Source organism: Carcharodon carcharias, chromosome 18 (genome assembly GCF_017639515.1).
Source record: "Carcharodon carcharias isolate sCarCar2 chromosome 18, sCarCar2.pri, whole genome shotgun sequence".
NCBI classification, from domain to species: domain Eukaryota; kingdom Metazoa; phylum Chordata; class Chondrichthyes; order Lamniformes; family Lamnidae; genus Carcharodon; species Carcharodon carcharias.
In genome coordinates this window covers 19,674,125-19,814,479 of record NC_054484.1, presented here as the reverse complement: position 1 = coordinate 19,814,479, position 140,355 = coordinate 19,674,125, and the positions used below count along the sequence as shown (strand labels likewise).

Here is a 140,355-nt window from a genome sequence, read left to right as displayed (position 1 = left end):
CCTGTGTAATTCAAAAAATGTGCATGGCTTGAACATATTCCTTTTGTTTGCAGAGAACGCATCCTTGCACATGAATGTGTAACGCTTCTAGTAAAGTGTAACTGAGCCATGTTACGATCTCTACTGATTATCTTAAATTGGTTGTTAGTGTTGTTATTAGCACACTCAGGATTGTTCTGCAAGTGCTGCCCAATAGTGGAACCACATCTAAGAGTAGGCATTTTGCCTTGGGCTTTGCAAGCATGGGGTGGATGAATACAGTTTGTACTCTGTCTATTGCTAGCAACTGAAAGAACATGTTGTTTGATTCGATCAGCCAGTTGTTCGGACATATGGCCTACAATCAGGATTGCAACCTGGATCCCTGTGCCCAGTTCTGGGTTTAATGGAGTCACATTTGGATGCTGATGAGGAACCCATTCACCGATGTTGGGGATTTAGCTATTGCAGGTAGGTGGGTAGTCATTGGTGCAATGGCCATTCTTGAGGAGATGTTAATGAGGCCTTTATAAATGGATTTTTACTTTGTTCTAAATTTGATGCGTGCATGGGTCTCCCCGGGCTCGGGTAACAGACCAGAGAAACGGGCAGAGAGTGCTTTTGTTCAGTCCTGGAGGATTTCAAACTGACATGATCGGTATGGGAGGTGCATGGATGTGTTTAATAGCATATCAGAAGAAAAAGACCATCGCTATTCAAGGCAGTGACTTTGTGCTGTAGTGGGATCGGCACTTGCGCTGGTCAGGGGAGGGGGTTGAGGCCACAGGAGACATCACTGCAAAGTTTAAAGAGGCTCAGTTTCCTTAACCCATCAGAAGAGTAGAAGTTTCATATCACATGATGTGGTGGCAGAAACTGGCAGCCTCCCACACAAAGAACCGTTACCTGTTGAAGCCTGCAGACAAATTTCTATAAATATCAGTGGCTGTGAAGGTTAACACTGCCCTCAATTGTTTTGCCTCTGGTTCTATCCAGAGTGCAGCTAGAAACTTCTCCATGGCAAATAAATGCATAAAGCAGATGACAGATCGATTATTTGCCAGCACTGGGAGTTAAATTTGCCTCCTTGGCTGACCAATAACTGCACACACTTACCATTCCAAGCATTATTATAACAACCAGGAGCTTTTATAAACTACAAGGGACAGTTGGTTTGTAACCACAAAAAGAGGTCCATGCAGGTTTTCTTTATTCAGTCTTAGGATGTGAGAACCACTGGCAAGACCAGCACTTATTGGCCATTCCTAATTGGCCTTGAGAAGATGTTGGTGAACTGCCTTCTTGAACCATTGCAGTCCATGTGAAGGAGGTACTCTTTTTTGTAGTGGTTTGATACACCTGAGTAGCTTTTCAGAGGACAGTTAAAGGCCAGTCAACCACATTGCTGCATACCTGGACTCACAGACTGGGTAAAAATGGCAGATTTTCCTTCCCTAAATGACATTAGTGAACCGGATAGGTTTTTATGACAATCCAGTAGTTTCATAATCATTATTAACAAGGCTACCATTTTATTCCAGATTTATTAATTAATTGAATTTAAGTTCTCCCAACTACCATGGTAGGATTTAAATTCATGCCACCAAAGCATTTGTCAAGGTTTCTGGATTACTAGACCAGTAACATTACCACAATGCTACCAGCCTCCTCTCTGCTAGTTTCCTTGGGAACTGTCATGATGCAAACATACTGTGGAAATCCAATATTCCAGACCATTTTTGTTCAAGGAAACAGACTTAAGGCTGTCTTAGTAGAGACAAGAGACCTTCAGACCTGGCTCATTTCTGCGGACCCCCACCAATGAGGTGCAGGAGCATTACAATTAGGGCCACATGTGAAGATTGGAGGGAGGAGGACAAACAAGCCCATTATCCGCCTTTTGGTGAGGAACATAGAGGAGAAGAAGGAGGTGGAGGAAGATGAAAACGGAGCACCCATCATCAGAACAGCTATTTACATTTCTTCCTGTGATACTGATAATGTCCTAATATCACAAAAGGTCATCCAGTATAAAACATAAGAAATGAAATCCAGCAGTCTGTACCTACCACCAGAAACACCACCTCACCTACCTTTACACTACATAGTCCTTCAACCACTCATCCATCCATTGCACATCAGCCTGATGGGTCCCGTCATTTATTGACATATATCATGAAACTGGTGAAAGGATGAATTGGCACATGGGACACAATAATGGGCAAGATAAATTTTAGTTGGCATTATTTTACAAAGGACACTTGACAACAGAATATTTGGTTATACTCCCATACTATTGGTGTACCAAATTGTACATGTGCTACCTACCACTTACATGGTACATCCCATGTTGCTCAGCATAGATAGAGGCAGGCAGTTCGGATCCATAAAAAAAAATCAAGATACTATGGATGCTGGAAATCTGAAATACAAGCAGAAAGTGCTGGAAAAATTCAGCAGGTCTGGCACCACCTGTGGAGAAAGAAACAGAGTTAAAGTTTTGAGTCCAACCTGAAAGGGTCCAATATGACTCTTCTTTGGATGAAGAGTCACAGTGGACTCAAAACATTAACTCTGTTTCTCTTTCCACAATTTTGCCAGACTTGCTGAGTTTTTCCAGCACTTTCTGTTTTTGTTCAGATCACTACCTTGTTTCTGGGATACTCCTGGTGCGCATCCTCCAGGGCATTGATAAAGACCGTTACATCTACACGTGTGGGAGTAAGACTCGACCAATAGGGAGACAAGAAAGTATTCATCCAATATTGCATTGCGTACATTGAGGGTGATTGTGAGAAAGGTGCATCACATTGCATAATGATGTTGGTTATGAACTGTAAGATCCATTCTGCATGTCGCATATGATGTAATAGGTTTAATTCCTTCTTAGGATGTGAATGATGCTGGCAAGATGTGATACAGGATATGGAATGCAGCAGGTCTCAAAAAGCAAAGATAATCACAAATAATGGCAGAGTGAGTGCAAATAACAAGCTTAAGCCAGACGCATCAAGTAGATGATTCACCTTGCTTCTTCCTGAGGTCCTCACCTTTATAAAAGCCAATTTAATTCACTCTATGTGATATCAAGGAATGGCTGAGCACACTGGGTACAGCAAATGCCATGCACCCTGTGCTCTAGAACTAGCCATGCCTCTGGCTGAGCTGTTTCAGTACAGCGATAACACTGGCATCTGATTGACAAAATGGAAAACTGCCCAGATACATCCTGTCCACAAAAAGCAGGACATACCTAATGTGGCCAAATACCACACCATCAGTCTGCTCTCAGTCATCAGCAAAGTGATGGAAGGGATCATTGACAGTGCTGTCAAGCAGCACTTACCCTGGGTCTCTCCTCTCTTGAAAAAAGAAGGCTGGGAGATAATAGAGGCCTTTAAAAATTATGGAAGATTATGACAGAGTGGATGCAGAAAGAATGTTTCCTCTTGTGAAGAGCATAACCATAGGCATCAATATTAGATAGTCACCAAGAAATCCAGTTGAGAATTAAGAAGAAACTTCTGTATCCAAAGAGTGGGATATGGGCATCATTGGCTAGGCCAGCATTTATTGCCCATCCCTAATTGCCCTTGAGAAGGTGGTGCTGAGTCTTCTTCTTGAACTGCTGCAGTCCATATGTGTAGGTACACCCACAGTGCTGTCAGGGACGGAGTTCCAGAACTTTGAACCAACAACCGAAAGCGGGTCTCAAGCCCAGGCAGGTGGACGCCAAAGTGGGATTTTACCAGAGGCAGCCAATGAAGAGGCTGCAGCTGGGGCCACTGTCCAATTAAAGATGCTGCTCTGCCTCTCAGAGATGCCGACCCCAATCAGGCTCGGCAGTGCCACTAAGAGTGGTGGCCATAGCTGAGGCTGAAGGAAGAAGAAGAGCTTGCCTCCATGCTGTGGCTCCCTCAATGGCCAGGTAAGAGATTTTATCTAATGCCAGGGCCAGGTCGGCCCTGGTGATTGGAGGGGCCAGGGGTCCCCCACCATGGGAAGGGGTGGCCATTGCAGCCGGCCATGGAGCATGCCCATTAAGGACGGCCCCAGCTACCCTGCCATTCTGGAAGCCCGCTGGGAAGCTGACTTGACACCTCCCCACATGGGAAGGCCCCATCATGGTGATGGAGAAAAGCAGCCATGCTGCTGCCACTCCTGCAGTTGATAATACCCCTTGACAGCAGGAAGGCTCTCCCGCGCCTTCCACCTCCATTTTACATGGCTTCCCACCTCCCAGTTCCGGGAGGGCTTTTAAAATCTAGCCCAATGTTTGTGTAATGCTTACGCTTTCTGGAAGCAGAAAAGCAGGAGCAATGGAAGAATTCCAGGCATTCTTATCATCCTGAATCCATATTCCATTATGTAGACAAATAATTTTAAAACCTTTCACTTTATTCTGGGGTTGAATTCCCTGACATTGTTAATTTTTACAAAAGATAAACATTAGTATAAAGTTGTTTTTGCTCCTCTCTGGCTTTGTTCGCCCAGTTTGAGGTGAAGTTTCAAACGATGGGCCTATTATAGTTGGAGAACTTGTTTTAGAAACTATTTTTCTCCTGTTGGAAAACCCCCCCTTTGAACATTGTCATTGTCATACCATAAACCAACATTTATTGATGGGTTTTTATCCAGCAAACTGCAAAGCGAGCTGATGATCAAGGTTACTCTTCAGCTGCTCCTGGAGCCAAGTGACGTTCAAGCCCTGGCAGGTTTGTGCACAGCACAGTAATGACAACTTGGGCTCATAAAGCACCTTCAAAGTGGCAAGATTTTCCACTGAGGTGGAATAAAAAAATAGACACTGTGCAAAAGAGGAACACATTTTGAGGGGTGGTCAAAAGCATGGGCAAGAGCTAAGTGTTTAAGGGGTAAAGCAAGGTGGAAGAGGTAGACAAAGTTAGAGAAGGAAAAACCAGAGTGTGTGTCCAGGTGGCTGAAGCTATAACTGCTACAGATGGGCAAATGTACAGGGAGAGGTAATGGTCAAAGGACAAAGAAATGGCGGAGAGGTGGTGGGGGTTGGGGGGGGGCGGGGGGGGTGGGGAGGTGGGGGGAAGGGGAGGGTGGTTGGAGGAAGTTACAGAGAACTGGAAGGAAGAGGCCATGAATTAATTTAATCTTAGGGATGAGAATTTTAAATTGGAGATTGTGTCACACAAGTGCCAGGCAATGACTATCTCCAACAAAAGAGAATCTAACCACCTCCCCTTGACATTCAATGGCCTTACCATTGCTGAATCCCCCACTATCAACATCCTGGGGGGCTACCATTGACTAGAAACTGAACTGAGCTAGTCATATAAATACTGTGGCCACCACAGCAGGTCACAGACTGGGAATTCTCCTCAAAGCCTGTCCACCATCTACAAGGTGCAAGTCAAGGGTGTGATAGAATACTCTCCACTTGCCTGGATAAGTGCAGCTCCCACAACACTGAAGAAGCTCAAAACCATCGAGGGAAAAACAGCTCAGTTGAATGACGCCCTTTCCACTACCTTCAACATTCACTCCCTCCACTGTTGATGTGCAGAGGCAGCGGTGTGTGCCATCTACTAGATGCACTGCAGCAACTCATCAAGGGTCCTTTGACAGTAGAGACCGCGATCTCTACCACCTCAAATAATAAGCTCAGCAGATACATGGGAACACCACCAACTGCATGTTCCCCTCCAAGCCACTCGCTATCTTGGCCAGAATTTTACGTCCTCCTGAATGGGTGTAAGATCGCGCGAGATGACATCGGCCGAGCGTTCTGACGTCGTCGAACACTCGCGCAATATTTTGCTGGGCGGGCACGCGCAAAAGCTCATTAACAGCCCAATTGAAAGCTACTGTCCGTGGCTCATCCAAACTTACGGCTGGCGGATGGGCCAATTGGCCGGGCGGCCTTTACATTTTTGACGAAACCTCATCCAAGGGCAGGGATGAAATCTCCGTTAGGATTTAAAATATAAAGAAATATCTGGGGACTGTTTATTTTTATGAGGCCTGCTTTCAGGTGCTTGATTGTCCTGCATGGACATTTTTCACAGCAATTTTGGGCTTGCTTTTATTATTCAGAGGCCCGCAGCTCCCTGGGGCAGCTGTCTGCCTTCAGCGAGCTCAGTGGAAACGCTCACCAGCACCCGCAGTGACATCATCGTCCGCTCTCTTCCCACCCCACCGGCAGTGCTGAGCCTTTCTCCAGACGCATTTCACACTGGCTGGCCAGTTAACGGCCAGCCGGCGTAAGATCGCGTTGACAGCACGATCTTGGCAGCAACGGGTTTTACATCCGGCATCCGGCCGTGCCGACTTTGGGCACATCCTGAAGGTAAAATTCAGGCCCTTGACTTGGAACTATATCACTGTTCTTTCACTGATGTGGGGGTCAAAAACCTGGATCTCCCTCCCCAACAACAACTGTGGGTGTACCTACACCACATGGACTGCAGTGGCTCAAGAAGGCAGCTCACCACCACCTTCTCATGGGCAATTAGAGGCGGGTGGTAAATGCTGGAAGCCAATGTAGAAATGCAAACAAAACAATTCAGGATATGAAGTGGGCAGCAAACTAATGGATGAGTTGAAGTATGTGGAGGTTGTGTATGGGAGGTCAGCCAAGACAGGACTGGAATGGTCAGGCTAGAGGTGAAAAATACATGGATGAGAGATTTATCAGAAGTTGAACTCAGATAGGAAAGGATGTGTGCAATATTTTGGAATGGAAGAGTTTGTGTTGGAAGGCATTGTTGCTAGGGCTTAAAAATTGCAACTATGAGGAAAGATTGAATAGGCTAGGGTTTTTTTCCTTAGAACAGAGAAGGCTGAGGGGTGACCTGATTGAGGTGTACAATTTATGAGGAGCCTAAGTAGGACAGACAGGAAATACGTGTTTCCCTTAGATGCAGCGTCAATTACCAGGGGGTATGGATTTAAGATGATTGGTAGAAGGATTAGAGGGGACATGAGGAAAAACTCTTTCACCCAGAGGGTGCAGGGCATCTGGAATTCATTGCCTAAATTGGTGGTTGAGGCTGAAACACTCAACACACTTAAAAGGTACCTCGATCTGCAACTGAAGTGTTGTAACCTGCAAGTCTATGGACCACGTTCTGGTTAGAGTGATTAAAAATGAGTGGCTAGTTTTTTTTTCTCTTTTTTTTTGACCGGCACAGGCAGTATGGGCTGAAAGGCCTCTTTCTGCAACGTAACCTTTCTATGGTTTCTATGGTTCTAGGATATGGGGTCAGAAGCTTTGCTCAGGGTAAAATGGGAGTCCACAAGGTGCAAAGAGAGACACGGAGGGAATGAAATCAGATGATAGGGAACAATTTGTCCTGGGTTCAAAGGCAATAGCTGTGACTTTCCCAAAGGTTTGGCTGGAGAAAAGAGCAGTTTCTCTAAGATTGGATATTGGATGCGAAGACAGCGGCTGGAATTTTACATTAAGCCGGAGGCTCCGCCGCTGCCCCCCAATTCCCGTCCCCCAGTAGAAATGTCATGGAGGAGCACACCTTGAGCTGGACTCTTGCCCTGCAGCCATTTAACGGTCGGCGGGATGTTAGATGTCTTGAGGTGAGAGTCTCTGGGAGCTGCCAGCCGGTCAATGGCTGACAGCTCTTTGGTCCAAGCAGCGCCACCAGAAGCGGTGGCCAATGTCGGTAGTGCATCCAGACCCAACGCAGATCATTGCTAGGATCGGATACTAAAGTAAATACGGGGTTATCAGCCGGGCAGGCAGCCTGGCAGGCCCCGGCGAGGGGGGGCTAGGTGGCTAGGGGTGGACAGGCCGGGGTATAAATGAAACGGTAGGGGGGATGGGGTGTAATAAAAGACATTGGGAGGGGCCCATCGATGGGCCAAGGGGGCCTGTAAAGCCCCTAATTTGCCCGCCACCACCAGCCTGAGCTGTGAAAGCTACCTGCCTTCACACTTGGTGTGTGGGCCTCCACCTTCTGCAGCAAAAATTGCAGTGGGTGCAGGAAGAGGCCCTTAAGTGGCCATTAATTGGCCACTTAAAGGCCTCAATTGGCCCACCAGTTTGGCGTGCTGCCTGACACATGTAAAATTGCATCACGGGTGGTCACGGACTGGTAGGTGCCAAAAAACAGTGACAGTGCCATCGCACCCAATTTTATGTCCCCTGTCCACCTGTACACCTACCTCTGGGAGAGGGTAAAATTCAGCCCAAGGACTTCTGTCCTTGACAGTGTTCAGCTGCAGCGTAGAGCATCTCATCCAATATTAGATAACAAACAGGTTTGATGCAGCATTCCAGGTACCCAGCCATCTGTATGAAAAAAAATCTCCTAATTATCTTTTGCTCAATTCTTGCTCAATATTGTGCACATCTCTACTGGTTCTGCAATTGCCTGTTACGTTATGTAAATTGATTTACTGAGCTCTGCCTGCACTTTGCAGTCCTGTGAATCCATTTGTTTTATTCATGAAGACTGTTGTGAAGGGAATTTGAGCATATTGCTTTTTCAACTCTAGTTGTTTAGGCTTAAGTTTTAAAAACGTTTTTATGCCTTCTCAATGCAGCTCCTGCTGTTAATCACAATCAAACCAGGTCCTACAACTGTGATTAACAGCTGGAGAATCCAACCTGGCTAAGTACAGGGTATTAAGCCCAAGTCCCCGGCGCTAAGGTCGGTGTTGGCGACATTCTTGAAGGGGCCCTGGCAATGTCATTCTGTTCACCATTAAGTTTAAACTTCCTGGGTAAGTACCGTGCATGTGCGCAGGTCGGGACTTCCTCAGGGTCCCAGCACGTAAAAGCGGCAAAGGTCTCAAAATTGACATGGGAAGATCTGGGCCATCGCTTCACCCTGTATTGTTTTGCAAGCCGCTTCAGGGGATAAGTGGTAAACCAGCACTGCGTTGGTGTGTGCGGTTGCCATACTTTTACTCATGATCACACTGGCACCTGTTCGCTTGGTCAAATTTTCATCCCTTTCCTCTCCCCCTTTCGTCTTCCTGTGGGTATTGAGTTTTACTGGAGTTTAGTCCCAGGAAGAAATAAAAACAGAAAATTCTAGAAATACTCAGCAGGTTGGGCAGCATCTATTGAGAGAAACAGGTATGCAATCTTTAATTATTTCCTATTTTTATTTCAAATTCCAGTATCTGCAGTGTTTTGTTTTTGCCATTATAGTGCTAGGGGTATTGGGAATCCTCGCATATCTCATGTAAGTTAAGATAACAATCAGGTGGTTTCTATGGAAAGCAGTGGGTCCATAATGGGTCTCTTAGCCCAAAGTGATAAGTTAATCTAACCCATTGATCCCACTGCACCATTCACAAGGGGGCCTAAATTTAGGACGGTCATTAAAGGAATATTTTTATCTGGGATGAAACACGGAATGCTTTTGTAAAGTGATCATTGAGGTGGAGCCAACAATATTGTATTCAAATTGAATTGGTAAGTTATAAAAGGGCGCTGGTTAACCCTGTGCCTAGTGTATGATTTGGGGGGGAGGGGGGGGTGCAGGGGTTGTGGTGGTGTAGGTGGTGTGATGGGGAAGATAGTGGTAATATCAGTAATCCAGGGGCCCAGTCTAATGCTCTGGGGAAATGTATTCGAACCCCACCACAGTAGCTGGTGGAATTTAAATTCGATTAATAAATCTGGAAGATAAAGCTAGTCTCAGTAATGGTCACCAATAAAACCAACATTAATTGCCGAATAAAACTCATCTGGCTCACCAATGCCCTTTAGGGAAGGAAATCTGCCGCACTGACCCACTTGTCTGGCCTACTTGTGACTCCAGACCCACAGCAATGGGGTTGACTCTTAACTGCCCTCTGAAATGGCTGAACAAGCCACTCGGTTCAAAGACAATTAGAGATGGGCAACAAAGGCTGGCCTTAATTGTCAGTGGCAGCCACGCCCCACGAAAGAAAAAGGAACAAAAATGAACGCCAACAGCGCAGGTTCAATTGCAGGGCAGAGGTGGACTTGGGGCCTATCTCCCCGTCTTGCCTCTGAAAGTCCGAAGGCAATGACAAACCACCACTGACAAAAAAAACTGCCGTTGAAAGCAGCTGCAGATGATGCATCAGCGGACAAAGATCCAAGGACCTGCCTTTAGGTGGGGCACGCAAGAGTGAATGAAGCGTTCAGAAATAGAGAATAAATAAAGATTGTGGCGGAGCACAGGGAATGGGATCATAGCAGTTATTCCAGCTTCATCGGTAATGTTGGCCCCAGGTGGTCAGGATAGCTGGATAATGGGCTAAGACCTGGGCCAGGATTTTTAGGCGGGGTGTCCCTTCCCGCCATCGGAAGAGTCGGCTGAGAACACATACCCGCTGTTACTGCCCGCCCCTCAGTGAATAGCTGGAGAATCCAGTGCACAAAGCTGGTCAGGGAGGAAGCAACAGGTCTCATCCCCTCCCCGCTCAGAAACACATTGAGGGTGACCACAGTGGCCCCCTCACAATGCTCCAATAAACATTAATTGGCTGAAACCGAACTTCCACCCCTCACTCGGGAGGAAGTCCCGCCTTAGAGAGCTGCCCAGCTTTGGGCTGACGTGATCATCACGATCTGTTGGGGTCACTCCCTGGAAATACGTTTGGAGCTGATAAAGGAGGCTGGGCCTGGGGCACTTGTTTCTACGTCAGTCGTCCCTGTACCCAAGCCCGCACTGGGATCCAGTGTGCGGCCTTGCCAGATCAGCCAACTGCCCTAATCGGTTGTGGCTGTGTGGCTCACCAGAGGTTGGACCCCGGACATAAATAAAATTAAAAGAAAAATGCCATTGTAAGGGGGCCACGGTGGTCACCCTTAATGTGTTTCTGAGCGTTGGAGGGATGAGACCTTTCATCCCTAACCAGCTTTGTGCACTGGATTCTCCAGCTATTTACTAATGGTGCATACTCTAGATGTACCACCATGGGAACTCATGTCAGCTATTGGCATTTTATTTGATGAACCTCTCCAATCATGGGAACTTTAATGGGTTCAGTGGCAGAGGGCCTAGCCAGGTGCATCCGCTGTCATGGGCTTACGGGGCTGATAGCTCTAGTTGAAGAGCTAGCACCAGCAAAGACACAACGGGCTGAAGAACCTCCTCCTGCCTTTTAATTTCCACGATTAGAATTTTTCTGGATCCCCTGAGGTGGTGAAAGTCACCATGTAAATCTGTCAGTCGGTCTTTCTCTGTTACGTTTTCAATCACACTATAACCCTGAATTAGCCCATCATTGTCTATTTTACAGATCTCTTGTTATTCATTCACAAGATGTGGGCATCTCTGGCTCAGCCAGCATTTATTGCCCATCCCTAACTGTCCTTGTTCAGAGGGCATTTAAGAGTCAACCACATTGCTGTGGGTCTGGAGTTCCATGTGGGCCAGACCAGGTAAGAATGGTAGATTTCCTTTCCTAAAGGACATTAGTGAACCAGATGGGTTTTTATGACATTTGGCAATGGATTCATGGTCACCATCAGACTTTTAATTCCAGAGATTTTGCCTCTGGGTCTCTGGAACACTAGGCAGTGGCAATACCAGTGTGCTACTGCCTCTCCTGCTGCAGCCCATGTGGTGTAGGTACGCCCGCAGTACTGTTAGGGAGGGAGTTCCAGGATTTTGACCCGGTGACAGTGAAGAGTGACAATATAGTTCCAGGTGAGGATGGTGAGTGGTTTGGAGGGGAACATCTAGGTGGTGATGTTCCCATTTATTTGCTGCCCTTGTCCCTCTAATCGTGGTAGTAATCGTGGGTTGGAAGGCGCTGTCCAAGGAGCCTAGGTGAGTTCTGCAGTGCATCTTGTAGATGGTACACATTGCTGCCACTCTGTGTCGGTGGTCCAGTGAGTAATCGTTTGTGGATGGGGTGCTTTGTCCTGGATGGTGACAAGCTTTTTGAGTGTTGTTGTAGCTGCACTCATCCAGGCAAGCAGAGAGTATTCCATCACACTCCTGACTTGTGCTTTGTAGATGGTGGACAGGCTTTGGGGAGTCACAGGATTCCTAGTCTCTGACTTGCTCTTGTAGCCACAGTATTTAAATGGCTAGTCCAGTTCAGCTTCTGGTCAATGGTAACCCCCAGGATGTTGATGGTGGGGGAATTCAGCAATGGTAATATCATTGAATGTCAAAGGGCATTGGTTAGATTCTCTCTTGTTGGGGATAGTCATTGCCTGGCATTAGTGTGGCGCGGGTGTTACTTGCTACTTGTCAGCCCAAGCATGGATACTGTCCAGGTCTTGCTGCATTTGAACATGTACTGCTTCAGTATCTGAGGAATCGCGAATGGTGTTGAACATTGTGCAATTATCAGCGAACATCCCTACTTCTGACCTTATGATGGAAGGAAGGCCATTGATGAAGCAGCTGAAGATATTTGGACCTAGGACTCTACCCTGAGGAATTCTTGCAGTGATGTCCTGGAACTAAGATGACTGACCTCCAACAACCATCCTCCTTTGTGCTAGGTATAACTCCATTCAGCGGAGAGTTTTCCTTCTGATTCCCATTGAGTTATTTTGCTAGGGTTCCTTGATGCCATATTCAGTAAAATGCTGCATTGATGTTATGGGCAGTCACTCTCATCTCACCTCTGGAGTTCAGCTGTTTTGTCCATGTTTGAACTGAGGCTGTAATGAGGTCAGGAGCTGAGTGATCCTGGTGGAACACAAACTGAATGTCAGTGAGTGGGTTATTGCTAAGTAAGTGCCGTTTGATAGCACTGTTGATGGCCCCTTCCATTGCTTTACTGATGGTTGACAGTAAACTGATGGGGCGGTAATTGGCCAGGTTGGATTTGTCCTGATTTTTGTGTATAGGATATACCTGGGCAGTTTTCCATTTTTCTGGGTAGTGTTGTAACTACTGGAACATCTTGGCTAGGGGCGCGGCAAGTGCTGGAGTACAAACCTTCAGTACTATTGCTGGAATATTGTCAGGGCCCATAGCTTTTGCAGTATCCAGTGTCTTCAGACTTTCTTTATATCACATGGAGTGATTCGAATTGGCTGAAGGCTGGCAGCTGTGATGCTGGGGACCTCTGGGGGAAGCCGAGATGGATCATCCAATCAGCACATCTGGCTGAAAATTGTTGCAAGTGCTTCAGCCTTATTTTTTGCACAGATGTGCTGGGTTTCCCCCATCATTGAGGACGGTGATATTTGTGGAGCTTCCTCCTCCAGTGAGTTGTTTAATTGTCCACCACAATTCACAAGTGGATGTGTGTTATGAGCTCAGCTGATGTTATTACTGGGCAAGCCAGATCCCAGCATGTAACCTGGCTTGACAGATCATATTTTTTTAAAGCGTGGAATGTGCTTTATGAAACAGATTCACAGGAGTCTGCTGTTGACTTTTTAACAAAAAGGTAAAACATTTGTTAAACAAGAAACATTAACTATGTTACAATAGGCAGCAAAAAGTTTGGAAAGGTTTCAACACAGACACCATGGGCTGAATTTTGCCCTTGACGAATGGGCGGGCCCAATCAACTCGGCAGTGGGCGGGCAGCCAATCATCGCCACCGAAACAGGCTGTGCCGCCATTTTTCGTTGAGGAGAAGATGGATTCTCCCTGCAGCATTGGTTGGTGTTTGTCGCATTTAAGTAGTCTGGGCGCAACCTGCAGGGGAGTCAGCTAGACACATACTCAGAACTCCAACGCATGTCTTATTGATGGTGATCAGATGGTGGAAGGGGAGCCTCAAGGTGCCGTGGCCAAGAGCCACAACTAGTTGTGCCTCTTGGCCATGGGCGCTAAGACCCATGTGCTATTCAAAGTGATGGATGCCGAATGTGTCCAAAGTGTCCGTTGGGGGAGGGGGTTGGGACCAGCCGTACTATCTTCTGGGGACTGATCACCAGTCGTGTGGACAGGAGCCGCTGGGGGCCTCAGATGGGCCACTGTGGTTGGGGTGCGGCGTGCGCATGCAGAGTACATGAGCAATCAGCCCCAATAAATGCTCTTCTCTATTCTGCAGGCAAAAACAGAGAACATGATGAGGGACCGCCAGCAGACTGGTGGTGGGCACACCTCACCACCTATGAGGAGCAGGCCATGGAGCTGGGGAGGAGGCAGGCAGCCAGGGTGGCAGGTGTTGGCAAGGCTGGGGAGCAGCGGCCAGGTATTTGAGGTCCACAGTCCCATCCAATCTGTCTCCCCACTATCCAAATCACTGATGGTTGCTGCAAACGTTAATGCTGCAACACTGCTCATTCACAGACTGATATAGTCAGATGTGTGGGTCATGCACAAAGTTCCCTCTGCCCCCTTGAGGATGCACGTCTCTAGCATCTTCCAAAGTGACCACTATCCCAATGGCCTATTATGCCACGGCATCGCTGCTGCACATCCAAAAACTTATTGCATTTTAGGAGGGTTTGTACCTCCACCATCCTTTCAGCTAGTGTGTCCCACATTACTCTGTCCAAAAGGTCTTCAGCGTCTGTAACCTTCTTGACACAAGTGTGTACAGCTGATTGGGAGACAGTGCAAAGATCACCCATCGAGCCCTGGAAGGAGCCAGAGGCATAGAAGTTGAGGGCAACTGTGACGTTCAGAGCCGCTGGCATGGGGTGTCCACCCACACAGTTAGGGGAGATCTCAGGGCCAATCATCTGACAGATATAGTTGACTGTCTCCCTTGGCAGACGGAACCTCCTTTGGCACTGCACCTCAGTCATATTGAGGTAGCTGCTTCGCCGCCTGTATACCCTGGCAGCAGGATAGTGGCGCCTTCTGCGGCCCCTTCCACCTTGGACAACCTCTTGGCCCTGTGCCCCTTGTGGCTGCGTCTGGCCTCCCAAAGGTGGCTCCCCTGGAGGCTGATTGTCCACTCCTGGCCTCCTCCTTTTTCTATCCCTCCCTTCCTCCTCAGGGGAGCTGCCTCCAGTGAAGATGTCAGAACCCATACCCAGGCTAAATGGAGGCCTCCAGAAATCTGCAAGCCCGATAAAGATGACTGTCTGCCGACTGCTGAGCTGAAGCTTCAAAGTACGGAGAAAGCTCTTGGAAATCGATCTGAACTGCTAACAATCACACAGGCAAGTTTAAAACACTTTCGGCATTAAATACTTCAGAAAAAAACATGAACAACCCCTCTGAGCCCACATATCCCGCCCGTGGATGGGGTTTGTTAAAAAATCAGTTACCTGCCTGTTGGGCCCATGCGCCGATCCTAAGATCGCACGGGCTCCTCAAAATTGGCTTCAATTGCCGAGTTAATGGCCTTAACAAGGCCTTTAATGAATGGCGGGTGCCTGTCGCTATGAAGCGCGCCTGCCCACCTAAGTATCGCGATGACGCTCGCGTGAGGTCAGCGCGACATTTTAAGCGCTGATGTGCAGACTCCGCCACCTGGCCGTCAGCCAGAAAATTCAGCCCCAAGAAAATAACTGATTCCAACTCACGCTATCTCTTTTATCCCAGCAGTACCCTTACAGACCCAACATTCCAGTGACAAAGTACCAGCATTTCCACACCAAGGCTAGAGCTGGTTCAGTTACAAAGAGAATTCTTTTACATTAGACTTTTGAACTTTGACTGAAAGCCCTTCCACAATAGTTATCTCCCTTGAGATATGCCAAAAACTCACTCTAAATTCACTATAACTTTAACATTAGAGCAAAACAAATGATTTCCTTAACGGCCTGGCTCATTTTCAGCTAGGGAGATTCTTGTACCTTTCTATCTTCACCCTCTACTATATACTTACCAGCTGAAAACTAAAAACTACTTTTCTTGTCTCTCCCTGTACCTCTGTGGGTCTCTCTCTGATCCTCTGTTGCTAGGCAACAGCACAGTTTTTTTTCTACTTTGTATTCGTTTTAACTTCCCTAAACTATTAACCCCATGGTAACCCACCTCTTCACTTCAAGAGGTGTAAAACCTCATTAAAAATGCATGTATACAAACAGGGTCCCAGACTTGCTGGCTTCATTTCACAAAACTCAAAACTGAAGCCAAACCCAGGTTTCACCTTTCTTAACACACAAATAAGAAAATAAATTAAACTTAAAGCTATATCTTGTCCCCATAAAATCAAATATCCTTATCTAAAACTATATCTAGTTCCTAACATGTGGCAAGGCTGAAGAGCTTAGATCTGATCTGTTGGTTGTGGCATCAATTAGCTCTGTCTATTGCTTGATGCTTATGCTGTTTGGTATGCAAGTAGTCCTGTGTTATAGCTTCACCAGGTTGACACCTCATTTTTAGGTTTGCCTGGTGCTGCTTCTGTCATGTCCTCCTACACTCTTCATTGAACCAGGGTTGATCCCCTGGCTTGGTGGTAATAGTGGAGTGGGGGATATGCTGGGACATGAGGTTACAGATTGTGGTTAAGTACAATTCTGCTGCTGTTGATGGCCCATTGTGCCTCATGGTTGCCCAGTCTTGAATTGCTAGATCTGTTTGCAATCTGTCCAATTTAGCATGGTGGTAGTGCCGCACAACACGATGGAGGGTATCCTCAGTGTGAAGGTGAGGCTTCAGTTCCACAAGCGCTGCGTGGTGGTCACTCCTCCTGATACTGCCATGGACAGATGCATCTGCGGCAGGTAGTTTAGTGAGGATGAGGTCAAATATGCTTTTCGCCTCTTTTTAGTTCCCTCAACACCCGCTGCAGACACAATCTCACAGCTATGCCCTTTAGGCTCGGTCAGTAGTGATGCTACCAAGCAAATCTTGGTGATGGACATTGAAGTCCCCCCACCTCTGCTAGGTCTGTCCTGCTGGTGGGACAGGACATATCCAGGGATGGTGTTGGTGGTCTGGGTCATTTTCTGTAAAGTATGATCCCGTGACTATGACTATGTCAGACTGTTGCTTGATTAGTCTGTGAGACAGCTCTCCCAATTTTTGCACAAGCCCCCAGATGTTAGACTCATAGACAATTACAGTGCAGAAGGAGGCCATTCGGCCCATTGTGTCTACGCCAGTCAACAAAGGTCTGCCTGCACCAGAGGAACTTTGCAGGATCGGCAGGGCTGAGTTGCCATTGTTGTTTCGAGTGCCTAAGTCGATGCTGGGTGGTCTGTTTGGCTTCATTCCTTATAGACTTTGTAGCCGTTTGATACAACTGAGTGGCTTGCTAGGGCATTCCAGAAGGCAGGTAAGAGTCAACCACATTGCTGTGGACCTGGAGTTATACATAGGCCAGACCAGGTAAGGAAGGCAGATTTCCTTCCCTAGAGGACTTTAGTGAACCAGTTGGGTTTTTACGACAATCGATTCATGGTCATCATTAGACTTTTAATTCCAGATTTTTTATTGATTAAGTTCAAATTCCACCATCTGCCATTGTGGGCATTATTCTGTGGCTCTGGGTTATTACTCCAGTGTCAATACCACCATGCCACTGCCTCCCCCATATGGCACCACATACAAACCCATGGTGAACAACAAATGGAAACTGAACATTCATAGTATATTGCTAAGTGCTAAATGGTTTTGCTCATGCTAAATGAGTCCATTAGCAAAACCAAGTAAAGGTAATGAGACAAAAACATCAATGGGGAAAGTTAATAAAGCTCTCCTGACTGACTTTAAAACTATTTGATGCCTCAGGCTACATTGTTCAACTCACATACAAATTTAATTCCAGGTCAGGGGAGAAGAGAAGTTGGCAAATGTTCTTTGTTCAAACAGGGAAAAAACTAACTACCAATCATTTGACAGCTCAAAGGGGATATTGGAATAACTGGTGCACTCTATGCTGGAGTTTCCTCCTGTTTCCCAGCCACTTTGTAATGGATTCAAAAGGCCCAGATGGGAAAAGGGATCAGGAGATCCAGTGCTCAAGAACAGGACAAATCCAATCCAGCCAATTATCACCCTATCAGTCTACTCCTGATAAAATGTGGAAAGGCATTGCCGACAATGCTAAAACTGGCACTTATTAATCAATAACCTGCTCACTGGTCCTCAATTTGCTTTGCTTAAGTTGGAAGCACTGAACTCCAGACCTCATTACAACCGCGGACTAAACATGGAGAAAAGAGCTGAACTCAAGGGGTGAGATGGGAGTGAATGTACTAATTAGCATGAAGGCAGCTTTTAACTGAAGAGTGGCATCAAGGAACCACAGCAAAATTAAATCAATGGGAGTCAGGAGGAAAGCTCACCGCTGATTAGAGTCATGCCCAGCTCAAAGTTGGTTGTGGTTGTTGGAGGCCAATTATCTTAGCCCCAGGACATTGCCGCAGGTGTTTCTCAGGGCAGTTTCCTAGGCCCAGCCATCTTCAGCTTCATCAATGACCTTCACTTCATCATAAGGTCAGAACTGAGGATGTTTGTTAATGATTGCACAATGTTCAACACCATTCATAATTCTTCAGATACTGAAGTAGTCGATACCAATACACAGCCAGACATTATGGGGAGAGGGCGGGAAATTGGAGTTGAGGCTGAAATCAGATCAGCCACGATTGTATTGAATGGTGGGGCAGGCTCGAGGGACTCCTAGTTCTTATGTTCTTATGAATAATATTCAGGCTTGGGCTGATAAGTGGCGAGTAACATTTGTGCCAAACAAATGCTAAGTAATGATCATCTCCAACAAGAGAGAATCGAACCATCTCCCCATGACATTCAATGGCATTACCATCAAAACCTCACAAACAACATCCTGGGGGTTATCATTGACCAGAAACTTAACTGGACCAGCCATATGAATACTGTGCCTAGAAGAGCAAATAAGAGGTTAGGAATTCTGCAGCGAGTAATTCACCTCCTGACTTCCCAAAGCCTGACCATCATCTCCAAAGTCAAGTTAGAAGTGCGATGGAATACTCTCAACTTGCTTGGATGATTGCAGCTCCAACAACAGTCAAGAAGCTCGACACCATCCAGGACAAAACAACCCACTTGATTGACACTCCTTCCACCTGCTTAAAACTTCACTCCCTCCACTACCAGCGCACAGTGGCAGCAGTGTGTACAATCTACAAGATACACTGCAGCACCTCACCAAGGCTCTTTTGACAGCACCTTCCAAACCTGCAACCTCTTACCACCTAAAAGGACAAGGGCAGCTGATGCATTGAAACACTGCAACCTGCAAGTTCCCCTCCAAGTCACAGGCCATTCTGACTGGGTCGCTGGGTCAAAAATCCCTTCCTAACAGTACTGTGGGGGTACTTGCAAATAGGTCATTTAAATTAACCATGATGAGGCATTGTAATCTGCATATCATTAAACTGGTCATTTGTTTCATTTTTCATAACTTTGACAGCAATGGTAAGATAAGGAGCTAATGAATCATTGGCATTCTGCATTGTGCAATGATTGTGGTAATGTGGACTTCAGTGTTCAAGAAGGCAGCTCACCACCATCTTCTCAAGAGCAATTAGAGATAGGAAATAAATGCTGGCCTTCTCAGTGACAACTACATTCTATGAAAGAATATTGAATAAAACTCTTAAATATGTCCTCTGTCAGTGTTATGGGCGACCTGCTACATTTTGGAACAATCAGCACGCAAATTTGATCTGAACTGATGTTCGTGCTGGAATGCTCCATTTCCCTCCCTTAATGCCTGGGCACTTTGCAAACAAATGCTTGTGCAAGATGTTGAGGGTGGCGATTATCATAATTGAAGTAAATGAGGCTTTCCTACCACTGGATCTCTCTGACCCATTTTCCATGTCCTGGGCTCTCTGAATCCACCATAGATCAAAGTTCTACATTGCTGTGACATCCAGTAGTGAATAGTGGTGGCCAATGAAACAACTTATGGGAATTGGAACATCTTCATCCTTAGTAATGAAAGAGCCCAGCACATGGATGTGAATGATAAAGGCTGAAGTGTTTACAACCACCTTCAGTCAGAAGTGCCGAGTAAATGATCCACCTTGGCTTTCTCTCTGGTCCTCACCACCACAGAAGCTAGCCATTTTGACTCACCCCACATCGTATCAAGAAAAGGCTGAGTGCAGTGGTTACAGCAAAGGCTTATCTGTGCCAACAGCATCACACTTATGGTGCACCACATCCCTACCTTCCACAAAAATGTGGATTCCACATGATCAGGAATATTTGCCAGATGAAGCGAGTTGCCACCTAGAGTTAAGAGAAATATCAAACATTCCTTCCCTGGAGGCCTAAACTACAAGACCTCTTGTTCAAAATGGGAATGCACCAATAACTTGCTCAGGCCCTGCAGAAACCCTGGACTTACCTTCTAGTCCTGACCAATTAACAATCTGCCGAACATTAAATGGCTGTGGGGCAGCCGGCACTGGGGGGGGATGCGCTCCCTCTCAACCCTTGGGGCGGCAAGGCAGTAAACCCCAACATCTGAAAAATCCTGCAGGATTTGTTCATTCTTAAAATAATGTTAATGATGACTTTGTTACCCATGACTGACTCATGACCACATGTGATTGCACAATGCAGAATGCCAATGGTTCATTAGTTTCTTACCTTCCCATAGCTCTCAGAGTTATGGAAAACGAAACAAATTCTACCAATGACCAATATTAATGATATGCATATTACAATGCCTCGTCATGGTTAATTATGTGACTTATACAACATTTTCAAACGTTTAAATTGGATTTTTAAGAACAAGCACTCAGTTGGAGGAGTCAGTGTGAGACACTTCAACCCCAATATGGAGTCCAGAGGGATTTTCAACTTGCTTCTAATAGTTACAAGTTTAGGTAAGTCTGACAATAGATATTTGATTTGGATTATGTTACATTGAAACTAAAATTGGCAGGATTTTTTTTTTAGAGTTACATTTTTGAACTTTCCTGGCTAATATGCCAAACAAATGAACTATCGCTCTTGTGTAAGATTTATATTGAGCAAAGCCACCTCGCAAAATCAATCAAAATGATGGAAAGGCACAGCTAACTGGTTCATACCTCGGAGGAGAAAAGTCTGAGGTGTGCGACTATCATGATGGGTGAGCGCCTGTACAGGGCTGAATAGAAGAGAGAGAGGAAGCTGAGAATCAGGTGTGATCCAGACTTGGAAAGATTTGGAAAGCGTGCTGGCTGCTGCATAAAACTCACTCAGTCAGGTAGTGAAAGGGCATTAGAAAGAGAGAAGCAGGAAGCGAGTTCCAAACGCAGTGGGGGACGAAGAGAACAGTGAGATGGGCAACAAAATGGAGAATTAATGGGCAGCGAATTACAGATTCAATGACTGTGAATGTTATAAGTAGGAATATAATTGAAAATAAATCTTGAAATATATTAAGAGAAAATAATTACTCATTCATAATTGATTTTAACTTCTGTCTTTAGTCTCGCTTCAGCAACCTTAGAGCATGAAATGGCTGTATTTTGTTTGTATTTTCTCCTGTGTGGATGTTTTGGGTCAGGTATCTGCTGAGACTGAAGCAGTCAATGGGCTATCCGTTATCCATTAACCTCTATCAGAAGCTCTCACCATGCAGCTGCTAGGAAGCGACAGCATCAGCCCATAAATGTCTCTTGCTCTGATTTCACCAGACCACAGTGACCAATCTAGGATAGGTGACTTGGCAGTGGGAATCGGACCACCATACGTCCTCTCTGTCTTGCTAGCAGCACAGGCCTAAAGAATTTGGCAATTTGTTAAAGGATGAGTAATGATTTTCATTTGTTAAAGGATGGGTAATGTTCAAGTAGGTCACTTCGGTGCCACAGAGTGTACAGCCTGATTTTCAAACGCTTTCCAACAGCTTTTTGCCTCTTGAACATTTGCATTTTGGTTCAGCAAAAATTCATCAATTTTCTTTCGCTTGTAACTGAAATTCTTCCAAAGAGCCCATGAGAAGCAATGACCTTGGGGCTGAAATTTCTTGAATATCTTTAGTCGCTCCACTGTGCTGGCCACGTGTGGGGTCAGTGGTTGGAACTTCCTTTGCGTTAGGTAAACATGCTCAGGCCACACCTGTGCTGGTAATGCAAGGCCAGCCATGTTTAAGGCACTTTGAGGCTATCTCAGGAGCGAATGAGAAATGATTTGTGCAGGCCTTGGCCTATAGCAGCTGACGACTTTTAATTTGTTTTCAAATATTAGGGATGCTAAAGCATTAATGATGATTCTTGTCACCAACACACAATTGGTATATTTGAGTAGATAGTTTGAATGTCTGCCATCACTAACAGTGGAAAATCTGAGAAACACCCAGGGTAGCGAGGAGAATGTTCTCCACCTGGTTTTCTGTCCTCACTGACATGAAAGCGCAGCATATTTCTGGGAGATTTGTCTTTTAAAAAAATGATTTAATTTTGAAATTTTTTGATGAAGCGTAGTAGGTTAATGACCACCTTGTGTTAAGTGGTTGTAATCATTCTACTTAACCATAATTGTATGATAAGAATGCTAAATTGTCAGGTTGTAGTGCAATCATTCACCTGCTCTCTCTGACACCGAGGGGGATGAAGCCCCAGGGAAATGATTACCTTAAGTTCCCTCCAAGTCACTCACAACTCAGTCACTGACGTGTCCTCACTGCCATTCCTGAATCACTGATAGGTCAAAATCCTGGAGTCTCTACCCAATGTCCTGGTGGAAGTAGCAACAGCACAAAGAGTGAATCTGTTCAAGAAGAAGGCCCGACTTCTGAGGGCAACTATACATCTGAATCAAGAGCAAGAGGGCACAAACTGAAAATTAAGGTTAGGTCATTTGGGCAAGAAATATGCTAGCTCTTTTACACAGAAAGGATGGAAAACTATTCCCCTCCAAAAGGCTGCAGATGCTCGATCATTTGAAACCTTCAAGATGGAGAATGATTATTAAGTGAAGGAACCAAGATTTATGGATCAAAGAAAGGGTAAATGGAGTTGAGGTACAGATCAGTCCTGGTCTGATTCAATTGGACTGTTGAGGCTGATGGCCCACGCCTTTTCCTGTGTTGCCATGAAAGCACCGGTGCACTCCACTTTCATCTGCATGATAGCCGGGCAGAAAGAAGTGGAATTTTACAGTTCCCTGCCAGTGGGCTTGAAGGTGGGTGGGTTCGTAAAATGCAACGTATGGCTCAGCTGCCTGTTACCTCCCTGTCCACCCCAGACCTGTCTGCGAGGGTGAGAGTGAGGGTGGGGCTTGGGGGGGGGTGGTTGGTGCTGTGGTCGAGGCACCTGGTGACCTGCCTGCCCTTGGGCCTTTAGAGGCCCTTAGTGGCCAATTAAGTCCCCTTGCTGCGGTCTGCCAGCCAGACCCTGCATAAACCCTGGACTTATCTTCAGTCTCGCCTTGAGCCAACTGACAACCCGCCGAATGTTAAGTGGCTGCAGGGCAGTCGATATCGGGGGGGTGGTGGGAGATGCGCTCCCCCTTGACTTTTCGGGTGGTGGAGCGGCAAACTCCATCATCTGAAAAATCCTGCAGGATTTGTTCATTCTTCAAATAATGTTCATGATGACTTTGTTACCAATGATTGACTCATTACCACAGTCATTGCACATGGAGAATGCCAATGGTTCACTAGCTCCTTATTTTCCCCATAGCTCTGAGAGTTATGGAAAATGAAATAAATTCCACGAATGACCAGCATTGATAATAAGCAGGTTGCACTGCCTCATCATGGTTAATTATAACGACCTATTGCTTGCACAAGATCATCGCTTGTGATTTTACCCTTCCCGGGATTTCACAGGAATGGAACCCTCGCGAGCGACAGGAGTTGACCGTATAAGATTTTGTTCTTAAATCGGCTTTCCCTTTTCTTCTTAATGAAATAGTTTGCTGGAATGTGTTTCGTTTTAATTTTAAGTGATTTATAAGTGTTTGCATCTGTTTGCAAGGCTGGTGGGGATGTTTATTTTTTTTACACGCAAGTGGCATATTTCGCACAGTTAAGGCTGACACAATTATGGAAAAGGGATTGAAGAGTTTTCTGTGACACTTGCTTTTTATGAGTTCTCAGCTAATCTCTCCACGGAATTTTCTACAGAATCACTTTCCCTCTTGCTGTCCTCCTCTTCCTCTTCCTGCCTCTGTACTTGATTAAAACCAGTTACATCTCCAACTATTTCCTATTCCGATGAAAGACCATCGAGCTGACACAGGCCGGAAGTTAATGTTGGTAAAGGGGTGTCGCCTGGCGGCGAGACAACTGGTATAGTGTCGCCGCCAACGGGGAATGCCCGCGGCAATTAAGTGTCCAGCAGACACTTAACTGGCCAGTTTTGGGACCCCGGGGACTGAAATCCCCCTTGCCTCACCCTACCCTGACCCCATGACCCGACTACCCCCCTTGACCCGACTACCCTGCCCCTTACCTGACTACCACCCAACTCCACTACCCCGTGACCTGACATGACAGAGGCAGTATAATGTGGATAAGTGTGACGTTATCCACTTCAATAGGAAAAACAGAGTGGCAGAGTATTAATTAAATGGTGATAGATTGGGAAAGGTTGAAGTACAAAGGGATCTGGGCGTCCTTGTACACCAATCACTTAAACCAAGCAAAAACAGAATTACCTGGAAAAACTCAGCAGGTCTGGCAGCATCGGAGGAGAGGAAAAGAGTTGACGTTTCGAGTCCTCATGACCCTTCAACAGAACTTGAACCAAGCATGCAGGTGCAGCAAGCAGTAAGAAGGCAAGTGGTATGTCGGCCTTCATTAAAAGAGGACTTGAGTACAGGAGCAAGGATGTCTTACTGCAGCTGTACAGGGCCTTGCTGAGACCACACCTGGGGCAGAATTTTGCTGTCGGCGAGCAGGGGGGCAGGGCCTGCTCGCCGATGTGTAAAATGACGCGGGATGATGTCGGAGGCTCCCCCCAAACATCATCCCTCCCCATTTAAATTTGCAGGAAGGCGGGGGCGCAGCAAAATCAGCTGTGGGCCCGCCGACCTGTCAATGGCCACTTGAGGCCAGTGACAGGATCAATTAATACAATTAAAGGACCCGCCCGTCCAACCTTAAGGTCGGCGGGAAGGCCAGGAGCCCCGGCGGGGAATAGATAAAACATGAAACCTCATCCAGCGGCAGGATGAGGCTTCATGTAGGGATTTAAAAAGTTTAATAAACTTATGGTGTAAATTATGAACACGTCCCATCTCATGTGACATTGTTACATGAGGGGCCCATGTTAAGGAATTTTTTTCTTCTATTTTTAATATTTTTCAAAGTGGAAGCGATCTCCCTGAGGCAGCACTTAGCCTCAGGGAGATGTGCGCTCGATCATGCGCATGCGTGAAAGAGCGCATTCTCGCCCTCCCCCACCCCCCCCCCCCCCCCCGGAACAGGAAGCACATAGCATTTCCTGCTGACGTCACGCTGGGCGGGCCTTAATTGGCCGCCCACATAAAATGGCGGCGGGGCCCGCTTCTCCAGCGGGGATTGGCTCCCCGCCCGCCGGAGATTGGGTTGGGCCCGCCCGCCCGACAGGCAGAAAATTCTGCCCCTGGGGTATTGTGTGCAATTTTGGCCTCCTTACCTAAGAGAGGATATTCGTGCTATAGAGGGAGCATAACGAAGGTTCACCAGACTGATTCCTGGAATGGCAGGATTGTCGTATGAGGAGAGATTGGATCGACCAGGCCTGTATTCATTGGAGTTTAGAAGAATGAGACAGCACCTCATTGGAATGTATGCAGTCCTGACAGAGCTGGACAGACTGGATGCAGGAATGATGTTTCCCCTGGCTGGGGGGGGTCTAGGACAAAGGGCCACCGTCTCAAGATACGATTTAGGACTGAAATGAGGAGAAACCTTCACTCAGAAGGTGGTGAACCTGTGGAATTCTCTACCACAGAGGGCTGTGGAAGCCAAGTCAGTGAATATACTTATGATGTTTGTGTTTAATGTTTATGCTTTTTTGCAAAAGGACATTTTAGTTAAAAAGAATTGTTATATAAAACCTGCCAGTAGGGTGTGCTAAGCCCCAGGTGTATTGCCCTCTGGTGGAGAATAAAGGGTTCTTCTGTTTTTCACACAGGAAATTGGAATTTGGAAGCAGGTAGCTGTGAATGTGTATTCTTAATTGTTAAGAAGTGAGAAAACACTTCAAATGGTGAAGAGGGAGGGATCATCATTATTAGGGGCTTTAGAGGCTTTTGATCCAGCTACTATGGACTTTGTAGTTTATGTCGAGCAAATGGAAGTTTTTCATTGCGAATGTGATTGAAGAGGAAAAGCAGGCTTCAGTGTTTGTTACAATCATCAGAGTTAAAAATTTCACTATACTGAGAAATCTCTTTGCTCCTGACAAACCAGCAGATAAAAGCTTTAGAGAGCTTGTGAAAATTTTGAAAAAGCACTTCGATCCCAGACTAGCAATTATTGCTGAGAGGTTCAAGTTTCACTGAAGAAAGCAACATGAGAGTGTGGTTTGAATCAGTTTCCTAGTTCGTGGCTGAGTTGAGAAAATTAGCGGAACATTGTGATTTTAAAGGTTGCCTGGAAGAAGCGTTGTGTGATCGCTTGGTTTGTGGACTAAGAAATTGAAGAGTTCAGGACAGGTTGTTAATGGAGCAAGGGTTGACACTGAAAAAAGTGTTCAAGATTGCGCAAAGAATAGAAATGGCAGAGAAACAAGCTGGAGATTTGAAAGCTCATTCTAACAACACCGAAGTTAAAATAGTAAAGTCAGGGTGTATGCGCTTTCAAACATGCTACCGCTGTAATGGAATAGGGCATAATGCAGAAGCCTGTATGTGGGAAACTGCTGATTGTCGCTACTGTGGAAAGGACACACACAGCGTGCATGTAGATCAAAGGCTGATCACAATGAAGCAGTACCGCCAAGAAAAGGGCATCATGAGGAGTACACAGACAAGTCTGCTTGAAAATAAACAGGAGGCTTAAAAAAACACATTACTTGGAAACAAAATACAAAAGTAATGCGATTCCACAAGAGACAGAAAGTGAAATGCACAACGACAATGCAGAAGAGCAATTGTATTGCATTCAGTCTGATCTGAAACTAGATGAAGGACTAAAAGTTGGCATTGCCTTGAATGGTAAAATGGTTGAAATGGAGTTTGACACTGGAGTATCTCTTTCTGTTGCTTCAGAGAAGACATGGGGGAAAATTTTCAAGAAATGCCCATTGGACAAAGCCCTCCTCCAGGTTAGCACCTACACTGGTGAGTCTGTGAATATACTTGGAAAAATGTCTGTTCAGTCTAAATATGGAGATCAAGTAGTAAGGTTGCTACTTATCATTGTGAAAGGGGATTGTCCATCGCTTATGCGCAGGAACTGGCTAAAAGAAATTCGCTTGGACTGGAATAAAATAAATAAAGTGCATTGCAACTCCATGTTGCAGTCCTTGTTAGACAAGCATACTGATGTCTTCAAAGAAGGTCTTGGAGATATTAAAGACATTGATGCCAAACTTGCTTTGAAGGCCAGAGCTTCTCCAAGGTTCTTCAAACCATGTTCAGTGCCCTATTCAATGTGACAGAAAATCAAGCAAGAACTAGAACAACTTGAAAACTTTCAGATAATTGAGAAAGTTGATTATGCAGAGTGGGCAGCTCTGCAGTAGTCCCAGTAGTGAAGGATGACGGGTCTATCAGAATATATGTTGACTATGAAATCACCATTAATCCTTTCCTGGAAGTGCAACAGTACCTGTTACTGAAAATTGAGGACCTGTTCACTGCTCTGAATGGAGGTGAATTATTCACAAAGCTTGACCTATCACAGGCATTTTTGCAAATGCAGCCAAGTGAAGATTCCAGGAAGTATGCAACCATCAGCACGCACAGAGATCTGTATTAATAAAATGACTACCATTTGGAATCGCGTTATCACCAGCTTTATTCCAGCAGGCCATGGACAAAATACTGCAGGGTCTCCCTGGTGTAATTTGCTTCCGAGATGACATACTCATCACTGGGAAAAACCTCCCAATTCATTTAGAGAACCTAGGCAAGCTCCTGCGTAGACTGGAAAAATATGGCATCTGCTGTAAGAAATCCAAATGCTCGTTCCTGAAGCTCTCAGTAGAGTACCTGCGAAATGTGATCGACCTCACCCAGAAAGGTGGAGGCAGTGGTGAATGCACAACAGCCCAAAAATGTTAAGGAGTTTCATTCATTTTTGGGACTTGTGAATTACAATGGCAAGTTCATTTCCAGTTTGGCAACCAAGGCAACACCATTGAATAATCTGCTGAAGAACAATGCAAAATGGGATTGATCACAAGTCTGTCAGGAAAATTTCAAGGAACTCAAGCAAGAGCTCTCTTATAGAGCCATAGAATTATGCAGCACAGAAACAGGCCCTTCGGCCCATCATGTCCATGTTGGCCATCAAGCACCTATCTATTCTAATCCCATTTTCCAGCACTTGGCCCGTAGCCCTGTATGCTATGGAGTTTCAAGTGCTCATCTAAATATTTCTTAAATGTTGTGAGGGTTCCTGCCTCTACTACCCCCTCAGGTAGTGTGTTCCAGATTCCAACCACCCCTTGGGTAAAATAATTTTTCCGCAAATCCCCTCTAAACCTCCTGCCCCTTACCTTAAATCTATGGTCCCTGGTTATTGACACCTTCGCTAAGGGGGAAAGTTTCTTCCTATTTACCCTATCCATGCCCCTCATAATTTTGTATACCTACTTCTGCTAAAGTCCTAGCGCATTTCAATGAAAGGTTGCCTGTCAGCCTGGCTTGTCACCTCCCACACATTTCCTGATAGCAGTGAAAAGCCCATTGCGTATGCCTCACACACATTGTCCAAGGCAGAACAAAATTATGCTCAAATTGAGAAGGAAGCTCTTGGACTAATCTATGGAGTCAAGAAGTTCCACCAATATTTGTGTGGGCGTAAATTCACACTCATTAAGACCACAAGCCTTTGACCTGGTTGCTTAGCCCAAAGTCACAAACCCCGACATGTGCCACTGCACACTTACAAAGGTGGGCACTGATCTTATCTGCTTACCAGTAAGAAATTACATTTCGCTCTACTGAGAATCATGGAAATGCGGATGCACTTTCCAGACTTTCCAGACTTCCATTACACCACAGCCCCAACACACAAAGTGAAGTCACTGCTTTCAATGTGAACCAGATAGACGTGTTACCTGTTAAAGCAGATCAAATTTGACTTGAAATGCAGAGGGATGCTGCGCTCTCCAAAGTTTACCTGTACACACAGGAGGGTTGGTGGGTACCCCAAGAAGTGACTACTGAGCTTAAACCTTACCCCATGCGTAAATTTGAGATGACTCTGCAAAATGGTTGTTTGTTATGGGAATCCGAGTTGTTATTCCTTCAAAATTCCAAACACGAGTATTAGAAGAACTTCACCTCAGTCACATGGGAATTGGCAAAATGAAAGCATTAGCTTGTCTACATGTATGGTGGCCACACCTGGAGAAACACATTGAAGACATGGTCAGTGATCGTCTTCCATGCCACGAAATGAAGTCTTCTCCTGCACCTGCCCCATTACATCCATGGGCTTGGCCTGACCACCCATGGCAGAGACTTCATGTGGACTTTGCTGGACCACTTCCTGGACATGCGTTCCTGATTGTGGTGGATACCCGCACAAAATGGCCTCACATTATTCCCATGACGTCGACTGCTTCAGCAAAGAGCAGTGATGCTCTCCGGAATGCATTCACTACTTTTGGATTGCTGGAGCAGATTGTGTCTGACAATGGCACACAGTTCACATCACATGAATTTCAAACGTTCCTGAAAAACAATGGGATCAAGCAGATTCTCATCTCGCCTTACCACCCATCCTCAAATGGTGAAGCAGAGAGCTTTGCCCAGACATTCAAAACAATCATATTGAAGGGGAGGATGCAAACAGATTGGAAGTTGAAGCTGAAGAACTTTTTAATGATGTATCGTAACACTCCACATTCAACAACAGGCATATTTCTTGCTGAGCTGATGTTTGGAAGACAACTGCGTACCAGAATGGATTTGCTGTGCCTGGATTTGAAAGGAAAGATTGGTTCAAGGCAACTTGATCAGAAAAGATCACGTGTCACAAGTAAACCAGCTCATGAGTTTAATCTGGATCAGTCTGTTTGGGTCTGAAGTTACCGTGGGACACCAAAGTGGCTCCTGGGAAGAATCATCAAGTGTCAGGGACCACTGACCTATGATGTTGCATCTTCCTGTGGAATCTGGAAGAGGCACACTGACCAGATTAGAGAAGCCAAATCCGAGGAGCCAAATTTCCAGGGATCTCCAGTCACAGTGGAAGATTCCTGGGAAGCATCTGCTCCAGTTGGTGAAAGCAAACTTGATTCAACTGACAAACCTGTAGCACCTGTAGCTGCAACTGTTGAACCTGAACAGGAACGAGTGGAACAGTAGAACCTTCCATTTCTAAGCAAGGCACTTGTAGTGATATCATCATGAAGCAATCGAAGGCTTGTGACGAAGTGTTTTGGACATCCAAATCCTTGGAGTATGGAGCCTCATGATTTACAAAGGTCAGGTCAGATCGATGAATGCAATGAAGAGTTCCTGGTGTTGATCTTGACATTTTCCCTTGATTTGTCTGGCAACACAGACCACGTCGGAGCTTCTTTTGGAAGGTAAAGCCACACTGTGTTTCTGGGAGGAATTCCTCAGCCACAGGAAGTGGGCAGCTCAGGAGAATGCGTGTCAGGATTTTCCCTGCTATGGATAAGAGGGAAATACATCACCAGTTTCCGCAGTGTGATTTATCTCCCACTTGAAGATAGTTACAATTGACGCTTCCAATTACCAGACAGACAACAGGTGTACCAAAGGCACACAAGGTATGAAGAAAAATGAATGTTCTTATTTCATAAAACATGTTTAGACACTGAAGTGACTCATTCCTGGTACCATTCTAGGAAATCAACTCTGCACCACCTCCAAGACCTTGATATCCTTCTTAAAGCACACCAGTTGAGGCCTAAACGGTGTCATTATAAAAGTTTAGAAACACATCCTTTTTTTGCACTTCGTGCATCTGTTTATAGAGTCAAGGATTACAGTTACTTTTTTAACAGTCATCTCAACTTGTTAGACCACCTTTTTTTTGTCACTGTATCCCCTTCAGGATTGTTCCATTTAGTTGATTGTCTCATTTCTCCTTCAAAAATATATCATACCACATTTCACCGCCATTAAACTGCATCCGACATTTTTCTATCCATATACAAGACTTATTGTCTTTATGTGTGGGCCTCGGAGGCCTCTTTTCAGACCTACACCAAGATGGTGGGCGATGCACTTTAGGTTCAGAGCTTGATGCATACACCACCCGTATATTGGGTACTATTGTGCACATTTCACTGGCACTATTGAATTTCTAGGCCTACAGATTTTGCTTCCGGTGCTTTCAACTGTTCTTAAGCAATTTCCAAAAGAGATTGGGGACAGCTGCTTTCCTGTTGCTTCCAGCTGTTTGCAAGCAGCAAAAGGCTCAATTCAGCATTATACTCTTTTTAAAATTTTCTTTGCAGTTTTGAGTTGTTGATGTATTTCTCTGAATTTTGTCACCCTTATGCATAAAATGAATGAATAAATATTATGGTTTAATTTGCCAATCTATTTAATTGCCTGGTGCTATCTGTAAAGGTCTGTAAGTTGGCTATAAGCTATCTAAAGTTGGCACTGTATCAATGGTCAGTGTTTATGATGTGTATTCATCAGTCCAGTGAATGACCTGCTGATTAAAATGGGTGTGCAGGAAACCCAGGTGAGTGAGTGCAACCACAGAAAACTCCATAATGTGGGATTTGATTCATTCATTCATTTGGAAAAGCAATGGAAATTGGTGCTCATTCATTACTATCCCCTCTTCTCCCAATTTATGTTTGCATAGTGGCATTATCACTAGTAATTCAGAGACCCAGGGTAATGCTCTGGGGACTGGGGTTCAAATCCTGCCACAGCAAATGGTGAAATTTGAATTCAGTATAAAAAAAATCTGGAATTAAGAGTCTAATGATGACCAGGAAATGATTTTTATAAAAGCTAATGTCCTTTAGGGAAGAAATCTGCTGTCCTTACCTTTTCTTTCTTACATGTGACTCCAGGCCCACAGGAATGTGGTTAACTCTGAAATGGCCTAGCAAGCCACTCAGTTCTCAAGACCACTTAGGGATGGGCAATAAATGCTGGCCCAGCCAGTGACGTCCACATTCCATAAATGACTAAATAAAAAAAACTCCTTCATTCCGAAGTGAAATCTCTTTCTGAAAGCACCTATTGTCTGCATTATTTTAATAATTATCCTTAATACACTAATGCCCTTTGCACTCATTACGTGATAACCTGCAATGCTGCCACTACTTGATACAATATGTGGACACAATTTTTGATTGGGTTATGGTTAGACATTGAACTCCAAGGTTCTGAACAATTTTGCCAAATTTACTGTTTAAACTTTGTTGTCTTTTATTTATATTGCAGTTTCCTCAGTGACTACAACTTCGACCACTTCCTCAACCAGTGAAAATCTAAACACCACAATTAAAACAACCAAGACTCTTACCACAATACCTAGCACCACAACCCTTAACACAACCAATCCTAACAATTCTTCTCTTACCACCACCACCTCAACCACCACCTCAACCACCACCTCAACCACCACCTCAACCACCACACCAAACACCACCTTAAACACCACCTCAACCACCATACCAAACACCACCTTAACCACCACCTCAACTACTATCTCAACCACCACCTCAACCACCACCTCAACCAGCACCTCAACCACCACACCAAATACCACCTTAACTACCACCTCAACTACTATCTCAAACACCACCTCAACCACCATCACAACCACAACTAAAACAACAACCACAACCACCACCTCAAACACCGGCCCAAACACTACACCAACCACTTTGCCAACATCCACGCCAACCTCCAGCCCAAGCATCACCCCAAACATCACCACCTTGATCTCTACATCACTCACTACATCCTGTGGTAAGTTGAATATCTTAATATACTGTATATCTATTCCATTATATAATCATGCACCCTTCATTACAGAAGAGACTTTGTATTAAAGAATGTTTTTTTTCCTTTATACTCTTATGACTATATAACACAGGATCCTGGTAACTCAATGGCTGCTCCATATTACAGAGAAGGAGTTGATGTGAATCCATGAGGATTAGGATTGAATTGGTGTTTCCATTTCCCTTATGGTTAACTGCTATCAATTGCCCCTTTGACTAGACAGGAAGTTTTGTTATGGTATAGTTATGTTTTTAAAATAATTTTTGAAGAGAAATCGAGTGATTTCTCAGTGATTCACAGTGATTGTGATTTTCCAATGGCAAATGAACCAATCATTAGACAGTTAGACTAACATTCCTGTGGTGCCTTAACAAATCTCTACTATCTGTGTTAAAGTTCTTCAGGTACAACAAATTGCGTTGAAGTATATGTAATGTTACTTTGTAGACAGAGCAGTTATTCTGTGCACGATAAGGTATCACAAACTGCAATGAGATGAATGCCAATCTGGAAAAAAGTTTAATTTCTGATCTAAAGGATGACACCTCCAATGATCCAGGCCTCCCTTAGTATTATTTTGAAATGTGAGCCGAGGTTATGTACTCAGTCTCTGCAGTGGCTCCAATGCTATTGATGATCCTAGTTGTCACTAACAACATATATGAATAATTGGGTTAAGGAATGGAAATCAGTGCTAGTCTTTTTCTAGAGATCCCTGATTGAATATGTGCAAACCAGATGAAGACAGGATTGGGTTGAGTGATGACTTCTCCTTCTGAATCACCTAACCTATGAGGATTATCTGTATCATAAGGTGCCCATTGACCATAGATGGGTGGGATTGTGGCTTTTATTCCTGAGGGCAGCAGCATTTCCAGAAGAGAAGGAAGATCACTGGAAGAAACAAAATCGGAATGAGAGGCCTTGATTCACCTCCTCTTGGCAGATTAAGGCAGTGTGACTTTAAAAGTGTTTTATTAATCCACTGCTCCTTCTACCCAACTCCTCATTAGTCACGTAAGACAGAACAATTGTCTGAGCACCTCAGGGCAGAGGGAAATTCAGTTCTTATGCAGCTTTTAAAAGGCTGCAGCTAGTTACAGGCAGACCCTATATTTCCAGCTCCAGCAATCTTATGTGTGGTTACAGCAGTAAGGGCACCGAGGTTTTCCACGGCATTTGTAGAGGTGTTGCAGGCAGGACAAAGAGGATTCATCCTGTGGGCACTTAGGACATATAGCCCCAAAAGAGGGTGGCACACATTGTCTGTAAACAGCAGAGTCAGTCAGTGAAAACTCCCCACCTCAAGAGCTGCCACTCAGTGCTGATAAATTAAAATGTTCTCACAGCTTTGTCAAAAGTAATTTAGAATTGGACAAATATTTGATCTACAAGGCAGAGAAGGTTTACGGCAGCAGGCAGGAAAGAGGACATAAAGCCACATCCTGATCAGCTGATCTTACTGAACATCGATGCAGGCTCAAGATTCCCAATGGCCAACTCCTACTCCTATTTTTTTATTATGAAAGCATTCATGCTGTATTGCTCATGGAGCCCTCACTCACTTCTTAACCTCTCATCCTAAATTCATCTGTGTCTCTCTCAGCACCTGAATGTCAGTGGTGCTCCCTAATGCAAAAACCAATCCGTTATCCTGGCCAATAGTATTGTCTCCTCTAAGGTCATTTTAAAACTATTATTTGGTTGGTAACTCATTGTTGTTCCTGGCTCCATGCTTCTAGCATTACAATAGTGAGCTTTTGTTTAAAAGTACGTCATTCTCTATGAAGCACTTTGTGATATAAGTACTGTGTAAATGTGTGTGTATCTTTCTTTCTGTCAATTTGTAATAAATAATTTTCTTTACAGTACCACTGATGTTCCTGCGTATTAATTTGGCAACGGTGGAAAGTGAAGTAATCTCCATTACCTGGGAGACTAACAATACTTTTGAACAGCCTCATTTCAATGTCACAATCTTCGCGGGGAACTATACGAACCAAACTCAAACTGAGAAGCAAGCAGCAGAATTTAGTGGTTTGCAGCCGGACGTTGAATATCAGATAATAATATCCACTACAACTTGCGGTCAGCAGCAGACAATTACAAGGAAGGTCAGGACAGGTATGTTTGATGAACCAGATTTTGCTTCCCCTTCTCATTACACATCCACCCTGAATGTGAGCTGTGAAAATGGAAGACCAAACATTGGAAGAACTCATAAGTTTCCTTGCAAGAGCTGAAGGAGTGTTCTTGCTCAAGGAGAGCCAAATATAGCTAGAAGTGCTAAACTGGCAGGGCATCTTCTTGCCTTGTACCTGTTTGCCCTTGAGTATCACTGGCACCAGTGCGATGGACGGTCATGAGGTTCTGAGTGAAAGTCACGTAATTGTGTCATGGGTCCCCGACTTTAATATAATCATAATTGCTATGACTTATTGTGGCAAGAACGCTGACTCTTCTCAAAAACTGGGAGTTTTAAATGGCATTGAGCAGGTGGTGTGGTGAGAATAGAGCTGTAAACTTTCCACAGAAAGTGCTGGATTATCTCAGCAGTTCTGGCAGCAGCTGTGGAAAGAAAAAACAGAGTTAACGTATTGAGTCCGATATGACTTCTCTTTGGAACACAGTTCCCACTTTCTGTTTTTATTTCAAATCTCCAATATCGACGGTATTTAGATTTACTTCAGGTAAATACTTAATCATTGTTCTAATTTTTCACTTGCTCTCTACTCATTGGGTTCAGGAGGTGGAGGACTGTACTTCCAATTCAAACTAGAACTGTAGCAACATCCATAAATTTACTCAAGAAGTAACTTTTTTTCATTTTTTGAAGCTGCCTCGGTAGTGGAGGTGTCAACAAGAATTACAAATAAGGAGTTCACACCAGACCTGAAAAATGAAAGCAGCCAGGAGTACAAAGACTTTGTAAAGAACTTCACAGATGAGGTAAGTTATTGTTGCATGTCGGGGGTGGGGTGGGGGGGGGGTGTTGGGGGGTGGGGGTGTGGGGTGGGGGTGGTGGGGGAAAGAGACAGGGGACTCAATACATGTAAAAATAATAGACTATAGCATGTTTTTACAAATATGGAGAGATGTGAAACTAGCTTTTCTGCTTGTGAGATTTCAAAGTCTATATTAAAGTGCCTTGTACTCAGTGTGGATGATGGATATTTGAATACTGCCAACTGTTCTCACACATTACTGTTCTTCTCTGATACTTTTCCAAGATTTCTATTTGGGTCACAATATACACTGATAACAATGCTCAATCATGGGCAATTTGAAATTCTTAATTTTTCCCATCTAAACTGTAGCCATAGGGCACATTTTAATTAGTTAATACAGGGAAAAAAAAACAGGGAAATGGACATAACTAGGCTGAATTATAATAGAATATGATTCATTAATTACTAATGATCAATTTAAAACACAATGCACCTTTATTTATGCTTAAAAACTCCCATCTTACTTGTAGACTATTGAACAATATCAGTGATGGATGCATTAATGTATGTGAAATTTGTTTCCTCATTTAAAATAAACCTTGGAAATAGCAGCACAGAATGTGGCAATTCAGCCCATTATGTCTGAGCTAATGCTGCCTTATTTATTGGTGCTATCTGCTGTAATCATGTTTCCTTTCTCTTCCACCGAATGAGTCAGCACCTTTGTTATAAAAGAAGAATTTCATAGGAATAATTTCACGTTACTAGCATTGTGCAGTGCAATTTCAGCTGAGGAGATTCATTCAAAGCACGACTAGTAAAATCTCTTATTTGAATAGTCACCGTTAACATGGACATGTCAATGTAGGGTTTATCAGTTAAAGGAATCCATCATAGTTGGGCAGCCAACTGGAATCCTGTGTGATTGGCTGATTACAGTGTGCTGAAATCCTGAGCTCAGGGAAAATTAACATTTCTCGTTCTGTTGCACATTATTGCAACTCTCAGCAATAACTAAAAAGTATTTACCCCACAATGAGTTACGGTGACTCTTGTTTTATAAGCACAGCTACAGCCACTCTGCACTTAGCAGGATACAAATGATACATTTAATCCAGTCAATGAGAAGATTAACCATTTAATCTAACTTTATTTGTTTGATTGTGAGTGGCAGAATGAGTGTCAAATGATCCCAAATAAAAACAGAAATTGCTGGAAAAAACACAGCAGGTCTGACAGCATCTGTGGAGAGAGAAACAGGGTTAGCATTTTGAGTCAATATGACTCTTCTTCAGTAGGCTATTAAAGGGTTACAGCCCTTAACATCAAGGCTACATTTGACTGAGTGTGGCTTCATGGAGCTATGGGAAACCAGGAGCCAATGGGAATCAGGGCAAAAACTCTCCGCTGTTGGTGCCATTCTCAGCAAATAGGAAGATGGCTGTTGTTGGAGGTCAATCATTTCAGCCCCAGGACATTGATGCAGGAGTTCCTCAGGGTAGTGTCCTTGGCCCAACCATGTTCAGCTGCTTCATCAATGACCTTCCCTCCCTCATAAGCTCAGAAGTGGGGATATTTGCTGATGATTGTACAATGTTCAGCACCATTCACAATTCCTCAGATACTGAAGCAGTCCATGTCCATGTGCAACAGGACCTGGAAAACATTCAGGCTTGGGCAGATAAATGCCAAGTGTCATTTACACAAGTGGCAGGCAATGTTCATTTCCAACAAGAGAGAGGCTAACCATCATCCCTTGACATTCAATGGCCATTACTGAATCCCCAGCTGTCTATATCCTAGGAGTTACCATTCAGCAGAAACTGAACTGGACCAGCTATATAAATACGGTGGCTACGAGAGCATTTCAGAGCCTGGGAATTCTGTGGCGAGTAAGTTGACTCCTGTCTTCTGACTCTGAAAAGCCTGTCCGCCATCTACCAGGCAGAAGTCAGGATTGTGATGGGAAAACTCTCCTCTTGCCTGGATGAGTGCATCTCCAACAGCACTCAAAAAACCCGACAGTATCCAGGACTGCTTGACTTATACCCGGCCCACCAGCTTAGCCTTTTTCTCCCTCTGCTGCTGACGCACAGTGGCAGCAGTGTGTACCATCAGCAAGATGCACTGCAGCATCTCACTGAGGCTCCTTAGATAGCACCTTCCAAGCCCACCACCTCTACCATCGAGAAAGACGAGGGCAGCAGATGCATGGGAGCACCACCACCTGCAAGTTCTCTTCCAGACCATACACCATCCTGACTTAGAACTATATCGCTGTTCCTTCACTAATGCCGGGTCAACATCCTGGAGCTCACTCCCTAACAGTGCAGCACACCACATGGACTGTAGTGATTCACAAAGCTTTTCAAGTGCATTTAGGAAGGGGCAATAATTGTTGGCCTAGCCAGCAATGCCTGAATTCTGTGAATGAATCAAAAAAAAGTGGGATCTAAGCAATATATTTAGTCTAGATAATGAGAAGATTGTCCATTAAATCTGGAACAAAAACAAAGTGCTGGAAACTTAGCACATCTGGCAGCACCTGTGAAGATAGAAATAGTTAATGTTTCAAGTCCAATATGAGTCTTCTTCAGATTTCCTTGGACAGGGAGGAGAGACGTGGTAAAGGGGCCCACGTTACACCTCCTGTGATTGGATGGGAACATGCCATGGGAAGGGGATGAGGTATTTGGGGTGATGCAGTAGTTGACCACAGTGTCTTGGAGGGAATGGTCCCTTCAGAATGCCGACAGGTGTGGGGAATGGAAGATGTGTTTGGTGGTGCTATCATGCTGGAGGTGGCTGAAATGGTGGAGGATCATTCATTGAATACAGGGGCTGGTGGTGTGGAAAGAGGGGACAATGGAAACCCAACTGTTGTTCTTGGAGGAAGGGGAAGGGAGATGTGTGGGAAGTGCGGTTGGATACAGTTGAGGGCTCTCTCAATCACAGTCAGGGGTGGTGAAGACAGGGCTGTTGTGGAATGTTGCCTCATCAGAATCATTGTGATGGAGACAGAAAAACTGAGAGAATGAAATGGAGCCCTTAGAGGAAGCAAAATGTGAGAAAGTGAGAAAGCTGAGGCTGTTGTGGTAGTCAGTGGGCTTGAATGTTAGTAAGACAGCCTATCACCATGAATGCAGGCAAAGAAGCTACCGAAGGAAAGTGAAGTGTCAGAGATGGACCGGGTGAATGTGTGAGAAGGGTGGAAATTGGAAGCAAAATTGGAGAATTCTTCCAGTTCCAGTGAGAGCAGGAAGCGGCAACAATGCAGTCACTGATATACCAGAAAAAGAGTTGTGGGAGGTACCGTGAGTAGAACTGAAACAAGGAACATTCCACATAGCCTGCAATGAGACAGGCATAAATGGGTACCCATAGCCACTCCCTTTATTTGGAGTAAGTGAGACACGTTGAAGGAGAAATTGTTCAATGAAATAGCAAGTTGCGCCAGGCAGAGGATGGTGGTGGTGGATGGGGAGTGTTTGAGCCTCTGTTCAAGGAAGAAGCCCTCACACCATCCCAGGGTACATGGAGGTGTAGAGGAATTGGACATCCATAGTGATAAGAGGCATTTAAGGCCAGGAAACTGGAAATTGTTGAACAGACACATGGGGCAGAATTTTCTGCTTGTTGGGCTGGCAGGTCTGACCCAATCTCCGGCAGGCGTGGAGCCGATCCCCGCCAGTAAAGCGGGTCACACCGCCATTTCACGTGGGCGGGCCAATTAAGGGGGATTCCCTAAAAGTGAGAGTGCGCTCTTTTGCGCAAGCACACGAAAGAGTGCACATCTCCCTGAGGCTAAGTGCAGCCTCAGGGAGATCGCCTGAACTTTGAAAAATATTAAAAGTAGAAAAAGAAATCCCTTACATGTCCCACCTCATGTGACAATGTCACATGAGTTGGGACCTGTTCATAATTTACAGAACAACTTTATTACAATTTTTAAAACCCTGCATGAAATCTCATCCCGCCGGTGGATGAGGTTTCATGTTTTCTCTCTTTCCCGCCGGGTCTCCTGGTCGACCCGCCAACCTTAAGGTTGGACGGGCACATCCTTCAATTGGTTAAATGATCCTGGCAATGGCCTGAATTGGCCATTGACAAGTCGGCGGGCCGGCAGCTGATTTTGCTGCACCTCCGCTTTCCTGAAAATTTAAATGGGGCGGGACGCATCATTTTACGTGTTGATGAGCGGGCCCCACCTCCCTGCTCACCGACAGCAAAATTCTGCCCCATGGTGTCGGGAGAATGACAAATGTAGGTGGAAAGAGACTGGACAAGGGGAGTAAAAATAGAGTCAAGATCGGCAGGCTTAAGTTCAGTGGGGCAGGAACAGGCTGAAATGATGGGTCTATCAGGACAGTCCTGTTTATGGATTTTGGCAAGGAGGTAGAAATGAGCTGTTGGGGGTTGCAGGACCATAAAGTGGGAAACTGTGGAGGAAAGATCGCCAGAGGAGATGAGGTCAGTGACAATCCTGGAAACAAAGGCTTGATCTTCGGTGGTGGGGTCACGGTCCAGGGGGAGGTAGGAAGAAGTGCCCCAGAGTTGGCGTCAATAACAAAGTCAGCATTGGTCCTGAGAGAACGGAGTGCAGCATGTTCAGAGCATGGCAGGTCGGAGTGAGGGGAGCAGAGAAATTAAGGCAGTCGATGTCACACTCAGAGTTCTCAATGAAAAGAGCAAGAGTGGGTAAGAGACCAGAGGGAGGGGCCCAAGTGGAGGGAAAGTATTGGAGACGGGTGAAAGGGCCCATGGAGCAGCAGGAGGAGCCCTGCCCAGAGAAGTGAACACGGAAGCGAAGGCGACAGAAGGTTTGAAAGTCATGCCGATCCTTAAGTTCATAGAGGTGATGGCGTAAGGGGATAAAACTGAATCTGTAAGCAGAGATTGTTCAGTATCAAAGAGGGGAAGATCAGAGGGTATAGTGAGCACTTGGCGCGTCATAACATTCAAGGTTATGGGCCAAGTGCAGGTAAATGGGGTTAGGTATGTAGGTCAGGTGTTTCTCACGTGTCAGTGCAGACTCGATGGGCTGAAGGGCCTCTTCTGCACTGTGTGATTCTGCGATTCTGTGATTCTGAAGAGGTGGAATTAGAAGAAGGGCTGGGGTCAGATGGGAGGGAAGGAGAGGAGGGATTTCGAGGGGAGGCAGTACTCATAAGTTGTGGAGCTTGCACTCCTTAACATCTGAAAGGAAGAGAAAAAGTTTAGTTAATATGTTGGATGAGATGAAGAATGAAATGAAAATTGGGACCAGGACAGCTTTGAGGTAGGGAGAGTCGGTGCTCTTGGAGATAGAGGTCAAGTGTATACATGCGGCGGTACCTGATACTGATTGTGGATCTCAGGATGCAGAGAGAACAGCAGCCTGAGGAGCGTTGTGTACCTCAAAGATACCTGTAATCCTGGGTGGATTTGAAACATGAAGGATTGAACTTTAGTTGGAATCCACTCAGGCTAAGTCTGAGATGGAGACAGCCACTGAGGAAGGAGATGCGACTGTGAAAGCGAGTTTTGGTAAACACCTTATCAAACATGAGGAAGGAAAGCATCTAATTTGGCTTTGTTTGTTTGACTATGAGAGGCAGAACTAGTACCAAATGACCCCAGTTGGCTATTAAAAGAGCTTCCATATTCATTTCCACATATGATTGAAGGATGGATGTGGGTAGCCTTGCCTTTCTGATGTGTATAATATGGGGCTGCACTGACATGTGGGAAAACTGGACATATCTCTAAATTGGATTACTGTTTTCTTCATTTCAGTTGATAAAAGGACTTAGTCCGGCTATCCAGGAGTTAATCAGGAGTGGAAAACTGACTATTACTATCACATCTATTGAACAAGGGAGTGTGGTTGTTCTATTTACTGTGATAACATCAACAAACGAAACTGTCCCTCTAACCGATATCAAAGAATCGGTTGCTGATTCTTTAAAGAACAGTACAACGTTCGATGTACAAAACACGACCATTTCAGGTAAGGAATTCCACAGCGAGTATTTCAATCACTGACCTCAGAGGCCTTGGAAAAGTTCTGGAGGAATTGATGAAAGGCCAAAGATTAACCTATAGGTGACATTAAAAACTAAAAAGAACAGAGAAAGCTGAATCATAAAGTGGATAGGTGATCCCAAACCTGATTTTTCAAAGCCTGTAGTGTTTAGGAGGAAGGGAAGACTGAGGACTGGGGAGAGTTCGACAGTTTGGGATTCCTAGCAAAGCACATGTGGTTGATGATCCGATGAGGTTTAATTCCATCAGTTGACTTCATAGCGAGAAGAAAGAGCATGTCAGTCTTGAATAATGTTTAGTTTGGTTATTTCATTCTGCAAGCAGAAGAGAATATAGAATGTAGTCATTCTTTATGACTGGCTCAAAACTAACTGCATTATCCTGTCACATGGTCCATCTCTCCATGCTGTTTTGGGACTTTTCTGTATTAATTGTTACTCAGCATTAGGAAGTGACATTTCTATTGGAGTAAAGTGAGGAAAGAGGAGTCACATGAAACCCCATGCTTATCAATTCTTCAAATACTTCCAGGCTGGTTAAATTCAGACTGAAGCAGTTTTTTAACACAGATTTTCCCTCTTCATTACAGACAGAGACAGCTGCCAGCCAGGGCTGAATGATTGTTCAGTTAATGGAACTTGTATCAGACAGAATGCAACTTACACCTGTCAGTGTAACGCTGGTTTCACAGACATAAGCCCCAGTGTACCTGGAAGGATATGTGAAGGTAGGACATTACCTGAGTTCAATATTGCTTTAAATCATTGGGTAAAAACCTTTACTCCAATTGACTGTTTTGATCTAATTCTTGTCTCAGACATTGAGGAGTCTCAGACTGGGAACAACACATGCTCTGATTTAACTGCCTGCAGGTCCAAGAACTTTCTTGTATAGTTGTTTAGAGGGAACTATAGATACCAATCACACTGAGGATACCCTCTATCATGTTGTGTCACTCTACTACCATGCTAAATGGTAGCAGATATAGCGAGTCAAGACTGCGCAACCATGAGGCGCTCTGAGTCATCAGAAGCAGCAGAATTGTACTCAACCACAATCTGTAACCTCATGGCCTGGCATATCCCCCACTCTATCATCACCATCAAGCCAGGAAATCAACCCTGGTTCAATGAAGAGTATAGGAGGGCATGCCAGGTGCAGTACCAGGCATACATAAAAATGAGGTGTCAACCTGGTGAAGCTGCAACACAGGACTACCTACATGCCAAACAGCATAAGCAGCAAGTGATTGAGAGTCTAACTGATTCTACAACTAATGGATCAGATCTAAGCTCTGCAGTGCTGCCACATCTAGTCGCGAATGGTGGTGGACAGTAAACAACTCACTGGAGTTTGAGGTTCCACAAATATCCCCATTCTTAGTGATGGTGGAGCCCAGCTCATCAGTGCAAAAGATAAGGCTGAAGAATTCACAACAATCTTCAGCCAGAAATGCCAAGTGAATAATGCATCTCGGCAACCTCCAGAGGTCCCCAGCTTCACAGATGCCAGTCTTCAGTCAACTCAATTCACTCCACATGATATCAAGGAACAGCTGAAGGCACTGGGTACTGCGAAGGCTATGGACCCTGACAATATTCCGGTGATAGTACTGAAGACTTATGTTCCAGAACTTACTGTGCACCTAGCCAAGTTGTTCCATTATAGCTAAAGCACTGGCATCTACCCAGCAATGTGGAAAATTGCTCAGGTATGTCCTGTACACAAAAAGTAGGACAAATCCAACCTGACCAATTACCGCATCATCAGCCTACTCTCCATCATCAGTAAAGTGATGGGTGGCGTTATCAACAGTGCTGTCAAGCAGCACTTGCTTGGCAATAACCTGCTTGCTGACGCTCAGTTTGGGTCCGTTTGGTTTCATTCCTTTCTGACTTTTCTGTAGTGGTTTGATACAACTGAATGGCTTGCTGGGCTATTTCAGAGAGCATTTAAGAATATATTTAAATTAATGTGCAGGAAATCCAGGCAGGTGAGTGCATCCACAGAAAACTCAATAATATGGGATTTGATTCACTCAGAAAAGCAGTAGACTGGCATTGATATTTTACTATTGCCTCTTCTGCCAATTTATGTCAGGTACTCATTCACTCCCAAAGTGTTATCTGTTGGTGTACACCCGATTTCTGAAACCACCTATTACCTGAATTCCAGTTGCATGATGTTAAACTCTTAACATCCTTTGAAGTCCTTAAGTGATAACCTGAAATACTGCTGCTATTTGATTTGCAATATTAAGGTGGGCATAATTTTTGTTTGGGTTATGGTTGGAAATTTCACCAAAGTTACTGGTTGTAATTTTTTTATTTTAATTTTCAACGCAGGTTCCACCTTTTCTTCAGCGAGTACAACTCCGACCATCATTTCCTCAACCAGTGAAAATCCACACACCACCATTCTCTCGACCAGCACTCCAACAACCAACACTCTTACCACGACACCCACCGCCAAAACCCCCAGCACAACCAATTCAATCACATCCATTGGTAACACGACCACCCCAACCACCACCAGCTCCACCACAATCAGCCTCCCGAACTCGAACCCAACCACCACTCCAAACACCACTACTCCAAACACCACCACCCCAACCACCACTCCAAACCCCACCACAACCTCCATGCTAATCACCACTCCAAGCGCCACCACGCCAACCATAATCCCAAATTCCACTCCAACCACCACGCCAACCTCCATCCCAACCACCACTCCAAACACCACCACTCCAATCATCACCCCAAACACCACCACAACCTCCAGCTCAACCATCAGCTTCACCACCACCCCAAACTCCACCACAGCTGTCACCCGAACCATACCAACCTCTGGCCCAGGTACCACATCAACCACCACCCTAATATCTATCCCAACCACAATTTCAACCGCTACACCTCCCACTGGCAAAATCACCAGCTCTATCACCAGCCCAATCACCAGCAGACCTTTCCGCTCAAGAACCACCCCAAACCTTAACACCCCTGTATCTACATCACTCAGTACATCATGTGGTAAGTTGAATATCTTAATTTACTGTATATCTATTCCATTATATAATCATGCACCCTTCATCACAGAGGAGACTTTGTATTAAAGCAGGGTCTTTCCCCTCATATTCTTATAACTATATAATGTAGGATCCTGGTAACTCAATGACTGCTCCATATTACAGAGAAGGAGTTGATATGAATCCATGAGCATTAGGTTTGAATTGGTGCTTCCATTTCTCTTATGGTTAACTGTTATCAATTGCCCCTTTGACCAGACAGGGAGTTTTGTTACGGTATAGTTATGTTTTTTAATGTTTGAGGAGGGAGAGAAGGTTTATGGAGGCGGGCTGGAAAGCAGACATAAAGCCACAATCGGATCAGCCATGGTCTTATTGCATGCCAGAGCAGGCCAAGGGACCCAATGGGCTCCTCCTGCTCCTATTTCTTATTATGAAAGCATTCATGCTCTATCGCTAATAGAGCTCTCACTTACCTCTTGCTCTCTCATACCAAGTCCATCTCTCTCCCCCTCTCTCAGCATCTGGAAGTCAATAGTTCTCCCTAATGCGACATCCAGTCTGGTGTCCTGGCCAATAATCATGTCTCCCCTAAGGCCATTTTAAATGTATTATCTGGTTGGTTACTCATTGTTGTTTCTGCCTCCATGCTTCCAGCATTATAATGGTGAGCTTTTTTTTAAAAGTACTTCATTCTCTATGAAGCACTTTGTGATATAAGTACTGTGTAAATGTGTGTTACTTTCTTTCTGTCATTTCGTAATAAACAATTTTTTTTTACAGTACCATTGAGGTTCCTGCATATTAATTTGACAATGGTGGAAAGTGAAGTAATTTCCATTACCTGGGAAACCAGTTATGCATTCGAACAGACTCATTTCAATGTCACAATCTCCACAGAGAACTATACCAACCAAATTCAAACTGAGAAACAAGCAGCAGAATTTAGTGGTTTGCAGCCGGACGTTGAATATCAGATAATAATATCCACTACAACTTGCGGTCAGCAGCAGACAATTACAAGGAAGGTCAGGACAGGTATGTTTGATGAACCAGATTTTGCTTCACCTCTTCATCACACATCCCTCCTGAACATGGGCTGTGAAAATGGAGGACCGAACATTGGAAGAACTCATAAGTTTCCTTGCGAGAGCTGAAGGAGTGTTCTTGCTCAAGGAGAGCCAAATATAGCTAGAGGTGCTAAACTGGCAGGGCATCTTCTTGCCTTGTACCTGTTTGCCCTTGAGTGTCGCTGGCACCAGTGTGATGGACGGTCATGAGGTTCTGAGTGAAAGTCACATAATTGTGTCATGGGTCCCCAACTTTAATATAATCTACCCTTAATGTCCCCATTAGCACATCCTTTAGATAATATCACCACTGTCAACACCCCTTTGTCTTTTTGTCTATTTCATCTTTGGCGATCTCTTCTTGGCCTCCATCTATCACTGGACCCCTATCGAGCCCTACCTGTCCCACCAGCAACCACCAACCCCCCCCCCCCCCCCCCCCCACCGCCAACTCTACCAGCTTATATTTCATCTCATTTCTATATGTCTTAGTTCTGATGAAGGGTCATATGGACTCGAAACATACCTCTCTGCAGATGCTGTCAGACCTGCTGAGTTTTTCCAGGTATTTTTGTTTTTGTTCTAGATTTCCAGCATCCACAGTATTTTGTTTTTATCTTAGTGTTTAATATAATCATAATTGCTATGACTTATTGTGGCAAGAACGCTGACTCTTCTCAAAAGCTGGGAGTTTTAAATGGCATTGAGCAGGTGGTGTGGTGAGAATAGTTCTGGAAAAACTCAGCAGTTCTGGCAGCAGTTGTGGAAAGAAAAAACAGAGTTCTAGATTTGAGTCGATATGACTTCTCTTTGGAACACAGTTCCCACTTTCTGTTTTTATTTCAAATCTCCAATATCCACGGTATTTGGCTTTTATTTCAGGTAAATACCTCACCATTGTTTTAATTTTTCACTTGCTCTCTACTCATTGGGTTCAGGAGGTGATCAAAAACAGAATTACCTGGAAAAACTCAGCAGGTCTGGCAGCATCGGCGGAGAAAAAAAGAGTTGACGTTTCGAGTCCTCATGACCCTTCAGCAGAACTGCTGAACCCATGACGTCAACTCTTTTCTTCTCCGCCGATGCTGCCAGACCTGCTGAGTTTTTCCAGGTAATTCTGTTTTTGTTTTGGATTTCCAGCATCCGCAGTTTTTTGTTTTTATCTCAGGGTTCAAGAGGTGGATGTCTGTACTTCCAATTCAAACTAGAACTGTAGCAACATCCATAAATTTACAATTTAGGTATTACTCAAGAAGTAACTTTTTTTTTTCATTTTTTGAAGCTGCCTCGGTAGTGGAGGTGTCAACAAGAATTACAAATAAGGAGTTTACACCAGACCTGAAAAATGAAAGCAGCCAAGAGTACAAAGACTTTGTAAAGAACTTCACAGATGAAGTAAGTTATTGTTGCATGTCGGGGGGGAAGAGTCAAGGGACTCAATACATGTAAAAATAATAGACTCTAGCATGTTTTTGCAAATATGGAGACATGAGAAATTACCTTTTCTGCATGTGAGATTTCAAAGTCTACATTAAAGTATCTTGTACTCAGTGTAGATGATGGATATTTGAATACTGCCAACTGTTCTTACAAATTACTGTTCTTGCCTGATATCTTTCCAAATTTCTATTTGGGTCACAATATACACTGATAACAATGCTCAATCATGGACAATCTGGAAGATCTTAACTTTTCCCACCTAAACTGTAGCCATAGGGCACATTCTAATCAGTTAATACAGGAAATCAAAAAGCAGGGAAATGGATACCACTAGGTTTAATTAGAATAGAAAAATGAACCATAAGCTATTAATGATCTATTTAAAAAGAAATGCACCTTTACTTGTGCTTAAAAACTCCCATCTTACTTGTAGACCATTGAATAGTATCAGTAATGGATGCATGAATGTATATGAAACTTGTTTCTTCATTTAAAATGGATCTTGGAAAGGGCAGCTTAAAATGTAGCCATTCAGCCCATCATACCTGTGCTAGCGCCGCCTCAATTACTGTAATCACGTTTCCTTTCTCTTCCACCAAATGAATAAGAACCTTTGTTAAAAAAGAATTTCATGGGAACAATTTCACGTTACCAATATTGCGTAGTGTGATTTCAGCTGAGGGGATTCATTCGACCCACAACTAGTAAAATCTCTTATGCGAATAATCACCCTGAACATAGGCAGGTCAATGTAGAGTTCAGCTACTAAATGGAGTCCATCATGGTTGTTAACCATCTGGTGTCCTGTGTGATTGGCTGACTATAGTGTGCTGAATCCTAAGCCCAGTAAATATAAAAAATTTCTGTTCCTGTTGCACATTGGCACACCTCTTAGAAAAGCCTAAGAAACACTGACCATGTTATGAATTACATTGTCCCTTGTTTTATAAGCGCGACTACAGCCACTCTGCACTTAGCGGCCTCCAAGGCATAGATCTAATTCAGACAGTGAGAAGATTAATCTTTCGAGTTCAACAACTTCAGACCATGAACTCTCTCCTCCCTCCTCATCCCTTTTTGATCCCCTTTTTACAAATGTTTATTTTTAAGTTTTTATACATATATTTTCCCCAATTATTTCTATTATTATTTTAAAAATTTATTTCCATTCATTGTTTAATCCCCACCTTTTAGCCCATTTCGATCTTTTTTCCCATACATTCCCCTCCCCCACCCCACCCCACCCCCATTAGGGCCATCTGTAATTTGCTCATTCTGCTTTCTACTCTTAATGCCACCATTAGTACCTCCTTTAGCCAGTATCACCACCATCAATCCCCCTTCGACCTTTTGTTTATGACATCTTTTGCAATCTCTCCTTTGCCTCCACCTATCACTGGCCTTTTATCCAGCTTCATCTGTCCCACCCCCCCTTAAACAGTATATATTTCACTACATTTTTACTTCTCTTTAGTTCTGAAGAAGAGTCATCTGGACTCGAAACGTTAACTCTGTCTTCCTCTCCACAGATGCTGTCAGATCTGCTGAGTTTTTTCAGCAATTTTTATTTTTGTTTCAAATTTCCAGTGCCCCCAGTATTTTGCTTTTAGATTAATCTTTCAACCTGACCTTATTTGTTTGACTGTGAGGCAGAACCAATACCAAATGATTCCAGTTGGCTCTTAAGAGGATGACTGCCTTTGACATCAAGGCAGCATTTGATCGAGCTTGACTTCAAGAAGAACGGGCAAAAACAGGGGACAATGGGAATCATGGGGAAAACTCTTCATTGGTTGGAGTCATACCTAGCACAAAGCAAGATGGCTCTGGTTTTTGGGGGTCACCCATCTCAGTTCCAGGACAACACTGCAGGAGTTCTTCAGGGTAGTGTCCTATACCAAACCATCTTCAGCTGCTTCATCAATCATCTCCCCTCCATCATAAGGTGTCAGGTGGGGATGTTTGAGGATGATTGCACAATGAACATCACCATTCGTGACTCCTCAGATACTGAAGCAGTTCTTATGTATATGCAGCAAGACCTGGATAACATTCAGGTTTGGGCTCATAAGTGGCAAGTAACATTCACACAAATGGCAGGCAATGACAAGCAAGAGAGAATGACGACTCAGAGGATTCGGAGGCTCCCTCCCTAGCAGTACAGCAAGAGAGAATCTGACCATCACCCCTTGAATTTCAATGGCATTACCATTGCTGAATCCCAAACTAATGATATCTTAGGGGTTGCCATTGAGCAGAAACTGAACTGGACTAACTATATACATACAATGACTGCAAGAGCATGTTAGAAGCTGGGAAATCTGCAGAGTAATTCACCTCCTGGCTCCCCAAAGCCAGTCCACTATTTAGAAGGCACAAGTCAGGAGTGTGATGGAATACTGTCCACTTGTCTGGATGAGTGCAGCTCCACAACATTCAAGAAGCGTGACACCATCCAGGACAAAGTAGCCCGCTTCATTGGCTCCTCACCCACCACCTTAAACATTCATTCCTTCCACCACCAATGCTCAGTGGCAGCAGTGTGTACTATCTACAAGATGAACTGCAGCAACTTACCAAGGTTCCTTCGACAGCACCTTCCAAACCTATGACCTCTACCACCTAGAAGGGCAAGGGCAGCAAACTCGTGGGAACACCACCACCTGCGAGTTCCCCTCCAAGCCATGCATCATGCTGACATGGAAATGCATCACCGTTTCACTGTTGCTGAGTCAAAATCCTCAAGCTCCCTCCCTAACAGCACAGCACACCAACTGGACTGCAGTGATTCAAAATGTTGTCTCACCACTACCTTCTCAAGGGCAATTGAGGATGGGCAATAAATGATTGCCTAGCCGCCAACATCCAAATCTTGTGAAAGAATAGGAAAAACATTGCAAAATCTATGCAATAGACTTAATTCAGGTAATGAGAAGATTGTCCATTTACCTGGAATAAAAAGAGAAAGTGTTGGAAAAACATAGCAGGTCTGGCAGCATCTGGGCAGAGAGAAACAGAGTTAACATTTGAAGTCCAATATGACTTTTCTTCAGAACTCCTTGTACAATGAAGAAAGAGGAGGTAAAGAGGAGGTGTTACACCTCCTGTGCTTACATTTGAAGATGCCATGGGAAGAGGATGAGGTGTTGGAGTGATAGAGGAGTGGACCAGACTGTCATGGAAGGAATGGAATTCTGACAGGGGATGGGAGGAGAAGATATGTTTGGTGGTGGCATCATGCTGGAGGTCATGGAAATAGTGGTGGATAATCATTTGAATACAGAGTCTGGTAGGGTGGAATGTGAGGACAAGGGGAACCTGATTGTTGTCTGGGAGGAAGGGGAAGGGGTGAGAACAGACATGTAGGAAATGAGTCAGTCATGTTTGAGAACCATCTCAACCACAGTGAGGGAATCCTTGTTTCAGGAAAAAGGAAGCTATGTGAGATGCACAATGTTTGAAGACAGCATCATCAGAAACAAATGCGACAGAGACGGAGGAACCAGGGCAATGGAATGGAATTCTTAGAAACAGGGTGTGAGGAAGTGTAGTAGAGGTAGTTGTGGGAATCTGTGGGATTGTAACGAGGTAAGTAAATAGCCTATCGAGAAATGGAGATAGAGAAGTGAAGGATTAGAAAGGAAGTATCAGTGGAAATTGGAAGCAAAATTGATTAATTTTTACAGTTCCTGATTAGAGCAGGAAGCGGCACTAATACAGTCATCAATGTATCAGAAAAAGAGTTGTGGGAGGTAGCCTGAGTAGGACTGGAGAAAGGAATGTTCCACATACCCCACAAAGAGACTGGCATAACTAGGGCCCATGCGGGTACCCATAGCCACACCTTTTATTTGGAAGAAGTGAGACAAGTTTAAGGAAAAATTCTTTAATGAGAGAAAAGCTTCAGCCAGGCGGAGGACAGTGGTGGATGGGGATTGTTTAGAACTCCGTTCAAGGAAGAAGCATGAATCTCGGACCATCTTGCCAGGGGATGGAGGTGTAGAGGGATTGGCTGTTGGGGCCAGGCAACTCAAAATTGTTGAAATGATGTAGGGCATCGGAAGAATTAGGAATATGGGTGGAAAGAGACTAGACAAGGAGAGAAAAAAATAGAGTCAAGACAGTAAGAAATAAGTTCAGTCAGGCAGGAAAGGCTGAAACGGTGTGTCTATCAGGACAGTTCATTGTGGATTATGGCAAGGAGGGAGAAGTGAGCTCTTTGGACTTGGGGTACAATAAAGTGGGAGACTGTGGAGGAAAGATCACTAGAGGAGATGAGGTAACTGACGGTCCTGGAAATAATGGCTTAATGTTCGCTGGTGGACCATGGTCCAGGGAGAAATAGGTCTGAGAGTTGATGGTTGGCCTCTGCGGGATAGAGGCCAGCATATCAGAAAACAACAGCACTGCCCTTGTCAGCAGGTTAAGTAGCAAACATAGAAACATAGACAATAGAAGCAGGAGTAAGTCATTCGGCCCTTTGAGCCTGATCCACTATTCATCATGATCATGGCTGATCATCCAACTCAATAGCCTGCTCCTGCTTTCTCCACATATCCTTTCATCCCTTTTGCCCCAAGAGCTATGTCTAACTCCTTCTTGAAAAAACACAATGTTTTGGCCTCATCTAATTTCTGTGATGGCGAATTCCACAGGCTCACCACTCTCTGGGTGAAGAAATTTCTCCTCACCTCAGTCCTAAATGGTTTACCCCGTACCCTTAGACTGTGACACCTGGTTCTGGAATTCCCCCACCATCAGGAACATCCTTCCTACATCTACCCTGTCTAGTCCTGTTAGAAATTTATAGGTTTCTATGAGATCCCCCTCATTCTTCTGAAATCCAGCGAATATAATCCTAACTGACTCAATCTCTCCTCATATGTCAGTCCCACCATCCCAGGAATCAGTCTGGTAAACCTTCACTGCACTCCCTCTATAGCAAGAACCTCCTTCCTCAGATAAGAGACCAAAACTGCACACAATATTCCAGGTGTGGTCTCACCAAGGCCTGTATAATTGCAGCAGGACATCCCTGTTCCTGTACTCGAATCCTCTCGCTATGAAGGCCAACAAACCATTTGCCTTCTTTACCGCCTGCTGCACCTGCATGCTTACCTTCAGCGACTGGTGTACAAGGACACCCAGGTCTTGTTGCACATTTCTCTCACTCAATTTATAGCCATTCAGATAATAACCTGCCTTCCTGTTTTTGCTACCAAAGTGGATAACCTCACATTTATCCGCATTATACTGCATCAGCCACGCATTTGCCCACTCACTCAGCTTGTCCAAATCACACTGAAGCATCTCTGCATCCTCCTCACAGCTCACCCTCCCACTCAGCTTTGTGTCATCTGCAAATTTGGAGATATTACATTTAGTTCCCTCATGTAAATCATTAACATATATTGTGAATATCTGGGGTCCCAGTACCGATCCCTGCGGTACCCCACTAGTCACTGCCTGCCATTCGGAAAAAGACCCGTTTATTCCTACTCTTTGTTCCTGTCTGCCAACTAGTTTTCTATCCATCTCAATACACTACCCCCAATCCCATGCGCTTTAATCTTACACGCTAATCTCTTATGTGGGACTTTGTCGAAAGCTTTCTGGAAGTCCAAATAAACCACATCCACTGGCTCCCCTTCATCAACTCTACTAGTTACATCCTCGAAAAATTCCAGTAGATTTGTCAAGCATGATTTCCCTTTTGTAAATCCATGCTGACTCTGTCCGATCCTGCCACTGTTTTCCAAGTGCTCAGCTATTAAATCTTTTATAATTGACTCTAGAATTTTCCCCACTACCGACGTCAGGCTGACTGGTCTATAATTCTGCTTTCTTTCTACCTCCCTTTTTAAATAGTGGGATTACATTAGCTACCTTCCAATCTGTAGGAACTGTTCCAGAGTCTATAGAATCTTGGAAGATGAGCACCAATGCATCCACTATTTCTAGGGCCACTTCCTTAAGCACTCTGGGATGTAGATTATCAGACCCTGGGGATTTATCAGCCTTCAGTCCCATCAGTTTCTCCAACACCATTTCCCTACTAATACTGATTTCTTTCAGTTCCTTCATCTCACTAGACCCCGTGTTTCCTAACATTTCTGGAATGTTATTTGTGTCCTCCTTTGTGAAGACAGAACCAAAGTGTGTATTTAGTTGGTCAGCCATTTCTTTGTTCCCCATTATAAATTCCCCTGTTTCTGACTGTAAGAGACCTACATTTGTCTTCACTAATCCTTTTCTCTTCACATACCTATAGAAACATTTACAGTCAGTTTTTATGTTCCCCATAAGCTTACTTTTGTACTCTATTTTCCCCTTCTTAATCAACCTCTTGGTCCTCCTTTGCTGAATTCTAAACTGCTCCTGATCCTCAGGTCTGTTTTTTTTTTAGCCAATTTGTATGCCGTTTCCTTGGATCTAATATTATCTCTCATTTCCCTTGTAAGCCATGGTTTGCCCACCTTTCCTGGTTTACCTTTGCGCCAGACAGGAATAAACAACTTTAGATAATGAACTCTCTCCTCCATCCCGACCCCCTTTTTGATGCCCCTTTTTTCCAATAATTTATATAGATTTTTCTTTTCCCACCTATTTCCATTACTTTTAAATATATTTCCATCCATTGTTTTATCTCTACCTTTTAGCCTTTTTTGATCCCTTCGCCCCACCCCACTAGGGCTATCTGTACCTTGCTCGTCCTGCTTTCTACCCTTAATGTCTCCTATTAGCACATTTCTTAGCTAATATCACCACATTCAACACCTCTTTGTCCTTTTGTCTAGGACATCTTTTGGCAATCTCCACCTATCAATGGCCCTCAATCCAGCTCTACCTCTCCCACAACCCCTTAACCAGCTTATATTTCACCTCTCTTCTATTTTTCCTTAATTCTGTTGAAGAGTCATACAGACTCGAAACGTTAACTGTATTCCTCTCTGCAGATGCTGTCGGACCTGCTGAGTTTTTCCAGGTATTTTTATTTTTGTTTTTGTTTAGGAATAAACAATGGTAGCAGTTCACCCATGCACTCTTTGAATGTTTGCCATTGCTTATCCACCATCATCCCTTTAAGTAATGCTTCTCAACCCATCATAGCCAACTCTTGCCTCATACTATCATAGTTTCCCTTATTCAGGACCCTAGTCTCAGAATCAACTACGTCACTCTCCATCTTGATGAAGAATTCTATCATATTATGGTCGCTAATCCACAAGGGGCCTTGCACAACTAGATTGCCAATTATTCCTTTTTCAATACACAATACCCAGTCTAGGATGGCCTGTTCTCTCGTTGGTTCCTCAACATATTGGTCCAGAAATCCATCCTGTATACACTCCAGGAATTACTCCTCTGCAGTATTGTTACTAATTTGATTTGTACAATCTATATGCAGATTAAAGTCACCCATAATTACAGATGTTCCTTTATTGTACGCATCTCAAATGTCCTGTTTAATGTCATTCCCAACATCACCACTACAGCTGGGGGTCTATATACAACCCCCACTAATGTTTTTGCCCCTTAGTGTTTCTCAGCTCTACCCATACAGATTCACATCATCGGAGCTAATATCTTTCCTCACTATTGCATTAATTTCCTCTTTAACCAGCAATGCAACTCCACCACCTTTTCCTTTTTGTTTGTCCTTCCTAAATACTGAATACCCTTGGATGTTCAGTTCCCATCTCTGGTTTCTTGTCCTTGATTCCCCCTCCTCTGACTCCTTGCATAGGTTCCCATCCCCCTGCCGTTTTAGTTTAAACCCTCCCTAACTACTCTAGCAAATATTCCCTCTAGGACATCGGTCCCGGTCCTACCCAGTCAGGGTCCCTATCTAGTCAGGGATAGACCTGAGAAAATGGAGTGCAGCAAGTTCAGAGGAAGACAGTTTAGAATGAGAGAGGGGAACAGAGTAATTCAGACGGTCGATGTCACGCTGACAGTCCTCAATGAAAAGATCAAGAGTGGGTAAGATGCCAAAGGGAAGGATCCAAGTAGAGGTGCAGTACTGCAGATGGGTGAAAGGGTCCCTGGAGCAGAGGGAGGACTCCTGCCCAAAGAAGTGAACATGAAGGCAAAGGTGACAGAAAAAGGCTTGAAAGCCTTGCTGAGCCTGAAATTCGTTGAGGTGATGGCGTAAGGGGATAAAACTGAATCTGTGAGCACAGATCGTTCAGTATTAGAGAGGTGAGGGTCAGAGCATATAGTGAATGCACAGTGAGAGGCAGGACTAGAAGAAGGGATGGGGTCAGAGGGAAGGGAAGGAGAGGAAGGATCTGGAGGGGAGTCATAAGCTGTTGGAGCTTGCATTCCTTAACATCAGAAAGGAAGAGGAAAAATTTATTGTTAAAGCATCGGATGAGATGAAGAATGAAATAAAACTGGGGACCAGGACAGCTTTGAGATAGGACAAGTCAGTGCTGTTGGAGAGAGAGGTCGAATGTGGCACTGTGTGTGGATCTCAGGATGCAGTGAGAACAGGAGCCTGAGGAACATTATATGTCTCAGAGATACCTGTAATCTTGGGTGGGATTCAAAACATGAAGAATTGAACTTCGGTTGGAATCCACAAGGGATAAGTCACTGAGGGAGGAGATGCGACTGTGAAAGCTCCACTTGGTAAACACCTTATTAAAAACCAGGAGGGAAAACATTTAATCCAGCTTTGTTTGCTTGACTGTGAAGGGCAGAACTAGAGAGCTTCCCTACTCATGTCCACATATGATTGAAGGATGAATGTGGGTAGCCTTACCTTTTTGAAATGTATAATATGAAGAGCCTTTTGGCCACACTCACTTTCTGTGGGAAAAACAATTAGACATATCTCAGAAATGGATTTCTGTTTCCTTCATTTCAGTTGATAAAAGGACTTAGTCCGGCTATCCAGGAGTTAATCAGGAGTGGAAAACTGACTATTACTATCACATCTATTGAACAAGGGAGTGTGGTTGTTCTATTTACTGTGATAACATCAACAAACGAAACTGTCCCTCTAACCGATATCAAAGAATCGGTTGCTGATTCTTTAAAGAACAGTACAACGTTCGATGTACAAAACACGACCATTTCAGGTAAGGAATTCCACAGCGAGTATTTCAATCACTGACCTCAGAGGCCTTGGAGAAGTTCTGGAAGAATTGATAAAAGGCCAAAGCTTAACCTATAGGTGACATTAAAAACTAAAAAGAACAGAGAAAGCTGAATTATTTAGTGGATAGATAATTCCAAACTTGGCTTTTCAAAGTGTTTAGGAAGAAGGGAAGACTGAGAGAATTCCACAGTTTTGTGGTTCCTAGCAAAACACATATTACAGCGGGCGATAATCCGATGAGGTTTGACTTTATAGTGTGGAGAAGGGGCATGTCAGTTCTGAATAATGTTTAGTTCGATGGCCAATGCTGACATTACATTGATATAACTGATACTGAGAGTCACCTGTGGCTCAGTTGGTAGCACTCTCACCTATGAGTCACATGCTTCTGGCTTTAAGTCCCACTCGAAGGCTTGGGCACAAAAATCAAGACAGACTCTCTAGTGGAGTAATGAGGGAGTGCTACAGTCGGTGATGCCATGTTTCAGATGAGGCACTAAATCGAGGCCTCATCTGCCAGCTCTTGGGGATGTAAAGGATCCATGGTGCTATTTTGAAGAAAAGCAGAGGAGTTATCTCTATTATCCGGGTCAATACGTATCCATAAATCAACATCATAAAATGACAGGTTATCTGGTCATTAGCACATTGCTGTTTGTGGGAATTTACTGCTTGCTTATTGGCTGCCATTTCACAAAAGCGACTATATGGCTGTAAAGCACTTTAAGACATCCCATGGTCATGAAAGGCTCTATATAAATGCAATTCTTTTTATTACCAAAGGTAAGAAATCAAAACATTTTGCCTTGATCATATTGAGGCTTGCAATTGACTGGTTCAGAGTAAACCTTCAGTTCTAGAGTGGGTTCAACGGTCCTGTGAAAAACATTAATCAGATGGGCAAAGGTAGCTAAAGGAGTACAGGGGTAGGAGAGAGTACGGGAGAGGAGGGTGCAACCAGAAGAATGCTGCAAGTCGGGAGGTGGGTGTGAGGAGGGAGGAAGATGTAAGGGAGGAAGTTCAGAGGGGTGGAACATTCCGGGGGGAGAGGGATTTAGGAGGGGGGAAGGACTCCAGGGGAAGGAAGGAATAAGAGTGGAGGAAGAAGTAAGGCAACGGGAGGAATGGCCAGGTGAACTTGCAAGGGAGGGGTCTGTGGTGTCAATGAAGTGAAGGAGTAATTTGACAAGGACGTATTCAATGAATGGCATGGCACTAGGAAGGTCAGAGGAACAAAGGGACCTTGGCATGTGCGTCCATAGATCTCTGAAGGCAGAGGGGCATGTTAGTGGGGTGGTGAAAAAGGCATATGGGACACTTGCCTTTTTCAATTGAGGCATAGATTACAAAAGTAGAGAGATCATGTTGGAGTTGTATAGAACATTGGTGAGGCCACAGCTGGAGTACTGTGTGCAGTTCTGGTCGCCACATTATAGGAAGGATGTGACTGCGCTGGAGGAGGTGCAGAGGAGATTCTCCAGGATGTTGCCTGGGATGAAACATTTAAGTTATGAAGAGAGGTTGGATAGACTTTGGTTGTTTTCGTTGGAGCAGAGAAGACTGAGGGGCGACCTGATCGAGGTGTACAAGATTATGAGGGGCATGGACAGGGTGAATAGGGAGCAGCTGTTCCCCTTAGTTGAAGGGTCAGTCACGAGGGGACATAAGTTCAAGGTGAGGGGCAGGAGGTTTAGGGAGGATGTGTGGAAAAACATTTTTACCCAGAGGGTGGTGACAGTCTGGAATGCGCTGCCTGGGAGGGTGGTGGAGGCGGGTTGCCTCACATCCTTTAAAAAGTACCTGGATGAGCACTTGGCACATCATAACATTCAAGGCTATGGGCCAAGTGCTGGTAAACGGGATTAGGTAGGTAAGTCAAGTGTTTCTCACGTGGTTGGTGCAGACTCGATGGGCCGAAGGGCCTCTTCTGCACTGTGATTCTGTGAATGCCTCCTGGGGAGCGAACTCAGGGTGGGTGTGGTGGGCTGGAATGGTGAGTGTGAGAGGGGACAGAGGGAGCCAGAAGGGTGGGATGGTAAAGGTGTGTTGGTACCGGTAGAAGGGTGGCGAGGGTGGTTGGTGGTGACAGGAAGGCAAACACGGACCCTGGAGATGGGAAGGAAGAGGCTAGGGAGGTCAATGTGGGTGGGGGTGGGATTTTCAGGCAGGTAGAAAATGTACACGTTCATCTGGACATCCTGGAATGACAAGGGTTCAGGCTGTAGGGTAACGATGGGGAGGTGGAAGGTGATAGTAGCATTGAAAATTCTCAGGACAGTGAGATAAGTGTGATGGAGGAAGGCAGTGTGTGTGTGGGAGAGTGCTTGCCTGAGGCTGTGAAAGGATCTGCCCCACACTCACACACACACACAGACACACACACACACAGACACACACACACAGACACACACACACACACACACACACACACACACACAGACGGACACACACACAGACACAGACACACACACACACACACACAGTCACACACACACACACAGACACAGACACACACACACACACACAGACACAGACAGACACACACACAGACACACAGACACACACACACACACACTTCTCCCTCCAGAATCACTTGTGGTCTGGCTGTGTGTGGCTGAGCTGCTGGTTGGGGGGAGGGGTGGATACAGCGGGAGGACTTACAAAGCCGATAAATGAAACTGAAAGACATTACACATTATTCAGTGAAAGTGAATATATTTTCAGATTTAAAGGGACAAAATATATTCGCCTGTGCAACCAACTGTGATCAGAATTTCTAAACGTTTCTAGGCCTACCACGTCTTCTAGGTGCTGCCCTGACATCCGCAGCAGGGGTGGAGACAGCCTGTGCAATGGTTGGCCCTGTTTCCTCTGATGACTTCAGCCTGTGTCCCCTGGAGAGCCGATGCCTTGAGAGCCCCGGCTTGCTTTGTCTGTCCTCCTGTGGGCCAGCTGCTCCCTCTGCGGTGACAGAGGACGAGGTTGAGGGGTGGTCACAGACAAAGGGGACTCGGAGAGAGAGGCCAGCCTCTGAGATTCTTGAGTGGATGACCCAGGGGTGCCCAACTGCTACTCCTCTCTTCAAGTGCCCAAGGGCCCCAGCCTGACTACTTGAGGGGAAGGAGCACCTGGAGGGGTGCTGAAGTTTTCCACTTGTGTTCCCACTGCAGAAAGTCACCCATGGCTACTGCAATGCAGGTCTGCACACATTCCTGCATTCTGCTGGGCCAGGGTCTCCATGGAGTCTGCCATCCTTCCTATGGAGACCTCCATTCACACGCATGCAGGCACCACTTCATCAGAGAACAGGCAGACGCACTCCTCCGACTCACATGCCACTCTCCTGAGGGCCTCCAACAGCTCTGCGTGATGTTCCCCTGCGTTCTGCTGGCTCTCTACAATGAGTTGGAAGGTCAAAGCCAGAGGGCTAGTCATCTGATCTGGATGTTACAGATACCTCTACCCCAGCAGCCCTCCGAATGCCAGAGAGCTCGGCTGAATGTGTCTCCTCCTGGTGCAGACACGTGTCTGTGTGGTGACCACCAGATTGTGAACCCAAAAGTCTGCTCTGGATCTAGGTCCGTCTGAGGTGTGTATCTCTCCATTGGTGGAGGGTGTGGGTAAGTGCTGGTCCTGGTCTTCCAGGTTGCTTATTTCCAACTCTTCAATGGAGGAAGAGTCCTCTTGGTTGGAGGTGAGGACCTGGATTGAGCTGAGGGACTGGCTGGCTGAGGGCGTCAGTCACCTGGCAGATCTCCCTGTGAACCAAAGTAGAGATAACTAATGAATGGTGGCAGAGTCAAAAGACGAGCGACAGCACTCACAGTTGCATTAAGAGAGGGATGATGTGGCGCAAGATCCTTATGTGGGTGTTCGCCACCGACCTCACTGTCACCACAAGCATGGTCCATGGTCTCAGCAGTCAGCACAATGGCACACTCCTCAATGTGAGGGGCCTAATGTCGGCCACTCCACCACCGGCCTGGGACCTCTCCCTCCTGCTGTGAGCCAGTTTTCCAGCATGAAAACAGACGGAGAGTGCATGAACAGGACGCATGGCACGGTGTGGAATGTCTGTGTGGTGAGCTGAGACATGGGCGGGATGAGGACACAAGCCCCAGAGGGTATGAACCTAATGGAGATGTGAGGGTGTGTGTGAGGGTTCGTGGTGTTGTCCCTTGAGGTGTGAGATCCCCGCGGACGTCTGATGAGTTTGTGAGCGTGTGAGTTGAGAGTGATGAGAGGAATGACTTACCCTGGCGGAATGGATGAGAGCGTTCATCCTCTTCCTACGCTGGATGGCTGATTGGATGTGCTCCGGTGCCGCTGACCGCAGCTGCCAGCGTCTCCCAGGCCGGATTGGTGATTCCGGTATACCTCCTACAGCCAGAGCAGGGATGGAGGACACCGTGGCAGCCTTCCATGCATCCAGCAGGCACCCCAGAGAGGCATCACTAAATTTGGAGTCTGCTGTCACCTTTGCTTTCGGGGCCGTCTGTTGCCTGGAGCAGTCCTGGCCTGAAGACGTGAAGTAGGCTGTGCTCTGGTGCGCTTTAAACAGGGTGCCTGGAGTGAGGAAGCGTTGAGGTCATGGTGTGGCAGGCAAATCCGAGCCTGTCCGCCAGCGATCTGGTGTGTTTCCTGTAGATGCATTGTTAATGAGGTGGGACGTGCTGTTAAGGGGACGATACGGTGCGAAAATCCGTCATTGTGGCCGGCAGCTGAAACTTCTTTTTCACGCCCACTACTTCACTTAGTTCAAATCTGGGATGACTCCACCCATAATCTGTTGGCTGACTGTTATGTACTGATTAATTTGCACTATCTGTAGATACCACGTGCAGGGAAAAATAACCTGATGGGATTAAAGTGGCCACAGAAACTGAACAGAAGAGCATTTAGAAATGCATAGTGTAAGCAAGCAGAGTCAGCAAGGCTTCATGAAGGGGAAATCATGCCTGACAAATTTATTAGAATTCTTTGAGGAGGTAACAAGCAGGATAGATAAAGGGGAACCAGAAGACGTAACATGCTTGGATTTCCAAAAAGTGTTCGATAAGGTATCGCACATAAGGCTACTTAATAAAATAAGAGCCCATGGTGTTGGGGGTAGTATATTAGCATGGATAGAGGATTGGCTAAATAATAGAAGATAGAGAGTTGGGATAAGGGGGGCATTTTCAGGGTGGCAACCTATAGCTAGTGGAGTGGCACAAGGATCAATGCTGGGACCACAATTATTTACATATATATTAATAACTTGGATGAGGGAAGTGAATGCGCTATTGCCAAGTTTGCAGACGACACAAAAATAGGTGGGAAGGCAAGTGGTGAGGATGACACAAAGAGGCTACAGAGGGATATAGACAGGTTAAGCGAATGGTGAATTGGCAGATGGAATATGAGGTGGGAAAATGTGAGGTTATGCACTTTGGCAGGAAGAATAGTGGAGCTGAATATTATTTAAAAGGGGAAAGACTGCAGAGAGCTGCAGCACAGAGGGATTTGGGAGTCCTCGAGCATGAATCCCAAAAATCTAACATACAAATTCAGCAGGTAATAGGGAAGGCAAATGGAATGTTGGCCTTTATTTCAGAGGGAATGGAATATAAAAATAGGGAACAAAAACAAAAATAGCTGGAAAAACTCAGCAGGCCTGACAGCATCTGTGCAGAGGAATACAGTTAATGTTTCGAGTCCATATGACTCTTCATCAGAACTAAGGAGAAATAGAAATGAGATGAAATATAAGTTGGTTGAGGGGGGTGGGACAAGTAGAGCTGGATAGAGGGCCAGTGATAGGTGCAGATTGCCAAAGATGTCAAAGGTAAAAGGACAAAGGGGTGTTGATGGTGGTGATATTAGCTAAGGAATGTGCTAATGGTGACATTAAGGGTAGAAAGCAGGACGAGCAAGTGACAGGTAGTCCTAGTGGGGGTGGGGTGGGGGGAAGGGATCAAAATAGGCTAAAAGGTGGAGATAAAATAATGGATGGAAATAAATTTAAAAATCAATTACAAAATAAAATAAAAATAAATCAGCCCCCCTCCCACAACTCTTTCTCCAGCACGTTGATGATTGCTTCGGTGCCGCTTCATGCTCTTGTCTGGACCTGGAAAAATTTATTAATTTTGCTTCCAATTTCCATTTTCCATCATTTTCACATGGTCCATCTCTGACACTTCCCTTCCTTGACCTCTCTGTCTCAATTTCTGGTGATACACTATCCACCAATATTCATTACAAGCCTACCGACTCCCACATCTACCTCGATTACAGGTCCTCACACCCTACTTCCTGTTAGGACTCCATCCCATTCTCTCAGTTCCTTCACCTCCATCGCATCTGTTCTGATGATGCCACTTTCCAAAACAGTTCCTCTGACATGTCTTCCTTCTTCCTTAACTGAGGTTTTCCACCCACGGTGGTTGACAGGGCCCTCAACCGTATCTGGCCCATCTCTCGTGCATCCGCCCTCACACCTTCCTCTCCCTGCCAGAACCATGATAGGGTCCCCCTTGTCCTCACTTATCACCCCATCAGCCTCCGCATTCAAAGGATCATCCTCCGCCATTTCCGCCAACTCCAGCATGATGCTACCACCAAACGTATCTTCCCTTCACCCCCCTGTCAACATTCTGTAGGGACCGTTCCCTCCGGGACACCCTGGTCCACTCCACCATCACCCCCTACACCTCAACCTCCACTCACGGCACCTTCCCATGCAACCGCAGAAGGAGCAACACCTGCCCCTTTACTTCCCCCCACCTCACTGTCCAAGGGCCCAAACACTCCTTTCAAGTGAAGCAGCACTTCACTTGCACTTCCCTCAATTTAGCCTACTGCATTCACTGCTCCCAATGTGGTCTCCTCTACATTGGAGAGACCAAACACAGACTGGGTGACCGCTTTGCGGAACACCTTCAGTCTGTCTGCAAGCATGACCCAGACCTCCCTGTTGTTTGCCATTTCAATACACCACCCTGCTCTGATGTCCACATGTCCATCCTTGGCTTGCTGCAATGTTCCAGTGAAGTTCAACGCAAACTGGAGGAACAGCACCTCATCTTCCGATTAGGCACTTTACAGCATTCCGGACTTAACATTGAGTTCAACAACTTCAGATCGTGAACTCTTTCCTCCATCCCCACCCCCTTTCCGATCCACCTTTCTCCAATAATTTATAATTTAAAAAAATATGTATATTTTTTAATATATTTTTCTTTTCCCACCTAGTTCTATTATTTTAAAATTTATTTCCATCCATTGTTTTAATTCCACCTTTTAGTCTATTTCGATCCCTTTCCCCCACCCCACCCCAACCAGGGCTATCTGTTACTTGCTGCTTTCTAGCCTTAATGTCACCATTAGCACATTCCTTAGCTAATATCACCACTGTCAACAACTCTTTGTCCTTTTGTCTATGACATCTTTTGGCTATCTCCACCTATCACTGTCCCTCTATCCAGCTCCACCTGTCCCACCCCCCTCAACCAGCTTATATTTCACCTCATTTCTATTTTTCCTTAGTTCTGATGAAGAGTCATATGGATTCGAAACGTTAACTGTATTCCTCTCCACAAATGCTGTCAGACCTGCTGAGTTTTTTCAGCTATTTTTGTTTTTGTTTCAGATTTCCAGCATCCACAGTATTTTGCTTTTATAAAAATAGGGAAGTCTTGCTAAAACTATACTAGGCATTAGTTAGACCACACCTAGAATACTGTGAACATCCCCTTAACTAAGGAAAGATATCCTAGCTTTGGAGGTAGTTCAGCGAAGGTTCACTAGTTTGATCCTGAGTATGGAAGGATTTTCTTAAGAGGAGAGGTTGAGTAGGTTGGGCCTGTACTCATTGGAGTTTAGATGAATGAGAGGTGCCCTTAAAGAAACATATAACATTCTTAGACACTGAGGCTGTTTCCCCTTGTGGGAGAGCCTAGGACCAGAGGGCATAATTTCAGAGTGAAGGATCGCCCATTTAAGAACAGAGATGAGGAGGAATTTCTTCTCTCAGAGGGTAGTGAACCTGTGGAATTCTTTACCGCAGAGGGCTGTAGAGGCTGGATCATTATGTGGAAAAGGAAGGAAAGTGGAGTTGAGGATATCAGGTCAGCCATGATCTCATTGAATGGCGGAACATCTTACGGTCTTATGGTCTATAGAATGTTCTTTCCTTAAAGCTATTTTCAATAAGATGTTCCAGGAAAGAACAGTGTGAAAATAACAAAATTGCATTCGCAATTCAGTTGGAATAGCAAATACTCGGCAGGCTGACAAAGTCACTAAGACAGCAACCAAAGGAAACCTTCCTCTAATTGACCATAACCCTGATTCCAGAAAGACACGGTGTGACTTTCTCCATTCCCTACACCATCCACCCTATGCCAACTCCCAATGTGGTTCCCAATTTGATTCCAGTTTGTCTCACATTATGAGCAGTTTTATGCTTTAGGTTTGTAACTTTTGGAAGCTAGGATTTAAGTCCTTACACTTATTCCGTTCAGGGCTTCTGTAAACAGAAGAGAATGTAGACCTTTATTCTTTATGACTGGCTCAAAACTGACTGCATTATCCAGCTCATGTCACATGGTCCACGTCTCCATGCTGTTTTGGGATTCTTCGTATTAATGGTTCCTCACCATTAGGAGGTAACATTTCTATTGGACTAACATGAGGAAGGAGGAGACACATGAAATTCCATACTTATCAGTTCTTCAAGTACTTCCAAGCTGGTTAAATTCAGACTGAAGCAGTTTTTTAACACTGATTTTCCCTCTTCATTACAGACAGAGACAGCTGCCAGCCTGGGCTGAATGATTGTTCAGTTAATGGAACTTGTATCAGACAGAATGCAACTTACACTTGTCAGTGTAACGCTGGGTTCATAGACACAAGCCCCCGTGTACCTGGAAGGATGTGTGAAGGTAGGACATTGCCTGATGCCAATATTGCTTTAAATCATTGGGTGAAAGTAACATTTAATTTGATTGCTTTGCTCTAATTATTGTTTCAGACATCGATGAGTGTCAGACTGGGAACACCACATGCTCTGATTTAGCTGACTGCACGAACACTCCTGGAAATTTCTCATGTAGTTGTAAAGAGGGAACTATTGATACCAATCCATCAAACCCAGGAACAGAGTGCAGAGGTAAAGGTCTAAACTGTTTAAACCAGGAGTGGTGAGATAGTAAGGAATGTGAAAATGTTTCAGCATGAATATTGGTGATATTAATATGTGAGCACATTGCATTTTTTTTAGCCATTCAATGAGGATGAGGGCATTGCTGGCTGGGTCAGCTTTTATTGCCCATTCCTAATTGTCCTTGAGAAGGTGGTGGTGAGCTGCCTTCTTAAATCACTGCAGCCCATGTGATGCAGGTACACCCACAGTGTTGTTTGGAAGGTAGTCCCAGGATTTTGACCCAGTGGCAGTGAAGGAACAGTAATATATTTCCAAGTCAGGATGGTGAGTGGCTTGGAGGGGACCTTGCAGTTGGTGGTGTTCTGATGTGTCTGCTGCCCTTGTCCTTCTAGATGATTGCAGTCATGAGTTTGGAAGTGCTGCTGAAGGAGCCTTGGTGAGTTTCTGCAGTGCATCTTGTAGATGGTACACACTATTGCTACTATGCGTCAGTGGTGGAGGGGGTGAATATTTGTGGAAGGCATGCGAATCAAACAGCTGTTTTGTCCTGGACGGTGTCAATCTTTTTGAGTGTTGCTGGAGCTGTACTCGTCCTGGCAAGTGGGGAGTATTCCATCACACTCCTGACTTGCGCCTTTTAGATGGTGGACAGACTTTGGGGAGTCAGGAGGAGAGTTATCGCCGCAGGATTCCTAGCCTCTGATGTGCTCTAGTCTTGTTCAGTTTCTAGTCAATGGTAACCCCCAGGATGTTGAAAGTGGGGGATTCAGTGATGGTAATGCCATTGAATGTCAAGGGGGGATGGTTAGATTTTCTCTTGTTGGAGATGGTCATTGCCTGGCTCTTGAGTGGTGCGAATGTTATTTGCCACTTGTCAGCCCAAGTTTGGATATTGTCCAGGCCCTGTGGTATTTGGACATGAACCACATCAGCATCTGAGGAGTCTCGAATGGTGCTGAACATTGTGCAATCATCAGCGAACATCCCCACTTCTGACCTTATGATGGAAGGAAGGCCATTGATAAAGCAGGGAAACTATTGGAGAAAATTTTAAAGGAAAGAATCTATCTCCACTTGGAGAGGCAAAGTTTGATCAGGGATAATCAGCATGGCTTTGTCAGAGGCATGCCTAACAAATTTGATTGACTTTCTTGAGGAGGTGACCAGGCGTGTAGATGAGGGTAATGCAATTGATGTAGTTTCTATGGATTTCAGCAAAGCCTTTGTCAAGGTCCCACATGGAAGACAGGGTAATTTGATAAGGTTGATTCAAAATTGGCTTAGGTGTAGGAGACAGAGGGTGATGACAGAGGGATGCTTTAGTAGCTGGAAGCCAGTGTCCAGTGGCATACTACAGGGATCTGTGCTGGGTTCCCTATTATTTGTCACTTATATAAATGACATAGATGACTATGTGGGGTGGGTGGGGGGGGGGGGGGGGGGGAGGGGGGGTGTTGCGGGGTAGGATTAGTAAGTTTGTGGATAACACAAAGATTGGCCGGGTAGTTAACAGTGAGGTTGAGTGTCTTGGGCTACAAGAAGATATAGACGTGATGGTCAAATGGGCAGATAAGTGACGGATGGAATTTAACCCTGAAAAATGTGAGGTGATACACTTTGGAAGGAGTAATTTTACAAGCAAGTATTCAATGAATGGCATGACACTAGGAAGTTCAGAGGAACAAAGGGACCTTGACGTGTGTGTCCATAAATCTCTGAAGGTGGAGGCGCATGTTAGTGGGGTGGTGAAAATGGCATCTGGGACACTTGCCTTTATCAATCAAGGCATAGATTACAAAAGTAGCGAGGTCATGTTGGAGTTGTATAGAACCTTGCTGAGGCCACAGCTGGAGTACTGTGTGCAGTTCTGGTCGCCATGTTATAGGAAGGATATGATTGCACTTGAGGGGGTGCAGAGGAGATTCACCAGGATGTTGCCTGGGATGAAACATTTAAGTTATGAAGAGAGGTTGGATAAACTTGGGTTGTTTTCATTGGAGCAGAGAAGACTGAGGGGCGACCTGATTGAGGTGTACAAGATAATGATGGACATGGACAGGGTGGATAGGGAGCAGCTGTTCCCCTTAGTTGAAGGGTCAGTCACAAGGGAGCATAAGTTCAAGGTGAGGGGCAGGAGGTTTAGGGGGGATGTGAGGAAAATCATTTTTACCCAAAGGGTGGTGACAGTCTGGAATGCACTGCCTGGGAAAGTGGTGGAGGTGGGTTGCCTCACATCCTTTAAAAAGTACCTGGATGAGCACTTAGCACATCATAACATTCAAGGCTACGGGCCAAGTGCTGGTAAATGGGATTAGATAGGTAGGTCAGGTGTTTCTCATGTGTCGGTGCAGACCCGATGGGCCGAAGGGCCTCTTCTGCACAGTGTGACTCTGTGATTCTGTGAAGATGGTTGGGCCTAGGACACTACCCTGAGGAACTCCTGCAGTGTGTCCTGGAACTGAGATGATTGACCTCCAACAACCAGAACCATCTTCCTTGGTAGATATGGCTCCAAACATTGGAGATTTTTCCCCTGATTCCCATTGACTCCAGTTTTGCTAGGGCTCCTTGAAGCCACACTCAGTCAAGTGCTGCCTTGATGTCAAGGGCAGTTGCTCTCGCTTCACCTTGGGAGTTCTGCTCTTTTGTCTAAATTTAAACCAAGGCTGCGATGCTGTTAGGAGCTGTGTGACCCTGGTGGAACCCAAACTGAGCATCAGTGAGCAGGTTATTGCTAAGCAAGTGTTGCTTGATAACACTGTTGATGACCCCTTCCATCAGTTTAATGATGATCAAGAGTAGACTGATGGGACAATAATTGGCTGGGTTGGATTTGTCCTGCTTTTTGTGTACAGGACACACCTGGCCAATGTTCCACATTGCTGGGTTGATGCCATTATTGTAACTGTACTGGAAGAGCTTGGATAGGGGCACGGCAAGATCTGGAGCACAATTCTTCAGCACTCTTGCTGGAATATTGTCAGGGCCCATTGTCTTTGCACTATCCAGTACCTTTAGCCGCTTCTTGGTATCATGTGGAGTGAATCAAAATGACTGAAGACTGGAAGCTGTAATGCTGTATATCTTACATTCATCTCATCACTATTTTAAAGCACCTTTGCCAATTTAAGCTCAATTAATTAATTACTTGGTTAAACTAATAGAGGAATGTCAAGAGGAATGTTGTAAAGTCATTGAATTTTTCAGGGCAGAAGGAGGCCATTCAGCCCATAATGCCTATGCTGGTTCCTTGTAAGATTCTCCTATTAGTCCTTTTGCTCTGCCCTTTCCCCGGAGCCCTGTATTGTTTTACTTTTCAATTATATAATTACTTCCCATTTTTGGTTTCAATTAGCAAAATAATTAATCCAGAATTATTCTCCTTGTGTTTCATTTTCTTTGTAGTTCTGAGTTGCTGATGTGTTTCTCTGAATTTTGTCATTCTCATATTAAAAAAACAAATAAATGAATACCATGATTTACTTTTAATTAATTTAATTGCCTGGTGCTATCTGTAATGTTTCTGTGTTGCCCATTATATATCTAAAGTTGGCACTGCATCAGTGGTTGGAGGCTGTTGGTTACTATTGTATGTTCATCAGTCCAGTGACTGCCCTGCCTATTAAAATGTGTGTGCAGGAAACGCAGGCAAGATCCACAGAAAACTCTATAATGTGGGGCTTGATTCACTCAGAAAAGCAATCGACAGTGGTGTTGATTTGTTGCTATTTTCTCTACTTCCAATTTATGTTGGGCTCTCCTTCATTCCCAAACTGAAATCTCTTTTTGCCATGCCATACTCCCTGGCCAGAATTTATGCTGCCCCACTGGCGGGTTTTTTGGCAGGGGATAGCGTGGAATTAAAGGGACAGGATCCCCCCCGCCACCGGGTTCCTGCCTGTCCCGACCACACAGCGATTTTATGCTGGGGTGGGCAAGTTTGTGGACAGGAAGCCTGCCCTGGCCCAAATTGTATGCCACTTATTGACCACTTAAGGGCTGTTTCCCACTTTGTGTCAATTTTCGGAATGGTGGCAAGATTGACATTCCATGGGGGTATCCCAAAAAAGAGCAGAGTTACATCTCGGGCAGAATGGTGGGGGGTGGTGTGGGGTGGAGAGGAGTGGGTAGTACCTCCATCAGAAGCACTCTCATGAAGTTCGGTGTGCCCCCCCTACTTAAGGCCCGGTGGCCTCTGGTCTTCTCTACCCCCTCAGCTTCTCTCTCAGGGCATCCCCCACCCACCCCCTCCCCCACCAAGGCCTTCCCTACCCACCCCACCCTGGTATACCTTGAACTAATCTGGCCGTTCGGTGCCCTGACTAAGGCTCTGATGTCTTCCTGCATTCTTTCTTCTGTCCACTGCAAGACTGGAGAGCTGCAGGCCAATCATATTGGCTGGTAGCTCTCTAAGGTGGGACTTCCTCCAGTGAGGGGCGCAAGACCCACTTTCAGCCACTTAATGCTCATTCGAGCGTGAACTGCCTGTGGGGCACTCTGAATTGGTGGGGATGTTTTTCCTGTTGACTATTCTGATGGTGGGAAGCGAGACCCCGCCATCCAAAAAATTCAGGCCCCAATTTCTGAAACCCCCCCCGATTGTCTGCATTGCAGTTGCATGACTTTAATGCACTAAAATCCTGAACACTCCTTAAGTGATAATGTGTAATGTTGCCACCATTTGATAATGGGCACAATTTTTAGTTGGTTTACGCTGGGAAATTGAACTGCAAGGTTCTGAGCAATATCACCAAATTCACTGTGTAAAAGTTGTTGTCTTTTATTTTTCCTCAGCGAGTACGACTCCGGCCTCAACCAGTGAAGATCCAAAAAGCAGCACTCCCTCGGCTCCAACAACCAATATTCTTACCACAACACCTTCTACCGCAACTCCGAGCACAACCAATCCAAACAATTCTACTGTTACCACCACCATCCCGACCTCCATCTCACCAACCTCCACTCCAACCTCCACCCCAACTTCTATCAACCCAAGCTCCACCTCACCCTCCTCCAATCCAACCTCCTCCCCAATCTCCACAAACACATCCACTGCAATACCCACCCCAACCCCCACCGCAACCTCCACTCAAACCTCCACACCAACCTCCATGTCAGCCCACACCACAAGCACAACCCCAATCTCCAGTCCAACATCCACGCCAATCTCCACTCCAACCTCCACACCAACCTCCACCTCAAACTCGACCCCAACTTCCACCTCAACCTCCACCTCAACCTCTACACCAACCTCCAACTCAACCCCCACCTCAACCTCCACCCCAACTTCCACACCAACATCCACACCATCCTACACCTCAACCCCCAACACAACCTCCACGCGAACATCCACCTCAACCCAAACCTCCACGCCAACCTCAACACCAACCTACACGTCAAACCCCACCTCAACCTCCACACCAACCTCCACCCCAAACTCCACACCAACCTCCACACTAACCTCCACCTCAACCTCAACACCAACCTACACCTCAACCCCCACCTCAACCTCCACACCAACCTCCACACCAACCTCCACACCAACATCCACCTCAACCCAAACCTCCATGCCAACCTCAACACCAACCTACACCTCAACCCTCACCTCAACCTCCACCTCAACCCCCAACTCAACCTACAGACCAACCTACACTTCAACGCCCACCCCAACCTCCACCTCAACCCCCAACTCAACCTACAGACCAACCTACATCTCAACCCCCACCACAACCTCCACCTCAACCCCCAACTCAACCTCCACACCAACCTCCACCCCAAACTCCACACCAACCTCCACACTAACCTCCACCTCAACCTCAACACCAACCTACACCTCAACCCCCACCTCAACCCCCACCTCAACCTCCACACCAACCTCTACACCAACCTCCACACCAACATCCACCTCAACCCAAACCTCCATGCCAACCTCAAAACCAACCTACACCTCAACCCTCACCGCAACCCCCACCGCAACCTCCACCTCAAACTACAGACCAACCTACACTTCAACCCCCACTGCAACCTCCACGTCAACCCCCAACTCAACCTACAGACCAACCTACATCTCAACCCCCACCGCAACCTCCACCTCAACCCCCAACTCAACCTACAGACCAACCTACACTTCAACCCCCACCGCAACCTCCACCTCAACCCCCAACTCAACCTACAGACCAACCTACACTTCAACCCCCACCGCAACCTCCACCTCAACCCCCAACTCAACCTACAGACCAACCTACACTTCAACCCCCACCGCAACCTCCACCTCAACCCCCACCTTAACCTACAGACCAACCTACACTTCAACCCCGACCGCAACCTCCACCTCAACTCCCAACTCAACCTACAGACCAACCTACACCTCAACATCCACCTCAACTTCCACACCAACTTCCACCTCGACCCCCACCACAACCTCCACGTCAATGTCCACCTCAATCTCCACCTCAAACCAAACCTCCACACCAACCTCAACACCAAACTCCACCTCAACGCCCACCTCAACTTCCACACCAACCTCCACCTCAACCTCCACACCAACCTCCACCTCAACCTCCACCTCAACCTCCACCCAAACTTCCACGCCAACCTCAACACCAACCTCCACCCCAACCTCCATGCCAACCTCCACCTCAACTTCCACCCCAACCCCCACCCCAAACTCCACCCCAGCCCCCACCTCAACCTCCATGACAACCTCCACACCAAGCTCCACCCTGGCCTCCAACCCAACCTCCACCCCAACCCCCACCTCAACCCCCACCTCAACCTACAGCTCAACCTCCACACCAACCTCCACACCAATGTCCACCTCAACCTCCACCTCAACCTCCATCCAAACCTACACACCAACCTCAACACCAATCTCCACCCCAACCTCCATGCCAACCTCCACCTCAACTTCCACCCCAACCTCTACCTCAATCGCCACCCCAAATTCCTCCCCAACCTCCACCGCAGCCCCCATGACAACCTCCACACCAGCCTCTGCTCCAGCCTCCGCCCCGACCTCCGCCCCGACCTCCACCTCCACCTCCACCTCCACCTCAACCTCCACCCCAACATCCACTCCAACCTCCACCTCAACCCCCACCTCAACCTCCACATCAACCTACACCTCAACCTCCACACCAACCTCCACCTCAACCTCCACCCCAACCTCCACACCAACCTCCACACCAACCTCCACTCCAACCCCCACCACAACTGCCACACCAACGTCCACCTCAACCTCACCCTCCACACCAATGTCCACCTCAACCTCCACCTCAACCTCCATCCAAACCTACACACCAACCTCAACACCAATCTCCACCCCAACCTCCATGCCAACCTCCACCTCAACTTCCACCCCAACCTCTACCTCAATCGCCACCCCAAATTCCTCCCCAACCTCCACCGCAGCCCCCATGACAACCTCCACACCAGCCTCTGCCCCAGCCTCCGCCCCGACCTCCGCCCCGACCTCCACCTCCACCTCCACCTCCACCTCAACCTCCACCCCAACATCCACTCCAACCTCCACCTCAACCCCCACCTCAACCTCCACATCAACCTACACCTCAACCTCCACACCAACCTCCACCTCAACCTCCACCCCAACCTCCACACCAACCTCCACTCCAACCCCCACCACAACTGCCACACCAACGTCCACCTCAACCTCAACCTCCACACCAAACTCCAGCTCAACCTCCACCCCAACCTTCACACCAACCTCCACCTCCACACCAACCTCCACCTCCACACCAACCTCCACCTCAACGTCCACACCAACTTCCACCCCAACCCCCACCTCAACCTCCACACCAAGCTCCACCTCAACCCGCACCACAACCTCCACACCAACGTCCACCTCAACCCCCACCTCAACGCAAACCTCCACGCCAACCTCAACACCAACCTCCAACTCAACCCCCACCTCAACCTCCACCTCAACCTCTATTTCAACCTCTGTCTCAACCTCCACACCAACCTCCACCTCAACCCCCACCACAACCTCCACACCAATGTCCAACTCAACCTCTACCCAAACCTCCACGCCAACCTCAACACCAACCTCCACCTCAGTCTCAACACCAACCTCCACCCCAACATCCAAGCCAACCTCCACCTCAACTTCCACCCCAACTTCTACCTCAACCACCACTCCAACCTCCACCCCAACCTCCACCCCCGCCTCCACCTCAACCTCCTCGACACCCTCCACACCAACCTCTGCCCCAAGTTCGGCCCCGACGTCCACCCCGACCTCCACCTCCACCCCAACCTCCATCCAAGCCTCCACGTTTATAACAACTACCCCTAAATCCACATCACTCACTACAGCCTGTGGTAAGTTGAATATTTTAATTTGTTACATTTAATTATATAAGCATGCACTCCTCATCACAGACAAAACTTGATATTAAAGAAGTTATGTTTTCCATCACATTCTTTTTACAATGTAACATAGGTCTCCATAGCTCAGTGGCTGATCCATATTTCAGGGAATAAATTAGGTGAGCCCCTGAGAATTAGAACAGCTTTTTTGCCTATATTTTACTGATGGATAACATCTATCAATAGTTTCTTTGTCCAGACAGGGAGATATGTTATGGCATAGTTGTATTTTTGAAATATTGTTTGAAGACTAATGAAATGTTATTTGTTTCATGGTAATTGTAATTTCCCAATGTCACAAACCAATCAGTAAGAAAGTAAGAACTACATTCCTGCAATGCCTTAGCACATCTCTTTTATCTATGTAGAACATTCTTCACACTCAACCAATTCCTTTGAAGTGTATAAAAGCAAAAAACTGCGGATGCTGGAAATCCAAAACAATAACAAAAATACCTGGAAAAACTCAGCAGGTCTGGCAGCATCTGTGGAGAGGAACACAGTTAACGTTTTGAGTCTGAATGACCCTTCAACAGAACTAAGTAAAAAGAGAAGAGAGGTGAAATATAAGCTGGTTTAACACTGGCCCTCTATCCAGCTCTACTTGTCCCATCCCCCCTTAAACCAAATTATACTTCACCTCTCTTCTATTTTTACTTAGTTCTGTTGAAGGGTCATTTGGACTCGAAATGTTAACTGTGTCCCTCTCCGCAGATGCTGCCAGACCTGCTGAGCTTTTCCAGGTATTTTTGTTTTTTCTTTGAAGTGTATGTCATGTTAGTTTGTAGACAATACAATTATTCTGTGCACAGTAAGACCCTACAAGCCACAATGATATGAGTGACACTTGCATATTTTATCAGGCCATCAGACATATTCCTTTTCTTCTTGAAGTACTTTCTTTGGCTATGTACCATCCACCTGAATCTCTGGATAAGACAGTTTAATTTCTGATCTAAAGGCTGGCATCTCCAATAGTCCAGGCCTCCCTCAGTATTGCTCTGAAATGTGAGCCAAGGTCATGTGCTTAGTCTCTGCAGTGGCTCTAATGCTATTGATGATCCTAGTTGTCACTCACAGTGAATTAAAAGCATTGGGTTAAGGAATGGAAATCAATGCTGATCTATTTCCAGGGGTTCCTGCTTGAATGTGTGCAAAGCAGGTGAAGACAGGATTGGGTTGAGTGATGATTTCTCCTTCTGAATCATCTAAACCATGAGGATTATCTGTACCATAAGGTACCCATTGACCATAGATGGGTAGGATTATGAGGGGAATAAGTAGAGTGGACAGGATAAAATTGTTTCCTTTGGTGGAGTATTCTAGAACCGGGGACATAGATACAAGATAAGTGGCAGAAAGTGTAGGGGGGACATGAGGAAGAACTTTTTTACACAGAGGGTAGTAGGTGTCTGGAATTTGCTGCCCAAGTAGGTGGTAGAGGCAGAAACTCTAAACTCTTTTAAAAAGCACCTGGATCTACACCTTAAGTGCTGTAAACTGCAGGGCTATGGGCCGGGTGCAGGAAGGTGGGATTAGAAAGGGCACCTAGGTGTCCTCGGCTGACGTGGACAAGATGGGAATTACTTCCTTCTGTGCTGTAAGTTTTCTATGGTTCTATGATTGTGGCTTCTATTCCTGAGGGCGTCAGCATTTCCATAAGAGAAGGAAGATCATTGGAAGAGACAAAATTGGAATGAGAGGCCTTGAATCTCCTTCTATTGGCAGATTAAGGCAATGTGATTTTAAAAGTGTTTTATTAATCCACAGCTCCTTCTTCCCAATTGCTCATTAGTCATATAAAAGAGAACAATGTTCATCATTGTCTGAGCACCTCAGGGCAGAGGGAAATTCAGTTCTTGTGCAGCTTTTAAAAGGCTGCAGCTAGTTACAGGCAGACCCTGTATTTCCAGCTCCAGCAGTTTTGGATGTGGCTACAGCAATGAGGGCACCGAGGTTTCATAAGCATTTGTAGAGCTGTTGCAGACAGGATAAGGAGGAATCATCCCATGGACAATAGGGACATGGGGTCCATAAAAGTGTGGTACAGATTGCCTCTGTTGTGTGATTACAGACAGTGAGAGCCCCCAAATGCTGCCACTTGGTGCTGTTAAACTCCCAATTCCTCACAAGTTTGGCAAAAGTAGTTCAGAGTTAGACAGATTTTTGATCTACAATGCAATGAAGGTTTATGAGGACAGGCAGGAAAGTGGAGATAAGGCTACAATCAGATCAGCCATGATCTTGAATGCCTGAGTAGAATTCGGGTCCCAATGGCTCACTCTTGCCCCTATTTTTTTTATTATGGAAGCATTCATGACCTAATAGGAAGATAGGAAATAGGAGTAGGAGAAGACCATTCAGCCTGTCGAGCCTGCTCTGCCTTCGAAACAGATCCTGGCTGATTATTTAACTCTGTGCCATTTTTCCTTACTATTACCATATTCCCTGATGTCATTTAGTATCCAGAAATCTATTGATTACTGTCTTGAACACACTCAATGAGTGAGCTTCCACAGCCCTCTGGAGTAGGGAATTCCAAAGATTCAACACCCTTTGAGTGAAGAAATTCCTGCTCGTCTCAGTCTCAAATGGCCTGCCCCTTATTTTGAGACCGTGTCCCCTCATTCTAGACTCACCAACCAGGGGAAGCATCCTATCCACATCTACCCTGTCACGCACTGTAAGAATGTTGTAAGTTTCAATGAGATCGCCTCTAATTCATCAAAGCTCCAGAGAATACAGGCCTCTCAGTCTCACCCTCACTCACCTCTTGACCTCTTTTACTAAGTGTATCGCTCTTTATCTCTCTCTCTGGATGTCACTGTTATTCCCTAATGGAAAAGGCAGCCTAGTATCCTGGCTGATAGTTATATATTCCCTAATGCTATTTCAAAATATTGTCAGGTTATTGTCCCATTGTTGTTCCTGGGATCGTGCTGTGTATCATTTGGTTGGAATGTTTCCGACATTACAATAGTGAGTTCTCTTCAGAAATACTCCATTCTCCATGAAGCAATTTGAGGCATAAAATGCAGTTTGTAATTGTATGTTTCTTTCATTCTGATGCTTCATAATAAATAATATATTCTTTTCAGCTCCGTTGAGGTTCCTTCATATTAATTTGATATCAGTGGAAAGTGAAGTCATCTCCATCACCTGGGAGACTAACAATGCATTCGAACAGCCTCATTTCAATGCCACAATCTCCGCTGGGAACTACACAAAGCAAATTCAAACTGAGGAACAAGCAACAGAATTTAGTCGTTTGCAGCCGGATGTTGAATATCAGATAATAATATCCACTACAACTTGCGGTCAGCAGCAGACAATTACAAGGAAGGTCAGGACAGGTATGTTTGATGAACCAGATTTTGCTTCCCCTTCTCATCACACATCCCTCCTGAACGTGAGCTGTGAAAATGGAGGACCGAACATTGTTTGAGGTAGCAAGTTTCCGGAACAACTCATTGTTTCTCTGGGACACTCAGGTAGCTCTGTGGTCTGAGCATTGGCTTTAGTCGGTTCAGATTTCAGCAAAGCCTTCTGCTTGTAATTTGAGAGTGGACCTTTCTGTGCTCAAGCAGAGGGGAAGACAGGCTAGCATTTTAGAAAGGGGGTGTTAGCATTATGAATGGGAGGAGGACTCCTGCTCGACTATTTGGCTGGGAGAGGCAAGTTGTCCCCTCCCTATTGATCACTTCGTACCATCTTGAGAACTGGTGGAGTTGCTGTACTTCATAAACATACCCGTTCTGCTCCATTTACACGTCTCTCGAGTTGATTTAAACTCCGCGTCGGTGTTTTGGGTTGGGTGAGCAGGTGAAACCCAACAGCTCAGAGCTCAAACCTTTCCCTCCATTTCCTAAATGAACCTGCTGGAAGTTTCTGGAATCCAACCTTCCGGTGGCTGAGGTCACATTTCATTTTTCAATTTTTGCATAAACATATGATCAAACACATTTTACATTTCTGGGATTGCTTTCTTGGAAAGATGTGAAGACAGGAATGTATAGGAGCATTTTTTTGATCTATCGGTCCAGATTCCCAGAAATCTGAGGCTGGGGCTCATAAGACCATAGACCATAAGACATAGGAGCAGAAATTAGGCCATTCGGCCCATTAAGTCTGCTCCACCATTCAATCATGGCTGATAATTTTCTCAATCCCATTCTCCCACCTTCGCCCTGTAACCTTTGATCCCCTTACCAATCAAGAACCTGTCTATCTCGGTCTTAAATACAGTCAATGACCTGGCCTCCACAGCCTTCTGTGGCAATGAATTCCATAGATAGGCCCAGTCCATCCAAGTCACAATTGTCCCAATATGATCTCCTACATTATGCTGTATGCAGGAGATGGTGAGATATGGAAAGTCCTAAGTTTCCCTGAGAGATCTGAAGGAACACACTTGCTCAGAAGACTCAGATATAACTATAAGAACTTAATTTGCTGAGCCTCTTCCTGCCTTGTATCTGTTTATCCTTGAGTATCACTGGCACCAGATCAATGCGTAATTCTGAGACCCTGAGTTAAAGTTGCACAGAGGACCCCAATCGTGTCATAGGTCCCCAACTTTAATATAGTCATCACACCTGTGACTGACTGTGGCAGGGGCCTCGGACTCTTTTCAAAACTTGGAGGTTAAAAAGGTTGTGATCAGGAGACATGGCGAGAACTAGAGAAGTAAATACTTCACCATTGTTTTAACTTCTCACTCGCTCTCTCCTCATTGGTTGCAGGGGGTTAATGTCTGTATTTCCAAGTCAAACTAGAACCGTAAGAGCCTCTATAAATTTACAATTTAGGTTTTACTCAGGAGGTAATTTTTTTTTCACTTTCAAAGTTGCCGCGGTAGTGGAGGTGTCAACAAGAATTACAAATAAGGAGTTCACACCAGATCTGAAAAATGAAAGCAGCCAGGAGTACAAAGACTTTGTAAAGAACTTCGTAGATGAAGTAAGTCATTCATGTGTTGGGCATTTGAGAGGATGGGGGTGGAAAAATGATATACTGTGGCATGCGTATGTTTTTGCAAATATGAGGACATGAAATGCTACCTTTTGCTCCTTGTGAAATTTCAAATTATATATTAAAGTACCTTCTTCTCAGTATAGAAGTCAGGTGTTTGACTATGGCCAAGTGTCCTCAACAACCACTGTTCTCCTCTAACTGATATCTTTCCAACTTTCTTCGGGTAACAATATACACTGATAGCAATGGCTGAGTCATGGGCAATCTGGAAATCAGCTCCAGTTTCTCCAAAGTATCTATGTAACTGAAGTTCCTCATCCCAGGAACCATTCCAGCGAAGCTTCTCTGCATTGGCACGCTCATTCCTTCACATTTTCCAGAAGAGTGGCTCCCAGAACTGGAGTCAATACTCCAATTGAGGCTGAACCATTGGTTATACAAGTTTAACAGAGCCTTCTTGCTCTTGTGCTCTATGCCTCTAATAAAGAAGCCTAAATTACTGCACGCTTTATTAACAGGTCTCTCAACCTGTGCTACCTCCTTCAATGACTTATGCCGATATACACCCAGGCCCATCTGCTCCTGCATCCACTTTGGAATTATTCCCTTTACTTTACATTGTCCTGATGTTTCTCCTTCCAAAATTAATCACTTCTTTTTTCTCCACATTAAATTTCCTCTGCCACTTGTGCACCTATTGTCAGAATGGCCGGTCGGGAATGGGCACAGGCAGTCGTGGATCTGATTGCCGCCCGCAATCAGCTGCGCAGTGCCATTTTATGTGGGTGGGCCAATTAAGGCGCCCCCCCCCCCCCCCCCCCACCCCCCCCACCCCCAGTGTGATGCATGCACGGTAGCACTCACCTGTGTGGGCAGGGTGAGGAAGAAGAGTCTGCGAAAGAACGCAGAAATCAGCTGAGGGGATTCATTCCAACTGCAATAAGTAAATGAATAATTACCCTGAGCATGGTCATGTCAATATAGTGTTCGTCGGTGAAGAGGAGTCCATCATGGTTGAGTAGCTAATCCGAGCTGGTGAGTTTGGTTGATTATTGTGTGTTCAGTTTCCTGAGACTAGCAAATATAAAGAATTTCTGTTTCTGTTGCACATTTATCACACCTCTCAGAAATGCACAGCAGCAACTTACCAAGGATCCTTTGTCAGTACCTTCCAAACTCATCAGCACTATCATATAGAAGGGCAAGGGCAGAAAATGCATTTGAATGCCACCACCTGCAAGCTCCCCTCCAAGCCACACACCATCCTGACCTGGAATTATATCACCGTTCCTTCAGTGCTGCTGTGTCAAAATCCTGGAGCTCCCTCCTTAACAGCACAGCACACCACATGGAGTGTAGCAATTCAAAATGTCGGCTCGCCAACTGCCTGCTGAAGGGCAATTAGCGTTGGGCAAAACATGCTGGCCTAGCCAGAGACATCCAAATACTGTGAAAGAATTAAATAAAAACAATGCGCGAATGAAGCAATAGATTTAGTTCAGATAATGTGAAGATTATCCATTTAATCTGGAAACACGGCTTGATGTTCTGTGGTGGAATCATGGTCCGGAGTGAGGTAGGAAGAAGTGTCTGTGAGTTGAAATTCAGCCTCTGCGAGTTAAAGGTTGGTACGTCAGATGACAAGAACAGCACTACAGGTTTTATAGTAAAGCCAGCGTTAGACCTGAGAGGACGCAATGTAGAAAGTTCAGAGTAAGGCAAGCCAGAGTGACGAGAACAGAGAAATTCAGGCGGTCGATGTCATGCTGATAGTTCTCAATGAAAAGATCAAAAGACCAGAGGGAGGGGACAAATAGAGGAAGAATAGAGGAGGTGGGTGATAGTGTTGTTTGAGCAGGGTGAGGACTCCTGCTCAATGAAGTGAGCATGGAGGTGAAGGTGACAGAAGAAGAGTTTGAAGTTGAGCTGAGCACAAAATTCAATGAGTTGATGGTGTAAGAGAATAAAACTGAGTCCTTTGCTGAGCACAGATCATTCAGTGTCAGAGAGGGGTAGGTCAGAGGGTGTCGTGAATATGTAATGGCGAATACACAGTGTAATTGGAGGAAGGGATGGGGTCAGAGAGAAAGGAAGGAGAGGAAGGATCCAGATGGGTGTCAGCACCCATAAGAAGCTTGTGCCCCTTAATACCTGAAATGAAGAGAAAAAGTTTCTTGTTAAGGTGTTGGATGAGCTGAAGAATGAAATGAAACTGGTGACCAGGACAGCTTTGTGGTAGGGTGAGTCGGTGCTGTTGGAGAGAGAGATCGAGTGTGTACATGTTACGGCACATGGTACTGAGTGCGGATCTGTAGTAAGCTGATGTGTAATATACCTTTAAAACAAATGTGGTAATGCAGGATCACATAATCTCGGTACCCAATAGCGAATTAGCACGGGCTACCTCTGTGTTCAGTCGTCTTGAGTTAGAGTCTGAAGAGTAAAGACAGAATTTTGAGTTATAAACACAGGAGTGTAGCTGCTGAGCTCTTTTTGTAAATAAACAGAATGTGTTTCTTCTCAGAGCGGTCTACTGACCGTCTCTGTCTTGGCACCAATTCGGTCACCCTGAAACAAGCGTGCAATCCGGATCCTTAACCCCAACACACCAGAGCACTGGATCCAGCAGGATCTCAGGATGCGGTGAGAACAGCAGTCTGAGGAACGTTGTATGTCTCAGAGATACCTGTAATCCTGGGTGGATTTGAAACATGAAGGATAGAACTTCAGTAGAATCCAGTTGGGGTTAGTCGGATGCGGAGGTAATCACTTAGTAAGGGGATGCGACTGTGAAAGCGAGTTTTAGTGAACATCTTATCAGACACCTGGAGTGAAATCACTTATGCCGGCTTTGCTGGTTTGACTGTGAGAGGCAGAACTAGTGACAAATGATCCCAGCTGGCTACTGAAAGAGCTTTCCCTATTCATATCCACATATGATTGAAGGATATATGTGTGAAGCCTTGCCTTTATGAAATGTATAATGTGAAGAGCCGTTTAGCTGCACTCAATTTCTGTGGGAAAATCGATGAGACATATCTCTGAAGTGGATTTCTGTTTCCTTCATTTCAGTTGATAAAAGGACTTAGTCCGGCTATCCAGGCTTTAATCAAGAGTGGAAAACTGTCTATTACCATCACATCTATTGAAAAAGGGAGTGTGATTGTTCAATTTACCGTAACAACATCAACAAGTGAAACTGTCCCTCTAACCAATATCAAAGAATCAGTTGCTGATTCTTTAAACAACAGTACAACGTTCGATGTTCAAAACACGACCATTTCAGGTAAGAAATTCCACAGCGAGTATTTCAATCACTGACCTCAGAAGCCTTGGAAATGTTCTGGAAGAATTGAGGAAAGACTAAAGAAGAGCCTGTAGGTGATACTGGTAATTTAAAAAGAACAGAAGGGAGAGAAAGCTGAATGATAAAGCAGATAGATGATTCCAAACTTGGCTTTTCAAAGCCTGAACTGTTTTGCATGAAAGGGAAATTGACGACTGGATAGAGCTTCACAGTTTTGAGATTACGGGTAAACCACGTATTGTAGTGAGTGATGATCCGATGAGGCTTGATTCCATAAGTTGTCTTTATAGCAGGGAGGAGGAGTGTGTCAAAATCAGAGCCCCAGGATATTAACAGCACAGAAGGAGGCCATTCAGTCCAAAATGTCTGCACTGGCTCTCCAGATGAGCATTTTGACCAAGTGCCATTGCCCTGCCTTTTCCTTGTACCCCTGCACATTGTTTCAATTCACTATTCATCAAATGCCCTCTTCAATTTTCTTATGAGGAGAGGTTGAGTAGGTTGGGCCTGTACGTATTGGAGTTTAGATGAATGAGAGGCGCCCTTAAAGAAACATATAATGTTCTTAGACACTGAGGCTGTTTCCCCTTGTGGGAGAGCCTAGGACCAGAGGGCATAATTTCAGAGTGAAGGGTCGCCCATTTAAGAACAGAGATGAGGAGGAATTACTTCTCTCAGAGGGTAGTGAATCTGTGGAATTCTTTACCGCAGAGGGCTGTAGAGGCTGGATCATTATGTGGAAAAGGAAGGAAAGTGGAGTGGAGGATATCAGGTCAGCCATAATCTCATTGAATGGCAGAACATCTTACGGTCTTATGGCCTGTTGAATGTTCTTTCCTTAAAGCTATTTTCAACAAGATATTCCAGGAAAGAACAGTGTGAAAATAACAAAATCACATTCGTAATTCAGTTGGAATTAACAAATACTCGGCAGGCTGACAAAGTCACTAAGACAGCAACCAAAGGAAACCTTCCTCTAATTGACCATAACCCTGATTCCAGAAAGACACGGTGTGACTTTCTCCATTCCCTACACCATCCACCCTATGCCAACTCCCAATGTGGTTCCCAATTTGATTCCAGTTTGTCTCACATTATGATCAGTTTTATGCTTTAGGTTTGTAACTTTTGGAAATTCGGTTTTAAGTCCTCACACTTATTTCATTCAGGGCTTCTGCAAGCAGAAGAGAATGTGAATCTTTATTCTTTATGACTGGCTCAAAACTGACTACATTATCCAGCTCATGTCACACGGTCCATCTCTCCATGCTGTTTTGGGATTTTTCTGTATTAATTGTTCCTCACCATTAGGAGGTAACATTTCTATTGGACTAACATGAGGAATGAGGAGTCGCATGAAATTCCATACTTATCAGTTCTTCAAGTACTTCCAAGCTGGTTAAGTTCAGATTGAAGCAGTGTTTTAACACTGATTTTCCCTCTTCATTACAGACAGAGACAGCTGCCAGCCTGGGCTGAATGATTGTTCAGTTAATGGAACTTGTATCAGACAGAATGCAACTTACACCTGTCAGTGTAACGCTGGGTTCATAGACACAAGCCCCCGTGTACCTGGAAGGATGTGTGAAGGTAGGACATTGCCTGATGCCAATATTGCTTTAAATCATTGGGTGAAAGTAACATTTAATTTGATTGCTTTGCTCTAATTATTGTTTCAGACATCGATGAGTGTCAGACTGGGAACAACACATGCTCTGATTTAGCTGACTGCACGAACACTCCTGGAAATTTCTCATGTAGTTGTAAAGAGGGAACTATTGATACCAATCCATCAAACCCAGGAACAGAGTGCAGAGGTAAAGGTCTAAACTGTTTAAACCAGGAGTGGTGAGATAGTAAGGAACGTGAAAATGTTTCAGCATGAATATTGGTGATATTAATATGTGAGCACATTGCATTTTTTTTAGCCATTCAATGAGGACGAGGGCATTGCTGGCTGGGTCAGCTTTTATTGCCCATTCCTAATTGTCCTTGAGAAGGTGGTGGTGAGCTGCCTTCTTAAATCACTGCAGCCCATGTGATGTAGGTACACCAACAGTGTTGTTTGGAAGGTAGTTCCAGGATTTTGACCCAGTGACAGTGAAGGAACAGTAATATATTTCCAAGTCAGGATGGTGAGTGGCTTGGAGGGGACCTTGCAGTTGGTGGTGTTCTGATGTGTCTGCTGCCCTTGTCCTTCTAGATGGTGGCAGTCATGAGTTTGGAAGTGCTGCTGAAGGAGCCTTGGTGAGTTTCTGCAGTGCATCTTGTAGATGGTACACACTATTGCTACTATGCGTCAGTGGTGGAGGGGGTGAATATTTGTGGAAGGCATGCGAATCAAACAGCTGTTTTGTCCTGGACGGTGTCAATCTTTTTGAGTGTTGCTGGAGCTGTACTCGTCCTGGCAAGTGGGGAGTATTCCATCACACTCCTGACTTGCGCCTTTTAGATGGTGGACAGACTTTGGGGAGTCAGGAGGAGAGTTATCGCCGCAGGATTCCTAGCCTCTGATGTGCTCTAGTCTTGTTCAGTTTCTAGTCAATGGTAACCCCCAGGATGTTGAAAGTGGGGGATTCAGTGATGGTAATGCCATTGAATGTCAAGGCGGGATGGTTAGATTTTCTCTTGTTGGAGATGGTCATTGCCTGGCTCTTGAGTGGTGCGAATGTTATTTGCCACTTGTCAGCCCAAGTTTGGATATTGTCCAGGCCCTGTGGTATTTGGACATGAACCACATCAGCATCTGAGGAGTCTCGAATGGTGCTGAACATTGTGCAATCATCAGCGAACATCCCCACTTCTGACCTTATGATGGAAGGAAGGTCATTGATGAGCAGGGAGACTATTGGAGAAAATTCTGAAGGAGAGTATCTATCTCCACTTGGAGAGGCAAAGTTTGATCAGGGATAATCAGCATGGCTTTGTCTGAGGGAGGTCATGCCTAACAAATTCGTTTGAATATTATGAGGAGGTGACAAGGTGTGTAGATGAAGGTAGTGCAGTTGATGTAGTTTCTATGGATTTCAGCAAAGCCTTTGACAAGGTCCCACATGGGAGACTTATAAAGAAGGCAAATGCACATGGGATACAGGGTAATTTGATAAGGTTGATTCAAAATTGGCTTAATTGTAGGAGACAGAAGGATGCTTTAGTAGCTGGAAGCCAACGTCCAGTGGCGTACTACAGGGATCTGTGCTGGGTCCCCTATTATTTGTCATTTATATAAACAACATAGATGACTATGTGGGGGGTAGGATTAGTAAGTTTGTGGATGACACAAAGATTGGACGGGTGGTTAACAGTGAGGTTGAGTGTCTTGGGCTACAAGAAGATATAGACAGGATGGTCAAATGGGCAGATAAGTGACAGATGGAATTTAACCCTGAAAAGTGTGAGGTGATACACTTTGGAAGGAGTAATTTAACAAGGACGTATTCAATGAATGGCATGTCACTAGGAAATTCTGAAGGTGGAGGCGCATGTTAGTGGGGTGGTGAAAAAGGCATATGGAACACTTGCCTTTATCAATCGAGGCATAGATTACAAAAGTAGGGAGGTCATGTTGGAGTTGTATAGGACCTTGGTGAGGCCACAGCTGGAGTACTTTGTGCAGTTCTGGTCGCCACATTATAGGAAGGATGTGATTGCACTGGAGGGGTTGCAGAGGAGATTCACCAGGATGTTGCCTGGGATGAAACATTTAAGTTATGAAGAGAGGTTGGATAGACTTGGATTGTTTTTGTTGGAGCAGAGAAGACTGAGGGGCGCCCTGATCGAGGTGTACAAGATTATGAGGGTCATGGACAGGGTGGATAGTGAGCAGCTGTTCCCCTTAGTTGAAGGGTCAATCACGAGGGGACATAAGTTCAAGGTGAGGGGCAGGAGGTTTTAGTGAATGTGAGGAAAAACTTTTTTACCCAGAGGGTGGTGAAGGTCTGGAATGCATTGCCTGGGAGGGTGGTGGAGGCAGGTTGCCTCACATCCTTTAAAAAGTACCTGGATGAGCACTTGGCACGTCATAACATTCAATACTATGGGCCAAGTGCTGGTAAATGGAATTAGCTAGGTAGGTCAGGTGCTTCTCACGTGTTGGTGCAGACCCGATGGGCCGAAGGGCCTCTTCTGCACTGTGTGATTCTGTGATTCTGTGAAGATGGTTGGGCCTAGGACACTACCCTGAGGAACTCCTGCAGTGTGTCCTGGAGATGATTGATCTCCAACAACCACAACCATCTTCCTTGCTTGATATGTCTCCAAACATTGGAGAGTTTTCCCCTGATTCCCATTGACTCCAGTTTTTCTAGAGTTCCTTGAAGCCACTCTCGGTCAAATGCTGCCTTGATGTCAAGGGCAGTTGCTCTTGCTTCACCTTGGGAGTTCTGCTCTTTTGTCTAAATTTAAACCAAGGCTGCGATGTCGTTAGGAGCTGTGTGACCCTGGTGGAACCCAAACTGAGCATCAGTGAGCAGGTTATTGCTAAGCAAGTGTTGCTTGATAACACTGTTGATGACCCCTTCCATCAGTTTAATGATGATCAAGAGTAGACTGATGGTACAGTAATTGGGTTGGATTTGTCCTGCTTTTTGTGTACAGGACATACCTGGCCAATGTTCCACATTGCTGGGTTGATGCCATTATTGTAACTGTACTGGAGGAGCTTGGATAGGGGCACGGCAAGATCTAGAGCACAATTCTTCAGTACTCTTGCTGGAATATTGTCAGGGCCCATTGTCTTTGCACTATCCAGTACCTTTAGCCGCTTCTTGACATCATGTGGAGTGAATCAAATGGGCTGAAGACTGGCAGCTGTAATGCTGTAAATCTTACATTCATCTCATCACTATTTTAAAGCACCTTTGCCAATTTAAGCTCAATTAATTAATTACTTGGTTAAACTAATAGAAGAATGTCAAGAGGAATGTTGTAAAGTCATTGAATTTTTCAGGGCAGAAGGAGGCCATTCAGCCCATAATGCCTATGCTGGTTCCTTGAAAGAGTCTCCTATTAGTCCCTTTGCTCTGCCCTTTCCCCGGAGCCCTGTATTGTTTTACTTTTCAATTATATAATTACTTCCCATTTTTGGTTTCACGTGTGGCCCTTGATGCCTCTTGTCAGAGCTACACCAAAATGGCGAGTGATGCACTTCTGGTTTAGTGTTTGATGCATACACCACCCACTGCATTGGATGATTTTGTGCACATTTTACTGGCATCATCAAATTTCTAGGCTGACATATTTTGCTTCTGGTGCTCGCAACTGTTCTAATGCAATCTCTAAAGGAACGTGGGGATAGCTGCTTTTCTGGTGCTTTTCCTTATTGTTCACAAGCAGCAAAAGAATCAATCCAGAATTATTCTCCTTGTGTTTCATTTTCTTTGTGGTTCTGAGTTGCTGATGTGTTTCTCTGAATTTTGTCATTCTCATATTAAAAAAACAAATAAATGAATACCATGATTTAATTTTAATTAATTTAATTGCCTATCTGTAATGTTTCTGTGTTGCCCATTATATATCTAAAGTTGGCACTGCATCAGTGGTTGGAGGCTGTTGGTTACTATTGTATGTTCATCAGTCCAGTGACTGCCCTGCCTATTAAAATGTGTGTGCAGGAAACGCAGGCAAGATCCACAGAAAACTCTATAATGTGGGGCTTGATTCACTCAGAAAAGCAATCGACAGTGGTGTTGGTTTGTTCCTATTTTCTCTACTTCCAATTTATGTTGGGCTCTCCTTCATTCCCAAACTGAAATCTCTTTTTGCCATGCCATACCCCCCGGCCAGAACTTATGCTCCCCCACTGGCGGGTTTTTTGGCAGGGGATAGCGTGGAATTGAAGGGACAGGATCCACCCCCCCCCCCCGCCACCCCCGGGTTCCTGCCTGTCCCGACCACACAGCGAGTTTACGCTGGGGTGGGCAAGTTTGTGGACAGGAAGCCTGCCCTGGTCCAAATTGTGGCCCTTAAGTGGCCAATTGTTGACCACTTAAGGGCTGTTTCCCACTCCGTCTCAATTTTCGGGATGGCGGCAAGATTGACATTCCACGGGGGTATCCCAAAAAAGAGCAGAGTTACATCTCGGGTAGAATGGTTGGGGGTGGTGTGGGGTGGAGGGGGGTAGTGCCTCCATCAGAAGCACTCTCATGAAGTTCGGTGTGCCCCCCCTACTTAAGGTCCAGCGACCTCCGATTTTCTCTCCCCCTCAGCTTCTCTCTCAGGGCATTCCCCACCCACCCCCTCCCCCACCAAGGCCTTCCCTACTCTCCCCACCCTGGTATACCTTGAACTAACCTGGGCGTTCGGTGCCCTGACTTAGGCTCTGATGTCTTCCTGCATTCTTTCTTCTGTCCACTGCAAGACTGGAGAGCTGCAGGCCAATCATATTGGCTGGTAGCTCTCTAAGGTGGGACTTCCTCAAGTGAGGGGCGCAAGACCCACCTGCAGCCTCTTACTGTTCATTCGAGTGTGAACTGCCTGTGGGGCACTCTGAATTGGTGGGGATGTTTTTCCTGTTGACTCTTCGCATGTTGGGAAGCGAGACCCCGCAATCCAAAAAATTCAGGCCCCAATTTCTGAAACCACTCCCCCAATTGTCTGCATTGCAGTTGCATGACTTTAATGCACTAAAATCCTGAACACTCCTGTGATAATGTGTAATGTTGCCACCATTTGATAATGGGCACAACTTTTAGTTGGTTTACGCTTAGAAATTGAACTGCAAGGTTCTGAGCAATATCACCAAATTCACTGTGTAAAAGTTGTTGTCTTTTATTTTTCCTCAGCGAGTACGACTCCGACCTCAACCAGTGAAGATCCAAAAAGCAGCACTCCCTCGGCTCCAACAACCAATATTCTTACCACAACACCTTCTACCGCAACTCCGAGCACAACCAATCCAAACAATTCTACTGTTACCACCACCACCCCGACCTCCATCTCACCAACCTCCACTCCAACCTCCAACCCGACTTCTATCAACCCAAGCTCCACCTCACCGTCCTCCAATCCAACCTCCTCCCCAATCTCCACAAACACATCCACTGCAATACCCACCCCAAACCCCACCACAACCTCCACCCCAACCTCCACACCAGCCTCCATGCCAGCCCACACCCCAAGCACAACCCCAGACTCCAGTCCAATCTCCACCCCAACTTCTATCAACCCAATCTCCAACTCAACCTCCACCAGCTCAACCTCCACCCCAATCTCTACAAACACATCCACTGCAATACCCACCGCAACCCCCACCCCAACCTCGACTCCAACCTCCACACTAACCTCCACGCCAACCTCCACGCTAACCTCCACGCTAACCTCCACCTCAAACTCCACCCTAACCTCCACACCAACCTCCACGCTAACCTCCACGCTAACCTCCACCTCAAACTCCACCCTAACCTCCAGGACAACCTCCACTTCAACCCCCAACTCAATCCCCACCTCAAATTCCACCTCAACCTCCAACTCAACCTCGACCCCAACCCCCGCTCCAACCTCCACCCCAACCTCCACCCCAACCTCCACCCCAACCTCCACCCCCACCTCCACGCCAACCTCCACGCCAACCTCCACGCCAACCTCCACGCCAACCTCCACGCCAACCTCCACGCCAACCTCCACCTCAAACTCCACCCTAACCTCCACGTCAACCTCCACCTCAAACTCCACCCTAACCTCCACGACAACCTCCACTTCAACCCCCAACTCAATCCCCACCTCAACCTCCACCTCAACCTCCAACTCAACCTCCAACTCAACCTCCAACTCAACCTCGACCCCAACCCCCGCCCCAACCCCTGCTCCAACCTCCACCCCAACCTCCACGCCAACCTCCACCTCAAACTCCACCCTAACCTCCACGCCAACCTCCACCTCAAACTCCACCCTAACCTCCACGACAACCTCCACTTCAACCCCCAACTCAACCCCCAACTCAACCTCCACCTCAACCTCTACCTCAACCTCTACCTCAACCTCCACCTCAACCTCCACCTCAACCTCCAACTCAACCTCCAACTCAACCTCCAACTCAACCTCCAACTCAACCTCAACCCCAACCCCCGCCCCAACCTCCGCTCCAACCTCCACCCCAACCTCCACCCCAACCTCCACCCCAACCGCCACGCCAACCTCCATGCCAACCTCCACCTCAAACTCCACCCTAACCTCCACGCCAACCTCCACCTCAAACTCCAACTTAACCTCCATGACAACCTCCACCTCAAACTCCACCCTAACCTCCACGACAACCTCCACTTCAACCCCCAACTCAACCCCCACCTCAACCTCCAACTCAACCTCCAACTCAACCTCCACCCCAACCTCCATGCCAACCTCCACCTCAAACTCCACCCTGACCTCCATGCCAACCTCCACCTCAAACTCCACCCTAACCTCCACGCCAACCTCCACCTCAAACTCCACCCTAACCTCCATGCCAACCTCCACCTCAAACTCCACCCTAACCTCCACGCCAACCTCCACCTCAAACTCCACCCTAACCTCCACGCCAACCTCCACCTCAAACTCCACCCTAACCTCCACGCCAACCTCCACCTCAAACTCCACCCTAACCTCCACGCAAACCTCCACCTCAAACTCCACCCTAACCTCCACGACAACCTCCACTTCAACCCCCAACTCAACCTCCAACTCAACCTCCAACTCAACCTCCAACTCAACCTCGACCCCAACCCCCACCCCAACCCCCGCTCCAACCTCCACCCCAACCTCCACGCCAAACTCCACCTCAACTTCCACCCCAAACTCTACTTCAATCACCACCCCAGGCAACATGCCAACCACCACCCCGGCCCCCACATCGACTTTCACCTTGACGTCCACGCCGACCTCCACTTCGACCCCCACCTTGACCCCCACCTTGACCTCCACCCTGAACTCCACCCCGATCTCCACCCCGACCTCCACCTCAACGTCCACCTCCACCCCAACCTCCACCCGGACTTCCACGTTTATCACAAATACCCCTAAATCCACATCATTCACTACAGCCTGTGGTAAGTTTAATCTTTTCATTTGTTACATTTAATTATATAAGCATGCACACCTCATCTCAGAGGAAACTTGATATTAAAGAAGTTATGTTTTCCATCACATTCTTGTTACAATGTAACATAGGGTCCCCGTAACTCAGCAGCTGATCCATATTTCAGGGGATAAATTAGGTGAATCCCTGAGGTTTATGAGGACAGGCAGGAAAGTGGAGATAAGGCTACAATCAGATCAGCCATGATCTTAATGTAGAATCAGGGTCCCAATGGCTCACTCTTGCCCCTTTTTTTTTATTATGAAAGCATTCATGACCTAACACTAATAGGAAGATAGGAAATTAGGAGTAGGAACAGGCCACTCAGCCCATCAAGCCTGCTCCACTATCGAAACAGATCTTGGCTAATTATCTAACTCTGTGCCATTTTTCCTTACTATTGCCATATTCCTTGATGTCATTTTGTAGCCAGGAATCTATTCATTACTATCTTGAACACACTTAATGAGTGGACTTCTGCAGTCCTCTGGAGTAGAGAATCTCAAAGATTCAACGGTCTCTGAGTGAAGAAATTCTTGCTCATCTCAATCTTAAATGGCCTGCCCTGTATTCTGAGACCGTGTCCCCTGGTTTGAGACTCACCAGCCAGGGGAAGCACCCTATCCACATCTACCCTGTCACACACGGTCAGAATGTTGTAAGTTTCACTGAGATTATGTCTAATTTATCAAAGCTCCAGAGAGTCAGACCCCTCAATATCAGCCTCGCTCACCTCTTGAGCTCTCATACTAAATCTCTCTCAGCACCTGGATGTCAATGGTATTCCTGAATGGAAAAGGCAGGCTAGTATCCTGGCCGATAGTTATGTATTCCCTAATACTATTTAAAAATATTGTCAGGTTATTGTCCCATTGTTGTTGCTGGGATCATGCTGTGTATCATTTGGTTGGAATTTTCTGACATTACAATAGTGAGTTCTCTTCAGAAATACTCCATTCTCCATGAAGCAATTTGAGGCATAAAATGCAGTATGTAATTGTACGTTTCTTTCTTTCTGATGCTTCATAATAAATAATATATTCTTTTCAGCACCACTGAGGTTCCTTCGTATTAATTTGATATCAGTGGAAAGTGAAGTCATCTCCATCACCTGGGAGACTAACAATGCATTCAAACAGCCTCATTTCAATGCCACCATCTCTGCGGGGAACTATACGGAGCAAATTCAAACTGAGAAACAAGCAGCAGAATTTAATGGTTTGCAGCCTGGCGTTGAATATCAGATAATAATATCCACTACAACTTGCGGTCAGCAGCAGACAGTTACAAGGAAGGTCAGGACAGGTATGTTTGATGAACCAGATTTTGCTTCCCCTTCTCATCACACATCCCTCCTGAACGTGAGCTGTGAAAATGGAGGACCGAACATTGTTTGAGGTAGCAAGTTTCCGGAACAACTCATTGTTTCTCTGTGACACTCAGGTAGCTCTGTGGTCTGAGCATTGGCTTTAGTCGGTTCAGATTTCAGCAAAGCCTTCCGCTTGTAATTTGAGAGTGGACCTTTCTGTGCTCAAGCAGAGGGGAAGACAGGTTAGCATTTTAGATAGGGGGTGTTCGCATTATGAATGGGAGGAGGAATCCTGCTCGAATATTTGGCTGGGAGAGGCAAGTTGTACCCTCCCTATTGATCTCTTCGTACCCTCTTAAGAACAGGTGGAGTTGCTGTACTTCATAACCATACCCGTTCCGCTCCATTTACACTTCTCTCGAGTTGATTTAAACTCCGCATCGGTGTTTCGGGTTGGGTGAGCAGGTGAAACCCAACAGCTCAGAGCTCAAAGCTTTCCCTCCATTTCCTGAATGAACCTGCTGGAAGTTTCTGGAATCCAACGTTCCGGTGGCAGAGGTCACATTTCATTTTTCAATGTTTTGCATAAACGTATGATCAAACACATTTTACATTTCTGGGATTGTTTTCTTGGAAACATGTGAATGTATAGGAGCATTTTTTTGATCTATCAGTCCAGATTCCCCAGAAATCTGAGGCTGGGATCCAGAAGGTTCAAGTCACAATAGTCCCTATATGATATCCTATATGATGCTGTATGCAGGGGATGGTGAGATATAGGAAGTCATAAGTTTCCCTGAGAGATCCGAAGGAATACTCATGCTCAGGAGACTCAGATATAACTAGAAGAACCTAATTTGCTGAGCATCTTCTTGCTTTGTTTCTGTTTACACTTGAGTATCACTCGCACCAGATCTATGCATAATTCTGAGATCCTGAATTTAATTTGCTGGGTCAACACCTTTAATATAGTTATCACGCCTGTGACTGACTGTGGCAGGGGCCTGCAAGTTAAAAAGGCGGTGATCAGGAGACATGGCGAGAACAGAGCAGTAAATACTTCGCCATTGTTTTAACTCCTCACTCGCTCTCTTCTCATTGGTTGCAGGAGGTTAATGTCTGTACTTCCAAGCCAAACTAGAACTGTAGCAACATCCTGACATTTACAATTGAGGTTTTACTCAATAAGTAACTTATTTTTTCACTTTTCACAGTTGCCGCGGTAGTGGAGGTGTCAACAGAAATTACAAATGTGCAGTTCACACCAGATTTGAAAGATGAAAACAGCCAGAAGTACAAAGACTTTGTAAAGAATTTCACTGATGAAGTAAGTCATTCATGTGTTGGGGTTTGGGGAGGAAATGTATAATGTGAAGAGCCGTTTAGCTGCACTCACTTTCTGTGGGAAAATCGATGAGACATATCTCAGAAATGGATTTCTGTTTCCTTCATTTCAGTTGATAAAAGGACTTAGTCCAGCTATCCAGGAGTTAATCAGGAGTGGAAAACTGACTATTACTATCACATCTATTGAACAAGGGAGTGTGGTTGTTCAATTTACTGTGACAACATCAACAAATGAAACTGTCCCTCTAACCAATATCAAAGAATCAGTTGCTGATTCTTTAAACAACAGTACAACGTTCAATGTTCAAAACACGACCATTTCAGGTAAGGAATTCCACAGCAAGTATTTCAATCACTGACCTCAGAGGCCTTGGGAAGGTTCTGGAAGAATTGAGGAAAGGCCAAAGAAGAGCCTGTAGGTGACGGCAAAAGTTCAAAAGCATGTAGGGAAGAGAAAGTTGAATCACAAGGTGTATAGATGATTACAAACTTGGCTTTTCAAAGCCTGAGGTGTCTAGGAAGAAAGGAAGACTGAGGACTGGGTAGAGCTTTGCAATTTTGGGATTCCTAGCAAACCATTTATTATGAACAGTGAGGTTTGATTCCATCAATTGACTTTATAGCGGGAAGAACTAGCATGTCAATCCCGAATAATATTTAGTGTGATGGCCAATGCTGACATTACATTGATATAATTGATATTGGGTGTAAGCTGTAGCTCAGTTGGTAGTACTCTCACCGATGAGTCACAAGGTTCCGGCTTTAAGTCCCACTTGAGGGCTTGGGCAGAAAAATCAAGAAAGATTCTCTAGTAGAGGACTGAGGGAGTGATACACCGTCAGGTGTGCCATGTTTCAGATGAGACAATAAACCAAGGCCCCATCTGGCTGCTTGGATGGATATAAAGGATCCCATGCCACTATTGTGAAGATGACCAGCGGAGATTTCCCTGTTATCCTGGTCAATGTTTATCCATCAATGAACATTGTAAGGACAGATTACCTGGTCATAGGCACATTGCTGCTTGGGAATTAACTGTGTGCTTTTGACTGCCACGTTACAACAGCGACTATCTGGCTGTAAAGCACTTTGAGACATCCATCGGCCCTGAAAGGCGCGACATAAATGCAGTACTTTTTAATTTACAAAGCCAAGAAATCAAACTATTTTGACTTGATCATAGTGGGGCTTACAATGACTAGTTCAGAGTAAACTTTCAGGTCTAGTGTAGTTTCAAAGGCCCAGTGAAAAACATTAAAAATTGTAAAACCTTAATTTCTTGGCAGACTGTTCTGCATGCAAGATACTGATTAGTTTGCACTGTCGATAGATGCCACGTGCAGGAAAAAATAACCAGATGGGATTAAATTGAGCTCAGAAAATGAGCGGAGGTGATTTTTCTTAATGCTATTTTCAACAAGATGTTCAAGGAAAGAACAGTGTGAAAGTACTAAAATCACATTCATAATTCAGTTGGAATTAGCAAAAGGTCACCAGACCGACATAGCAACCAAAGGAAATCTTCCTCCAGTTGACCTTAACCCTGATTCCAGAAAGACACAGTGTGAATTTTTCCATTTCCGACACCATCCTTCCTTATGGCAAATCCCAATGTGATTCCCAATTTAATTCCAGTTTGTGACACATTATGAGCAGTTTTATGCTTTAGGTTTGTATCTTTTGGAAGCTGGGTTTTAAGTTCACACGTTCATTTCATTCAGGGTTTCTGCAAGCAGAAGAGAATGTAGCCCTTCATTCTTTATGACTGGCTCAAAACTGACTGCATTATCCAGCTCATGTCACATGATCCATCTCTCCATGCTGTTTTGGGATTTTTCTGTATTAATTGTTACTCACCAGAAGCAGATGACATTTCTATTGGAGTAAAGTGAGGAATGAGGAATCACATGAAACTCCATACTTATTAGTTTTTCAAATACTTCCAAGCTTGTTAAATTCAGATTGAAGCAGTGTTCTAACACAGATCTTCCCTCTTCATTACAGACGGAGACAGCTGCCGGCCTGGGCTGAATGATTGTTCAGGTAATGGAACTTGTATCAGACAGGATGCAACTTACACCTGTCAGTGTAACGCTGGGTTCAGAGACACAAGCCCCCGTGTACCTGGGAGGACATGTGAAGGTAGGACATTGTCCGGGTTTGACATGACTTTCAATTGTTGGGTAAAGTAACTTGTGCATCGAGTGATTGTTTTGATCTAATTCTTGTTTCAGACATCAACGAGTGTCAGAGTGAGAACAACACATGCTCTGAATTAGCTGCGTGCACGAACACTCCAGGAAATTTCTCTTGTAGCTGTTTCCAGGGGATTGTAGATAACAATCCAACAAACCCAGGAACACAGTGCAGAGGTAAAGATCTGAACGGTTTAAAACAGCAGTGGTGAGATATTAATGAATATGAAAATATTTCAACATAAACCTCAGTGATATTGATATTTGAACACTTTACATGTTTATTTTACATTCCTCTCAGTGCCATTTTAAAGCTCTTTTGCCCATTTAAATTAAATGGATTAATGACTTGTTTAATAGAGGAATGTCAAGAAGAACGTTGTAAGATCAGAGAATTTTTCAGGCAGATGAAGGCTATTCAGCCCATAATGCCTGTGCTGGTTTTTCTCCAATTAGCTCCATTGGCCTGACCTTTCCCCAAACATTTTTTTTATTTTACATTTTTGCTTTTCAATTAGATAATTCACAGAATCACACAGTGCAGAAGAGGCTCTTCAGCCCATCGACTCTGCACCAACATTTGAGAAGCACCTGACCTACCTACCTAATCCCATTTACCAGCACTTGGCCCATAGCCTTGAATGTTATGACATGCCAAGTGCTCATCCAGGTACTTTTTAAAGGATGTGAGGTAACCTGCCTCCACCACCCTCCCAGGCAGTGCATATCAGACTATCACCACCCTCTGGGTAAAAAGGTTTTTCCTGACATCCCCCCTAATCCTCCTGCCCCTCACCTTGAACTTGTGCCCCCTTGTGACTGACCCTTCAACTAAGGGGAACAGCTGCTCCCTATCCACCCTGTCCATGCCTCTCATAATCTTGTACACCTCGATCAGGTCGCCCCTCAGTCTTCTTTGCTCCAACAAAAACAACCCAAGTCTATCCAACCTCTCTTCATAACTTAACTGTATCATCCCAGGCAACATCCTGGTGAATCTCCTCTGCACCCACTCCAGTGCATTCACATCCTTCCTATAATGTGGCGACCAGAACTGCACACAGTACTCCAGTTGTAGCCTCACTAAGGTTCTATACAACTCCAGCATGACCTCCCTACTTTTGTAATCTATGCCTCGATTGATAAAGGCAAGTGTTCCATATGCCTTTTTCACCACCCCACTAACATGCGCCTCTGCCTTCAAAGATCTACGGACACACACACCAAGATCCCTTTGTTCCTCAGAACTTCCTAGTGTCATGCCATTCATTGAATACTTCCTTGTCAAATTACTCCTTCCAAAGTGTATCACCTCTCACTTTTCAGGGTTAAATTCCATCTGTCACTTATCTGCCCATTTGACCATCCCGTCTATGTCTTCCTGTAGCCCAAGACACAACCTCACTGTTAATCACCTGTCCAATCTTTGTGTCATCTGCAAACTTACTAATCCTACACCCCAACATTGTCATCTATGTCATTTATATAAAAGACGAATAATGCTGGAAAAACTCAATAGGTCTAGCAGCATCTGTGGAGAAAAAAAACATTGGTAACGTTTCAAGTCTTTATGACTCTTGTTCAGAGCTCTGAAGAAGAGCCATAAGGACTCAAAACATTAACTCTGGTTTTTATCCTTCTACCTCAGTACTGACGCCAGTGCCCCATGAACTGAAACCGATTCCTCCCACACCAATCTTTGAGCCACGCATTTAACTTCTTGACTTTGTTTACCTCATGCCAGTTTGCCCCTCAGTGTTCAAATTCTTTCAGCAGGACCTTCCTTCTAGTCCTCACAATGACTTTGGTACCAACATGGATGACGACAACTGGATCCCTCCCCTCTTACTCCAAGCTCCTCTCCAGCCCTGAGGAGATGTCCTTAACCTTGGCACAGGGCAGGCAACACAGCCTTTGGGACTTATGCTCATGGCTGCAGAGAACAGTGTCTATCCCCCTAATTAAACTGGCCCCAACCACTACTACGTTGCTGTTTCCTCCCCCCACTTGAATGTCTCCCTGTACCACGGTGTTTGGTCAGTTCATTCATCCTCCCTGCAGTCCCTGCTCTCGTGCACACAGTTTGCAAGAACCTCGTAACTGCTGGATAATTTCAGGGGATGAGGCTCCTCGAACACTACCCGCTGGGTCCCCATGCCTTCCTCACCTGCAGTCACATCCTCCTAACCCTAATCACAGCCCAAATTTGAAATATCTAACCTGTGACCGCCTCCTGGAGCGAAGTGTCCAGGTAACTTCCCCCCTCGCTGATGTGGCGCAATGTCTGCAGCTCAGACTCCAGCTCCTTAACCCAAATCCGAAGTCCCTCGAGCTGCAAATATTTACTACAGATGTGTTTGTCTTGGACCTCATGCTGCAGCAGCAAAACATCACCCATACTGTCATTGCTATCTTGTTTTATTTAATTTATTAAGTAATTACTCTAGTATCCCTGCCCTTTACACTTTATTGAAATTAACAATTTACACCAGTATCAATCTTATACTTAACAAGCTATTTTTAAGAAAGAGAAAATAAAGATTAGAGATCTAAACACTAACTGTAGACCTTAATTTTAATCTCACCAATCCAACTCACCAATCAGCTACTTTCCGCGCTCTTTTTAAATGAAGTCACCCCCTCTGTTTTAAATAAAGTCCACACACTCACCCACTCCCTGTTTTATATAAAGTCCACACACTCACCCACTCTCTGTTTTAAATGAAGAGCACACACTCACCCACTCTCTGTTTTAAATGAAGTCCACACACTCACCCACTCTCTGTTTTAAATGAAGTCCACATACTCACCCACTCTCTGTTTTAAATAAAATTCACATACTCACCCAATCCCTGTTTTAAATGAAGTCCACACACTCACCCACTCTCTGTTTTAAATGAAGTCCACATACTCACCCACTCCCTGTTTTAAATGAAGTCCACACACTCACCCACTCTCTGTTTTAAATAAAATTCACACACTCACCCACTCCCTGTTTTAAATGAAGTCCATGCTCACTCGCTAAAGGCTTTAACAACTTCAATATTTCTGTAAATGAGCCCCTAGATTCCCGCCCCTCCACTTTTTAAAAATTTGCATTTGGGGCAGAATTTTTAGGCCGGTGGGCGAGCGCGATTGGTGGGTTCGGGATTGGCCGGGGAATGGACCACCGACTGTGATTGGCCCCTGATCACGATTTCACACTGGCTGACCAGTTAACGGCCAGCCAGCATGAATCGTGTGCAGAAATGCTTAGCACTGCTGAGGTGGGGGTGGGAGGAGGGCAGGCGCTGGCTGAGAGAAAGTTCCCTGAAGGCAGAGAGATGCCTCAGGGAGATGAAGACGTGAAAACAATGAAATAAAGTTTTTAGAATCTGGAGAAAAATGCCCAAGCATGATAATCAGTCACCTGAACATATACATGATAAAACTGCCTTCCATAGACTTTTATTTCTTTTATTTAATAATGGAAACCTCAACTCCCCTTGGATGAGGTTTCATGTAAAGTGCAACGTCTGCCTGGTCGACTTGCCCATCCGCCAACCATGAGGTTGGATGGACCTTGAAAAATTGGGGACAATTGCAACTTTAATTACACAAATTGGCCTCTTAATTGTCGGCGGGCACGCTTCTGATTTTTGCATGCAGGAGGATGTCGGGATACTCGCTTGACGTCATTTTGCATCCAATCGGATTGGGCAAGCGCCTACCCGCCAACCTAAATCTTCCGCCCTTGGCTACTGACCCATTCACCAGTGGAAACAATTTCTCCTCATTTACTTCAACAACACTCCCTCTAAATTTGAGCAGCTGTATGAAATTTCTCCATTAACATTCCCCGCTCTAAGGCACATAATCCTAGCTTCCATGTACCCATGTATCATTAAAGCCCCTCATTCCATGGTTTCATTCCAATAGAGCTCTTCTACACGCGCTCCAAACCTTTGCATCATCTGCTAACATCAGCAGATGTTCATTTCCAGCCTTACATTTCTATTGCTGATTACTTTGTATCTATTAGTTACAAGATAGGTTGAAAGAGAAATCTGTATTCCACAAATATTCCTAGGCAAGAATTTCTGGCTGAATTTTACTAAAACACATAATGGTGATGTGAACATGGGATGCTATGATGTCATGTAGCTTCAGTATTTCAACATTATTATAGGTATTGGATGACCAGAATTCAATTAAACATTGAGGATACTGAAGCCACTGTCTTCAGTCCCCTAGCTATCGATTCATTCCTCGCCCAGGCAAATATCTGAGGCTGACATGGAATGTCTGTGACCTTGGTGTCAAATTTGACCCTGAGATAAGTTTGCAATCACATATACACATACAGATCACATATACACATACGTGCCATCAATAGGACCTCCTATTTCTGCCTCTTTGACTCTGCCACTGGCTCCATTCAACTGCTGCTGAAACCCTCATTCATGCCTTTGTTCGCACAAGACTTGACTAATCCAACACACCTCTGGAAGACTTTGAGCACTCTACCCTCTGTAAACTTGAGGTCATCCAAAACCCTTCCTGCACCAAGTTTGGTTCACCCATCACTTTTGTCCTCATGACAGACACTGGCTTCTGGTTAAATAACATACTGATTTTAAAATTCCCTCTCTTGTTTTCAAATCCCTCCATAACCTCATTCTTCCCTGTCTATATAATCTCCTCCAGCCTCACAACCCTTTGACATACCTGTGCTCCTCTAATTCTGGCCTCTTGAGCATCCCTGATTGTAAATGCTCCACCATTGGCCATCATTCCTTCAGCTGCCAAGGCCCTAGGCTTTGGGGCTCCTTGTTAAACCTCTCTGCCTCTATACCAATCTTTCCTCTTTTAAGATGCTCCTTCAAACCTATCACTTTGGTTAAGTTTTTAGTCATCTACCCTAATGTCGCCTTACGGGGCTCAGTGCCAAATGTTGTTCCTGTGAAGTATATTGGGATGTTTTATTACATTAAAGGTGCTATATAAATATACATTGTTGTTGTTGACTAAATCGTTCCACTTTCTACAGTCTCAAAAGTACTTGTATCTGTCTGGGATCTCAGCCCTGTGGTAATACTTCATCTGAGTTTAGACTACAAATGAGGGCTTTTGTGAGACTCTGTATCTGTACAAATGTGAGTTCGAAAATGGAAGCTACAACATTGTCTTCCTCACATCACTGTCATGCTTGTTGCTCACAAGGCCTCTTGCTGGGAATGGGGCCTCGCCATATCTCCATGCCACACAAGTGCCAGTGGCCCATTTAATAGGAATAGCATATTCTTACATGACGATAAATAGTCTATAGTCAATAGTTTATTGACTATAAATAGCCAACCCAGCTCCTATTTCACACATATCCTTGATAGTGATCAGGAGCTAGAACCATGGGTGACGTTCCTAACTCTCCAGTTCAGGACTGCCCTCCCAGCTGAGATCAGATAGCTCAACACAGACCAAGAATAGAAGACAACAATCTTCTGGCTGACGTTCTTAGTCATGCACTAGGCAGTGGCATTTATCTGTTGGGTCTTCAGGAGGATTTGAAAGTGTTGTTTGAATGATGCGTTTATAATTCATTGACCCATCAAAAGTATTCATGTTCAATATTGACTAAAATGTTCAATTTTTAATCTGCAGATCCTAATACATGTTTCCTAAATCAGACGAATATCTGTGCTTTGTCTGACTGCTTAACGATGACGGTCAGTGAATGCAACAGTAAGTATCTTTATCTTTACTGGTCTTTGTTTGTGATGCAGTCCAGATCTGTTCTGACATCCAGTCAAGTTGCCTCTGGAAAGTTAGCCTCAAATGCTTTAATTATATTTATAAATTAAAGAATCATTATCATGGCAATGCTGGTGGAATATTGTGAATGTAACATGTTTCCCCTTCATTAACTTTAACATTTTATCAAACTCAACCTGACCACGGCTTGAATGTTGTTCTCGAGAGACTTTTTTCCAGCAACATCAATGATTCCAGGATAAGTTTCAAGTAAAGGCTTGTTTGTTTTGTTGGGCAATCCTTCACTCATCAGCTGTCTTTCTCTCTTGTGCAGTCTTTTCCATCCTCTGGATCATTGTTTCTCCCACTGCTGTTCCCTACCTAATGTACAAATATACTTCTTTCAGGTAGCTCTCTGGTTACTTCTATTGACTTCAAAAATATCATAAAATCATAGGAATTTACGGCATAAAAGGAGGACAAATAGTTTTCCAGCCTAATCACCTTTTGCAGCTCTTGATCCATAATGTTGTAGATTTCTGTCTCTATCATGCTTTCAGGCAATGAATTCCAAATCCCCCTCACCCTCTGGGTGAAAATATTTCTAATTGAATGCCCTCTTACCCTAAATCTGTGCCACCTGGTTAGGACTCCTCAAACAAGAGGAATAGGGGCTTCTTATGCACTCTATCTAATTCTTAATTTTACATACTTAAATTATGGCCTGAATTATGAGTCCAAGGTTAAGACCACAGAGTTGAGATAATTCCTGACTCGGCAAACCTGACCCGGGACCCGGGAGATCAGATTTTCAGTTCAGAGGGATGGGCGAAAATGAGATCCATGGTGGTCGATCTTCGAACGAATGCCGAGGCTGCCGGGTGTGGAAGTGGGCTGGGTGGAAGGCCTGGTCAGGTGTCCCGGCATTGTTACAGTTTAAAGAAAACATAATCTTGCCCTCTAGCCCTCACCCCTCATGCCCCCTCACCCTCCACATACTCCCCTTACCTCACCAATGCCAAATCACTTCACCTCATGCCCTCTGCCCACCCCCCATGGCCACTCGAACCCCCCATACCAACTCATGGCTTTATCACCCCCCAGGGCCCTTTATACCTCCAATGCCAATTTGGTGCCAACCCATGTCTTCCACCCACCACCCTTTGCCCTTACACCTGCCATGCCAACTCAATTAGTATCCACCATGCATAGACATCCAGACCCATGCTGAGATGAGATAAATAAATTCTTAAGTGCCTATTGAAGAATTAACGATTTAAAAAAAACACAATCATTGATTTAAAAAAAAATCATGACATTTAACTTGCTTTAAACCCTTACAAAAGTAAGCATCGTAATTCATAGTCCCCCTTCAAAGTGTTTATAACCACTTGGAGCTGTCAATCAAACTGTGAAATGAAAAGCACCCCACTGTGATAATGAATGGTTGTGAAATCAGTTATGTTTCACTAATTCTGTAATGATAGGCCTCAGGCATATGTAAACAGGCAGAGTGAAATATAAAGCACTGATTTTTTTTAACACAGCAAGTGCTTTTTTTCAAATCTTTAAATGATCGGAATTTTAAATGCCTTGACAGCTCCTTCCAACAGCTCCAGTGAGCTTGAGAATTCCAATGAGTTGAAGCACTTTTTACATACATTCTTGCATACTTTTAAGAATCCCAAAGGGTCCCCAAAAGGTATCCCAGGACTAGAGCCAGAAGGTAAACTTACTTCTCCAAAAGATACACTACTTTTACAGATAACTCTGGCAGCTTCAGACCTTCTCCTACCAGATCTAAAATGCACAAGTTATATTTTGGACATCTCGCCAGTGAAAATCAGATGTGATTGAGGCAGCTTCACTTTAATATGTGTAGCTGCCTCCGTGAACCATGGATGTGCACGTTAGAACCTGGCCCCATCAACCTTCCCCCCCATCCCTGTGAAAATGGTAGGTGACGTGTTTGGGGGTGGGACTCCTGGATTTAGTCCTCTGGAACAATTTTCGTAATGACAGAGAGGCTCTCTGTCTTTACGAAAATTCAGGCCTATGTCCACCCTTAGCCTGGCCTGTTACACTGGAAACAACCCTGTTCTATCCAATCTTTTCTCATAATTAGGATTTTACGAGGCAACATCCTAGTAAATCTCCTCTTAACCATCTTTAGTGCAATCCCATCTTTCCTATTGTGCAGTGACCAGATCTGCGCACAGTGCTCTAGCTGTAGCCTAACTAGTGTTTTATACAATTTCAGTATCACCTCACAACACTTATGATCTATGCCTTGGCTAATAAAGGCAAGTATCCAAAATGCCCTTTTTGACCACCTTAGCTATTTGTCCAGCCTACAGACATGCACTCCAAGATCTACCTTTTCCACTACATATCTCAGAATGCAATCATTTATTTTCGTGTCTCCTTGCCTTGTTAGCCTTCTCTGGATTAAACTTCATTTGCCGCAGTTGTGCCCACCTGACTAGTCTATTGATATCTTCTTGCAGTCTACAGCTTTCATCTTCAACCACAAAGTCAATTTTTGTATCATCTGCAAACATCTTAATCAAGACACCAAATTTAAGTACAAATCATTGATATGACAACAAAAAAGCAAGAGAACTAGTTCTGATCTCTGTGGAATGCCATTGGAAACAGCTTTCCAGTTACAAAAATATCCATTGACCTTTGTTTCCTGTCTCTGAGCCAATTTTGGATCCAACTTGGTACTTTGCTTTGAACCTCATGAGATTTTACTTCTGTGACCAGTCTGCCATGTCAGACCTCAGCAAAAGCCTTGTTAAAATTCATATAGACCACGTGTCAACAACCCTCCTTGTTACCTCCTCAAAAAAATCCAGTCATGTTAGTCAGACACGATATTCCCTTAACAAATCTGTGCTGACTCTCTTCGACTAATCTGCATTTTTTTAAATGAAGATTTATCCTGCCCCTCAAGATTATTTCCAGGTTTCCCCATCACTGGGGTTATGCAAAACTCCCTCCTTTACCTTCCCTTTGCTTTGTCATCTGGTCATTTCCACTCGGGGATCTCAAGGCACTTATTTTGGCTGAAGAAATGCTGCTGGTTAGTTTACTATTTGCTGGGAGCAATATGAAGGCGTTTGAAAGATTACCTTGCTGTCAGGAGTTTGAGGCCTTTCCTGGGGCCTCAGCAAGACTAACACCAACTCCCAATAGACATGAATATCAAGAAACGAAAGCAAAAGATGCTGGAAACACCCAGCAGGTCTGACAGCATCTGAAGAAGAGTCACATGAACTCGAAGCGTTGGGCAGAAATTTCCACTCAGTAGACGGGCCCGCGCCCGATACACTCAGGTGTGAAATGATGCACGTTGATGTGGTTCAAGCGTGCCGGTGTCAATGCGCAGTCACACGATAGTTCAATTGGCGGGCGCGTGCCAGAACAGCAACGCGCCCACCAGCAATTAAAAGTTTTGTTAAGGCTATTAAGTCATCAACTAACTTAAATTTTTCACTGCCCGCCCAACCTAATGGTGGACGGGCAGGTGAAAAGGCCAAGCTGCCTTTGCACTTTTTTTGGAAACCTCATCCACGGGCGGGATGGGGTTTCCAAATACAAATGAAGATAAAATAAAAGTTTTAAAGTCGATTTAATAACATGTCCCTGCTCCTGTGACAGAGTCACCTGAGGGGACATATTTTATAACATTTTTATTGTCCTGTTTTCTTTTTTTTTTAAACAACGCTTCATCTCCCTGAGGCAGCTCTGTGTCTCAGGGAGATTATGAAGCGCTCACTCGCACGCTTGCGTGAAGCTTTCGCTTGGCCCGCTCACTTCCCCTCCCCCACATCCCCCATCCTTTGCACAGGTAGCGCTGCTGCTTGCATTTCACGCTGGGCAGGGCTTAATTGGCCTGCCCAGCGTGAAATCGTGCTCCGCTCCCGATTGCAAGCGGTGGTTGGCTTCCCGATCGCCCCCACTGAGCCCGCCTGCCAAGGGCAAAATTCTGCCCCTTAACTCCGTTTCTCTTTCCACAGATGCTGTCACACCTGCTGAGTTTTTCAGTCATTTTCTGCATTTAAAACTCTTTCATGTTGATGGTCTTTCACCAGAACTGGGGAATTAAAAATGTGATGGGTTTCAACCATGTGAAGGGAGGATGGAAGATGGAAAAACAACAGAAGTCAGTGATAAGGTGGAAGACAGGAGAGATTAAATGACAAAATTGTTGGTAGTGCAGGGCCAAGGAGAGTGAAAAGGAACAAAAGATGTGTCTCGAAGAGGTGTGAAAGGCCAACAGCTGCCACTCAAAAGCCAAAAGCAAGAGGAGAATGAGAGTAAAACTGAAAACTACAAAGAAAAGGAAACAAAATGGACATGATGTTTACGATCTGAAATTGCTGAGCTCAATGTTGAGTCTGGAAGGCTCAAAAGTATAAAGTGCCAAATCGAAAGATGAGATGCTGCTCCTTGAGCTTACATTGAGCTTCACTGGAACATTGTAGGAGGCCAAGGATAGAAAGGTCAGCATGACAGCAAGGCGGAGAATTACAATGAAAGGGGACCAAAGGTTTGGGGTCGTGCTTGTAGACTGAATGGAGGCGTTCCACAAACCAGTTACACAATCTGTGTTTGGCCTTCCAAATGTAGAACAGGTGGCAATTAACATTGAAAGAAGTACATCGATATTTCACCTGGAAGGAGCATTTGGGGCCTTGGACAATATGGAGAGAGAGAGGAAGTGAGAGGGCAAGTGTTGCATCTCCTGTCCTCGCATGGAAAGGTGCCATGGGAATTGGAAGGGATGTTGGCGTAATTGAGGAGTGGACCAGGATGTCACAGAGGGAACGGTCCCTTTGGAATGATGAAAGGGGAATGGGGGGAAGATGTGTTTGGTGATGCATGGTGCCATACTGCAGATGTTGGAGATGGCAGAGGATGGTCCGTTGAATGTAGTGGCTGGTGGGGTGGAAGAGGAGGACAAGAAGAACGCTACCATGGTTCTGGGGGAGAGGAGAAAGGATTAGAGCAGAAGTGTGGGATAAGGACGGACACAGATGTCAACCACGGACATATTGGAAGCACAGGAATGGAAGGTTGCACCATCTGAACAGATGCGATGGAGACAGAGAAACAGGGATAATGGAATGGAGTCCTTATAGGAAACTGGGTATGAACAAATGTAATCAAGATAGCTGTGGCAGTCAGTGGGGTTATAATGAATATTCAATGATAACCTCACCCCACAACTGGAGGCAGACAAGTTGAAAAGAAGAGTTGGAGATGGACCATGTGAATGTGATAGCAGGATGGAAATTGGAAGGAAAGTTGGAGACATTTTTCAGTTCAGGATGAGCGTGGAAAACAGCATGATACAGTCATCAATGTACAGAGAGAGAGGTGATGGAGGGAGCCCAAGTAAGACTGGAACAAGGAATGTTTCATAAGTCTGGTGAAAAGACAGGCAAAACTAGGACCCATGCAGGTACCCATAGCAACACCTTTTATTGAGAGCAAGTGAATGGAGCTAAAGGAGAAGTTGTTCAATTGTGAGAACGAGCCAGGAAGAAGAGAGTGGTGGTGGATGGGGCTGGTTGGGCCTCCGCTCGAGGAAGAAGCTCAGATTCATGCGGGTACCCAAGACAACACAGTGAGAAAAATAACAGTGCACCAATTCCACACATGTTCTGTGAACATCAGAATAAGATAGATGGAATCATTGCTTATTGTAATTTGATTTTTTAGAATTTGACTTTTGAGAGAAACTATCTATGGGAAAGAGATAGCAAGGGAAGATGGAAAGATGAAGGAAAAAGGCATAGAGAGAGTTGAGGCATTATGTAAAGACTGAAGGAATTGAAAGAGAGAGCTTGAGTGAGCACAGGGATGTAAATGAGCAAGCAGGTTGAGAGAGGTTAAGTCTGTGGTAGAGGGTGTGAGAGTGCAAGTTTGTGCAACATGGAATTGACTGAGAGTTGGGGTTGAAACAGAGAGAGGAGGGTGAGATTGGTGGTTAATGAGGGATATGTAGAAAGAGGGTGCATGACATGTTTTGCAGCAACACTTTGCATTATAAACTTGAAATTAAGGATTTATAATGGAGATAAAAATGTAAGAATTTGTGGCCTTAAATTGGGAGCTGAATTAATTAGAATGGCAAGGAAGGTAGAGAAGAGATCATGTGACTCTAAAATGGATTGAATTATATCAGCACACCCTTGGCTAGTTACCCCACTGCCCTGTAATTCAGTTTGATCTCAGGATTACACTTAGTCATGACAACCCATATGCAATTCCCCCAAAGACCAACTCGTAATGATGAGTAATGATCGGCTGACTCTTGTTTCCACAGATCGGAAAGCATTCAGAATGAAGGCAGTATTGAAATCCAGAGAATTCAGCAATGAGTTAAAAAATCCCAGCAGTGAAGCCTACAAGAGTTTATCAGCTGAAATTACAAATGCAGTAAGTAAAACACAAAAATACCCCTTTGCTATTGAAGACTTGAGGCAGACCCCAGCTGGTGGGAATGGCAGTGGCTCGGCTGATTTATTTAATTTATTTATTACCCACCTTTCTGAAAGTGCCTCAAAATCGAGGCTCTCTCATGCTCTCTTCGCCTCTCAGCGGTGTTGCCGAAGTTCCAGTGTTGCTTCTAGTTGGGCTGGCAGCATAGACGGCCCGTCCGCCCACCTCCCTAATTGGCCACCAACAACTGCCTCCTGACTCTAATTGCCTCCTCCTGCTAATATCAGGGGTAAATCCCACCTCCTGCCTGAGTGTGCGGGCCAACCAAAAGCCGACAATATCCGATCAGCATCCCGTCATATGGTTATAGGCATCTAGCCTCAGAGTTGGTTGTTTAAAGGTGTTGCTGAGCCGCATGCTGTCACTGGAGGGTAATTGTTCTCTTGACTTCTCCAATCACTTGTATTCATTTTCCTCCATTTTAAAAACTAAATTAATGATGTGATACTCAGGTGATTTATACATCTCAGGAGCAGCTGCCTTTAGGCACAGTTAAGCACCTGCCTGCTCCAAAACCCAGCCTTCAAAACTGTAGCTTTTATGAAAGACTTTTATGTATATAGTGGCTTTCGAGACCTCAGGATGTCCCAAATTTTACAGCCTATGAAGTACTTTTGAAGTGTAGTTAATGTTGCAATGTAAGAAATGTGGTAGCCAATTTGTGCACAGCAAGATCTTGCCAACATCAACATGATAATGCTAGATAATTTCAAATAAAATTACATTTAATGGAAGCTGCGAAACTCAGAATAATAAAGAGGAAAGCACTTGCCTATGGCTGTGAAAAATAGAAAATGCTACAAATTCACAGCAGGTCCATGAACAGCATGAAGATGACTCTGGGCGCCATACTACAGGAAGGATGTGGATGCACTGGAGTACGTGCAGAAGAGGTTTACAAGAATGGTTCTAGGGATGAGGCATTTCAGTTATGAAGATAGGTTGGAACTATTCTCTTTGGAGAGGAGAAGGCTAAGAGGAGATTTGATAGAGGTGTTCAAAATCATGACGGGGCTGAATAGAGTAGATAGGGAGAATTGTTCCCGCTTAGGAATTGCTCATGATCCATGTGAATGGATTGTGTAAACGTAAGAGCCGTAAAAAATTTCTGCTCAAAGTTTGACTGAGTCACGGGTTTACATTCTTGCGAATACAAAGGTGTAAACCTGCTAGAGTGGAAGAAGTTCAGGATTTCATCTCTGAATAATGTTGATGTGACAAAATTGTAATTTGTGCCTCTATTTTATTTGGTTTATATAATAATTAAGGGTTCAAAATGATAGAGGAAAGTGAACTTCCTGGGGATGATTTTCAAGTGTAGATGTGGACAAGGGCACGGCTTGTGAGAGGGTTGGTTTCAATCCGTGCAGTTCACATCGCTTTGGCGAGCTGCCAGTATGAAGTGCATTGCCCACAGGCAGCTCACTAATCTAGCAATGGGAAATTGGGTGGGGTGTCTGTTTTTGCACGGCTGGACTAGTAATCCAGAGACCCAAGCGAGACGAATTCCTGCCTCCACATTGAGGATACACTCCATCGTGTTGTGTGGCACTACCATGTCCTAAGTGGGATTGATTTCAAACAGAGCTAGCAACTCAAGACTGAGGTGCTGTGGGCCATCAGCAGCAGCAGAATTGTACTCAAACACAATCTGTAACCTCATGGTCCTGCATATCTCCCACTCTACCATTACCATCAAGCCAGGGGATCAACCCCCGTTCAATGAAGAGTGTAGGAGGGCAAGCCAGGAGGAGCACCAGCCATACCTAAAAATGAGGCTGAAGCATTTGCTACAATCTTCAGCCAGAAGTGCCAAGTGGATGATCCATCTCGGCCTCGTCTGGAGGTCCCCAGCATCACAGATGCCAGTCTTCAGACAATTCGATTCACTCCATGTGATATCAAGAAATGGCTGGAGACACTGGATTCTGCAAAGGCTACGGGCCCTGACAACATTTTGGCAATAGTACTGAAGACTTGTGCTCCAGAACTTGCTGCGCTCCTAGCCAAGCTGCTGCAGTACAGCTACAACACTGGCATCTACCCGGCTATGTGGAAAATTGCCTAGGTATGTCCTGTACACAAAAAGCAGGACAAATCCAACCTGGCCAATCATGGCCCCATCAGTCTACTCTCAAACATCACTAAATTAATGGAAGGGGTCATCAATAGTGCTATCAAGCAGCACTCGCTTAGCAATAACCTGCTCACTCAAGCCCAGTTTGGGTTCCACCAGGGCCACTCAGCTCCTGACCTCATTACAGCCTTGGTTTGAACATGGATAAAAGAGCTGAACTCCCGAGGTGAGGTGAGAGTGAATGCCCTTGACATCAAGGCAGCATTTGACCAAGTGTGGCATTAAGGAGCCCTAGCAAATCTGGAGTCAATGGGAATCGGGGGAAAACTCTCTGCTGGCTGGAGTCATATCTAGTACAAAGGAAGATGGTTGTAGTTGTTGGAGGTCAGTTATCTCAGCTCCAGGACATCACTGCAGGAGTTCCTCAGAGTAGTGTCCTAGGCGCAACCATCTTCAGCTGCTTCATCAATGACCTTCGCTCCATTATAAGGTCAGAAGTGGGGATGTTTGCTGATGATTGCACAATGTTCAGCACCATTCGTGACTCCTCAAATACTGAAGCAGTCCATGTCCAAATGTAGCAAGACCTGGACAACATCCAGGCTTGGACTGACAAGTGGCAAGTAACATTGATGCCACATAAGTGCCAGGCACTGACCATCTCCAACAAAAGAGAATCCAACCATCGCCCCTTGATGTTCAATGGCATTGCCATTGCTGAGTCCCCCAGTATCAACATCCTGGGGGTTACCATTGGCCAGAAGCTGAATTGGATTAGCCACATTAACACTGTGGCTACAACAGCAGGTCAGAGACTAGGCATCGTGTGATGAGTAACTCACCTCCTGACTCCCCAAAGCCTGTCCACCACCTACAAGGCACAAGTCAGGAGTGTGATGGAATACTCCCCTCTTGCCTGGATGAGTGCAGCTCCCACAACACTGAAGAAGTTTGACACCATCTAGGACAAAGCAGCCCGCTTGATTGGCATCGCATCCACAAACATTCACTCCCTCCACCACTGACGCACAGAGTCAGCAGTGTGTACCATCTACAAGATGCACTGCAGGAATTCACCAAGGCTCCTTCGACAGCATCTTCCAAACCCACGACCACTATCATCTAGAAGGACAAGATCAGCAGACCCATCGGAACACCACCACCTGCAAGTTCCCCTCCAAGACACTCACCTTCCTGACTTGGAAATATATCGCCGTTCCTTCATTGTTGCTGGGTCAAAAATCCTGGAACTCCCTTCCTAACAGCACTGTGGATGTACCTACACCACATGGACTGCAGCGGTTCAAGAAGGCAGCTCACCAACATCTTCTCAAGGGTAACTAGGGATGGGCAATAAATGCTGGCCCAGCCACCGAAGCCCACATCCCATGGATGAATAGGAAAAAAAGTACTCTAGAGAAGAAAGCTGATGGCCAGGAATGAAAGAAAGCACTAGTTTTGAGAAGCAGACAAAATTGTTGCAGCAACTACAACATACAAGGGGATAGTCATTATGGAAGCCTTTACACCAATGAACTCACAAGGTAGTGGTGTTAAAAACGTATAGCAAACATCTGACCATTTTCCCTGACTGTAGTTAAGGATCCCTTTAATGTACGCCCACCCAGAACGAAAAAACCGTAAAAACTTGGAAATAAGAATACTGGTCAAACTGTCTTTTCCTTCTGGGCAGAAAAGGCAGCTACCAATTCCAATGCTTTTGTTTATTGGGCACGAGCAGAAACTGGCAATGAGCTGGCAGGCAGGGAGAAAAATGGCTTCGGCTATCATAGCTACATCATCTGATCATGATCATCATGCAAACTCGCTCCTGCTTCCAATGGGAGGAGCAACCTGTTTGAATTGGGGGCTGAATTTTTCGCAGAGTGGGTGGGCACATGCCTTATCCTGTCGAGCGTAAAATGCCGCATGATGACGTTGGGCAAGCACCCTGATGTCATCGTGCACTCGTGCGATATTTTGGCTGCCAGGTGTTGGCAGCATGCCATGCTGACAATTAACTGGCCTATTAAGGGCATTAAAGTATTCATTGAATGCAAATTTTCGCTGCCCATCCAACCTTACGGTTGGCAGGCAGGTGAAAAGGCCAAGCGGCCTTTGAATTTTTAATGAAAGCTCATCCACAGGCGGATTCATTCATCGCACGCACCCGCTTGCATGTGCAAACATGCATGCTCGCCCTCCTCCCGCCTCCTCACCCCGGCAGCGCTATGCGTTGCAGTGCACTTCTCATGCTGGTTGGCCATTAACTAGCCAACCAGCGTGAAATTGATGTTGAGGCCTGATCGCGGCCGGTGGTTGGCTTCACGTCCGCTGCCAGGCCTGCCCATTGTGCCTGCCTGACGAGGTCAAAATCCTGTCTGAAAATTGGAACCAGAGGGAACTGGGCAAAGAGTTTTGATTTTGGTATAAATCGAATTGTACACTGTAAAGACTTCAGGAGTTGTTAGTGATGTGAACAACATGCAAATAACTTATTACTGGCATTCTTTTTAATCATCTAACAAACAATGCCTTTGATCATGAGTGACTGGATTTAGTTCAGAGGTAAAGCAACAAACTTCCATGGTTTTGTAGCAAACACCATTGATAAGGCTGACACAAGGGAAATGTCTGTTTATGTCTGAAATCTGGATGAAGCGGCTTTCTGGAATAGAGTTAAACCCTTCATTACTGGTTCTAATTCTCTCACTGATATTGGAACAAATGTTATCTCTAGAAACTCACTGCTTCTGTTTATTATTTTAAATCAAACAAGTGATTTTACACTATACCCCGTGCCTCATGGTAGAGTCCATTTATGTCTTCTGTTCTCCAGTAAACAATTTAATGTGATTTAGAGTTCATTGTTAAATCTGGGCTCTATTTGCCAATCTATTATGATGGGGAATTATGATAAAGGTTTCAGTTCTTGAGACGTCCATGTCTATGTGGTCTCATTGTAAAGGCAAGAACGGTGATAGAATTGTAACGTTTGGGTAGTCCTAGCATCACCAGTTCAAATATATTGCTAATGAGGTGGGTGAATGGATGAACGGAACCAGAAGACATTCTTAACAATGGTTGCTGATGCCTTCCTTATTATCAGAATATAAAATAATATCTGTGTTTATTCTTCTCAGGTTGTACAAACCGTACGAGATAAACTAAATGATACCAATTTTAATATCACCATCATTGGTTTTCAACATGGAAGTGTGGTCGTGAATCTCCTGGCTTTCCTGAGAATGGGCTCAAAAGTAACTAATCTCAACCTGCAAAGTGTTTTTACCAATGCAATCAAAGCAGTTGATAACCAAAGCTTCGTCAGTATAACAGGTAGGCTTTCTGCTAATCATAAAAAAAAAGAACTTACATTGATATAGCATCTTTCATAACCTCAGAATGACCCAATGTGCTTGACAGACAACAAAATACAATGTAACCTCTCCAGGGCCAGAATACTTGGGACCAAGTTACTTCTGGATTTCAGATTTTTATGGATTATGGAATGAGATTAGAAAGCCTAACCACAAGTGTGTGAACCGGAAAACACTGCAGATATAAATTTTTACCTGAAGCATAAAACAATGATAAAACATTATAAAGTAGCAATAACAATTGATTTACTTATTCAAATACTGTATCTTCCATGTTTCTGCTCCCAGAGTATTGAACTAAAATGATCTTTGGGTCTGATCAAAACATTTCCAGACAACTGGTGTTTCAGTACAACAGGGTGCTGGACTGGAGAGGTTACAGTGTAATCCTAAAGAATTGTCACTGTCGTAATGTAGGGAAATGTGACAACCAATTTGTGCACAGCACAATTTCCCACAAACTGCATTGATGACGTTCACTTGTGTCAAATATTGTTGGTTGAGGGATAAATATTGGCCAGGACGCTAGGGAGAAATCCTCTGGTTCTCTTCAAAAGGATGACAAGATAATTTTATGCTCACCTGCGAAGGCAGCTGGGGCTTAAGTTTAACGTCTCATCTGAAGGACAGAAGCTCCAACAATGCAGCACTCTCTTAGTACTACACTGGAGTGTCAGCCTAAGTTATGTTCTCAAGGCCTGGAAAGGGGCGGGGTGGGGGGACTTCAACCCATGACCTTCCAACTCAGAGAACTGCCCACAGTTTCATTATGTTTTTGCAATGGCATTCATTCATTATCTCAACCCACCCTGGAATATAAAAAGAACATTAACAAGGGACCAATTGCCTTGGTTTAGTTTGTGTCCTTAGTTAAACAACACCAGCTTGTATTTATATTGTACCTTTAAGATAACAAAACATCTCAGGGCATTTCATGGGGTCATGACCAAAACGTTGGGTCAAAGACGTAGGTTTTACCTCTTTACATCTTAAAGGAGGAAAGAGAGGCGGAGAGGTTTGGCGAGGGAATTCTGGAGTTTGGGAAGGCAGCTGAATCCATGGCTGACAATGATGGAGTGATTAAAATTAGGAACGTTCAAGAGGCCAGAATTGAAGGATAAAGGGAAACTGATACATTCTTCAGGAATGGTTTGAGGCAGAAAGGAGAATGAGTTGTCTGTCTGCAGCTTTAAATTTACAACAGAGTGAAGCCATGGGGCTGTACTTTGGCTACAGAAGTGGGTAGCGAGAGTCTGGAAATTTCTCGAGTTGCCAGACCCGTCCCAGTAAAAAGCACCCTAAAACGTTTGAATTTTGCTCTGGAGGGGAATGGGGTGGGCAGGGGTTTGGTGGGGTTGTGGGGTGGGGGTGGGCGGCAGTGCACAGTGGGTGGTGATTGCATGATAGAGCCAGGCCCTCTGACCCTAGAAGCAGAGCATAGATGGCCAGACGGTCAGGACAGTGCTGAGGCAGGCTGGTTAGAAGGTCAGCCTCAGTTCTCTGTGACTGCAATCCTTTAATAGAATAATCAAACTGTGAACTCAGAACACCCGGCTGAGTTAGTTGTAGCTTTTGAAACTCAGCCATCCATTCAGATTGGCATAATGATTGCTCTTAGGGAAATGTCAACAAAAATCTATGGAAACTGTATGAGCAGATGTAATTTTTTTCTAATCTATGCCTGTCAATCAAAGCAGTCTTGAGGAGGTTTTTTTTAAACTCTCAGTAACAGCTGCAGCCTTTTTTTTTAAGTTTAAAGAGCAGGAAATTTTAAAAACTTCAGATGATGACAGTTATACAGAGGTTATCTGCCCCCCAAGAGTGTTTACATCAACTCCATCAATTTGTGACTCCCACACCGTAGGTTAAGGCACTTGCAATAGTCATAATGAGGACTGTTAGAAAAAATTGCATCTGCTCATACAGTTTCCATAGATTTTTGTTGATTTTTGTTTCCCTAAGAGCAATCATTATGCCAATCTGAATGGATGGCTGAGTTTCAAAAGCTACAACTAACTTAGCAGGGTGTTCCGAGTTCGCAGTTTGAGGCCTGTTTGAACTCAGCACTAAGTTCAAATGATCTTGCTGAGTTCAGGTTTCCCTCCCGTGATAAGCACAACCCACCACACCCACCCTACTGTGCATCCTTCTCTCCCACCGTCACCCACTCCCCCTGCCCAATTCTGGCTGCTGGCAAAAATTCAAAGTGTCAGAAATGGGAATTGGACTTTTGATCCAGGTCCTACTTGTCATTTTCAAAGGTCCGTGTAGTCTCCTCGATTCTGTGAAAATCCGGCCCGTAGATTTTTTTCTTAATACCTAAGTTTAATCCTGCCTGAAGGAGGGGGCAGAGTAGGAAAGGCTCTTCATTCACACAATGGAGTCTTGGTCTCAGCCCTAACTCTGTTGGGAGAATTTTCTCCCCATCGGGCTTGGGCGGGCATGGAGCTGATCGCCGCCCGCGATTGGCTGCGCGCTGCTATTTCACATGGGTGGGCCAATTAAGTCCCGCCCAGTGTGACGCGTGCCCAGAAGTGCTCAGCACTACCTGAGCAGGCGAGGGGAGGAGGGAGAGTCAGGGCCTGCGCTCTTTTGCGCGCACAGAGCTGCCATAGGGAGATCAATTTCAGTTTGAAACTTGGGAAAAAAAGGGAAAAATAAAATTATTCAGACATGTGCCCCTCATGTGACTTTGACACATGAGCAGGGACATGTTTGTGAATTTTCATTAAAATTTTTATTCAATTAATCAAATCTTCATGAAATCTTATCCCACCCCGTGGATGAGGTTCCATGAAAAATGCGAAGGCCTCTTGGGCTCTTCGCTTGCCACCCACCAACCTTAAGGCTGGACGGGCAGCTTTCTCAATAGGGTTAATTGTATAATATATGGCCTTAACAGACCTTTGACAGTTTGGTGGGTGCTTAGCCAACTCTGATGCGCGCCCGCCGAATGGAAGATCAGAATGATGCGCGGCGATGTCGGGACACACACCCCCGATGTCACCGCATGTCATTTTACGTGTCGGCGTGCAGGTCCTGCCCCCACACGTCGAGCAGAAGGTTCTGGTCTGTGAGTAGTTAGGAAAACTGAACAGAGGGGAAGTTGTCCTGAGTTGGCCACATGAATCTTGTAATGGTGATTGACAAAAGTTTGGAAAGAACATTCTTACCTGATTCTTTAGGTGTTGTGTGACAATGAGTAACATAAATAATGCCACTGCATATACTTCTGCACAAATCACTTCCCTACGCTGTTAAGTATTATTTTGCAAGTCATACACTTCAATTTATTTTGCAACTATGTATATAAACTTTCTGACCAAATGTCGTGCCATACGAAACACATCGTAGCCCATAGTTTCCCTGTAGGCACTTGGCTCCACCCCATGTGCAAAAAAATTTTTCACTCTATGATCCCCAGTGATTCACTACAGGAAGTGTCTTGATTTTATTACCGGGTGGGAATGATCTGAGCGAGGAGACTGGGCAGATAACAAGTCTGCATGTCAAGGCCTAGAGGGATTTGTACCCCAGGGCCTCATTTTAATATTCACACTCTGATTCCTGCTTGACCCTGGCAGAGATAACTGCCTGGCCAATGGGTGGGAATGGTGAGGTGGCAAGAGACAAACTGCTGGGGATCTGTAGGAACGATCCCTGACAATCAAATCGGGCGTGTAGGGATTCGAATTTTATACTAAACTACAGAGTAAGAAAATCCTTGTCGAGGAATAACCGTATTGACTAAAGTGACAATCACTAATTTAGAATGCAAACTAAAAAGGGTAATTGGACAATAAAGATTAATACTTAACATTCCACTAGTCAAGTCATGGCATGATACAGAAGTTCAACCCATGTTGGTCTGTCTTTCCAGGATATCAGGTTTTCTGGGGTTTTCTTTTCTTGGTTCCTTGAACCTGGTCTTTCAGCTCATGATATCCTTGGAGATTTTAACTTAGTCAGCTTAAATCTAACACACATACAAACCCCTTGCAGTTTTAAGACTTCAACTCCAATAGATCCTTCTCTCTCTCTCTCTCTCTCTCCGTGGTGGGGACAATTTCCTAACAAAGACTATTCACTTTCTCATAAGACAATTACCTTTAGCCCTAATGCTGAATTCTAATACTGATCTGGATTCTCACGGTAACCACCGACCTGACAATTACTTTAGTCACTTATAGGTTCTTACAGCAACTCCCAACCTGACAATTGGCCATCGACTGGCAATGACCCACATAACTGCTAATTTCCTAGCATGTGATCTATTATTAACCCCAAACTTTCCCTCCTGACAAATACCCCCAGCAAATGGCCTGAGCTGAATACTATCCCCTGGCAAGTGCAAAAACCCCAGTGATGCTTCCCCATCTTTATACCCTTTATGCAGGCAACATCCAGCCCAAGTATGTGCACCTGTGCCAACACACCTACTAAATTATAGCTAAATATTTGCAATTCTTGACCAATGGGATGGGTGGTCCTGACTTCCCCACAACAATCGAACCTTGACTTGTACACAATATTTACAACAGCTTGACCAATGGGAAGAATGCTCCTGGATGCCCCACAACAATCTAAACTTAAATTGTACCCTTTTGACTGGAGACCCATCATCAGGCCATTCTTCCAGTTGATCAGAATTGCAGCCTTGGTTTCTGTTTTCTGCTAATGCTAGACTCATTGGAGCCCAAATGTGCAAAATGTATCCTAGCTATAACTCCACATGTTCTTTCTTAAAGCTCCATTAGAGTGTTTAGGCACTTAAAAGATACCAACTTCAAGGTTTCTTATCAACATCCTAATAGTACACACAAGTTAAGACATTTCATCACTAAGCATTTGCACAGTATAATGTGATAACTTAAGCCTTATGAATTTCACAAATATGCCAAGTGCCAGTTGTCTGCTGCACTTTCTGGTCCACAAGCAAAAAAACAATTAAACTTAACTTTACTGGGTCCCTTCTGGCCCTAGATCCAGCTCCTGGCAAGTTTGGCTGGGTGGAGAAGTAAACACTGCTTCCCTGCTCAGGCCTCAGAATAAAGTAGCAGATCAGGCCACTGTGTGCACTTAGAGAGAACCTTGCTGAATCGGGGTGGGCCATACAATTTAAAAACTCCCCTCAAGGCACATACTTTGAGGAGTGTGGCTGAATCACAATGGGTCTTTAAATAAATTTTCTATTTTATCTTGTTCCAGGTACTACACAAGCGTCGACTGTGGCTCCAACCCTGTCGCAGCCTATTCCCACGGTGCAGATTCAGCCAGAAAGCCCTGGATTCAGAGTGTCCACGATAGTACTGGGAATTCTTCTAGGTTTGGCTCTGCTGATCATCGTGGCAATAATACTGGCAGTGATTTATACAGGGAGTCATTCTGGGTCGTATGTCATCAGTACTGTTAACGCGCCCTACAATTTAAAGCGTTCTGACGTATAGTTTGTCATGGGAAACTCCAAAAATGGACACACTCATTTGCTCAGGGTTTATGTGGAGTTTAAAGCCAATCTTCAGAAATTTTAAAAATTCGGTTAAGGAAAATAATAATGTAAGGAAATACAATGGCCCAGATCTTCTCCGATGTTCCAGAGGCCAGACATATGGCTGAAGAATATGTGTCGGGATGCTGTGGAGGTCCTGATACGCTGACCTCCGTGAGAAGTTTCAACTTCCAATGGGCAAGTCCTCCGTTCCCTGGGACCCCCTGTGACTGTCTCTGACTTTGATTTAGATTTGGAGATTTCAGACAGTTCTGGTGTACTTACCCAAACAGTAACCCAGGAAATGTCAGACATAAAATTCCTGGTCTAACTCCTGGGTAGCTCCACAACATATGCCCCCCCATCACTCACAGTGATGCCCGATTCCCCCATCAATCCACTGACTACCCCCGACCATCCCACCCGGCCAACTGACAAGGCCTCCTGACCACACGACAAACCCCCGCCCACGACCTCCTGAGTAGTCTTCCAATCTGACCTGACTATCCCTCTCCACCCGAACTCCCTAGGCCCTGACCCACCTACCCACCTCACGCACCTGCCACCCTATCCACCTACCATGCAGCCATCAACTGCTTCACCCACCTGCCACCCTACCTGTTTGCTTCTCTACCCACCCTATCCACTGCCCACTTGTCCCCTTACCTCACCCACCTCCCCACTATACCACCCTATCTATTCAGTCATTCATCTACTCGCCCATTCACCAACATTCACAATGGACATTTAAATTTACCATAGATAGTGCCGTATAAAAGGTGATTGTCTGTCTTCCCCTGGACTCTGCTGCCCTCCGATGGAGCTCTCCGAGTGACACTGCTCCATATTCCTTGTAAAGCCGGGCTCAGAAGACCCGGCAAGAAATGTGGAGCAGCATTGAGGCAGGGAAAAGTTTGAGTGGAGTGGAGTCCATCACTCAAGAGCAGTAAGAACTCTTTCCAAATGGGATTTGAGAAACAAAGTCATATTTGTAAAGAGTGTTGGAGCTAAGAAAGCATAGCCCAATGTAACAAGAACTTTAAGAATGTTTGAGATTCATCCAATAGGTGATTTTTTAAATATATTTCTTAGCGTGTTTGAAGAGATATTTTAAGCTTGATGTAAGTGATGGAACAGATGAAAGGAAATATATTTTAGGGCGCGGACATAAATTACTTTGGGCCTGATCTGTTCATTTTATTTTTGATAACATGTGAATTGATCCATTCCAAACATTACAACTGTGACACATACATGCTCAATTCTTATTATAGAAGGTACATGACAAGCCTCTTATGCCTTAACTGAATATTTGCAGCTGTCAATCATATAAATAATCCCAGATCAAAGGACTTCCAGTACTTTACTATGGATGCTGAGTTACAACAATATTTGCTGAACTTGCCATTATACTTCAAAATGTTTACATTTTCAGGATTTTTTTTTATTCATTCAAGGGATCGCTGGCTAGGTCAGCATTTATTGTCCAAATTGCCCTTGTTCAGAGGGCATTTAAGAGTCAACCACATTGCTATGGGTGCCACAAGTAGGCCAGGCCAGGTAAGGACAGCAGATTTCCTTCCCTAAAGGACATTAGTGAACCAGGTTTGGGTTTTTATGACAGTCGGCAATGGTTTCACCAGACTTTTAATTCCAGATTTTTATTGAATTCAAATTTCACCATCTGCCATGGAGGGATTCGAACCTGGGTTTCCAGAGCATTACCATACCATGCATGTATATATATGGCTCAGCCATCACATATATTTTATACATTTTCCAATGCATGATGCCTGAAAACAGATTTTTAGGTCAGTACTGTTATCACTTGGTTCATTATCTGCATCAATTGTTCCAAATTTATTGACTATTCCTGATATCCTTTGTGGCTTATTGAAGAAAGAAGTTGATTTTCCAACTGTTTCTGGGGTCAGGAAGATCTCTTAAACATCAGTGAGGATGTGTGCTAACTACAAGAGTCAAGATCCGGCAGCCTTCCAACTATGTGATGATGGACACACAACAGAACAATCCATTTCAGATGGGGTATCTTCTTTACTGTTGATGGCTGAAGGGGCCAGTGATTGAGAGGCAGGTTCTGCACAAGTGCCACACATGAAGCTGCCAAGTGTTGTTGTGGGTTGTTGGTTTTGGCGTTGGCATCTGTTGCCGAGCTGCTGTAGTCACTGGTCATCATGGTGGTGCATACCAGCCCACAGGAGTGTCACCATTTTCCTTTGTCATCTGCTAGTGACTCCCAGGTGCAGTAATCAACATCATGGCCATCATCTCACACTTGCAAGCATCCTTGAAGCGGAGGGGAAACAACCCTACAGAAAGTTCTTGAGTGTGTGACTGTCTTCCACGCTGCAGATGTGCCTGAATCAATGAAGCCACCTCAGTTTGATGAGGGCAACCAAACTTGAGAGCTCTGCCTTTGAGAGAGCCGCCAAATTTGTGATTTTGTCCTGCCAGGATATACCCATAATGCACCGCAGATAGTGAAGGTGGAAATTGTTGAGCTTCCTTTCTTGATAGCTGTAGGTCATCCACGTTTCAAAACAAGGTGCTGAAAACAGGCCTTAGAAACCATCAGCTTGGCCTTGAGGGTCAGCTTGATACTAGTCCATGCATGTTATATGGGTCAGTCAAAACTGGTGGCTGCTTCCCTATGGATGTATCAAGGGACAGATTGTCAATCACTGTGATCTGTAGCAGAATTTGCTAACCACTCCCAGCGGGGTGTTATTCAGTGAGATTGGGATGGAGATGCCACATTTTGGCCCATGCCCATATTTTTCCTGGCATTAATAGCCAGGGAGAACAAATTACAAGCATGCAAACATGGAGTGAGAGTACATCTCATACAAGTCCTTCTGCTGCAAGATCTCCAACTGAAACAGAGAGAAATTATTCTGAAGCCCAGGGAGAACTCTCTGAGCCATTGATTTTGCTTAAGGAAGTTCAGATAGCAGCTCTTTGGAAATTAAACGACTGTAGGAAACAATTTCAAATCACATCAAGCTTTGTTAAAGAGTCTATCTAATGCATCAAACATTTACATCCGCAAAATTACAAGTTTGATGTTATCTGCAAAGCAGGCAAAGAGGTTTCTGCCTTACATGCACAGCACAGCTGGATCTGGAAAGTTTGCATCTGGAAAGTTTGACCAAGGCATGTTTCTGAACAAAGAGATATTAGATTCATCCATATTCTCTGGATATTTTGTCAAAGGAGAGTTGGTGACCCAAATATTTCACTTATCCCTATCTGGAAATGAACAAGATTCAGGAACATACTACAACAAATGAAGGTGTGAAATTGTAGAAAAGGACAATTAGTAAAATATGGCCTGACACAAGGACTTGCTATATTCCAACATTCAAGATGAATTCAGCACACAGGATGGACTGATATTGAAGGCAGATTGAGCAGTTACGCCATTCTCAATGAGAGACAGCATGAAGCACTGGTTTCATTCAAGCCACACTTGGATTCAAGGTTGCCTCCAGAAAGCTGGAGAACTATACCGATCTCAACTGAACAAAGATTCTCACAATGGTAATGGAGCTCCGGAGTGAACAACAACTTGAGTTCTCTCAGACAAGGGACAGCAATTTAACTTAAGGAAATTGCAACAGTTGGTGCAAAGTATAATTGCTATTCTGTCACCCATTAATCAAAATATCAACAGTCAACTGGCGAGGTAGAGAGTGCAACTTGCAAAGACAGTCCTAGAAAAAGGGTGCAGCCAGGATTTTATGGCTCCGCTATGGCAATGTCTCCTCCCCCGGCCGATGCGGTCATTCAGTTCGGCGGGATCGTAATATCCCACCAGGCAGGAGGATCCGTAAAACCATGGCCCATAAGTTCAGTGCAGACTCTTACCTCAATTTTTTGCAATTGGACATTACACCAAGAGAAATACTGAGCAGAGCACTAGCTTCATGATTACTAGGCAGACGAATCAGTATGTTTCTCCTTGCCAGCAAGTCAGCTCCTGAAGCCAAAGTTAGCGAATGATCTACGAGAGAAGTTTGACCTCAGTAAAGCCAAACCGGTCCTGTTCTACATTAAAGATACCAAAAAAGATGGTTAAGGCTGACAAAAAGCAAGACTGCTTGCATTCAACCAACAGAAAAACGGGATACAAAATGGAAAGGTTTTCTTGGGGAGTCAAATACTTGAAGAAAATGGAGCTTTTGTGGAGTTTCATGAAAATTCGACACATTCTGTTGGACCAGCTGGACAGACACACCGAACAAGGCAGTCACAGTAACAGTGCACAACACAAAACTTTGGCAGAGAATTAACTAAAAAGCGAGAGAGCTTGGTGCAGCAGCTTGAACCTCTATGATCCTCCCATCAACACGATGAATATAAACTCTAAAAATCAAGCGGTGGTATAATACCATCAAAGCCCTGTATCAATGACTTTATCTATCACTTAATTTGGACAAATTCTTAATGACAATATATTGGCGGGGGCGGGGTAAATATCCAAGTGATTCCCCAGCTTGTCTTCCATGACTTTGACTAAAGAGCCATGGACACACAGAATTGATGTTCAGCAATTGATGTTTTGTTAAAGTTTATCTTCTTTGAGGAGGAAAATATATTGTTGTAACTTGTATCCATAGTCAAGCACAGGAAGAACTAGGACTGTTCTTTCTGACCTGGGTGTATTTGTATGGTGAACAGTTGCACGTAATTAGTAAAATGGACATGTTTTTAAGCTCTGGAGTCTATGGACAGCATTTTACAGGCTAACGCAGTGGGGATAGAGGCTTAGTTGTAGGTGGGGAGAGCCTCTTAAAATTATCCGGGTGGCTTTTCTGCCCACCCTTCCACTTGTCCCCAACCTGTCCACAATTTTATGAGGGACGGACAACGTCTAGGGTAGCCCTTCCGCAGTTGCCCAATTGCTGCCTGTCCTCCATTTTGAGGCCAAATGGGAGGATGCTAGTGATGTGGGGGAGTCCAGCAGGTTACCCTGCTTCAGCTTCAGGTAAGAAAGGGCAGGTCTGCCAATCACTGGCCTCTTTCCCGATCAGCTTTCCCCCTCCCCCAGGTCTGCCTCCTGTTGATGACAGGGCAGGAATCGCTGTCACCTGTGAATTTCGGCACTATAACACCGGGTACAAACACACTACAGGTTAGGGATTGCGGTTTCCCATCAACTTTAAATTTGTGCATAGTAACTGAGGTATTAAGGTCTGAAGTGACTCTGAAGTGAAATAGGTTAAGACTTCCTGTCTCCTAAAGAGACTTCTACTCCTAGTAAATCTGTTGCTATAACCTTTGCTGTCATAATAAAGCTATGTTAAAAATAATCTTAATTTAAAACCACCTTTGTCACTACCCTCAAGATGGTAGTAACAACGTTCAAAATATAAATCAGTGACACTGAAATTAATGTGATGATATGTACTGGACTGATATTCTTTACAAAATGTTGTTTTTTGTGTAAAATATTGATGGATGTTTACTGTTTCTCTGGGAATATTTAATATTCTTTTAACCTTACATTCTATAAATAAAAATATACTTCTTGTAAAGCTCTGTGAAATTTGTATTTTAGATTCACTGTGAATGGATTATTATTACTGTACATTTCCTGAGATTGTTCACAGTGAGACACCTTGCATTTATAATAGCACCTTTAACATAGTAAAACATCCCGAGGAGCTTTCCAGGAGCATTATCAAACAAAATATGACACTGAGCCACATAAGGATACTAGAACAGGTGACAAAAAGCTCAGTAAAGGAGGAATGCTTTAAGAAGTGTCTTAAAGAGAGTTAGAAAGACAAAGAGATTTAGGGAGTGAATTCCAGAGCATAGGGCCAAGGCACAGATGTTAATGATGGTGAGATGAAAATTGGGGATCCTCAAGAAGCCTGGAATGGAGCAATGCAGAGACCTCCGAGGATTGCGGGGCTAGAGGAGATGATAGAGATATCGGGGTGGGAGTGGTGGGGGTGGGTGGCTGGGGTAGTGTGTGAATTGTCTAGGGTTGCCAACCCTCCAGGATTGCTTTGGAGCCTCCAGGAATAAAAGATGAATCTAAGGGGCACTGCTGAGAGTAACCCGGGAGAAAAATTAATTTAAAGAATTCTTTCAATAGTTACATTTCTTAGTTATAAAAATATTGGAGAGGTGTGTGTTGGGTGGGGGAGGGAGCTGCTTTTTTGGGTAGGGCAGGTGGAATTGGAAGGCCATGTGATGAAACCTCCAGGAATATATTCAAATAGAGTTGGCAACCCTTGGAGGACAAGCCAATGGATAGATTTGAAAACAAAGGTGAGAATTTTAAATTCAAGTGGGTGCTGGGTTGGGGGTCAGTCCAGGTCAGTGAGCAAAGAGGTGATTGGTGCAACTGAGGATAGGAGATGTGTTTCAGATTATATCAAGTTTGAGGAGGGTAGAAAATGAGAGCTGGTCAGGATTAAACTACAAAATTACAATAAAGTAATTTTGACCTTCACTGCCTTGGTGATAAATGGACTAAATGGATTACCCACTCATTGTAGAACCCACCTCCTGTTCTTAATGTGCCCTATTCCCTTGAAACCACAAAGTTTCATATTTGTGACCTTAAAGGTGGGGGCAGCAACTGCAGAGGGTATGGGTCCCAGATTGACAGTGGGCAAGATTATATTTTCAACATTTATCATTCCTTACTAATTACCCCATTGTCCCGGTCTGGGAAAAGGCCACTACCCAAAGTGGACTAGGGAAGCTGTTATGAAATTCGTTTTTTTCTATGTCTCTGTGTGCTAAATTAGCAGTCTTTGGAGGTTGTAAAAGTTAAGGTACAAGATATTCCAATGGTTGTTGTATTTGTTCCTGCCTAGTAACAAGGGTGGAATGCTTTTGGAGTATTTTGATAGGTCACCAGATCAGTTCAGGCATCGATGAACATTTAGTTTGAGTCAGTCAGTGAGTCAGTTTTAATCTGAAGAGAAGTGTCCCAGAGAGAGAGAGAGGGAGAAGGAAGGGGGACAGGGAGAGTTTCCAAGAGGAATTCCCAGGTAAGAGGCAAAGACAGGAGACAGAAATAGACCCCAGTCAAATTAATAAGAGAGGAGCAGATAAATTGGATCCAAATTAAAGAAGGAGCAGTGGCAAGCAGAGTTTAAATGAAGTGGGCTCAGGGAAAGCCCTGAAGACCTGAAAAGGCAGCTGAAGGTTGGTGACACCATGCTGCTGGCCTTTGGAGCAAAAGTACCCCTTTGGAGAGGTAGTGATCTCATGGACGTGGCTGAAGAGCTGCAACTGTGTTTGTAAGTTGAGTGTACTTGGGAACCCAGGGGAATGGTCTCAGAAGGCAGGATTGAAAGCCTACAATGTGGGCCGTTGGTGATACCATCCGAGAGGAAGCGACTTTTGGAGAGAATTCCAAGGCAGGATCTTTGACCGTGGAGATTGGAAACCCATGTGCGAAATTTCAGTGAGATTTCTTGGCCTGCAATGTCAGAGACGTCTGGGTGGGTTATTGAAAAATCCATGGCATTGGATTTGGTTGCACTTGCCACTTATTGTGTCATGTGGTGTGTTTGACCACAGTTTGCCTGTTAATTCACATGTACCTCATACTTACCCTAAATGTTAGAGTACAAGACAGATATTATAAATTGTTTTATCCTTCTGAATTTGTAAAGTTTATTTTTGTTTGTTCAAAACCCATGGAATCTTGTGGCTTTATTCGCTCAGTAAGTGTCTTGAATCTCAAACTTAGTTTACTTTAAACATAACATTATGTTCTCACCTACAATCTGGGGTCTGTCCAAGGATCATAACAAAGCAACAAGCACGCACCTTCTTCCTCACAATCACTGTGCCTGTTGGGGCACTCAGAGAAAAATCTCCTCTACCCTATGGTAAACTTAGTCAGGAAATGATAAAAAATAAGAAATAAATAAAATAAACAAGTGGCCTTTACATGGTGCCGTTAATTTAATGCCCCAAAAGTGCTTCTAAAACAATGAGTTACTTGAAAGTCAGTGAGTTGTTACGATCAGGTGAGAAAGGGATGGAATAGCTCCCCTCTTTTCCCTCTCCTTGCTTGACGAAAGCAGGATATTTTCTTAAACTGGATACATTTGTCAATTCCATGAGTGTTTAGAAACATAGAAACATAGAAACTAGGAGCAGGAGTAGGCCATTCAGCCCTTCAAGCCTGCTCCGCCATTCATTATGATCATGGCTGATCATCCAACTCAATAGCCTGCCCCCGCTTTCCCCCCCCTATCCTTTGATCCCTGTCACCCCAAGAGCTATATTTAACTCCTTTTTGAAAACGTTCAATGTTTTGGCCTCAACCACTTTCTGTGGTAGCGAATTCCACAGGCGCTTCACTCTCTAGGTGAAGAAATTTCTCCTCATTTCAGTTTTAAATGGTCTACCCCATATCCACAGATTGTGATCTGGATCTATCCCTGGCTCTGGACTTCCCCACCATCAGGAACAGCCTTCCTACATCTACCCTGTCTAGTCCTATTAAAATTTTATAGGGTTCTATGAGATCCCCCCTCATTCTTTTGAACTCCTGTGAATATAATCCTAACTGACTCAACCTCTCCTCATATGTCAGTCCTGCCATCCCAGGAATCAGTCTGGTAAACCTTCGCTGCACTCCCTCTATAGCAAGAACATCTTTGCTCAGATAAGGAGACCAAAACTGCACACAATATTCCGGGTGTGGCCTCACCAAGGCCCTGTATAATTGCAGCAAGACATCCCTGCTCCTGTACTCGAATCCTTTTGCTGCTGCACCTGCATGCTTACCTTCAGTGGCTGGTGTACAAGGACACCCAGGTCTCGTTGCACACTCCCCTTTCTCAATTTATAACCATTCAGATAATAATCTGCCTTCCTGTTTTTGCTACCAAGGTAGATAACCTTACACTTATCCACATTATACTGCATCTGCCATGCATTTGCTCACTCACTCAGCTTGTCCAAATCACACTGAAGCATCTGCATCCTCCTCACAGCTCACCCTCCCACCCAGCTTTGTGTCATCTCCAAATTTGGAGATATTACATTTAACCATTTAGCTCCCTCATCTAAATGATTAATATATATTGTGAATAGCTGGAGTCCCAGCACCGATCCCTGCGGTATCCCACTAGTTACAGCCTGCCATTCGGAAAAAGACCCGTTTATTCCTACTCTTTGTTTCCTGTCTGCCAACCAGTTTTCTATCCATCTCAATACACTACCCTTTATCCCATGTGTTTTAATTTTACACGCTAATCTCTTTTGTGGGACTTTGTCAAAAGCTTCTGAAATTCCAAACAAACCACATCCACTGGCTCCCCTTCATCAACTCTACTAGTTATATCCTCAAAAAATTCCAGTAGATTTGTCAAGCATGATTTCCCTTTCATAAATCCATGCTGACTCTGTCCGATCCTGCCACTGTTTTCCAAGTGCTTAGCTATTAAATCTTTTATAATTGACTCTAGAATTTTCCCCACTACCAACGTCAGGCTGACTGGTCTATAATTCTGCTTTCTTTCTACCTCCCTTTTTAAATAGTGGGGTTACATTAGCTACCTTCCAATTTGTAGGAACTGTTCCAGAGTCTATAGAATTTCAGAAGATGACCACCAATACATCCACTATTTCTAGGGCCACTTCCTTAAGTACTCTGGGATGTAGATTATCAGGCCCTGGGGATTTATTTGCCTTCAATCCCATCAATTTCTCCAAAACCGTTTCCCTACTAATACTGATTTCTTTCAGTTCCTCCCTCTCACTAAACCCTGTGTTCCCCAACATTTCTGGTATGTTATTTGTATCCTCCTTTGGGAAGACAGAATCAAAGTATGTATTTAGTTGGTCAGTCATTTCTTTGCTCCCCATTATAAATTCCCCTGTTTCTGACTGTAAGGGGCCTACATTTGTCTTCACCAATCTTTTTCTCTTCACATACCTATAGAAACTTTTACAGTCAGTTTTTATGTTCCCTGCAAGCTTACACCCATACTCTATTTTCCCCTTCTTAATCAATCCCTTGGCCCTCCTTTGCTGAATTTTAAAGTGCTCCCAATCCTCAGGTCTGTTGTTTTTTTCTGGCCAATTTACATGCCTCTTCTTTGGATTTAATACTATCTCTAATTTCCTTTGTAAGCCATGGTTTGGCCACCTTTCTTATTTTACTTTTGCGCCAGACAGGAATAAACAACTGTTGCAGTTCACCCATGCTCTCTTTTGTCATTGCCTATCCACCATCATCCCTTTAACCAACGTTTCCCAATCCATCATAGCCAACTCACGTCTCATACCATCATAGTTTCCTTTATTAAGATTCAGAACCCTAGTCTCAGAATCAACTACGTCACTCTCCATCTTGATGAAGAATTCTATCATATTATGGTTGCTTTAACTATTGCTGTGACCGTAAAAGACGCAATCGGCTGATTTTGGGCTGAACTCAGTGGTCCCAATGCTTTCGTTGGTGGCCTTGCTACTTTGGCCTGGTAAAAAGTCAATTAGGTGTTTCCAGCCAGTAAATTCAAAAACATTCTTCTTAGTATGAAGTGTGGTTTTACAACAGAGTTTATACACATACAAGTTGTGATGAATAAGGTTGATGAATGACAAGCACAAATAGCAGTGTAGGAATATCATATAATGGCAAAATGGAAACATGGATTAAAAATGGTGAGGACTAGGCTATTAATATACAAGGATATAAAGTGTTCAGAAAAGGTAGAGAAAGAAAAAAAGGAGGTAGGGTAGCAGTATTAATTAGGGAAAACATAGTATTGACAAGGGAGTATTTCCTTGAGAAGGTAAGGACAGAGTCCATTTGATTAGAGTTGCGAAGCAAAAAAGGTGAGATCACGCTACTTGGGGTATTTTATAGGTCTCCAAATAATGAGAGAGAGAGAAATATAAAGGAAATCAGAGAGATGTGAAAGAACTATAGAGTTGTCATACTGAGGGACTTTAATTACCCATATACTGTTTGGGATAATGATAGATTAAAGGGAAAGGAGGGAGAGGAATTGTGTTCAGGAGAATTTCTTTGATCGGTATCTTCTTGGCCCAACTAGAAAAGAGGGGTTCCCGTATCAGGTGCTGGGAAATGATGTGGACCAAATGTCTGTGGGGGATCGATTGGGTAAGAGTGATCATCGTATCATAAAGTTTAGATTAGTAATGGAGAAGAACAAGCAACAATCTAATATAGAACTCTAAATTGGAAGAGGGCAATTTTAAATGTAATGAGAAGGATAAAATGAATCCGGAGACTGACAGGAAAGATTGTAACTGAACAATGGGTGATACTTAAGGAAGAGACCCTTCAGGTACTGACTAGGTACATTCCAACAAGGGTAAAAGGTAAGGGACCCAAAAACAGGGCTTCACAGATGATAATGGGGATAGAAATTATGATGAAACAAAAAAGGCCGGTGTATAATATACGTCAGCTGAGTTCTTCAAACGAAATCCAGGTCAAATCCATTAGATTAAGAGCGGAGATGAAGAGGAAAATAAGACTGGCAAAGGGAGAGTATGAGAATAGAACAGTGGTCAACATAAAAGGGAACCCAAAAATCTTCTATCAGTATGTTAATAGTAAATAGGTTGTAAGAGTGGAGTGTGTTCTATTAGGGTTAAGGAGGGCGATATATGCTTAGAGGTGCAGAGTGAGGCTAAAATGCTTGAAGACTTCTTTATATTGGTGTTTACTAAGGAAGATGAATCTGACAAAATATTGGTCGAAGTGGTGATTGTAGAGGCAATGGTTGGGATGCAAATTGAAAGAGGCAGTAATGGAAAGGCTGGCTATGTTTAGGGTAAACAAATCACCTGGTTTGGATGCTTTGTATCTCAGATTGATAAAGGAAGTGGGGGTGTAGATAGTGGAAGGGCTTCCCTGGATCCAGGAAATGTCCCAGAGGATTGGAGGGTGGCAAATATGACACCCTTATTCAAAAAAGTTTGCAAGCACAGTCCGAGCAACTACAGGCGAGTTAGTTTAACATCAGTGGTGGTTAAGGGTTTGAGCTAATTTAGGAGAGCCAGCACAGATTTGTAAAGGGCAGATTGTGCTTGACTAATCTAATGAATTATTATGATGAAGTCACAGAGATGGTTGATGAATAGAATGTGGTGGATGTTGTCTATATGGATTTTGAGAAAGCGTTTGACAAGGTAACACATAAAGGGCTGGTGAACAAATCGTGGTTTATGGAATAGAAAGGCCAGTGTGCAGTTGGATGAAAAAATTGGCTTAAGGGCAGAAAACAGCAAATCATGGGAGATTGTTGCTTTTCAGACTGGAGGATGATAGTAGCATCCTCCAAGGGTCTAGGACCACTACTTTTTATGCTATATGCGGATGACTTGGATCTGGAATACGGAATAAAATTTCAAAATTTGCCAATGATACCAAACTTAGAGGAATGGTAAACAGTGAGGAGGACATGAATTGCCTGCAACAGGACATAGACAGGCTAGCAAAGTGGACAAATGGCAGATGGAACTTAACACAGAGAGGTATGAGGTGCTGCATTTTGGCAGAAAGGATGGGGTGAGCAGTGATATAGACTTAATGGCACAATTCTAAAAAGTGTGCAGGAACAGAGGGACCTGGGGGTGCATGTATTTATGACACAGTAGATGGTAAATGCTGAACTGTTCAAATTCCAGAGGGAAACTTGAACCAACCATTACAACTAATTTTCAATTTGTATGTTTCGAGATGTGGGTTTTCAGCTCAGTAAAAAGACCACCAAGTTTTAAGAGGTTTTTAAAAACTAAATTAAACATTTATTAATAAAAGAAAAGACTGTAAGTACATACACATATCTACAAATTACTACAAAAATAGCTTCAAAATCTTAAATTTATTTAACTCCCAGATACACTTTTGTTAAGACAACAGTAAGACACATAGATTTTAAAAGACCTAAACAATACCCTGAGCAGTCCGATTCAAAGTGAACTCTCTTAACTTCGGTCCCTGGAGGCAGCAGTTTGGATTGGAGGCTGCAGGTGTTTACACTTGAACTGCCTCCCTTACAAACAGCCTTCTCTCCTTTATGCATATTTTCCTCTTTGAATGCAAATTCCCATTGTTTCACTATGTCTTTTGAACTTTATCTCTCTACTAATAAAAAATCTATCATAATACCGATAATAATTTTTAGGAAAACTAAATAAACACACTATTTATTACTACTTCTGCTGGCTAGATATACATTATACCCCCTCCTTTGAATTCAAGCCACTATAGTTTGTTTAAAAAAGCAAATGTTCCCTTTACACTTCACATTCTAAAACTTCCCCATGTTTACGTAAATAACATTTTAAACCTAACTTCTCTTCTTACATCAAAGCACCCAGACCAGCCTTTAATTCAACTAAGTCTCTCACACACAGACACACACATAGACACATGCCACTATTACTCTATATAACAATAGATTCCAATAACATGACGGAACTTATTATATCTTCCTGACAATGCACATAGATCATTGAAGGTGGCAGGGCATATTGAGAAAGTGGTAAGCAAAGCATTTAGGATTTTGGACTTCATAAACAGAGGCTTTGGCCCAGATTTCTGTCTGCTAGTTGGGTGTGCAAAGTGCAGAGAAATCCCGGCTCCGCGGACCAGATTTCCAAAAATGGCTGCCTGTATGCCCGATTTGCAGTCCAGGTTGGACGAGCGAGATTAGGGCCTGGATTTTCATCTGCTAGTTTTGTGCATGGAGCTGGGACAATTCCTGGCTTTGTGAACCCGAATGCCAAACATGGCTGCTCAAACATCTTATTTTCAGTTGAGGTTGTGGAGGAAGAGCTAGATTAGGAATTGGGATGAAGAAGGAAGCAGGCTATTGGGTGTGGAGGCAGGTTAGGTGAAGGCCTGCCTCAGGGCTCTGGCATTGTGTCCAAAAATAAACAAAAAGAATAAAACATAAAACATCCATCCAGCCCTCACCCCTCACACCCCCTCATCCTCTCACACACTCCCCATATCCCAGCCATAGCAACCCATGCTATTACATGACCTGTACCCAACCCCATGGTCCTTCATAGACCCTAAGCCAACCTATGCCTCTGTGCCCACCCTGATGACCCTTTATAGCCCCATGCCAACTTAGTGCCAACTCAGGCCAACCTGTTCACACCCACCCACCATCTTTTGTCCTTAAACCAAACATGCCAAATTATCCAATATCCACCATGAGCAGACCTCTGGACCCATGCAGATGAAGTAAAATAAAGTTCTGTAAAATAAAGTTCTAAGGGCAGGATTTTGGTCAGGACTGGAAACTCTGGCTGAAAGGTATATGACGTCTCTCCAAATAGTGTCTATTGCAGACTTCCCTATATTAAAAAAACACCCTCATTCACAAAAACCCCTTGACTACATTTATATTCCTTCAACTACATAAAGCAGTATAACAAAAAATTATAAACTGCGCAATCCCTTAGAACAACAAGCATTGCAATTCAAAGTCCTTCAAAGACTTCAAAGAGTCTATAACTACTTGTAGCTGTCAATCAAACTGTGAAATGGCTGACACCCAACTGTGATAATCGATGGTTGTGAAATCATTCATGCAACATTAATCCAGTAATGGAAACCCTGAGGCTCATGTCAACAAACAGAGTGAAACAGCGTGCAATGATTTTTTTTTAACACTATGGGCATTTTTTTTAAAGATTTAAAGGACAGGACTTTTAAATGTCTTGACAGCTTGACAACTCCCTTTGACAGGTGCTTTTGACAGGTCATCTTGACAGTTTTGATAGGTACTCTTGGCAATTTTAACAGTTGATTTTGACAGGTCTGTTGATAGTAGGGGGAGATAGTAGGGGAGCTAGTAATCCAGCAACCCAGGCTAATGGCCTGGGGACCTGGGTTCGAATCCCACCATGACAGGTAGTGGAATTTGAATTCAATAAAAATCTGGAATTAAAAGTCTAATGAAATTCCTGTTGGTCTGTTGGACGCTAGGAAACCTGCCATCCTTACCTGGTCTGGTCTGACCTATGTGTTACTCCAGACCACAGCAATGCTGATGACTCTTAACTGTTCTCTGAAATGGCCTAGCAAGACATTCAGTTGTATCAAACTGCTAGAAAGTCTATATGGATTGAAACCAGAAGGACCACTCAGCATCGACTTAGACACCCAGAACAACAACAGCAAACAGAGCCCTGTTGAGCCTGCAAAATCTTCCTTATTAACATCTGGGGGCTTGTGCCAAAAATTGGAGAGCTGTCCCAGAGACTAGTCAAGCAACAGCCTGACATAGTCATCCTCACAGACTCATATCTTACAGGTAATGTCACAAACATCACCATCACTCTCCCTGGCTATGTCCTGTCCTACCAGCAGGGCAGACCCAGCAGAGGTGGTAGCACAGTGGTATACAGTTGGCAGTGGGTTGCACTGGGAGCCCTCAACATTGACACAGGACCCCTTGAAGTCTCATGGCATCAGTTCACACATGGGTAAGGAAACCTCCTGCTGGTTACCACATACCGCACCCCCACCCTGCCGTCAGCTGATGAATCAGTGCTCCTCCATGTTGAACATTACTTGAAGGAAGCACTGAGGGTGGCAAGGATGCAGAATGTGCTCTGGGTAGGGGACTTCAATGTCCATCATCAAGATTGGCTTGGTAACACCGCTACTGACTGAGCTGGCTGAGTCTTAATGGGTGTAGCTGCTAGACTGGGTCTGTGGCAGGTCGTGAGGGAAAAACATGTCCATGACTGTATCGGTAGGAGTGACCACTGCACAGTCCTTGTGGAGACAAAGTCCCATCTTCAAATTGAGGATACCCTCCATTGTGTTGTGTGACACTATTACCATGCTAAATGGGATAGGTTCCAAACAGAGTTGCAGCTCAAGACTGGGTATCCATGAGGTGCTGTAGGCCATCAGTATCAGCAGAATTGTACTCAACTACAATCTGTAACCTCATGGCCTGACATATCCTCTCTCTACCATTACCACCAACCCAGGGGATCAATGAAGAGTATAGGAGGGCATGCCAGGAGCAACACTAGGCATACCTAAAAATAAAGTGCCAACCTGGTGAAGCTATAACACAGGACCACTTGCGTGCCAAACAGCATAAGCAGTATTTAATAGACAGGGCCAAGCAATCTCACAACCAATGGGTCAGATCTAAGCTTTACAGTTCTGCCACATCTGGTTGTGAATGGTGGTGGATAATTAAGCAACTCACTGGAGGAGGAGTCTCCACAAATACCCCCATCCTCAATAATGGGGGAGCCCAGCACATCAGTGCAAAAGATAAGGCTGAAGCATTTACAACAATCTTCAGCCAGAAGTGTCGAGTGGATGATCCATCTTGGTCTCCTCTGGAGGTCCCCAGCATCACAGATATCAGTCTTCAGACAATTCGATTCACTCCATGTGTTTTCAAGAAATGGCTGAAAGCACTTAATACTGTAAAGGCTGTGGGTCCTGACAATATTCAGACAATAATGCTGAAGACTATGGCTGCAAGAGCAGGCCAGAGGCTAGGAATTCTGCAGTGTGTAACTCAACTCCAGGCTCCCAAAGCCTGTCCACAATCTACAAGGAAAAAGTTAGGAGTGATGGAATACTCTCCACTTGCCTGGATGAGTGCAGCTCCAACAACATTCAAGAAGCTAGACACCATCCAGGACAAAGCACCCCGCTTGATTGGCACCCCATCCATAAAAATGGAGAACGACTGCATAAACCTGAGGGATCTAGGTGTTCTAGTACATGAGTCACAAAAAGTTAGTATGCAAGTACAGCAAGTAATTAAGAAGGCTAATGGAATGCTTTCCTTTATCACGAGAGGGATTAAACATAAAAGTAAGGGTGTTATGTTTCAGTTATACAGGACATTGATGAGGCCACACCTCGAATACTGTATGCAGTTTTCGTCTCCTTATGTAAGGGAGGACGTAAATGCATTGGAGGTGGTTCAAAGAGGGTTTACTAGATTGATACCTGGAATGAGTGGGTTGTCTTATGAGGAGAGATTGGACAGACTGGGCTTGTTTCCACTGGAATTTAGAAGAATGAGGGGTGATTTGATCAAACTATACAAGATCCTGAGCGGCCTTGACAAGGTAGCTGTCGAAAGGATGTGGGTGAGTCCAGAACTAGGTGGGGGGGAACTGTTTTAAAATTAGGGGTCGCCCTTTTAGGACAGAGATGAGGAGAATTTTTTTCTCTCAGAGGGTTATGTGACTTCAAAACTCTTTGCCTCAGAAGTTGGTGGAGGCGGAGCATAGAATATTTTTAAGGCAGAGATAGATATTTTCTTGTTAGGCAAGGGAATCAAAGGTTATCGGAATTAGATGGGAATATGGAAATCGAAACACAAGAAGGTCAGCCAAAACCACTACCATCTGGAAGGTCAAGGGCAGCAGATGCATGGGAACACCACCACCCGGAAGTTCTCCTCCAAGAAAATGTCATTGAAAAGCATACAGACACTGCCACCTTCCCCAGCAGGATCTGCTGCTACATTCAACCATGGTCCCAGTGGCAGGGCTTTTCTACTGCCTTTGTGCCACCTCATCATAGCTGGCATAAGAGACTCCCAGACATTTTTATGTCCGACACATGAAAAATGCAGCAGGCAATGAAAAAGCTGGAGTACTGTGAGGCCACAGCTGGAGTACTGTGTGCAGTTCTGGTCGCCACATTATAGGAAGGATGTGATTGCATGGAGGGGGTGCAGAGGAGATTCACCAGGATGTCGCCTGGGATGAAACATTTAAGTTATGAAGAGAGGTTGGATAGACTTGGGTTGTTTTCGTTGGAGCAGAGAAGACTGAGGGGCGACCTGATCGAGGTGTACAAGATTATGAGGGGTGGATAGGGAGCAGCTGTTCCCCTTAGTTGAAGGGTCAGTCACAAGGGGGCATAAGTTCAAGGTGAGGGGCAGGAGGTTTAGAGGGATGTGAGGAAGGAAAAACGTTTTTACCCAGAGGGTGGTGATGGTCTGGAATGCACTGCCTGCGAGGGTGGTGGAGGCGGGTTGCCTCACATCCTTTAAAAGGTATCTGGATGAACACTTGGCACGTCATAACATTCAAGGCTATGGGCCAAGTGCTGGTAAATGGGATTAGGTAGGTAGGTCAGGCATTTCTCATGTGTCGGTGCAGACTCGATAGGCTGAAGGGCCTCTTCTGCACTGTGATTCTGTGATTCTGTGATTGGATTGCTAGCAAGCTTAATAGCCCGTAAATTAATTATTACAAAATGGCGGGCGGGCTGCCTACTACGGTGCCGGTGTGCCTTCTGTATTATCGGACACTGGCCTGATGCCTTCAGGTTTCTGTCAGCACTGGGAGGTAGCACTGACTCTATGACTTTATGAGAGTTTCTATGTAGGCAGCCATTTTGTACACTGCAAGATCTCACAAATGCATGGATGACCAGCTAATCTATGAATTTAGTTGTGTTGATTGAGAAAGTAAGTATTCCTTTACCCTGTAATTTAGTATTTTGTATATTAGAAAACAAAACTAACAAAATCTGACATACAGGTTTAGAAGAGCTGATGCAGTTCCCAAAAATTTGTTAACTCATAAAAGGCCCTGACTAATAATCACTTAAAATTAGTGGTTATATAATGGATGTCACGATTGAATTTTGCAGGCACAAAATTAGTGGTGTCCTTATAAAAAGACTTAGGAAATACTCGCTGTGGGGGGAAAATAATATATTGTTGCATTAAAGATTAAAGGATTCTGATTAAACACTTAAAGGCTCTGACTCCAGTAAATAGAAGTGGCTAATATGCTAATTGGTACACAAGACATGCAAAGAGGAGGGATGAGATTTGCCTGGAATTGGGCTCGATTGCTTCATGTTAGTAAAAACTGGCACATTGACAGGATCACAAAACACTGACTGTCATGTGAAAATGCTGACGACTGGCCTGTGTACATATATTAACACCCCGAGCCTCTTGGTATAGAATTGTGCATTTTGTCTCAGTGATCGTCCATGATTTAGGATTAGGATTATCATTGTGTGGGATCTGGTGGGGCGAGATGGTGGAGGTGAGGGGTCTGGGCAGTTATTTGCAAAATTGGCCTGTATTTATTCATGGGATGCCTTGGGTTTAGTCACTGTTCTCATGGTGCTTCGAGCTCCTACTCGCTGCATCCCTCCCCTCCCCTTACCCGCCAACGCCTACCTGTATTAGCCTTTTCCTCTCAATCAGGGGCCGATGAGGGATCTTGTATTTGTCTCTGGTGAAGAACTCCAGACTGTTGACTTTTTCCAGTTTTGAGCATATACAATATAGGGATCCACTGCAAGAAGCATAGTTGTTTAATCCACATATTTGCAGCAGGGAGGTGTGCTGGACTTCATGTGCAAAGATTCAACTTCTCATTGGTGGTAGCAATAGTTTGCGCTACCCATTCCCATCAATTACTTTTCAGAATACTTTACCGAATGTCCTGTTTCGCTGATACGATGTTATGATGAAAGGTCATTGGCCTGAAATGTTAACTCAATTTCTCTCCCCATGGGTGCTAGCATGCCTGCTGAATATTTCAAGCATTTTCTGATTTTCATAATAAAACAAACATTGACTGTTGAAAATTTAAAGTTTTCCATTTCAGGGACTAGACAATGAAAAGTATTGCATTTCAAAATGAATAATTAAAATAGACCTGAATGTCATGTTATCACTGACCATTGATTAGATGATGATGATACACAACATTTAACTTGGAAATTAGTTCTGCAACAAATAGTGGTTTTTTTCCCCACTTATGGTAAATAATGTAAAGGATGGGGAAGTGATGTGTAACCTTGTCATTTTATCAGACCAGCCCCTTATATAAATAAACAAACCCAGGAACTGGTTTTCACCCAGTTGGCCTAGATGTTGCCGGTGCAAGAGTGGTTTGTGGCATGCACCAGTAATTAGACTTTATCCCTCATCTTACTGCTTGCAAAATCTTTATGACCTGTAGATTACTGGAAGTGCAGGCTGATGGCTTGGAGAGGGCAACAGGGTATCTGGGGCATTGGCCAGTGGAAGGACCAATAGTCTATCACCTGAGTCAGTGAGATTAAAATATTGAGAATGAAACAGAGGAAAGATAGAGAAGGAAATAGGGCACAGGAAATGAAATCAGAAGGAAAGAACGATTAGATTAGGAGAGAGAACAATGAGATAGCAAATTAAAGTGGAAAAAGCATTAAAAGGTTAATATTGAAATTTAAAAATCTCAAATAACAATTTACTAACTGCAGGAATGACAATCGTCAGTTTAAATCGATGGCTTTCTTGGATGGAGATGTTGATTGGTGTTACAGGAAATTTATTCACCCCGTTAAAATATACTTGGGCCAGAATGTTCTCGTCGTTGTGCGGGGGTGGGGGCTCCGTGTGGCGACGCGTAACATGACGCGCGGTGATGTTGGGCGAGTGTCCCGAGGTCACCTGCGCACCATCGCGATATTTCGGTGGGCGGGCACGCGATGATCTTCTATGTGCGCTGGCAGTTAATTAATGGGCTACTTAAGGCCCCTGAGGCAGCAATTGATGCTGATTTTTCGGGGTCCATGTGATCTTCAGGTCATCACACGGGCGCAATGGGCAGGCGGGTAGGACACATTTTTATAAACCTAATCCACGGGTGGGATAAGAGGGGTGAGTGGGGTCGCGAATTATATTTGTCAGACTTTAATGCTTAAAGTTACTGATACTTGCCTGTGTGAGCAGGGATACTTCAAAACTCTTCACAGCTGCTTGGACAGGGATAACAGGCTTCAGGTTAGCGCTCTGAAGTAAACATCATTTCTGCAGCCTTGGGGGTTTCAGGAAGCCTTCCCTTAGCCTGGGAATGGGAGTTGTGCCCACCACAGGAGGCACCTCTTCTGAGGAGGAAGGGAGGGCCAGAAGGGGGCGGAGGCCAGGAGGCCACATTCGGCCTCCATGGGAGCCACCTTTGGGAGGGGAGGCGCAGGCGCAAGGGGTGCAGGGC

The 140,355-nt window shown here is 44.7% G+C and overlaps 1 protein-coding gene across 1 annotated transcript; it reads left to right on the top strand.

The window, feature by feature from the left end:
• Positions 1 to 20,535: 20,535 nt before the first annotated feature.
• Positions 20,536 to 120,907, top strand: LOC121290608 (serine-rich adhesin for platelets-like). Its single transcript, XM_041211272.1, has 28 exons — positions 20,536 to 20,605; positions 32,262 to 32,792; positions 34,698 to 34,952; positions 35,665 to 35,777; positions 41,552 to 41,765; positions 42,390 to 42,527; positions 44,146 to 44,829; positions 45,609 to 45,863; positions 47,178 to 47,290; positions 56,208 to 56,421; positions 65,231 to 65,368; positions 65,458 to 65,595; positions 70,384 to 73,929; positions 77,076 to 77,330; positions 78,824 to 78,936; positions 82,024 to 82,237; positions 83,711 to 83,848; positions 83,938 to 84,075; positions 89,041 to 91,278; positions 92,358 to 92,612; positions 93,831 to 93,943; positions 94,074 to 94,287; positions 95,968 to 96,105; positions 96,198 to 96,335; positions 101,799 to 101,879; positions 108,229 to 108,341; positions 113,625 to 113,820; positions 119,070 to 120,907. The coding sequence occupies exons 1-28, from the start codon at positions 20,557 to 20,559 to the stop codon at positions 119,306 to 119,308; spliced, it is 10,971 nt and encodes a 3,656-aa protein (XP_041067206.1). The 5' UTR covers positions 20,536 to 20,556; the 3' UTR covers positions 119,309 to 120,907.
• Positions 120,908 to 140,355: the final 19,448 nt, after the last annotated feature.

Excerpts from the sequence above, each read along its gene's own strand:
- LOC121290608 (XM_041211272.1), top strand. The coding sequence starts at position 20,557 with ATGGAGTCCAGAGGGATTTTCAACTTGCTTCTAATAGTTACAAGTTTA. Across the intron at positions 78,937-82,023 it reads TAAAGAACTTCGTAGATGAA|TTGATAAAAGGACTTAGTCC; the intron begins GTAAGTCATTCA and ends CCTTCATTTCAG. Across the intron at positions 94,288-95,967 it reads TCAAAACACGACCATTTCAG|ACGGAGACAGCTGCCGGCCT; the intron begins GTAAGGAATTCC and ends TCTTCATTACAG.